The sequence below is a fragment of the Urocitellus parryii genome, chromosome 7 (genome assembly GCF_045843805.1).
Source record: "Urocitellus parryii isolate mUroPar1 chromosome 7, mUroPar1.hap1, whole genome shotgun sequence".
Taxonomy (NCBI): domain Eukaryota; kingdom Metazoa; phylum Chordata; class Mammalia; order Rodentia; family Sciuridae; genus Urocitellus; species Urocitellus parryii.
The window spans coordinates 33,927,501-34,071,679 of record NC_135537.1 but is presented as its reverse complement, the minus strand read 5'-3'; the positions used below and the strand labels follow the sequence as shown (position 1 = coordinate 34,071,679).

Below are 144,179 nucleotides of genomic sequence, written 5' to 3'. Positions count from 1 at the left end.
CAGCATTGCTACCTTCTTCTTCTTTTTTTTTTTTTTTTTTGGTGGTGCTAGGGATTGAACCCAGGGCCTAGTGCATGTAGGCAAGCACTCTGCCACTGAGCTACATCCCCAGCCCCAATATTGCTATTTTCTTTTGGCTTGTGCTTAAAAACTTGTGTAAGGGATGGGGTGCAGTGGTAGAATGCTTACCAAGCATGTGCAAAGCCATAGGCTTGATCCCCAGCACTATAAATAAATAAATAAAAGTTATATGAAGATATTTGCAAATCATATATCTTAAGGATTAATATCTGGAATATATAAGGAACTACAACTCCACAACAAACAAATAAACTCAAGGAAAAAAATGCACAAAGAATTTGAATAGTTTTTTCTTCAAGGATATACAAGCAGTCAATAAGCTTATTTTTAAAAATGCTCAACATCACAGCATTAGGGAGATGCAAATCCAAACTATGAAACCCATTAGAGTGGCTATTATCCAAAAATTGAAAATAAAAAATGTTGGCAAGGATGTGGAGAAATTGGAACTCTTGCGCATTGCTGGTAGGAATGTAAACTGGTGCAGTCACTGTGAAAAACAGTCTGGCTGTTCCTCAGAAACGTAAAGCAGGCATGGTGTAATCCCAACCACCTGGGAGGCTGAGGCAGGAGGATGGAAAGTTTGAAGGCAGCCTCAGCAACTTAGACCCATATCTCAAAATAAAAAGGGCTAGGAATGTAGCTCAGTGGTAAAGCACCCTTGGGTTCAATTTCAGTGCCTAGCAAATGTGAGGCCCTGGGTTCAGTACTAGAAAAAAAAGAAATTAAATAGAATTTACATATTCAGCCATTCTACTTCTAGGTTTACACCCAAAGGAATTGACCACAAAGATTCATTTATACCAATGTTCACAGTAGCATTATTGACAATAACCTAAAGGTAAAAACAATCAAGATGCTCATCAATGGATAAACAGATTAACAAAGTATGATAGGTACATACAATGGGATATTATTTGGCCATAAACAGGAATAAAGAATTGGTACATGCTACAACATGGATGAACCCTGAAAACATTATGTTAAGTGACACAAAAGGGCAAATATTCCACTTGTATGAGATATCTAAGAAGAGGTAAATTCAAATTAAAGTAGAATGGAACTTACTTGGGCCTGGAGAAGTGGGAAATTATTATTTAATGGTCACAGAGTTTCTATTTGAGATGACAAACTAGTTCTGCAAATAGATAGTAGTTGCAGAACTTTATGAATATATTTAATGCCACTGAATTGTACATTTCATTTTTAATTTTTTTAAAATTACATTTATTTTTATCTGATATATAGAAAAACAAAAATTGTACATATAACAGGCTAACATGATATTCTGATACATGTTGCATGATATTTAAATCATGTTAAAGTCAGGTAATTCAGCATGCACCCAGGAGGCTGAGGCAGGAGTACCACTTGAGCCCAGAAATTCTAGAAAGGCTGGGCAACATAGTGAGACCCCAATCCCCCCGAAAAAAAAAGTTTAAAAGTTTAGATAATGTTAAACATATCTATATCTCTATATCCTCAAATATTTATTGTTTATAATGAAAACTTTCAAAATCCTTTCTTCTAGCTTTTTCAAATGTACAGTAAAATGGTTAGGTTGATAAATTTTGTTACATGTGTTTTACATGATTTATAAAAGAATCACAGCTAGGCACTGTGGCGCACACCTGTAATTCCAGTGACTCAGGAGGCTGAGGCAGGAAGATGGAAAGTTCAAGGCCAGCCTCAGCAATTTAGTGAGACCCTGTCTTAAAATAAAAATAAAAAGGACTGGAGATGTAGCTCAGTGGTAAAGCTCCTCTGGGTTCAATCTCTAGTACCAGAAAAAAAAAAATTTTCCCTAAAAGTCATGGAAAAATTCTGTGGGCTTTAATCTCTCAGCAGTTTCTAAGCCCATTCACAGTCAACACCCACGGGCATCGAGGCGTACCATGGGGAAACATACTTGGCTTTCCAGACTGGAACTAAAAGCACCATTACTTTCCTCCTTGGAGTTTCCCCAAATGAATCTGTCCACATATGGCTGCTGTGGGGTCCTACCTGCTGCTACAGTATCACTGTGCTATGTTACTAGTAAATGTGACATATCTTCACTTTCAAAGCATTCCCACTATGAAGACCATTCTTGTGCTCCTTGGTGTAAGGCCCCATCTTCTCTAAGTACTTAAGTATTAAAGAAAAAAAAAAAAAAAGGAGGTGAACTAAGGATTTATCTGGCTACAGTTTACACTCCAATCATTATTTAGTCAGGGAGAGAGCCAAGTATAGTGTTTAAACTGCATCATTATTATTTAGACTGGAACTGAGCCAAGTTTATAGAATTCTGGAAGGCAAGCTTCACCCCAAGCAAGGTACCTTAGCAATTGTTCCACGTGGCTGGTCTTCATCTAATTCAGATCAAACTGTCCATCTATTCACAATGCAGCTTTCCTCTCTCTACTGGAAACGTAAAGATGAGTAAGACATCTTTCTTAGGCTCATGAGATTGAGAGGACAATAAAATATAGAAATAACAATAACAGAGTAGAATAAGTGTTAATAGGCATGTTCAAAGGGCCATAAGGTGACTGGAGTCAGGTTGGTACCAGGCAAAAAGAGAGGCCACACTGGGTCACAGAGATGAGGTAGCATCTGAGCCAAATCCTGAAGGAAGAACCGAGTTTTTTCCAGGGTGACAGAATATGCAGGAGATATCATGTGGAGGGCACTGCAAATGGCAAAGCCTCAGAGCAAGACAGGAAGGGACATGAGTGGGACGGGGACAAGATTCCTAGAAGCACAGAGAGTGCATCTAGATCTTATCAGGATTTTATCATGTTCCAGGGACAAGTGTTGGGAGATTTTAAGCATAGAGGGAACCTCGAGGGGCATAATCAGGTTTTCATCTCAGAAAAGGAATTTGAAGTTTTGGAGTTAATGGAAGGACAGACAGATGGAAGGCTATCAGAGTATTTGAAGTAAAAGAGGAAGCCCAGATTTAAGAGCTTTGCAAAGGTGGCTGAGAAAAGATAATATCTCTAAGTATTTTACTAGATCCAGGTCCACAATGAGGTCGAGACCTTCTCATCCTGGAATGACACAGAGGTGGAGTCTGAGAGCTGAAGGAGGGCTGGTTCCTCTCATGCCCCCTCCTGTGACAAAGCTGCAGATGGTCTGGCCTGATGGCAGGAACTGGATCTGTAGATGCTTCCTCTCTCCTTTCTCTAGGGTACCTCTGCTCAGCCTTCCTACATTTTCTGAAGCCATGATCTGTTATCTTATTATCATCTTACTTTATTTCATTTCCTGACAGTTTCATAGATGTTTCAAAAACCATGAAAGGAGCTGGGGATGGTGGCACACACCCAGAATCCCACTGACTTGGAAGGCTGAGATAGGAGGATCACAAGTTTGAGTCCAGTTTGGACAAATTAGTGAGACCCTGTCTCAAAAAATAAAATTAAAAAAGACTGGGAATGTATCTTGGGGGTACAGTGCCTTTGGGTTCAATTTCCAGTACCTAAGGGGGAATTTTTTTTTTAAACCCAAGAAAATATGTGAAGATAGTGAGGAGTGTTCTTCATACCCACCCTTAATCTAACTAGTTCTCACTCCAACTTGCAAAAAGAAACTCTTGTTACTAGTTTCTTAGGTACTTTCCAGAGATTTTTTTTAAACCTATATGATTGGACATTTTTTCCTTTCTTTTTAATTTTCATTCTTTCTTGATGGCCTGGATTAATCCATTTTCTGTTTCTATAATGAATTGCCTGAGGCTGGACACTTTGTAAAGAAAAGAGGTTTTTTAAATTCACAGTTCTGGAGGTCTAAGAGTTTGGTACCAGCTTCTGTTTGGTGAACATCCTGTGGTTAATGGCATCATGGCAGGAGTAAACATGAGAGGGAGAGAACATACGGCAAGACAGGAAGCCAGAGAGCAGGGAGGGGCCAAGCTTGTTCATTTCAACAACATAATCTCATGAGAACTAACTCAGGGTCCCACAAGAGCTACCTTAATCCCTTTCAGGGCAACACTTCTAGTGATATCACTAGGCCCTACCTCTTAAAGATCTTATCACCTTTTATGTTGTCACATGGAGGTGACCAAGCTTCTAACACATAGACCCTTGGGAGACAAACCACATCAAACCACAGCAGAGTCCTTCTTAGGAAGCCCCAGGGGAGTTCATTCAGTTCTAGGGAGTCAGTAGCCATTGCCATCATGTCTACCAAAAATCCTTCTCTGCAATGTCTTAGTGCAAATGGGCCTCAAGAGAGAGCTGTCTAGTAGAGTGAGGCCTGATCTCATCAGGAGACCCCACAATGGTCAAGGACCCATCCATCCCTGAACTGATGCTGCAGTTGAGGCACACATGCTGGTCCACATCAGGTAGTCCTGCTGAGACCCTGAGCACAGCAGAAGGCAGGCCTCATGGAGACCTTTAGCCTCAGGTGTAGGAGACAGAGAGAGAGGCCCTGAATTATGCTGACATGATTGCTCCATCCCAAGAGAGCCCATACTCTTGGTGACAAAATCTTCTGTCATAATTGACCATTTTCCCTAAGCCCAGCCATGGGGGCAGGTGGCTGGACCACAGGAAATCAGCAGCACACTGCTTCCCAGAGTCAGCTTTCCAGGACAGCACCTGACCTTGACCTTGAACCCCCTTCAGGACACTGAAGTTCTTTCCTGCCAAAGGGCCTCAGCTCAAGCCACCTTGGTCTGCATGCCCTGAGTATAGTACAGACATCTCATTAACTTTGAAATTAAAAGGGAAAACTCTAGATCTCATTGCTTTCTTCCAGAAGGTTCTTTGCAGGTTGCAAACATGGGTTGCTTTTGGAAGGAACACCTGCTCACTTAGCACACCAAAAGCAGCTCAACCCCCAAGGTCTTAGGGACATGAGTAGATTGTTTATTTCATATGATTGTGGCTGAATTCTTTTTTTTTTTTTTTTGGAATGTGAAGTGGATTGATAATAAAGAAGAGAGGGCCTTGGACAGGAATTCAGTTCTGGACTTGTGACTTCTCAGCTTCTTATGATAAACAAATCGTGATTTTTATTATTTAATTATTTTCTGGCACTGGGGATTGAGCCCAGGGGCACTTTACCACTTTACCACAACTCCAGCCCTTTATAAAAAAAAAAAAAAAAATTTAAGCCAGGAATGGTGGTGCATGCCTGTAATCTTAGCCTTTCGGGGGGCTGAGGCAGAAGCATCACGAGTTCAAACCCAGCCTCAGCATTTTATGGAAGCCCTAAACAACTCAGTGAGACCCTCTCTCTAATAAAATATAAAATCACTGGGGATTGAACTCGGGGGCACCCAACCACCGAGCCACATCCCCAGCCCTTTTTTGTACTTTATTTAGAGACAGGATCTCACTGAGTTGCTTAGTGTCTCGCTTTTGCTGAGGCTGGCTTTGAACTTGTGATCCTCCTACCTCAGCCTCCCTAGCTGCTGGGATTACAGGCATGGGCCACTGTGCCCAGCTTTCTGGATTTTCTTAATTAATGAAAGTCACATTCTGGAATTTAGATAAGATTGCTGCTTGAAAAGAACATGGGATGCTTAGGGGACACAAATTGGTACTCACCAAATGTAATTATAACAATGTTTAGTAAATGAACAAAGAAACTCAAATGCCAGTGAGAAGGGGATGGCTATATAGAGGGAGAACTTAGAACTTCTAGGTTATTATCATGCCATGGGTTCAATCGGCATTCAATACAATTAATAATAACTAAAACTTGTGAGTACTCACTGTGTGTCAGAAAATCTAATCTTTGTATACTTTATCCCTAAGAGGGAGGTATTGTTATTTATGTATTTTTAGTTCCACATTTTATAATAAGAAAACTGAGACCCATAGAGATAAGTAACTTGCTTTTTAATCACTGTTACCATTTAGGATATCCATTTGACTCATCAAGGCTCAAAGAAAAAAAGACTTAGGCAAGATGGAAGTTTACTTTTATCTCATATTAGTCTCCAATTTGTGATCCACCTGCCTCAGCCTCCCAGGTAGCTGGGGTTACCTGCCACTGAACGGGCTAAAGCTGAGATTCTTTCAGAGTACGCAGAAAGTATGAGAACATTTAAAATTTGGATACATCAAACATCATGAATTTGCCACAATTCAATAATTTTCATCAAAAGACAAATTTGATTTGTACTTGTTCCCAAGTGCTGTATTTTAAAATGTGACTGTTTAGCAGGATACTATCAAAATCAGAAAGCTTCCTGATGCATGTACCACTGCACTCCAATGCCTTTCTCTTCTCTCACCCCCGTAAAAGCAATTTTGTTTGAACCTCTCGTGGTACTGGAGACATGTTTCAGAAAACCAATTTTACATACGTATTAATTCAATCTAGGATTCCTAGTGGGGCTCTTTCAGCTGTGCAGAATGCCACAGCAATGAGGAAATTGTTTGTTTCAAAGCAGGAGATGCCAATGCCATGACAGACTCTTTGCAGGCATGTAGCTGGTGGCTGTTAAATCTGCATTTCCTGACATTCATAATGGCCCGCTAGCCACTGAATGCGAGCAGAGATTACTTAATAAACGAGCCTTCTTTTTCCTAGTGTGTTTAACAATGCAAAGTGTTAAACTAACCTTAACAATAACTATGAGATCAGTAGAGATATCCTGGCAACATAGAACATCCTAAACGTCATTCTCATAGAGCAAAGGGCTTCACCCCGAAGTTGGAGCCTGACTGCTTCCTAATACTAAGAAAGCACACCTATCTGTCTCCCAACAGAAGTTCATTGAGTCCCTCCAGTGGGTTAATGAGTGCTCCAAGATGTTGAGGCCTGCAGAGGAACGAGGTTGCTACCCTTAAGGAATTTTGACTATCAGCAAAGAGATGAGGACACCACTATCTGTCATCAAATGCCCAAAGTACCATAATCAATGCTTTCTGGCAAGGTCAGGAGAGGAGAAAGATGTCAGTCATGCTGAGTCCTGCAGTCTAAGTGGGATTCTGCCTGACTGAGACGTAAAGGCAGGACTTTCCAAGGAGGGGTCACAGCATCTAGGGTGGACAGAGGCTGGGACTGCATGATTTCTTCAGGGAATGTCTGGGGCAGGAAGAATGCATTCCACTAGACAGATGATGGAGGATCTTGTTTGCTGTGCTGAAGGATTTGGATTAGGGGGTGTAGGGAGGTGGGATGGGAATGGGACAGACAGTAGAATGAATCAGATATAACTTTCCCATGTTCGTGTATGAATACACGACCACTGAAACTCCGCATCTGTGCAACCACAAGAATGGGAAGTTAGACTTGGAAAGTTAGACTCCGTGTATGTACGATATGTCAAAATACATTCTACTGTCATGTATAAATAAAAAGAACAAATAAATTTTTTTAAAAAAAGAGAGGTGTATCATGTGATAGGTGATTTCACATATTACCTCTGTTTTCCAAATGGTTCATTTCACAGTTTACGAAGCAATTGGGATATTCTAATTAATAGGGTAGTTAAGAGGACAAATTCAGACTGTTTTTGAAAATGGATTAACCTCTTATCATATATATATAACCTTAGCCTCACTGCCAATGGCTTATTTCCTCAAATTTCTAATAAAGATTATTATATTGCTTTAAAAAATAAAAAAGAATTTGGATTAGTCCTGCAAACCAGGAAGTGGTAAAGAGTAGAATGTTGGTTATGAATCCAGACTTCAAGGGCTTGCTGACTAGAGAAAATTACTTAATTATCTATAAATTAGGGGCAAACTCATCCTTACGGTGAGTTTTTTTTTCCTTCTTTTAGTTGTGGATGGACACAAAATACCTTTGTTTTATTTATTTATTTTTATATGGTTATGAGAATCAAACCCAGTGCCTCACACATGTTAGGCAAGTACTCTACCACTGAACCACAACCCCAGCCCTGTGGTTGTTTTGATGAGTTTTGAATGTTAGTGAGCTAGTGTATATGTAGGGCTTCATGAGTACCTGGCATATGAAATGTTGAATAACTATTAACTACTACTACCTGACTAATATTTATCTTTTATGATTTGGATTTATTTGAGAATGGATAAGTACTGTCCTTAGGCACAATATTTTTTATATAATTTAAGGGAGGCTCACCTATTTCTTTCTTTTTATTTCTTCTTTTATTTTTTATTTTTTAGTACTGGGGATTGAACCCAGGGGTGCTTTATCATTGAGCTACATTCTCAGCCCTTTTTATTTTTAAGACAGCTTCTCTCTAAGTTGCTGAGGGGCTCAGTGAATTGCTGGGGCTTGCTTAGAACCTGTGATCCTCCTGTCTCAGTCTCCTGAGTCTCTGGGATTTATAGACATATACCACTGCACCCAGCTGGGTTTCTTGAAATTGGATTCCAAGTAAAGAATCCTGATGTGAGATGGGGAATTATCTGAAAACTCTTTAAGACAAGTTTTTAGAGCTCTTTGAGGTCCACAGAAAAATTAAAGGAGTTCCAGAGATTCACCATTAACCTTCTTCTCCAACACATGTATAGCTTCCCCATTATCAACATGTATCAAGACATGTTCCCAAACACAGGTATATTTGATACTATGGATCAACCTATACTGACACATTATAATCTTCCCCAAAGTCCATAGTTTACATAGGGTTCACTCCTAGTGTGGTACTTTCTATAGTTTTGGACAAATATATCATGACATGTACCCATCATTATAATATTAGAATAATTTCATGGCCTGTGTAAAAGCAGGAAAGTGCTAATATCAAATTTTTTAAAAAAACTGGAGAAAAATACTGGATTTGGTGACGGAAACCATCTTTCCTTCTCAGACCTGCCATACATTATAAGCATCTGTAGGAATTTAAAAAAAAAATGTTCCTCCTCAGACATTCTGCTCTAGTTAATCTAGAGTGGGCCTAAGTATCAGGATTTTTAAAAAATGTTTCCAGGTGATTCTGGACTGGGGATGTAACTCAGGGGTGGAGCACTTGCCTAGTATGCACAAGGCCTTGGTTCTTCCTCAGCACCACAAGGGGAAAACAAAAACCCAAACCTTCCAGGTTATTCTAATGTGTGGCTGGTTTTGAGGAGATCACTGTTAGTTAGCTGGAGAGAGAGAGAGAAAGAGGAGAAAAGAGGGAAAATTGAGAACATGTTGGAGATAGAATCAACAGGCCCCGATTACCAATCCCAAGTGGTGAGGTAATTGTGGAAGGGTATGGATGAGGTCAGAGAAGATCAGGAAGGTCAGTCCTGGAACTCAGAGGGTCACAGCCTGGAGGCCACAATGGGAGCAAGAAAAAGCCTTTGTTTGGGACAGGGAGGGCTGGCAGAGAAGGAAGCAAGGCCTGGACCAGAAGGAGCAGTTGTGTGAACCGCAGCAGAGAGATGGCCTGAGATGAGGACCACGCGGAGCAGACTCAGGTTGGATAATTAGGGGGTGACGTGGTTTTTGAGACAAAAGCCATGTTCCACAGGGTGCAGCTGGAAAGAAAGTGAGGAAGCACAGGCAGCAGTGGAGGAAGTCTGGGTGAAAGCAATGAAAGCAGTAGCTGCAGGGGAGGAAGGGTGGAGGGACAGTCTTATTTTAGGCTGGAGTGGCATTATTGTAGTCTGAGGGGAAGGAGCCAGGCCAGAGGAAGCCATCAAAAATACAGAGGAGGGAGGAGACGGTCGGTGGAGCCAGGGCTCAGCTCCCGCAGACAGCCTGGCTGGGGGTCACCAACCTGGGCTGAAGAACTACTTGGGGAGAAGAGTAGAGATGCTTGTTTCTTTGAAGCAAGAAGTGAAGAAGTTTCCAGAACAAATCCCACAGCACCTTCGTACCTAGATTCTCCTCTTCCAGGCCCAATTTCTGAAACTCAGTCGTCTATTTCTTTCCCTGTCAAATGCTGCCACGGCTCCAGGACTAGAGGCTGGCTGGAGGGGGAGATGGAATATTGAGGTTTCCACCTTCTCTGTCTCGAAAGAGAAGCACAGTCCCTCCCTTCTGTTTTAAGGCAATGGCTCAGCATGATATGAGGAGTTTGGCTGAAGTTACCAAAGGTCTATGGATTCTTCCAAAGTTCTCAGCTCTTTGGCTAGAGTTTTCTTTTCCTTTCACAAGCCTCTCTCCTCTGCTCTGGGGCCCTCTCACATTTGGCCCTTGCTCCTGGCTGCATTTTTGACTGTTCCCCCTTCTTGAAAGGTTTTCTCCTCTTGGCATTAGGGACACTTGTCCCCCATGTCTCCTCCTGCCTATTTACCTGTCCTGCTCTTGTTCTCCAGGTGCTGGATGCCCAGGGCTACATCCCATGCTCTTCTCCTCCTCCTCCATCTGATCTTATCCCATCACTTTAAAAGTTATCTCTACACTGATGTCTCCCCAGTCCCAAACTCTCATCCCAAACTCTTATCAAACACCAGAGCCCCCCACTACGTGGCTGATGATTCCATTCAACCTGTCCCAATCAGCACTCTTTAATTTTTTCTTTCTTAATCTCTTTCCCCTTCATTTTCCACTTTCAGTATAGGCTGTAATGGTTCCCTCAGCTGATTAAACAAAAATCCAAAGCTGTCCTTGATTCTTCTCTTTTGTCTGTCCTGCAAATGCAATCCATCAGTAAATCCTGTTGACTCTACCTCCAAAATTGATGGAAATCTGTCTACTCCTGCATCTCTAGACTAGTCCAAATTGGGCTTTGCAAAACAGCAGTAGCAGCAGCACCTAGGAGCTTGTCAGCCACCTAAATGTCCATGAGTAGAGATCTGGTTAAATAAACCAGAGTGTATTGATAGAATGTAACAAATGAGATGAGAAAGTTCATTAATGTACTGATGTAAAACATTTTCCAAAATTGATTGCTGGGTGAAAAAAATCAAGGTCTAGAATTATGTGTATAGTAAGGATATAGAAAAAGCAAGAAGTGGAGAAAATGTACGTGTCTATATGTGGGGTTTTAAAAATTATATAAATAAAAGATCTCTGAAAAGACAGTAGGAGAAAAATTGTTATAACACTCTTTTGTTTCATGAAAAGTATATATTATTCTTTTTTTTTTGTGTGTGATGAGGATTAAACCCAGGGCCCTGCACACATTCGGCAAATGCTCTACCACTGAACTATACCTCCATCCTTGGTGAAGGTCCAATTTTTAAAAACTAGTTAGTACTAATGTTCAGTGCCTTTTGCTCTATGATGACTGACTCTAGGCATGATGATGAGTCTATCATAATAATCATTAACATCAGAGTCAAAGCAATGATAACCAAGGTACCAAACCTCGACATTCTTTGGGTACATCCTGGATGGTGTGATGATGGTTGGCTTTCAAAGGGCTCACAGGATGATCATGTGATCATCCTGCAGAGAATGTTCTGATTTCTCATGAGTTTTTGAAAATAAGGGTTTTTTTTTTCTTTTTTCATTTTCCTAGCATATAAATAATTAGGATGCATTTGGAAGAATGCATTCAAACCATATGGTTTTAACTGTGCTTTTTTTGAGATAATAACAAGACACTGGATATCCATACTCTTTATATTTCTTCTGCGTCTGATTTAGCTAGCAATTCTGCAACTGAGCCTAGCAGAGCTTAGAGGCAAGCTAGCCTTCCCTCAGTCACTTTTTCTGCAAGTCATAGCAGCTGACTTGCAGGCTTTGCAATCACTTTTTGATTTTCTCTGTATGAGAATTCCCCTTTATTCCTGCCAAATCTGCCAGTCTCCCCAACTGCCTTCTGACACATTTCCAAAACTTACCCAGGTTTTGTTTCCTTCCCTTTGATTATTTCTAATCTCCTAGCTCCTTGAAAGCCTTTTTGCCCTGTATATGACTACCTAAGACTCAGCAGATGTGAGCGTATTGATAATCATGAATTGGTTATTTAATTCCATAAACTTTTATTGAATTCCTAGTAGGTATCTGGCACCATGCTAAGAGTTAGAAATTCAAGGAGGAATAAGAAATGATCTTGATGTTAAGGCACTCATAGATATTTTGGGGAGACAGAAGTATAGTATAGTCTGGAAAGTGCCTGGATGTTATGTAAGCACCGGGAAGGGGCCCCAACAAGGTTTGGAAGAAGAGGGCATTAGGGTGGAATTCCTGGGGAGGTGAGGCTTGAAAAAAGTCTCAAAGGATAAGTGGCATGATGGTCAACCAGGAAAGTGGGAGGAGGAAGAAGAGAAGGGGTTATGCACTGCAGGGCCTGGAGTGAGGAGGGGCTTCTCTAGGCAGATTTGAAGAGCCAAGACCTGGACTGGAGGTGTGGCTCAGTGGTAGAGCACTTGTCTAGCACATGGGAGGCACTGAGTTTGATCCCCAGCAATGCAAAAAATTTTTTTAAAAATTAAAAAAGAGAGGAAAGGATTGAAGGTGGAACAAAATAAAATGAACCCTAGTTGTGTGGTGTGTATGTGTCTGTGGGGGTGCTTGCTCGGTTTAACTAGGGCATGATGTGTGCCACAGAGAGTGACAGTAGGTCAGAGAAAGGAGGACTTCAATAAGGAGGAAGTTATGGGCAATGTCAAGTGCAACAGAGGGGCAGAGACAAAGGGCCAAACATACTAACAAGTGATAGGTTATTGGTGACTTTCACCAAGGAGTTTCTCAGGAGTAGAAGGGCCTGAGTGAGATTCTGGCATATTGAGGAATGAGCAGGAAGTTAAAAATGCAGCGTCAGATAATTGCAGTTAACATTTATTGACCATTTTCTGTATGACAAAGGTCTGTGTTAATGCAATAATTCTCTCAGCATCCAGAGAGGTAGCCATTATCCACAGCCTTATGTTACAGATAAGGAAACAGGCATAGAAAGATCAAGAAACTTGTCAGCTGTGCGCGGTGTTGCACACTTGTAATCCCAGCAGCTCAGGAGGCTGAGGCAAGAGGATCATGAGTTCAAAGCCAGCCTCAGCAAAAGCAAGGAACTAAGCAACTCAGTGTGACCCTGTCTCTAAATAAAATACAAAATAGGGCTGGGGATGTGGCTCAGTGGCCGAGTGCCTCTGATTTCAATCCCTGGAATAAAATAGAAAAGAAACTTGTCGATGGTCATACATTCAGAAGTGGTAGAACCAGTAATTAAAGTCCTAGAATCCAAACTCCTGAGCACTGAGAACCTGGGATTACAGAAATGTGGCTGTTGCTAGAAAGTGAGATGAGACTAATTTATAGGCTGATTTCTAGGCAGAAGGAAAGGGGTCAGGAAGAGAAGGCCAAACCCTGGGTTTGGCAGTAAGAACCTCACTGATGGTCTCTGAGATGGCAGTTTCAGCAGGGCAGAGGAGGAGGAAGCTGAATGAAGGGGAACACAGGAGCAAGGACATAAGAGGAACCATCATTAAAGCACAAAAGGAAGGAGACAGCCCAACTGCAGAAAGGGAGCGTGGTAGTGAGGATCCTCCACAGAAACTAAACCAATAGGTTGGAGAGAGAGAACAATTCGTTCATTCATTATAAGGAATTGGCTCACATGATTATAGAGGATGATAGTTACCAAGATCTGCAGTTGGCAGGCTGGAGAACCAGGAAAGCCAGTGGTTTAGCTCAAATCCCAAAAGTGTTGATGTTGCAGTTTGTATCCAAAGGCAAGATGAAACCAATGTCCCAACTTGAAAACAGTCATGTAGGAGCTCAGTGGAAAAGTGCCCCTGGCTCCAATCCCCAGTACGGAGAAGAAAGCAAGCCTAGGATTGAACCCCAACTCCCAGTCTCTCCATTTGTTAGCTGTGTGACATTGAGCAAGGTGCTATCCTCTTTGTGCCTCAGTTTCCTGGTCTATGTAAAGAGGAATAATGGTCCTAAGTGAGTCAGCTCCTGAAAAGGCTCAGAACAGTGCCTGGCAATTAGAAGCAGTCAGGGCTGTTTGTGTTTCAGGGGTACACATCGGTACCCTGAAAATATTCAAGCTTCCGAGTCATTTCGTGCAAGAAAACACAGAGTGAGTTTGACTCGGCGGAGGCAAATATAGAACTTTTTCCAGTTGATTCCTGGGGTGGGAGCTTGGGAGTATTCTTACAGAACTTTCCAGGTGAGTGAGTCCTAAGGTCAGCCATATTTCCGAGCCACTGATCTGATACATTGGACACAGTTGGACGGAAGTTGGATGGAGGGTGAGACTGGGAGGATTCAGAACAGAGAGTTCACAGTGGCCCTTTGTAAAGAGCAAAGCAGGGTGATGTGATATTTAAAAGTGGAACCTTATCAGTAAAGAGGCAGTTGAGATAAAGAGGCCCAAGCAACAGAAAGGTAGAGGTTTCCTTCTCAAGTTAGTACTTTATGCAGAGATATTTTTTTTTTTGCTTTTTAATCCATTTGGTTTTGTGTTGTGTGAATGTTTAATTTTTTTAATATTTATTTTTTAGTTGCAGTTGGACACAATACCTTTATTTTATTTATTTTTATGTGGTGCTGAGGATGAAACCCAGGGCCTCACATGTGCTAGGTGAGTGCTCTACAACTGAGCCACAACCCCAGCCCCTGTGTGTGTTATTGAGGATTGAGCCCAGGGGCACTTTACCACGAGCTACATTCCCAGTCCTTTTTATTTTGAGACAGAGTCTAAGTTTTTCGGGGTCCCACTAAGTTGCCCAGGCTGGCCTCAAATTTGTCATCCTGCTGTATCAGCCTCTGAGTAGTTGGGTTCACAGGTGTGAGCTACCATCTGAGTTGACGTGACTTCTGAGATCCTATATTGCACCGCCCTCCAATCTATATGAAACGGCCAGGCCAAACCACTGCAAATTCCAAAAAAACAGGAATAGACTTCCTCCAATCACCTATTAAGTATATGTCAAGATATTCTTATTGAAAGTCATTTATCTTCACAAGAACCTTGTGGCACAGATAAGTCTACTGTAAGAATATTTTAACACAGTCATCAAAATGGTGTTGAAGCCAGGCACGGTGGTACACACCTGTAATCCCAGCAACTTGGAAGGCTAAGGCCGGAGGATGGCAAATTCAAGGTCAGGCTCAGTGTTGGGTTCCAGCTGTGTTTGCAGAGTGGTGAAGCTATTGGTTTTAGTCGAACGGATGTGGGTTTAAATGTTGGTGAGACACTTCCTGGTTGTGACAGATGTCATAGAACTTCCCAGCCTTACTCACGCTCTATCTCTGGGAAGGTTCTGATGTCACTGGAGAAGAGATGTCACTGAAGAAGGGTTCCAGGAGTTTCCAGAGAAAAGGGGGAACTAGACTCAGGACCACCAGGATTCTTGGCAGGCGTGACTGAAAAGAGTTTCAGTACACTCCAGTCAAAGGCATGGACAGAGCTTTGTTTGAGAAGGAGATACACATTCAAGGGAGAATGTGGGCCATCTCCACAGGGACAGACAGCCACCCGTTGGTGGAGGATGTTAAAATTTATACAGAGCTTGGGCTTGGAGCTGGACAAGAGGTGGAGCTACACAATTCCAGGCCAGTTTTTCCTTTGCTTGAGCATTTCTTCATTTTAAAAGGCATGGGCCAAGAACATGGCAATAGATATTTACAACTGTGCTTTCTGCACCTCCATGACTTGTGGGTGTTTTCTTTAAAATTCAGTATCTCTATTCTAGATCACTCTCACTGGGAAGGTTCAGGGTCGGGGGCATTTAGCAGGCCTGAACACATGTATTTATGAACCTGATATAGAAGGTAGTGATTATGGTTAGAGTCTGTCATCCTTGGAACAAAACTCAAGAGTTATTAAATATCAATCACATTTTTGGTTAATAAAACATGGTTAATGATTTACTAATTTGAACTTGGCATCCTCTCTTGTGAAGAGATTTGAGAAATGGAAAAGGTCTGCCTGCCCTCAGGGATCCAGCCAAAGTTGACTTAAGCATTATTTTTAGATCCATGTATACCTGTTCCCTGGGAGAAGCAATGGTTTGTCATCTTCAAAATTGTCTGTTTTCCAAAACAGATTTATCTGTAATCATACTTGGCCTTATCTCTCTGTGATGCTTCATTTTATATGTCAGTTTGACCCGGCCAGGAATGATCAGATATCTGATCAAGCATTATTCAATTCAGGGTGTGTCCTTGACAGTGTTTTCTCAATGAGATTAATATTTGAATCAGTAGACTCAGAAAAGTGATTGCCCTCAGCAAATGTGGGTGGGCCTCATCCAATCAGTTGAAATCTAAATCGAACAAAACAACTGATTACTCCCATCCAGCAAGTAAGACAGGGTCTCAGTGAATTGCCTAGGCTGACCTTGATTTTGCAATTCTCCTGTCAGGTTTCTGAGTTGCTGGGATTACAGGTATATACCATCACTCAGGGCTTTGACCTTTTTAAATTTTTATATATATTTTTTGATACTGGGGATTGAACCTAGGGGTGCTTAGCCATTGAGCCACACCTTCAGCCCTTTTTATATTTTATTTTGAGACATGGTCTCATTAAGTTGCTTAGGCCCTTGCTAAATTGCTGAAGCTGGCTTTGAAATTGTGATCCTCCAGCCTCCAGAGTCACTGGGATTACAGGCTTGCACTACCACACCCAGCTACCTTATTTTTAAAAGCATTCAGAGGAACATTTTTTCCTCCTTGTGCTAATAGATACTGTTAATTTGCGTTAGGCATTGTGCTAGCAATGTGTAGGCTTTGTTTCATGTAACCTTCCAGATGATTGTATGAGGCATTGTTCTCATTTTTTTTAAAGAGAGAGAGAGAGAGAGAGAGAGAGAGAATATTTTTAATGTTTATTTTTTAGTTCTCGGCGGACACAACATCTTTGTTGGTATGTGGTGCTGAGGATCGAACCTGGGCCGCATGCATGCCAGGCAAGCGCGCTACCACTTGAGCCATATCCCCAGCCCTATTGTTCTCATTTTAAAAACGGAAAAGTTTGGAGAAGCTGGGCTTGGTGGTACACACCTGTAATCCCAGCAACTTGAAAGACCGAGGCCAGAGGATCTCAAGTTGGAGGCCAGCCTCAGCAACTTAACAAGGCCTTCAGCATTTTAGTGAGAACTTGTTTCTAAATAAATAAAAAATACAAAGGACTGGGGATGTAACTCAGCGGTAACGGGCCCCCTGGGTTCAATCGCCAGTACCAGAAAAAAATTTTTTGGGGAGAAGTTAATCAATTTGTACAAGATGCTATATCTGCCAGGCACAGTGACAAACTCCTGTAATCCCAGCAGCTCAGGAGGCTGAGGCAGGAGGATCATGAGTTCAAAGCCAGCCTCAGCAATGGTGAGATGTTAAGCAACTCAGTGAGACCTTGTCTCTAAATAAAATACAAAATAGGGCTGGCGATGTGGCTCAGTGGTTGAGTACCCTTGATCTCAATCCCTGGTACCAACAACAACAAAAAAAGTTGCTATATCTATTTTCTCTTTCTTCTTTAGTAACAGAATTGGTAACAAACCCAGTGGAAACACTGCATTTCCCAGTAGCCCTGGTAGCACCTATAAAAAACAGATGACTTAGTTTTAGCCATCTCCAGCAAATGAAGTACTTTGATGTGGGTCTTCTGAGAAGACTCCTTCCAAGTACTGACTCTGCAATGAAGAACACCCCTACTTACCTTTTCCCTTCCTTCTTCCTGGTGCCCAACGTACAGACATGATGACAGGAGCTTCTGCAGCTGTCTTGGACTTTGAGGATATGAACCACACATTAATCGATGGTGGGGAAAGGAGGAGCTTTGGTCCCTAGTGAGTGTTGAACTGCTATAAAAGATGTGGGCTGTCTATCTCTGATTTTATTTTATTTGAAAAATAAACTTTTATCTTGTCAAAATTTGTCTTATCAACAAACCTGATCCAAACTATAATCATTGTTTAAGCTTACATTGTTCTTTATCAAAACTGACTACATGCTGGATATTTTTCTACATGGTTTTCACACATTAACTCATTCCTTTCTCACAACAATCATAGAATGTAGGTGCTGTTACTATTCTGATTTTGTAAATATGGTTATTGAGCCAAAGAGAGGTTAACTTTTCCAGGGTCACCAGGTAAACAATTCGAAGGCAGCAGCATAAGCCAGGTGTAGTGATACACACCTGTAATCCTAGCAGCTGGGGAGGCTGAGGCAGAGGGATCACAAGTTCAAACCAGCCTCAGCAACTTAGTGAGACTTTCTCTCACACACACACACACACACACACAAGGCCTGGAGATGTGAAGCACCCCTGCGTTCAATCCCCAGTACCAAAAAAAAAAAAAAAAAAGACAATGACACAAGGCTAATAATAATCCAAAGTGGAAGAAAAATTCTGTTTTATATGACACCCAAATTCATGCTGTTGCAATATGCTTTATGGCCTCTGACATATTCCATGTGAATGTGGTATGTTTCTGGGATTTCTTTACCTGATCATTACCTTCTGCTTTAAGACTCAATTTTGGAGGGACTATGCCCATGTAGCAGTGCCCACTTGGCACCCAGCAACTCTGGAGGTTGAGGTAGAAGGATTGCAAGTTCAAGGCCAGACTCAGCAACTTGTTCAAAATAAGAAAGTGTGGGAGGGGGTTGCAGATGGAGCTCAGAAGTAGAGTGACCCTTGGTTCAATCCCCAGTAATGGAAAAAGAGAGGGGGGCATAAAATGAGGTCAGAAAGTTCGATTGGGTCAGATCATGCTTGCCATCAATGCCAGATTTAGAGAATTTAGGTGAGAGGAAAAGGTATTGGAAGGATTTGAACAATATGGTGGACATTGTTCATCCAGGTGGGCCAGCACCCCAAAGCCCTTCTTCTTATGGAGAATCACAGAATTTACAGGAGGCAAAGACCCATTTCCTACTAGGGAAGCCAATGCTTAGAAGAGATAACCAATCACCCCAGGGCACTTAGAACAGGTCCATCAGGAATTCCAACCAGGAACTTAGAATCATAAGGGCAACTGCAAAGATGAAAGGTCACTGAGAAATGTTAAGGTGGCTGTGGTGGAGTGGGGGATGAGTGTGCATGGGATGAGTGTGCATGGGCAGCAGATTCCAGCATATGGTGACTAATATCCACCGACCCCTGGCTGCCCAAATGTTTCCTGGGAGATGATATCAGAGCAGCATCCTCAGCAAACCATTTGTGCTTTGCTGCACAAAACTTCTTTGGTACCTTATTCTCTCTCCTGTCTTCCCCTTGATTCTCTGAGTTCCCTGGTTACTTTTAATACATTCCTCTTCCATTGAAATATTAGCCAGCATTGCCATCCGTGGTTTGAAACCAGTCACCTTGAAGACAGTAGGGACGTGAGTAACATTTTCTTTTCCTTTTCTCCTTTTTTTTTCAGAAGAGGGATTGAACCCTAGGTAGGGGTATTCTACCATTGAGCTACATGGGATAGAAACAGGTGGGGTATCCAGTTGGGGGCCAGGTTCTTGGCATCTTGAACAAAAAATTAAGCAAGGCAGGTGGAAGTAACAGACAGAGCATAGATTTAGTGAAAGTGGAAGTAACGCCGGTTAAGTAAAGCAGAGTGGGCCCCGTGAGAGGGTGACTCAAGTCCCCGTGTCTGAGTGAGTCTTGTCTTGTAGGCGGAGCTGTACCTTGGTCCCCTCTGTGAATGAAGACTCTGCCCTATTTGTTCCCATTGGTTTACTTTCATCTAATTAGAATACAGTTTCCATTCTTTTTTTTTTTTTTTTTTTTTTTTAATATTTATTTTTCAGTTCTCGGCGGACACAACATCTTTGTTGGTATGTGGTGCTGGGGATCGAACCCGGGCCGCACGCATGCCAGGCGAGCGCGCTACCGCTGAGCCACATCTCCAGCCCATTCTTTACTTGATTTTTTCTTGATTAGAATACAGAACCTGGCCGTTACCATAACAATAAGCCCTCAGTGGCAGTGCTGTCATGGGACTTATCATAGTCAGAGACCTGATGACTCATTTCCCTGACTTGTATTCCAGCCAGCATTTTTCTTGTATCCTGTCTCTATCACATGAATGTCCCTAAACTCCTACCTCTCCCCCAGCCCTTTTTGAGACAGGGTCTCACTAAGTTGTCCAAACTAACCTCTAACTTGTGATCCTCCAGCCTCAGCCTCCTGAATCACTGAGATTACAAGCATGTACCACTGTGCCTAGCTAAAGTTGTCCTTTCTCAATGTATTTTACATTTATTAATAAATTGAGACATTTTATATGTATCCATGTTTATTTGTTTAAAAGAGATATTTGTACCTGTGTGGGTACACAGTTCTATTAAAAAAAAAAAGTATATTGGTGGCTTTACTCCTACATGGTATGGTGAGACACCCTCAGATTGGCAAGTAGAACCTCATAGGTACAGGAATAAATTTCTGGTTTTATATATATTCATATTTTCATGATTATGTGCGCTTATACATGTTCTATCAAGATACTTTTGAGTTTGAATATAGGTAAATATTTATCAGACTGGACTATGTGCAGAGGAGGAAGCCATAAAGTTCTGTCCACACCACCCAGGAGCAGGGCTGCTAGTGCAAAGTCCCCTGCCAGAGTGAGCTTTTAATATGCAAATGTGGACTTTCCTCGGCTCTGTCTAAAAGCTCCCTTCTGTCTAGCAGAAGTTGGGCACCAGAGCACTATGGCCACATCTAAAGATGTTTTGTTTAGCTCCCACAGTGTTTTTTACAAACTTTGGAATAATTGCCAACTTTAAAAAGCTGAATCTGCCTGATAAAAATCAGGAATTCCAACTTTTCTTTATAACTCTCAAGATTTGGTATCTCTGGGCCGGCATAACTCCAATAGCAACACCTGGCCCAAACTGAGGGGCAGTTATTTTCTTCCTTTATTTGAGAACACGTTCAATTTGCCAAGATTCCAGATGGGCCTTTTGCACTCCCCTGTTTATCCTGGACCTTCCAAGCATTTGAGCTCTGGGATTCCAAGGCAAAGAGAATCAAGTTTGAATGTCTTACTTCAGCTTCTGAGACCTTCACTGATCTCTTCCTGCCTATGTTTACTCCTATGTCTCCTGGGCTCCAGCTCCACATAGATCATTTACACCACTGTGCTTTTTTGAGGGGCAAGGGTAATGAGGATTAAACCCAGGGGTCCTTTACTACTAAGCTACATCCCCAGCCCCTTTTTATTTATTAATTTTGAAAGATAGGGTCTTGCTAAATTGCTGAAGTTGGCCTTGAATTGTAGTCCTCTTGCCTCAGACTCCCAAATTGCTGGGATTACAGGCATGCACCACTGCTGTGCTCTTGTCCTGGGAAGGCTGGGGTGCCTCTTGATGAACGTCCACACCTCATTGCCACCTGAGGCCTTCTCTTCAGTCTACAGGTCCTAGCTTGGGTCACCTCCTCTGGGAAGGCTTCCTCCCTGGCAATATTCATTCCTCTTCTTCTTCTTCTTTTTTTTTTTTTTTTTTTTTTTTTGGTACTGGGGATTGAGCCCAGGGGGGTCACTGAGTCACATCCTCAGCCCTTCTTAGCTTTTACTTTGAGATAGGTTTTCACTAAGTTGTTGGGGCTTGCTAAATGCTGATCCTCCTGCCTTAGCCTCCTCAGTTGCTGGGATTACAGGTGTGCACCACTATGCCTGGCTTCATTACTCTTCCTAACGTAGTCTTCACATTATTTTGGAATTATTTGTAATGTAATGACCCCACACACATTTGATTAAGGTACCATTTGAGTATTAAATAAACTGATAACAGTCTCCCTTCACCAAATTAGTGGGAACTCTAGTAGCTCATGTTTGAAAAAGAGAACTGAAAAACTTCATTAGTGCCCGTTATGCCCCTAGATTCCACCGTGGTTTGTTCTATTTTGCTCCTATGCGTTGATTTGAAGCTAGTTTTGTAGTCTGAAATGTTTGTCTACAGCTGAAACACTAGACTTGCAAGTGGTCCCAAGGGAAGACGACCCTACTCCTTCAATGTTATTCTTTTCTTTTTTTTTTTTTTCTTTTTCTTTTTGGGTACCAGGGGTTGAACTCAGGGGCACTCAACCACTCAGCCACATCCCTAGCCCTATTTTGTATTTTATTTAGAGGCAGAGTCTCACTGAGTTGCTTAGCACCTTGCTGTTGCCTAGGCTGGCTTTGAACTTGCAATTCTCCTGTCTTAGCCTCTGGAGCCACTGGGATTACAGGCATGCGCCTCTGCACCCAGCTCAGTGTTGTTCTTGATCAGTGATGTTTCTTTCTTGGTTTCTTTAGTTGACAATCTAGGCTTACCATTCCCACAAAGCCCACCTTTCATACCAAGGTGATGGCAACTTGAAAACACTTTCCTGGTAAGTTCCTCTCTGTAGCATTTTTTCCTTTATCATGAGGGATCTCAGTTGGGACCATCCCATTTACCAGAGAAGGTCAGTAGTCCCAGGTCTCCTTTCCTTCCCTGCCAGGAAGCTCCTGGTCCTTGTGCTAAGTAGTCCACATTTTCCACAACAGATCAGCTCTGGGCTCTGGGACAGCTAAGGCCTGCCCAACTTTTTCCCACAACAAATATTCTATTACTCTCTTCCTCCAGGGCCAGGAGTGCCTTCTGTCTTATATTTACACAATGCACAGGGGCTCTCCATGTTATTCTTCCCTGAAGACTTGCTCCAAAGTAGTCAGTACTCTCTAGTTGGAAAGCATGCCCTGGCAGCTTGTGAACATGTCAACTTTTCCTGATAAGAATTTTGTAAGTTGTACCTCGCTTTGGTGGGATTCCCCATAAAATCAGACTCTGTGACGGAGATTTGTATGCAGCCAGTTTTTTGGAGAATGTTCTCTGGAACCACACGCGTAAGGAAGGGACAGAAGCAGAGCAGAGCAAAGGAAGGAGTTGAACTGTGTTGCAATGGAAACAGATGTTGTCAGCTGATCCCACAAGGAGCTCTGGTACAGGATGACCCTACAGTGTTGTCTCCAATTAAGACAAGGAGGAGCCGGGCACAGTGGCACATGCCTGTAATCCCAGTGTCTCAGGAGGCAGAGCTAGCCTCAGCAAACATGAGGCGCTAAGCAACTCAGTGAGACCTTGTCTCTAAATAAAATACAAAATAGGGCTGGGGATGTGGCTCAGTGGCTGAGAGCCCCTGAGTTCAATCTGCAGTACCCACCCCCACCCCCCGCCCCCCAAAAAAAGAGGAAAAAAAAATATTTTGGGTTGGTAATATGGCTCAGTGGACAAAGCCCGGTACACAAGGCCCTGATTTCCATTCCCAACATGAAAGAAAGGAAAGGAAAAGAAAGAGGTTTGAAACCAGGCATGGTAGTATACACCTTTAATCTCAGCCATTCAGGAGTCTGAGGAAGAAGGACCTCTAGTTCCAGGTCAGCCATGGCAATTTACCGAGACCCTCAGCAACTCAATGAGGGTTGAGAGTCTCAAAATAAAAAATTAAAGAACTGGAGATGTAGCTCAGTGGTAAAGTGCCCCTGAGTTCAATTCCCAGTACAAAACGAAAAAAAAGAAAGAAAGAAAGAAAGAAAGATGTCTGTTCTATTGTTTAAGACAGAAATCCTATGGTATTTCATTATAGCAGCCTTTACAAACGAAGACACAACTTGAAGGCAGAAACAAGGGGTGTCCAAAGAATGCTTGGAATAAGTACCCACTCAATTAATAGATGATGAATGAATAGACACATGCATGTAGGAGCAAATATGAACCAAGAACAGTGTGTACACTCTTAATTCTAGCTACTTGGGTAAGACCCAAGTAAGACCTGTCTCAAAATAATATATGAAAAGATGTAGCTCAGTGGTATAGTGCTTGCCTAGCATGTGGTCTGTGTTCCAATCCCCAGCACTGGAAAAAACAGAGGTGTGGTGGGTGTAAATATAAGCCCACTGACTCTGGGCTTGATTGTTGCATTTATGTAGAACTTTACACATGCAAAAATTCTGCTAGAAATATGTTATGAACATATAAACGTTCTGAGCAATGATTGTCAATAAAACCTGTTGTCAAAATGAATTAATTTGTAGTGGGCATGAACTAGTAGCATGACCTTGCATTAGTTAACTCTTCCAAAATGTATCTGCCTTAATAGCAGAATTATTAAAAGGTCTCAGAACTGGCATCCTAATTCATCTCTGCTGTGGTTTGGCTGTGGTTTTTCTCTTAAGGGTTCATATACTGGAAGCCTGGTCCTCTATGTGGAAGTGTTAAGGTGGTAACCCTTTAAGAGGCAGAACCTAGTAGGAGGTTGCAAGACACACTTCCCTCTCCCTGGCTTCCTGTGTTGTGATGTGGTCATTCCTCAAGTGCTCCTGCATCGTGGTGCCATCCACATTGAGGTGATGCAGCCAAAGGGCCTCTCACCATAGTTGGCACTATGCTGTTTGGATTTTGAGACTCAAAACTGTGATCTAAACAAATCTCTCTCTGTCTCCCCACCTCCCCCCCAGGGACTGAACCTAGGGTCACACATCCTCTACCCTTTTTATTTTTTATTTTGAGATAAGGTCTCAGTTGCCGAGGCTGGCCTTGAATCTGCAATACCCCTGCATCAGCAGCCTGAGGTTCTGGGATTGCATGTGTGCTCCACCACTGCAGGGCAGACCTCTTTTATTTATGAATACTCAGCCTTGGATATTTCATTCTAGCAACAAAAGAAATGGACTGATCTCTTAAATTGCTTTTTAAACCCTCTATTAATCTAAATCTCTTCTCCTTATGCCTAATGCAGTTTTCGTGATGTTTCCAAAGTTTACTAAGTATTTTATCTTTGATATCAAACTACTGCTCTCTTCTTCCTCTTCCTTCATTTTCTCCTCTTCCTTTTTTTTGGTGGGGGTGGTGGTGGTGGTGGTGGTGGTGGTGGTGTGTGTGTGTGTTTTTCTGGGAATTGAATCCAGGGTCTCACACACACTAGACACATTTTCTACCATTGAGTTACATCCCCAGTTCTCAAATTTATCCTGGCTGCTTTTGTATTTCTTCAGATGTTTGTAATTTCTTACTGGACATTCATTGTTTGACCAACTAGAACAACGGCTCTTTTCTGGGAAAGTCTCCATCAATGCCAATAGGAGGGCTGGGCTATAGTTCAGTGGTAGAACAGGTGCTCAGCACATGTGGGTCCCTGGGTTCCTCCCCAGCATGTGCACATGCATGCACATGAACACACACACACATAAGCCCAGTGGGTCCCTTGTGGGGGCAGCTGAGGATCACAGAACTTTGCTCCAGAGCCATAATGATTAGCCCACCACCATTAGACACAAGACCTAAGCTGTATCAATTATTGTGCTTCCCTGGGAATTCTTTACCTTAGGAAAAAGAGGGAAAGAAGAGGACTTTTATTGTTTTTACGTATGGAATTGCTTACTGAGCTAGACGCTCAGACCATCCCCTAACCCATGAAGCAAGGAACTTTGTAATAGAAGACGTCTCAGTCAACGTCAGAAAGTAACAGGGAGAGATTTGGGAGAGTCCCAAAGGCTTTCAAATCCCTGAATCCAGGAGCTAAAGTCTTAGGGGTTCTGTTTCCTGACCTGCCAAGGCTTAATTGTCAAATTCATCCTTCATTCTGCAGTCCCCAAAGTCGGCTGTCAAAAAATCTCCCTTTTGTAGAAATGAGTTTAAACTATGTTTCTGTCACTTCCTATCCCCTACCCCTGACACACACTCACCCACACATTTGTCATTGGATTTAAACATTAATCTGAATACTCATCTTAATGTAAGGTTCAGTGCTGACCATCCTTCACAAGGTGATACAACATAGGGTGAAGGTCACCAGCTCAAGAGCCTTGGGTTAATCCTACCTTCCTTACCAACTGGCTAAGTGATCTTGGGATAGATATTTATTTTGTTTGGTTGGTTGGTTTGGGGATAGATATTTAAATCACCTGCGCCTTAGCATTTCATCTGTACAAACTGAAATGTTAAGAGCATTATGCACATTAGATGGGATTATATTTTTTAAAGTCACAGGACAGCACCTGAACATAACACAAGCCCAATAAATAGAGCTATTATGGTCTGGTTCCTCTCATGTCATTGATGTCTTCCATGGCATAATCATCCTGTAGAATTCCTTATACATTCATTCATTCTAGACCTTCATTTTCTTCCTTTCTCTCCTCCCTTTTTTCCCTTCCTTCTCTTGCATTAGTTAACTAATAGTTAACTAATAGTTAACTAATGCAAGAGTTCTTTCTAATGGTACTAGAACTCAAACTCAGGGGCCCTCTACCACTGACCTATATCCCTAGCCCTTTTTATTTTTTATTTTGAGACAGGTCTCTAAATTGCCAAGGCTGACCTTGAACTTGTCATCCTCCCACTTCAGCCTCATGAGTGGCTAGTATTACAGTCATGCACCATTGCACCCAGCTCAAATTTCTTTTATTTTATTTTTACTTTTAGATTGTTAAAATAAATATTTATTTTTATTTCATGTCCTTTCTCATGGACCACATTCTGCTTCTCTTTCTTTTTGCTAATGGTTCCATCCTGCGTATTGTTCTTTCCATATTTCTTTTCCACAATACCTTCTGTTCCTATTCCCCTGCACCATGCTTCTTTTTATGCCCACACACTGGAACTTTCCAACTACAAGGAGCAGTTTGCTTCGTGTTTATTTTCTTTGGAATCATCTCCCCTTTATGGAAACAGGATTATTTATCAGCCAAGGATAAAGCTGTTCCTGGTTTGGTTAGGGCATGCTGCAAATGGCCCCGTAATTGCAAGTCTCTGTAATAATGCTTTTTTTGGCCAGGACACAAACCACAGTCAAAAAGGTCTTCCTGAGTTCTGAAGGTCAAGCAATTAGAATTTTCTCAGGGCTTTAGAAGAGTGGAATTCTGGAACCAAGCCTGCTCCCCACGGGGAGTGTCTGCTGGTGGTAGTTCCGTAGGTTGGAACTGGACTTGGCAGTTGGTGGCACCTGGGCGCTAGTCCTGCCTCTGCTCTTGCTATCACACCTTATCTTTCAGAGCCTCAATTTCTTTATCTATAACATAGGTTTTCAGCAGAATTACCTTGATTTTGTATGAAAATCAAACTGAAACAATTCGGTAGTTTGTAAGTTATGAAGTGTTCATAATGAGAGATGCTATTAATGCTAGTTTGGGGTGAGGGAGATTGAACCCTGGGTTTCTCTATCACTGAGCTACATCCGGTCCCACGCCCACACCCTTTTTCGAATTTTTAAAATTTGAGACGGGGTCTCACTAAATTCCCGAGGCTGACCTCGAACTTTCAATCCTCCTGCCTCAGCCTTCAGAGTCAAAGTGTCAGCTTAAATAGGAATCTGGTGACAGATATAAAACAAGGGATGGTCCTCTTTAATTCACTTTGCCGGGTGCCATGTGTGGACCGACAAGACAAACTCAGGATACTCTGGTGAAGACTCACACTGAGAATCTTAAGTAAGGCAGACAAATGGAGTCACTTATTTGTGGCCCCAGTCCCTCCTTGAGATTTCAGAGATAGGACACATAAGGAATAACTGCAATTTGTGCAGCTCAGTAGGAGTTTTCAGAAGCAGACTAAAGGGACCCCTGTGGCTCTCTGGGCCTTCCCTGATTCCGTCTGCCCTGCCTTCATGGCTGGGTCCCTGTCCTCACTTGTCTAGAGGGGCCATCAGAAGACTCTTACCCCATCTGGCTCATGGGATCCAGAATTTTCTAGCACCTCTGGCCAGCCCTACCTGTTTTCCCATAGTGCTGTTGCTCTATAAGCTTAGATTTTGCCTGCCTGTAAAATGGGAACAGTGAAGTCTATAACGCATGTCTCAACACAGAGCGGTGACTAACCCTGCCCGGGGAAGGGCAACTTCACAAGGAAGCTAATTTTAGAGCTAAGTAGTGAAGGCGAAGGAGGTGTTGCCAGAAGGTAAAGGTTGCAGAGGAACCCCGCTCCCTGTCCCCCCAGAGGGAACAGCGTGTGCCTTTGACAAAGGCATGAAAGAGCTTGTTGTATTCGGGGAAACAGCACGGAGCAATCCTGGCTGCAGCGAGAGCCGCTGGGTGGGAGGGGCCTGGTCGAGCTGAAACCGAAGGGGACACTTGGGAAGAGCTGCCCAAGTCCAGCCCCGGGGCCTGTTTCCCCAGCCACCCTCTGCCGGCGACACAGCTGCACGACGAGGTATCGCTTTTCGGTCCCCGTGGGGAATATGATTCAGTTAGATGCTCTTTCAGCCAGCTTTTGATAGGAGTTTAAGTAATTTCCGAGATGAGTTCTGATGAGAGATGGGCGGCTTCGTCCCCGCCCCCCACCCCACCCCTTTCTTTTAACCTCAGCATCTCAGTCTTTCTCCCTGGGGACAGAGAGCCTCTCATGCAAATAAGGGACAGGCCCACGGTTACCAAGGTCAACGTTTAGATCAGGTTTTTGATTCTCCAAATACTGTGTACACAGTGGAGCCAACTACTCAACTTTCCCCAACCTCAGTTTCCACATTGGGAAAAAGGCTTTTGTAAGAATTAAATTAGATGATATGTAGGCTTCTCTGTTCCCAAATCCTGGTTCCTTCCTACCTTGGTGAAATGCATTCTCCTAACTACCCAAACTGGAAACCTAAGGGTCAGGTCTCAAGTTCTTGCTAACATTCCTCAGCAGGTCCTATGGACCCTACCTCCCAATTATACCTTTCTTCTCTCCACTTGCATTTCCATAAGTTCTGGCCAACACCGTCACTCACAGCACTGCTGGACCATCATGATCTCTCCCTGCTTTTCCATCCACCCATAACCTCCACAGAGTGGCCAGGGCTTTGTGCCCCAGCTGAAAATCCTCCAGTCATATTCTACTCACCTGAACTCCTAAGTCTTTATCATGGCCTACAAGACCCTGAAAGACCTGGCCTCTACCTTTTGTGACCCCTGCTCCCATCAATTCCTGCCACCCATCCATACTGCTCTCCGTACGACTCCTAGAACATGCCAAGTGGCAAGCTCTCTCATGCCCTTTCCATTTCCTCTGGCTTTCCTGTACCTGGCTCCTTGTCTACCCTCCTTGCCTAGAGCAGCTTTCTCTGTTGTTCTTTCTCCACCACAATACTCCTTTCTCCGTGGACTGACTGCAGCTTTTCATTATTGATTCACTTGCTGTCTTATTTTTTTTTTTTTTTCACTTGCTGTCTTATGTCAGGAGCACAGGGAACCAACCGATCCTGAGATGGAGAGACACGTACAAGTGATTTGTTATTTTCATTTTGGGGAAATGTTTCCAAAGGGCAACTGGTAGGGGAGAGGGGAAGAAGGACAATAATGGTGGGATTTCAGGTAAAGTCCCCTTCGGACCTCCTCCCACAGGGGAGCCCTGCAATGTAAATTTTGCCTCTGAGTTTATCCCAACTTGAAGCACCATATTCCACAGCCCTCTGTCATTAGATAAGGGCTCTGGGGTAGGCAGGGACAAACTCCCAAGGCGGCCTCTGGAAAGTGGCAGGTGCACTACTCATCTCTCTGAACATACCGGAGTCAGCCAGGCATGGTGGTGCATGCCTGTAATCCCAGAGGCTCAGTAGGCTGAGGCAAGAGGATCTCTAGTTCAAAACCAGCCTCATCAATTTAGTCAGACCCTGTCTCTACATAAAATATAAACATGGGCTGGAGATGTGGCTCAGTGGTTAAGCGCCCCTGGATCCAATCTCCAGTACCAAAAAATAAATAAACAAACAAATAGGAGCCAGTGCTCTCAGTATGGGCCTCAGCTTACCCTACAGGAGGCTCTGAAGTTGGCTTGGTCAGAGTTGTCTTGAGTTTAGTGCTATCAGAGTTAGCAAATAAAAATGTAAGATGTCCAGTTAAATCTGAATTTCAGATAAACAATGAATAATTTTTAATGTAAGTATGTCTGATACAAACTTGCAACATAGTTACATCTTTTTCATTGTTTATCTGAAATTCAAAGCATCATGGTTGCTATTTGGCAATAGAGTGAGGGGGTCAGCCCTTTGTGCCCTATACTGCGCCAGTGGTGGGGCTTAACCCTAGGTAATGAGACTGTTCTCAGCTGAGCAATTCTCTGGCGGCTACCAGCTGAGGGCTGCCTGCCAGCAGCCCACTCAACAACTGAGGGAGTAAATTCTTCAGACTTAGAAGAGAATTGGGAGGGCCTCTCCCAGTGTCTACTACAGAAGCTCCTTGTCCATAACTTACTTGCTTGTATGTACTGAAGGATATTATATGGCACAGAATCAGAGAGAGGTGGGGAATCAGCACCAGAAAATAGACAAAGATCAACTACCTGGGAGGCCAAGGCAGGAGGATTGCAAGTTCAAGGCTAGTCTGGAGAACTCAGTGAAAACCTATCTCAAAATAAAAATAAGAGGAAAAGAAAAAGGACTAGGGATGTAGCTTAGTGGAAGAGAAGCCCCAAGTTTAATCCCAGTACCACGAGGAGGAGATAAGTAGCAGAAAAAAAGAATTCCAAAGTTCTAGCAGAGCAAAATGTCTGGCTAAGTTGTTGCTGTGGGTACCCCAACCTACACCCCACACTCACCAGTAGATTCTCAACCTTGCTGCTGCCATCTTGAATAATGAATGTCCCTCCAGTATTGTGTCAGTCCTTCAAGGTGCCAAGTCCTGGTTCGAGCCTCGAATAAACTGATTTGGGTCACTGCACTTCAGCTCTGTGGCCTCTCATGGGGGCTCTCAAAAATGGAGATGCTTCCAAAAGATTGAAAGACTAAACTGGGCGCAGTGACACATGCTTGGAATCCCAGCAGCTCTGGATGGAGGCTGAGGGAGGAGGATCACAAGTCCGAGGTCAGCCTCAGCAATTAAGTGAGGCCCCAAGCAATTTAATGAGACTCTACCTTAAAAAATAAAAAATTAAGATTGGGGATGTGGTTTAGTGGTAAAGTGCCTCTGAATTCAATCCCCAGTACTCCCCCCCTTAAAAGATTAAAAGGCTACATCGGGGCGGATGACAAGGACATTAAGAAGAGGTGATATCTCTAAAAGAAGTGCACAGCCATCTGAAGCATGGTCCAGATTGGTCTTGACTGGCCCCAAGGACTGTGACCGTAAGACACAGGAGAGAAACTCAGATGTGATTACAGAGCTGATTCTCTCAAATATGATATGCAAGTAGCAGAGGGTAACCCTAGTAACTCCAGGAACAGGAATAAATCTAATTATATAGATACTTTGCCCAAACACAAAGGTGACTTTCCAATGCAGAGAAAAGCATTTTCTTGTGTGGAACTTGCTTTCTGGGGCAGAAGTGAACAGCATGTCATATTTCAAATCTGAGTCTCTAATGGAGAGGGAAGAGGAGGCACACCACTCCTCCAAATGATTGAGGAGTCCTGTCCCTTGTTTAAGGAATATTTTTAAGTTTTAGGCTTCTGTAGCATATCAATGAGGAATATACATTTCTGACATATGGAATATAGTTTATAAATAAGTGAACTCAGAAGCACTTCACAGCAAAGAGATACAGGAGCTATTTCAGGGAAAGCCTCAATGGGTAGATGTAACATATGGGATCACAGCTTTCAGGGGTCCTCAGTTATGTAGACTCAGGAACTTTTAATCTCTCTTCCATCCATCATCCATCCTTACATTATCTGTGCATCCATCCAACCATCTATTCAATAGCTGTTTCTTGGGCATCTAACCTGTGTAGGGCACTGTGTATTGGTCCTAGAGAAACAGTGATGAATAGGAGAGTCAGGTTGTGTCTTGGACAGCTTATAGCCACTAAGATAAACAAACAAACCCCCAGTAAGCAGATAAATTAATTGTAAATTTTCATTTGCAAGGAAGTAATTAAGAGGCTGAAATATAAAATAAAAGATGGGGAGAGAAGATAGCTTATTTTAGAAGGGCGGTAGGAACTAGTGCTTGCTAAATGAAACCCATTTGTAAACCCAAATTTACCTTTCCAAGGATACAAGGGGGCTGGGAATGTAGCTCAGGGGTAGAACACTTGCCTAACATGTACAAAGTCCTGAGTTTAATGCCCAGTACCAATAAATAAATAAATTAAGAATCCAACAATAATTCTCAGAGAGGCAAGTCTTCACCACTTTCTTTTTTGAAAGATGTTTTTTATTTGTTTTGCTTTGTTTTGTTGCTGTTATTTTGAGTTTGGTTTTGTTGTTGTTGTTTCGATGGGTCTTATTATGTTGTCTACACTGGCCTGAAACTCCTGGGCTCAAGTGATCCTCCTACCTCAGTCTCCAGAGTAGCTGGTACTACAAATGTGAGCCACCACACCCAGTGACATTACTGTTTTCTATGAATTTTGATGACTTTATTATGTTTATTTTGTTTATCAGTAAACAGAAGGCTGTTTGATGGTTTGCAATAGAATATAAATTGGACATTTCTAAAGGACAGTATTCTTTAAACTTTGAGTCTCAATCTACATGTGAGCTGTGAGTTTTTTTTTTTGTTTGTTTGTTTCTTTTGTTTTGTTTTTGGCAGGGAGTACCAAGTATTGAACGCAGGGGCACCACTGAGCCACATCTCCAGCTCTATTTTGTTTTTTGTTTAGATACAGGATCTCATTGAGTTGCTTAGCGCCTCGCTTTTGTTGAAAGTAGCTTTGAACTCACAATCCTCCTGCCTCAGCCTCTGGAGCCACTGGGAATACAGGTATGCCCCACTGCAGCTGGCCAATTCCAATTTTTTTAAAACTTATTTATTTTGATACTGGAGACTGAACTCTGGGTGCTCTACCATTTCATTATATCTATCCCTAGACCCTTTTCTTTTTGAGACAGGGTCTCACTAATGTGACCAGGTTGGCCTTGAATTTGTGATCCTCCTGCTTCAGTTTCCTAAATTGCTGGGATAACTGGCTGATTTGCATGTATTAACACATTTAATTGCATATACCATTGTGCCCCACCATTGTTGTTGTTGTTGTTATTGTTAATATGAGAGTTCATGGCACATAGCCTGAGTACTACTGCATTGCATTTCACTTGTTATATGATAACATATACTGGGGCTGAAATAAAATCTGTTCTTATTGTGGAACATAAGAATTTCTACAACTCTAATTTTTTTTTCTCAGAAAAAAAGAAATATGCGAGAAATGTGAAAAAATGTATTATTAAGAGCATAGCAAACCAGGTACACTGGCACATGCCTGTAATCCCAGCAACTTGGGAGGCTGAGGCAAGAGTATTGCAAGCTCAAGGCCAGTCTTAGCAATTTAGCAGGCCCTCAGTAACTTAACAACACCCTGTTTCAAATTTTAAAAAAAAGTGGGCTAGGGATCTGGCTCAATGGTAGAGCTCCCTGGGTTCAATACCCAGTACCCACCCCACCAAAAGTAAAGAAAAGCAAGAAATCCTGTAAAAGCATAGCACGTGAATGTTGCAAAAATATACATAACCCTAGAAGGCAGATTGGCACAGAAAAGAAGACAAATGAGCTCATGCTCGAATCCTAGCTCTGCCCCATCAACTGAGTGGCAGAGTCGGACAAGTTCGCAATAATGATAATAACTAACTTTCATGAACATTCACATTGTGTCAAGCACCAGGCTGGCTGATTTGCATGTATTAACACATTTAATTCTCAGAACCACCTTCTGAGTTAGATTCCTTCAGCTCCATTTTTCAGATGAAGATACTTTGGCCCAGAGAGGTTAAGAACTTTATATCCAGGGTGACACTGATGAATGTTGAACTGGGGTGGGAAGGAGGCAGGCTAGGTTTTACATGACACTCCACTCTTATCTATTTATTTATTTAGGTACTGAGAATCGAACCAATTGAATTGAGCCAATTAACTCTCACTACCCCACCACTGGAGCAGTCTGAATTCAGAGATTGGCCAACATAGGGCATAAAGGGCTGACCCCCTTACCCTATTGCCCCATAGTAAACATGATGCTCAGTTAATTTGAATTTCAGATAAACAATGAAAAAGATATAACTATGTTGCAAGTTTGTATCAGACATACTTACATTGAAAATTATCCATTGTTTATCTGAAATTCAGATTTAACTGGACACCCTACATTTTTATTTGCTAACTCTGACCAAGCAGTCTCAGAGCCTCTTGCTGGGTAAGCTGAGGCCCATACTGAGATTCCACTGTGGCCTCTCCACTGGCTCCTATATGTTTGTTTGTTTATTTATTTATTTTATTTTTGGTACTGGGGATTGGACCCAGGGGGGCTTAACCACTGAGTCACATCCCCTGCCCATTTTTATATTTTATTTAGCAACAGGGTCTCAGTAAGTTGCTAAGGGCCTCACTAAGTTGCTGAGGCTGGCTTTGAACTCGAGATCCTCTTGCCTCAGCCCTCCCCACCCCCCCCCCAAGCTGCTGGGATTACATACCTGGCTCCACTTCTTTTTTTTTTTTTTTTCTTTTGTGGTGCTCGAGATTGAACCCAGGGCCTTGTGCATGCAAGGCAGGCACTCTACCAACTGAGCTACATCCCCAGCCCTTCCACTCTTATTTTCTAATTCATGCATTGTCATTATACATAATAGTGGGATTCATTGTTACATATTCATACTTAAACACAACATATGCATGTACATGCTTAACCATGGTGCCACACCTCCTCTTATTCAAAACCTCTCCATGTCTGATTCCTGTCTGTGGAGGAACACCCAGGTTGCTTCATGGTTGCTGGTTGTTTTCTGCCTTTCTCATCTCCACCACTTGATGAGACCCAGCTAGTTAGCAGAATCTTTCCTGAGTTAATGCCCGCCTCCACTTTACATCTCTTCCTCCCCAGTGCTAGAGATAAACTCCAGGGCCTTGCATGTGTTAGGTGTCTGTTCTACCACTGAGCCAGGTCCCCTGTCCCTCTACTACCCACCTAGAAAATCACATCCCATGCCTTTGCTCATGCTCTTCTCCTACTGCTAGAAGATCCTAGCTTTAGGTGGGTTGCAACTTAAATGGTATATTCAGAGAAAGGCATTTTGAGAAGATGGTATATGAATAAACATCACCCAAAAGGTGAAACAGCCACCTGCAAAGCTGGGAAGAAGACCTTTCTGAACAGAAGGAATGGCAAGTACAAAGGGCCTGAAGTAAGAGTGTGCCAGACATGCTTAAGGAATAATAAGGAGACCATTGTGGCTAATAGAAGAGCTAAATCACTGGACACATTGATGCACACCTGTAATCCCAGTGACTTGGGAGCCTAAGGCAAGAGGATCAAAAGTTCGAGGTCAGCCTCAGCAATATGAGGCCCTAAGCAACTTAGTGAGACCCTGTCTCAAAATAAAAAATAAGAAGGGCTGGGGATGTAGCTCAGTGGTAGAGCACTCCTGGGTTCAATCCCCAGTACTGAAACAAAAACAGCAACAACAAAAGAACTAAGTCCTACAATTTCCTTTGTCCTGTCACTGATGATCTTTCAAAATCCTCAAGGGTACCCATCAATATGTACAACTATAATGCACCACTAAAAAAATAGAAAAAAAAATTCTCAAGGGTAGGCTGGGCATGGTGGCGCATACCTGTAATCCCAGCTACTCAGGAGGCTGAGGCAGAAGGATCAAAAATTTGAGACCAGCTTGGGCAATTTAATGAGAACTTGTCTCAAAATAAAACAATAAAAGAACTGGGGATGTAGCTGAATGGTAGAGCTCCCTCCTGGGTTCAATTCCCAGTATTAAACACACACACACACACACACACACACACACACACACACACACACAATCCTCAAGGCAGGTTAGACTTTTTTAATTCCTATGAAACTCTCAAATCACCCAAGGAAGAACTGTTCCACAGACAGTTCGGATTAATTCTGAGCTGTGCTGACCCAGATCTTCAAAGCTAAATGGGAAGCGGCAGTGGAGGGGGGAGGATTGCCTGGCTGGGTCCTCTTTGTTCACTGGAGTCATCTCAGGGGCAGAAGGGTTATCCTCCACAGAGCAGCCCTCTATCCAGCTTGGTACATTAAAATGCTAATTGATACTTGGTGGCTGGCCTTGAGTAAGTAATTAAGTGGAAATATCTTCAGGGCTTTCTTTTTTCCTTTGAAATCTAGCTAAGGGGTCAGTAAACTATGGACTGAGAACCAAATACCAATGGACCCCCTGTTTCTGTGTGGCCTTTGAGCTAAGAATTGTTTCTACACATTGAAACGGTTGAAACAATAAAAAATAATTTCTTGACACACGAAATAAAGTGAGATGCAAATTTAGTGTCAGTCATTTATGCCTGACCCTGTGGGATACAGCCACACGAATTCATTTGTAGATTATTTTTCAGTACCCTCCTGCTACAATAGCATAGAGAGGAGTCAAATAAGAGATGACGCCTGAGGTATTTACTATTGAGAGCAGGACATAGAATAGAGGTGTGCTAGGCAGACAGGGTTCAGACATCCACCCCAGAGTTTACAAATGGGGTAGACAGCGTCTGACCAGGGACTCCTCTGGAGCCTAAAAGTATGCCTAGGAACCTTGAGCCAGTCCCTGAGTTAAGGCGGGGGTGATCAACATCCTGACTGGACAGGGAGCTGGTGAACACCAATTGCTCTGGTGTAACTGGACTCAAAGACTCACTTTTTAAAAATCCCTAGCCTATTTTTTTTTTCTTTCGGTACTGGGATTTAACTCAGGGGCACTTGACCACTGAGCCACATCCCTAGCCCTGTTTTGTATTTTATTTAGAGACAGGGTCTCACTGAGTTGCTTAGTGCCTCGCTGTTGCTGAGGCTGGCTTTGAACTTGCGATCCAACTGCTTCAGCCTCTGGAGCCACTGGGATTATAGGTGTGTGCCACCATGCCCAGCTAGCCTATGGTCTTCAAGGCCACATAACTTTCCTTTAATTTTATCATATAAACCCCTAGATACCAGTGAGCACAGTGAGCAACCTTCTCTTAGGACCTCTTCCCCTGTGGAAGCTTTTCTTCATTTCTCCCCCTCCCCCCCCCCACTCCTGATTCCCTCCTTCCCTCTCTCCTTTCCTCTCTTCTTTCTTTCTTGTACTGGGAATTGAACACAGGGGTGCTTTACCAACTAAGCCACATCCCAGCCTCTTTTAATTTTTTGAGACAGGATCTCACTAAAGTTTGCTTAGGGCCTTGCTAAGAGGCTGAGGCTGGCCTCAAACTTACTATTCTCCTGCCTCAGCCTCCAGAATCACTGGGATTGCCAAGGTGTGCCACCATGAATGGCTCTGCTTATTTTCTATTACTTTAATAAATCCTGTTACTTTGCTCTCACTTTTCATGTTCCATGGATCTTATTATTTGAATTCACGATAGAAAGAACCACACAGAACCTTCACCTCATTATCAAATTATTTACAGAAAAAGAAAATGGGGTGGTGGAGGGGCTGTGGGTGTAGCTCCGTAGAGAGCACTTGCCTGGTATGCACGAGGCCCTGGGTTCCATTTTGCTGATGCCTGACCTAGACCATTACTTTGGGGTTTAACTGCATTTTGGAATCATTGGGAAAACTTTAAAAAATACTGAGCTACTGATGACTGAGCTCAGGGATGTTGATTAATTAGTCTAAACACTCTTTTAAAATCTATTCAAGTGATCACCATGTGGAGGCAACTTTAACAATAGCTGACCCAGATTACTGTTCTCTGTGTTTAAGGGACTGTGGACACCTGATGGCCTGTTAAAATGCAGACTCTGATTTAGTTATTCTGGGGAGGGGCCTGAGATTCTGCATTTTTAATAAGTTCCTTGGTGGTGCAAAGGCTACCTGTCTTTGGACCACAGGTTGAGTGTAAGGGATCTGCACTAGCCTGCCTTCTTATATTGTTTTTGGCCATGGGTGATGAGGATTAAACCCAGGGGTGCTTAACCACTGGGTTATCCCTTTTGATTTTATATTTTGAGACAGGGCCTCACTAATTAGAGTCTCTCTAAATTGCTGAGGCTGGCCTCAAACTTGTGATTCTCCTGCTCAGTCTCCAAGCTGCTGAAATTACAGGCATGGGCCACCACACCCAGCTCAGTCCTTTCAAATTTGAACCCAAGTCTCACTAAATTGCAGAGGGTCTCACTAAATTACCAAGGATGGCCTTGAACTTATGATCCTCCTGCCTCAGCCTCCCAAATTTCCCATGACTGGGATTACAGGTGTGTGCCATAGGGCCCAGCTTTAGCCTGTCTTATTTTCGCTTACAGTTAGGTTAAAAGATGCTATAAAACAAATGTGACTCATGTCATGGTTTTCTTAGGCAACTTCACTGGACTGAAAATTACCCCCTGAAAGGGATTTTTGATGCTTTCTCAGAAAACAAATGGTTTTTGCCTCACTTGCCTGTCATCCCTGTGACTTTCGAAGCTGAGGCAGGAGGATCACAAATTTGAAGCCAGCCTCGGCAAGTTAGCAAGACCCTGAGCAATTTAGTGAAAACCTGTCTCCAAATAAAAAGGGATGAGGATGTGACTCAAAAGTGTTCCTGAGCTCAATTTCCAGTACCCCAGTGCCGCAGTCTGGCTGGGCACAATTCAGGAGCCACTTGTCAAAAGAAACGAACTTTATTTTTAGAACCACACAGGCCAAACAAAACAGCTCCTCAGGAAAAACCCTCAGAGCCCATCTGCCACCACCAGCTTCCCACAAGCCTCTCCCACAAAAACAAGCCTCACCACCTCCCACAATCCTCCTGCTCTTGAGCCCGATTGGCTGGGTCGTGTGGGCGGAGCCAAAGAAGTCCCCCAATGAGCATCACCGCAGAGGAGCCAATCAGCTAGATGTTGCTGGGGCCGCTGTGAGCCAATCATCAGCTGGCAGTCTGAAAGGGCTGGCAGCTGGTAGTTTGCTGGGGCCCCTTCGATTGTGGCTCCCAACACCCCAGTAACAAAAAACAAACAAAAAAAGGTTTTGAATACCTGCCCTAACATCAATCCTTTAAGACTTCATGTGTTCCTTTTTCGATGAAAGAATAATTACAGCTCTCTCCTTTCACACTCCCAGTCCTTGGGGAAAGTTTTTGAGGAGCCTACATAAAGAAACCCTCTGTTGGTTAACTGCCTTGAAATTGTGTGTGGATTGTCAATTAGTCTGAGTCCAATGCCTGGGAAAAATGCTTCCCCCACTGGCTACGGTTGCCCTTTAGGAATTAACTAGGAGGACTAGAATGTCCTTCTGGGCATGGAATGCTCTGGAATCTCTCAGCTGAGTCACTTGAAATCCTTTGCTAGTAAAATTGAAAAGGAAGACCCAATCCAATTCGATGGAGACATTTTACCCCTAACTTCTCCCTGCTTTGCTATAAGGAAGGTTAAGATTGTAGAATTTCAAAATCTCTTTAGTTAATCTCATTGTTAGTTTGGTGGATTAGAAACCACACTGTCCTTTTAAATACTTTTGCCTCCCCATCACCTCTCCAACACCTGAGTGTTTATCGCCCTAAACCCATTTATTATTGGGATCTGCTTGATCTTAAGAAATATAAATCGACATGAACCTTAAGTATATTAATATGATAGTAATGGTTTCTATGGAGAAAGGTTTCACTTCTGTTTCCTTTTACCTGAAGTAACAAGCCACCTCAAGGAAATTATCTTATCATGGCCCCAATTTGCATAGAAAAAAAAAATGTCTTCTCCTAAAAGTAGTAGTTTCGAGCTTGAGATTTAAGTAACCTGACAACAATTGAAACTTTTGTGACTCAATTGAAAATTTCATAAGGCAACTGAAAGCCCATACAGAATGGTGACCTGGGAAGCCATACAACCATGGTAGTTGGTGGTATGCAAGGAGGGGGGACTTTGAAGAGAGTAGGAGGCTCAGCTGGAAACACCCCTGGATTGATTAGTCCACATCCAACTCAGTGCCCCTGTCTGTATAACACATCCCTGCCCCCTGCCCCTTCCCCACTCCCAGCCATGCTCTTCCTAGAATTTTTTTATTCATTTGAAAGAAAAGTAATAGACAGCAAGGGGAAATGCAGAGAGTTGAATTTTTTTTTTTAATAGTACTAGGCATGGGCTGGGGCTGTAGCTCTGTGGTAGAGCACTTGCCAAGCACATGTGAGGCACTGGGTTCGATCCTCAGCACCACATAAAAATAAACAAATAAAATAGAGGCATTGTGTCCATCTACAACTAAAAATTATATTAAAAAAAAAAGTACTAGGCATTGAACCCAGAGCCTTACACATGCTAGGCAAGTGCCTTACCACTTTCTATATCCCCATTCTTTCTATGATGATGATGATGATGATGATGATGATGATGATTACTACTATTATTATTTTGTGTGGTGCTGGGGATTAAACACAGGGCTTTGTGCATTCAAGGCAAGCATTCATCCAACTGAGCTATATCCCCAGCCCCTCAATTAGGAGACAGGGTCCCAGGCTGGCCTCCAACTTGCAATCCTCCTTGCCATAGCCTCCCAAGCAGCTGGGATTATAGGCATGCACCACTGCACCCAGCATAATATATATATTTATTTATATTTATATTTTTTACTGGAGATTGAACCCAGACATGCTTTACCACTGAGCTACATTCAAAGGGATTTTTAGTGAAATTCTGTCTCAAAATGAAAAGGGTTTTTTTTGTTTGTTTGTTATTGTTTTTTTTTTTTTTTTTTTTTTTTGAGATTGAACCCAGGAGTGCTTTACATCAAGTCATTTTAGAGTTGTTTTATCTATTGTCCAGAAGAAGAAAAAAAAGGTATTTAGGTCTCAACCTGTAGATAGGTTTTTATCACTTTACCAGCCATTTCTTATTTTTCATTTTGAGACAGGGTCTCATTAAGTTGCTTAGGGCCTTGTTTAGTTGCTGAAGCTGGCCTCGAACTTGTAATCCTGCTTCCTCAGCCTCCTGAGTCCCTGGGATTACAGATATGTGCCACCACACCCAGCTCATGAATTTTTTCATATAATAGTTTTATTAAGATATAATTCATATACCATACAACTCACTCATTTAAAGTATACAGCCCCATGGCATTTAGTACATGCGCAGATGTGAGCCATTTCTGCTCTAATTTTAGAAATTTGTCATCACCCCAGAAACAAACCTTTTCCATAGTCACTCTCTGTTGACCCCCTCCCTAACCCCTGACAAGCACTAATCTACTTTCTGTTTCTGTAGAATTGAGAAAGAAGGTTTTTGGAGTCAGAAGTCTGGGTGCTGGTATCAAAATTTGGGACCCTCAGCTGGCTCTTTCACTTCATCCCTCTCTGGGTCTCAGTTTCCTCATCTGCCAGATGTAGGATTCTCAGTCTTGGCTGCATATTAGACAGTGAACTCTGAAAAATTTCTGATGCTCAGATGCAACTTGATCTGGGATGGGGCTGAGGCATTGAAATTTTAAAAAAGAATTTTAGAAACATCTCTGTCCCAGATATTTTCCATAATCTTGCTAGCCCAAAGTGATCCCTAGACCAGGAGAATGAATTCCCTCCCGAGGACCTAGTCTCCAAATAAAAATAGCATGTTGATATTAATAAGACCCCTCAGGTAATGGTAGGCACACTAAAATTTGGAAAGTCCTGCTGTCAGCTTCCCTCTGGCTTCAACAGTCTGACAGTTTTGTGATCTCAGCTCTTTCCTACCAGAGGCACCAGGTGATATTACTAATCAGTTCCCACAAACCAAAGTTTACCCCACACTGGAAAATTGGCTCTCAGTTTTGCTCACTGAACAGGATATAGGAATATGCCATTGTCAAAGCCCTGCAAGAAGTTTGTTCAGTGATAGTTAATTACACAGTAATTTGGAAGAACATCAAGTCATTTTAGAGTTGTTTTATCTACTGTCCAGAAGAAAAAAAAAAGGTATTTAGGTCTCAACCTGTAGACAGCTTTGAAGCATTCTATACTTTCCATAAATCACACATCAGGAAAGCCATACTTTTTACATTTGAAGCAGTAAGAGAGAGAGGTCCTTAGGTTTGGCTGCCAATTAGAATCACTTGGGATATATATATATATATATAAATATATATATATATATATTTAGCACTGGGGGGTCAAACCAGGGCCTTAGCATGCAAGTCAAGTGCTTTACCATTGAGCCACTCCCCTAGATCCCACCTGGGGACCTTTTAAAACTCCTGCTTTAGCAAGATCTTTTCTCAAAATTAAAATTTTGAGAAACTTCATTTCTCTGAGCTACCCTGGAGATATAGTTCAAGGTCATTGCTAGAATGCCCCTGGGTTCTATCCCCAGTACAAAAGCAAAACAAAACAATCAAAAAACAACTCCTGTTATCCAAGGCCCCCACCCAGACCAAATAAACCAGAATCTTGGTATTTTTATTTATTTATTCATTTTTTTTTAAAAGAGAGAGTGAGAGAGGAGAGAGAGAGAGAGAAAGAATTTTTAATATTTATTTTTTAGTTCTCGGCGGACACAACATCTTTGTTGGTATGTGGTGCTGAGGATCGAACCCGGGTCGCACGCATACCAGGTGAGCGCGCTACCGCTTGAGCCACATCCCCAGCCCTATTTATTCATTTTTAGTACCAGGGACTCTTAACCACTGAGCCACATCTTCAGCCTTTTTTATATTTTACCTAGAGACAGGGCCTCGATAAGGTGCTGAGGTTGGCTTTGAACTTACAATCCTCCTGCCTGAGCTTCCTGCCTGTGATTACACGCATGTGCCACTGGGCCTGGTCTGCACAGATATTTTAAATAAGACCTTTCCTTCCTACCTATAGATTTTAGGAATTCTCCCATCAGCTATGTAGGTTTGATTTTCCCTTTGCCTTTAAGTACATGACGGCGGTTGTTATGATGTGGATCTCAAATGTCCCCCAAAGGCCATGTATTGAAGACTTTGTCCTCAGCCTGTGGCACTAGTGGGAACTTTTAGGAGGTAAGGTCAAGTGGAAGAAAGGTCTCTTGGGGCATGCCCTTGCAGGGAACATTGGGACCTAGCCCCTCCTTTCTTTTTCTCTGTTGGCTTCCTGACAGCCATGAAGTGAGCAGCTTCTTCTGCCACCCGCTGCCCCCGCCCCACTATGCTATACTGTCTCACCACAGGCCCACAGGAAACAGGACCAGAGACCATGGAAACTGTGAGTCAAAGTCAATTGATTTTTCTCAATTATTCTGTCATAGCCATGGAGAGTTTAATAAGGCAGTGATACTAAACAGTTAATCAGCAGGGCTGGGGTAGAGCTCAGTGATAGAGTGTTTGCCTAGCAAGTGCAAGGCCCAGGATTCAATCCCCACACCTAAAAAAGAAAAAGATTAGTTAACAGGTATCTACTAAAATGCCTTCCAGTGTACCTCAGGGAAGGACTGATAAAGAAACTTCGAGGCCTCCAGGCTCTGACCAATAAGATAAGGCATCCATTAATTGGACAGTTAGCAAACAGTGCAAGGCTGAGAGAGGGGATGGTAAAATCAGCAAGGACTGCAGAAATTTGGAGGAAGAGAGATCAGTGCTCACTGGAACAGAATGGAGAAGCGTTACAACCCAGGTGGTAAGATGGCTCATGGAGGAGGGAAGAAGGGTCTCGGAGGAGGTGAACAATTTTTATGATATTCTTATGACTGTCAGTTCCATAGAACATTATTTGTTACTGTGAGCCAGGTATTGTACTAAATGATTTCCATGCACTGTCTTATTGATTCCTCCCAACATTGTAAGAATGATAATTGTCCCCATTCTGTAGATAATGATACTGAGGCACAGAGAAGCTAAATAACTTACCCAAGGACCCAATGTAGGAAGGTGACAGAGAAAGGGTTTGAACCTGTCATACAGATGACTGCCAAGGCCAGGATGCCACTGTGCTATATTGAACAACCACTTAACACTCACTAAGAAGATACCAGCATGTATGTTCCTGACCTTCTACATGAGCTTATTTATCCTCAAGACAACCCCTTTGGGTAAGCAGTAGTATTTTCAAGTTCCAGAAAAAGGAAATTTGGGTAGAGAGACATTAAGAAACTTGCCTGAGGACTATGTTGCCAGATAAAATACAAGACATCCAGTTTAAAAAAAAAAAAAATTTTTTTTTCAGTTCTGGAGATTGAATTAGGGGGACTCTATCATTGAGCTGAATCCTCAGCCCTTTTAATTTCTTTTTTTCTTTTAATTTTGAGACAGAGTCTCACCAATGGCCAAGACTGGCCTTAAACTTGCAATCCTCCTGGCTCAGGTCCCCCACCCCCAGTAGCTGGGATTATGTGTGTGTGCTTCCATGCCCAGCTTCAATTTGAAAAATAATAAACATGTTGATATAACTAGCTCATAGGACATGCTTATTCTAAAAATTCATTGTTTATCTAAAATTTATATTTCAATATCTATCCTGTTTGTGTCTGATTTTGCTATAAAGCAAGTTTGAATTAGGTGGTCTGATGATATTAGATGGCCTATACTTTTTTTTTTTTTCCTTGTAGCACTGGGGATAGAACCCAAGGCCTTGTGCATGCTTGGCAAGTGTTACACCCCCAGATCCACTTATTTATTTTTTAAAGCCAGTTTTTGTTTTTTTTTTTTTTTTAATGTTTGAAGCTCTACCATAAATTTCTAGTGAATGCCTGTGGTCACTTGTCACATTTCCAGCAGATAGTTTGTGTCAAACAAGAAGAGTTTGGCTATCAGCAGACCAGGACACAGAGTTGCACTGGGGACTCTGCTTTCCTATTGGCGCTAATAACTTCTTGCTTCCATCTTGCCCCTCAAGTCCCAGTCTTGATGCCAACGAAGGTTGAGATCCCGTAGCATGGCCTGGCCGTCCTTGCTTCTAGATGCAGAGGGATCCATTTGGGAAGTCACAGTGTTCTCACAGTCCATGTGGCCAATGAGGGCTCACCCACTTTGGCTACCGAATTCCAGTTTGGCTAGAGGTGCTGGGTTGGAGCTAATAGCAGCGCCTTTGGGAAGAAGTAAATAGTTCTAGGCTTCCTTGCTTTCTTACATCTGAGCTGATGGTTGAGAAGTGAGGAGTTGGACTCTGCTCCCTCCTCTACCCTGTGCTCACATGATTTTGCCATCACCCCCACGGGCAGGTAATAAAATCCTTAAAAGTGCTGAGTGACACCGTTTCAGGGTCTGGTAACAAATGCTTGTTTCTGATGCCCAGAGCAAAAGGAAAAGAAAACAGCAAAAAAAAAATAAGGGAGAGTCATTATGTGGTTCTGTAGACACCCTCACGGGACCACTACGTGAATAAATTGCAGAACTGCCCACAGGAATAGACCATCACAGACACCCATGGCACAAACCACAGCGACTGCAGTTCCGTGACCACCCTGTAGGCCACTATTGTCCAGGGAATTAGAACTCTCAGGGAACCTTTGAATCAATCAGATAACTTAGACCTAGGGGCAATCAGTCAGATGGCCATGTGGCCAGAGTGTCACTTAGAGAAGAAGAAGGCCTGAGAAAATGTGGCATCTCCAGGGTAGATGTTGCAATCAGTTCCAACACTCCCCACCATGGTGTTCTGGCCTAGCATAGGGAGCAGCAGGGGACTGCAGCTGCAGAAACAACCGCCCCTGGGTCAAAGGCGGTGAGCACTTATATAAGTGAACATCAAGCAAACAGAACAGATCTGAGAGCTTAATGGGACCAAAGCGACTCTCAGAAAGAAGCAATAAGAATTAGCAATAAGAAGACAAGCAGAACCAGGAAAACTGCTCCCTCCTGTGCACTAACAGGGATTCATAAGCAGATTCACCACATATTAAAATGTACACACATATTTATGCTTGGTAAAGCTATATAGGATATTGTAGAGTTTATATTTATATTTCGTATTGCTTTTTTTAAAAAATGATTTTTATTAGTTCTTTTAGTTGTTTTTTAAACGTCCAAGTAAAAGAACTCCTTGAGGTGGGATATGTTCAAGCAGTAAGGAAATGGCTAAGTTGTGGCCCAAAGATACCAGTTATTGTCAGCTTAGATCTCATTCCAAGACTGTTTTGAAGATTTATTACTCAGTTGCCCTACTTTCCATCTCTTGCCCTCCGGTTAGCCTTCCATGCTGCTATTATCCCTCTAAAACATGGCTGATTTAGATCACTATCAATTGCATAAAAGATAAAATTGCAAAAATTTAGTACCTTTTGCAATCTCTTCCTAAACTGTTTTCTAGATTCTTCTTTCATGCTCTTTTTCTTCTATCCCAGACTACACTGTCTTTTCTTTTGGATCTCTGATTCATACTACACATGCTCCTCTATTTCCATGTCTCTTCCGACCCTGATTTCACGCTACGCAGGACAACAGCTAATTAATCTTCAACCCTCCATGTCTTGGCATGTGAGGTCTCCTTCACCTGATCCCTCCGGTGGAGTGCTGGTGCTGCTCTTACTGTTGTGTGCAGCTAGTAACAGTGCTCGGTGACATAATCTTGGTAGTCATAGTAAGAATATTTACACCGTAGAAATTGGCTGTGCATCAGGGCTCTCTTTCCCTCCTGGAGTGCTGGCTGTAGCATTCAACAATGTTACTTCCTACTCTTCACCTAGAAGATTCTTTTTTATCCTCCAAGACTAAGTAGTTCTCTCTCTGTGAGGCTTTCTTGTACTCCCACAGAAGAACAGGGAGATGAAATAACTTCTCTTTGCTGAGCATCTGGTCTGGGTGCTTTACATACATATTCTCATGTCTCTTTAAAACAGTTGTGTCATATTGTAAGCATTTGTTTGTAATGGTCTCCTTGGTCAGTGCTAAGGGCAAAGATTGTAATCTACATTGATCTGTAAAATCCTAGAGGCCTTCAAAGTATCTCATAAATAATGAGTTAGTGATTGCCATACTATTTAAGTAAAAATCAGGAAGAAAAACTGCACTTCTTTGTTTCATCTTTCTCTTTTCTCCCAGAAAGCCCCCATCACACCATAAACAATGCTGGACATTTCCCCAGGGTCTTCAGATGGTTGACTTTTTTCCTTTTTTTGGTACTGGGGATTGAACCCAGGGGTGCTTTTCCACTGAGCTATATCCCCAGTCCTTTTAATATTTTATTTTAAGACTCACTAAGTTGCTCAGGGTCTCACTAAGTAATTGAGGCTGTCCTCAAATTTGTGATACTGCTGCCTCAACCTCTCAAGTCCCTGGGATTATAGGCATGCGCCACTGCACCTGGCTGATGGGTGAGTTAAACAAAACAAAACAAAACAAAAAAGACTCCATAAACATACATACTAAGGTATCATCGGTATAATTCTTCTGGAGTGTTTACAGATGAAAAAGGGGCTACAGGAACTAACATACTAAGATGAAAATGTTAGGTCTGTGAATAACAGGTGAGGAAGGCATTTTTGAAAAGGGGGACCTTCCAGTGATCACTTTTGGTAAATGTTTTAGGGTAGAGGAGATTCCATATTTGCATTTGTTTTTGCTAAATTTGGCAATTTTATGAAGGTCCCCTTGCAAGTCAAAATTTGGGGATCAGGTGGTCTGGCTATAGGGCCCACATTTAAAAAAAATAATAATTTTATCGCCAGCGTACAGAGAAGGCAATGGGATCAGGGTTTCCCTTGGTGGAATGGGCTGGCTGAGAAGTAAAAGCCAAGAAAAATAGAACAATGAAAAAGCCACAGGACACAGAAAATATTTTCAAAAAGCAGGGGCCAGACAGGCTAGCTAATCATATAGATAGAGCTTCTACGCTATGGCAAAGTGGAGTCCCCCAAATAGATAAAGCAGGCGCAGGCATCAAAGGGCTTCCATAGAATGTTCTTCTCCAAAAAGGTTACAGGTGGGCTGTGCAGTTCCCAGTGGGTTACGCCCATAGTTGGGGGGTGGACAACAAGAGATCTTCCTAGCAGAGCCAAGATACAAGTCATGTATGTGCCTTGGGCAATCTATTGCTTGGGAGAGTCACGGATAGTTCCCAAGGTTAAACCTAAAATCTCCCTGGCTGTATGCCAAGAGAAGATCCTCACGTGTTTTTCACAGATGGCTCCCCACAATTTAATTTATCTATTTATTTATTTATTATATCTGAAGCTCTTCCATAAATTTCTAGTACCAGTGGTCACCTGCCACACTCACACCATGCAGTTCACATTGAACCAGCAAATATGGTCTGGCTTTTGGCAGGGAAAGGGTGCTAACACCTCCCCCTCCCCCTCCCCTCCCCTCCCCCCTCCCCCTCCCCTCCCCTCCCCCCTCCCCTCCCCTTCCCCCTCCCCTTTCCCCTCCCCTCCCCCTCCCCCTCCCCTCCCCTCCCCCTCCCCCTCCCCTCCCCCTCCCCCTCCCCTCCCCCTCCCCCTCCCTTCCCCTCCCCCCTCCCCCTCCCCTCCCCTCCCCTCCCCTCCCCCCTCCCCTCCCCCCTCCCCTCCCCCTCCCCTCCCCTCCCCCCTCCCTTCCTGTAATGAGCAGGGTTAGGCAAAGCTGAGAAACCCTTCAACTGATTTGAAGCTATTTTTGGAAACTTGTAATTCTCCTTGTTTCACGCTCTCACTTCTTAAATTTATTAAAGCATCAAAACGTGATGAAGAAATCTATTTTGTTGTGGCTGTTGGAGTGCTTTATAGGACTGCGGATGTGGTTCAGTGGTAGAATGCTTGCCTGGCATGCAGAGGCCCTAGTTCCAGCCCCAGCACCCCAAAGAGAAAGAGAGATTCTTTGTAAATATGACTCATCCACCCTTACCTCCCAGTGAGAGAAGCAGACAATAAATATTAATTTAACCTGCCTTCAATAGAAGCTGCAAAATGATTGGCTAAGAGTTTCTTTCTTGTAATTTATTCAAGTTAACTTGGTTACAAGTTAAGGTGTAGATAAAAATTGTGTCACACATGTGCTTTAAAAAGCAATAGTATATTGGGCTGGGGATGTGGCTCAAGCGGTATCGTGCTTGCCTGGCATGCATGTGGCCCGGGTTTGATCCTCAGCACCATATACAGAGATGTTGTGTCTGCCGAGAACTAAAAAATAAATATTAAAAAAATTTATTTCTCTCTCTCTCTCTCTCTCTCTCTCTCTCTCACTTTCTTAAAAAAAAAAAAAAAACACAATAGTATAGCAAGGTGTGGTGGCAGACACCAGTAATCCCACTTGAGGCTGAGGCAGGAGGATTGCAAGTTCAAGGCCACTGTAGGCGATTTAGTGAGATCCAATCTCAACATTAAAAAAAAAAATAGCAGTAGTATATAAAGAAGCAATAGTTTGTCTTATGTCATCTGAACTTAACAGCTGCATAATAACTTTTCTGCTGCAATAGCAAAGTATTCTGATCTTATTGGTCTTTCCCTAAAGGCAGACCTTTGCAGCAACAGAATACAGAATAGAGATAACTGTGGGCTGCAGAGGTGGCTTCATTGAAGAGATGAGACCCGAAGCACAGCTAGGCAAGGAGCTTGGATGTTGTCCTAAGGGACAAAAGTAACTGGGGCAAATGTTCAGAGCAGCATTTCCTGCTCTGTGTTTTGCAGAACAGCAGTTAGCAAAAAACCATAGACATTTAGGAAATGCACATAATGCAAATAATCCAACTTGGATTAGACTGTTATAGACTGAGAAGTCCTGAAGGAAAGAACCCTGTTTAGCTTTGTTTAATCTAAGTTTCCCAAATGTGCTTGATCATAGAACACTCTTTAACATCTTCCAGAATATTCATCTTCTGTGGAACACTGTTGGGCAATACTAATTGTTTTAGTCAGCTTTTTTTGCTGCTGTGACTAAAGGATCTGACCAGAACAACTATAGAGGAGGAAAAGTTTATTTGAGGGCTCATGGTTTCAGAGGTCTTAGTCCATAGAAGGCTGGCTCCATTTCTTGGGGCTCTAGATGAGACTGAACATCATGATGGAGTGTGTGGCAGAGGGATGCAGCTCACATCGTGGTGATCAAGCAGCAGAGAGAGACATCACTCTCTAGACACAAATCTATACCCCATAGTGACACCCCCAATTAATCACTTCCTGCAGCCACACCCCACCTGCCTCTAGTTAGCACTCAGTTAATCCCACCTGGGATTAATTCACTGATTAGGTTAAGATTCTCACAACCCAATCATTTCTCCTCTGAACCTTCTTGCATTGTCTCACATGAGCTTTTGAGGGACACTTCACATCCAAAACTTAACACTAATTAACAGCATCATTTTTAAAAAATTAAATTAATTATTTTAGTTAGATATGCTGGCACCTGTCTATAATACTAACTACTAGAAAGGCTGAGGCAGGAGGATTGTTTGAGCCTAGAAGTTTGAGGCCAACCTGGGCAACAGAGAAAGACCAGTATCTTAAACTTTTTTTTTTTTTTAAAGAAAGAGGAGAGGGAGGGAGGGAGGGGAGAGAGAGAGAGAGAGAGAGAGAGAGAGAGAGAGAGAGAGAGAGAATTTTTTCTAATATTTATTTTTCAGTTCTCGGCAGACACAACATCTTTGTTTGTATGTGGTGCTGAGGATCGAACCCGGGCCGCACGCATGCCAGGCGAGCACGCTACCGCTTGAGCCACATCCCCAGCCCCAGTATCTTAAACTTAAAAAAGAAAATTTGTTTTAAGCATTAAAACAGGGACTGAGAGTATAGCTCAGTGATAGCAATTCAAGGCTGTCAGTTGCATACCAGCACCAAAATAATTAAGTACTTTTTTGAAATTGTACATTTTTATGGGGTACCATGTGAAGTGTCAATACATGTATACATTATGTAATACTTGAATCAGGTTAAATGTATCTGTGTCTTCAAACATTTATTATTTCTTTATAGTGAAGACATTTAAAATCCTTTTTTTTAGCTTTTAAAACTATACAGCACATGATTGTTACCTACAGTCATCTTGCTGTGCGATAACACAGCAGAACCTCTTGCTACTATCTAACTGTACCTTACTACCATTGACCAGCCTCCCCCCTCACTCCCTCCCACTCCTCTCCTCTGCCTTTGGGAACCTTCATTCCACTCTCAACTTCTATGAGATCCGCTGTCTAAAACTGCATTTACACAAGGGAGATCAAGCGGTACTTGTCCTTCCATATCTGGCTTATTTCCTTTCACAAAATAATCTCCAGTTCCAACCACGTGGTCACAAATGACAGTACTTCATCCTTTCTTATAGTTGAATAGTGTTCCTTATACACAAGTACCATATTCTCTTTATCAGTTCTTCAGCTGATGGGCACTTAGGTTGTTCCTATTGCTTGCTTATTGTGAATTGTGTTTCAATAAAATAGGAGTGCAAATACTGACATACTGATTTTTTTCCCTTTATTTATTTATTTTTATGTGGTGCTGAGGGTCAAACTTAGTGTCTCCCATGTGCCAGTCAAGTGCTCTACCACTGAGCTACAGCATCAGCCCATTTTTTTCCCTTTAGATATATACACAGTATGAGATTGCCAGATCATATGGTAGTTCTATTTTTTATTTTATTATTTTATTTTATTTTTTGGTACTGAGGATTGAACCCAGGAGCACTCTACCCACATTCCCAGCCCTTTTTATGTTCTATGTTGAGACAGGGTCTTACTAAATTGTTTAGGAACTCCTTAAATTGCTGAGGTTGGCCTTGAATTTGCAGTCCTCTTGCCGCAGCCTTGCCTGAGCTGCTGGGATTAAAGGCATACCCATCCCCCCACCTTGTGCTTTTATTTATTTATTTATTTATTTACTTACTTATTTTTTGAGACCTCAAAAGAGTTAATCTCAGTTCACACTACCTTATCATCACATTTTCAACAAGGTTTTTCTTGTTCTATTTCGTTCCCTCCCCCATTCCTGAACCATATTTTCTTCCCTAAGTACCCACTTTCATGTTTCCTATGTTTCCTTAAACACGCCCTTATCATGGGCTGAGGTTGTGGCTCAGTGGTAGAACAATCCCCTAGCACATGGGCGGCACTGGGTTTGATCCTCAGCACCACATAAAAATAAATAAATAAATAAATAGTGTCCATCTATAACTTGAAAAAATATTTTTTAAAAAACATGCCTTTATCATATCAAATAAAATATATTGTTTAATGTATATATGGCATAAATTTTATTCTTTGTTACAAATTTTTTTTTTTGGTAATGGCGATTGAACCTATGGGAATTTTACTTTTGAGCCACATCTCCAGCCCTTTTCATTTTAATTTTTAAAATTTTGAGACAAGGTCTTTGCCTAAGTTGCTGAGGGTTTCACTAAGTTGCTGAGGCTGGCCTTGAACTTGAATCCTCATGCCTCAGCCTCCCACATCACTGGGATTATAAGTGTGTGCCACTACTTGCAGCTCATGCAGATATATATTTTATTTTCTGTTTGTTTATTTTGGGGTATTGGGGATTGAACCCAGGTATTCTCTACCACTGAGCTACATCCCCAGTCCTTTTTTTTTTTTTTAATATTTATGTTTTGGTTGTAGTTGGACACAATGCCTTTGTTTTATTTATTTTTATGTAGTCTAAGGATCAAATTCAGGGCCTCCTCGCACGTGGTAAGTGAGTGCTCTACTGCTAACCATAACCCCAGCCCCACCAATCCTTTTTACTTCTTATTTTGAGAGGGTCTTGCTGCATTGCCCAAGCTAGCCTCAAAATTTGTGATCCTCCTGCCTTGGACACTGGAACCACTGGGATAACAGGCATGTGTCACCAAGCTGGGTCCAGTAATACATTATTTTATTTTATTTTTAATTTTTCTTTTCTCATAGCTTCAGTAATACATTTTAAAGAACTGATTGGCTGTTATGAGTTCATCCTTTCTGATTTTGTTATGGTGGTGGTGTTGCTGCTGCAGACGGAACTCAGGGCCTTGTGCGTGGTAGGCAAGCACGGTAGAGTGACTCCCTTAGTCCTCCTATGTTGTTTTTATAGCTGCCCCAGAGTTATTCATCCTCTCCTACACTATAGGACACCAAGTTCAGGATCTTGAGATTCAGGTACCAGGGCAGAAAATAGTCACTATTATTGGGTTTGAAGAGTTTTCTTTTAAATAAATAACCTGATCAGTTTTGGCATTCAGACCTGATCAGGTTCTAGAATGATAAGGAGTAAGTTTCAGAAGCAACAGCATTTGGTAGCAGAAGAACAGGAACTAAAAATCAACTTGCCTCAGAGAATTCAAAACTATGATCTTTGTCCAATTTTCAAAACTGTACCCCTGGCCTTAAAGTATGATGGTTGAAAATAAAAGTTTTTTAAAATTTAAGAAAGAAAAGTTGGGCATGATGGTGTACTGCCTGTAATGGGAGTGATTTGGGGAGGCTGAGGCATGAGAATTGCAAGTTCAAGGCCAGCCTCACTCAGCAACAGGGGACCCCCATCTCAAAATAGAATAAAAGAGGACTAGGGATATGGTTCAGTGGTACAGTACCCTGTGGTTAAATCCCCAGTGTGTGTGTGTGTGTGTGTGTGTCTGTCTCTCTCTCTCTCTCACATACACACACACACACACACACACACACACACACACACACACACGAGGCGGGGGGGGGGGGGGGGAGACAAACAGTTATAAGTCTATGGCAAATTGCCCCAAACTGGGGCCGGAGCTGTCTGCCCAGTTGAGCAAGGCCGAGGAGGAGGGAGGATTGGCATGAGTCCCTCTGAGTCTCTTGGGACGTTCATAATGAGACACACTGACCTTCCCTCCTCTCCCAGCCCCTGTTTCGTAGGACAAGTAGAGCATTTGAGAGTAGGAATTCCTCGCTTCAGGTAGTAACTGTGGAAGAGAATCCTGGCAAGTGGGAGGGTCAAGAGGAATGACCATCTCAGAGGAAGCGGCCAATGATGCTGAACAGGAAGTATCATAGAGTTCAAGAACTTCTGAGCAATCAAGGAAACCATTCCTGGTAATCAAAGTACCTGGAATTGTTCTCAGCTTGGAAGTTCTTCACTTCCTTTGAAGCGTGTGTGACTGTGAAAGCCCTCGGAACACTCACCACAGTTCTGGTGGACAGCAAAAGCCAGGTTTCATCAGGACACCTGGTTTCGGGCTGAACTGTGAAAAATATGTACTGATAAAGAAGAAATCCCTTAAATTCTTTAACCAATTTTCATGAATTGACAAAGAGGCAGCTGAACTTAGAGAATGAATTTTGTATGTGTATAAATGGAGAGACAGAATTTTCTGTAATTGGGATTAAAAACCACAACACAAACTCTTGAGAGGCAGGAAAGGTTACTAGACAACAAGAAAAAGAGCTGAGTCGAACCACAGGGAGACTTCTGGATAAGACTGGATTGGTTTTCAACCAATCCACAGTAGCAGAAGGACAGGTTTATATAAAAAATAAACATACTGTATATCATTTGTAGTATTGTTTCCTGACCTTGACTCAGTAGCCTAGTGCCTGGAACATAGGAAGCATTGGTTAAATATTTTTGATTGAGGTATCTTAAATTAACTGCTGACAGAGCTGGGTGCGGTGGTACATGACTGTAATCCCAGCAACTTTGGAGGCTGAGACAGGAGGATCACAAGTTTGAGGCCAGACTCAGCAATTTAGTGAGACCCTAAGCAACTTAATGAGACCCTGTCTCTAACTAATAAGTGCTGGCAATGTAGCTCAGTGGTAAAGTGCCCTTGGGTTTAATTCCCAGTACCAATAAACAAACAAACAAACAAATACTGACTACTGCACAATTTAATTTATTTAGTGTGTGTGTGTCTGTGTGTGTGTGATGCTGGGGATGGAACCCAGGGCCTTGCACATGCCAGGCAAGTGTTCTACCACTGAGCTACATCTCCAAGTCAGAGTTCATTTTATTACATATACTTATAAAACTGTAAGTCCAAGAACCCCTTCAGTTATGTAGCAGGTGAACCATGTCTAACACTGTAGTCAAGCCCAGAGAGCACAGTGGAAGGGCCAGGTTAGCTGCTGACTTTTAGCTGGGGGACTCAACAAGGTTTGTTTTTGGCAGGGTCTGATGCATGTTGGATTATCCTAGGGGGGGAAATGCCAAATATCGGGCCTAATACCAACATTTCATTATTGGATTAGATTTATCTGGTGTCTCTTAAGTCACAGGGAAATGTAGTCCTCCGTTTTAAGTGTGAGATTTATGCATTCATAACCTCAGCTCTAGGTCTTCTGTGCTGTCCCAGTATGACATAGTCAAATGAAGCTGCGCCTAGATTAGTGTCTGGCGTATTGCTCTGCCAGCCACGTATGTAGTTCTAGCCAAGCAAGGCCTAAGCTTGCCAGATGTTTCAGCAGAGCTTACAACCCATCTGTGCCTTTGGCACTTTGCGGATGCTTGTGGGAAAATGCACAGATGCGAGGGCCTGGCTCCCAGCACTAGCAACAACAGTCATGACTTCGGAAGAGTATTTGTTTTGTGTATTTTCTCAAATGTTTGGAAGTAAGCTTTAAAAAAAAATCAATAAAAATAACACAAGCTGAAAGGAAACTTCAGGATAATCAGTGCATTCTCCCTGGTGTTGAACAATAATTATCTTATAACTCTACATTTTGAAGGAAACAAAACAAAACAAAACAGTAGAGTTTCTAGCCAGACAGGAATCTAAACTGCAATCTCTCTCTCTCTCTCCCGACACACACACACACACACACACACAGTGTGTCAGCTTTCTATAACTATAACAAAATACTTGAGGTAATCAACTTATAAAGAGAAAAAAGTTATTTTGGCTTTTGATTTTGAAGATTTCAATCCATAATTGATTGGCTCCATTGCTTTGGGCCTATGGAGAGGCAATACCTCCTGACAGAAGCACATGGTAGAAATAATTACTCACCTCTTGACCCTAGGAAGCAAAAGAGAGTGAGAATGGGGTGAAGATCACTTAATCCCCTTCAAGGGCACACCCCCAGTTGCCTAAAAGCCTCCCACTAGACTTCTGCTTTCAAAGGTTCCTCCCTCTCTCAATAGTGCCATGCTAGGGACCAAGCCTTTGACATAGGGCCCATTGGGGGACATTCAACATCCAAACTATAGCACCCAAACACATACACATATATCTATATACCTCTATATATCTCTATATCCATAGCCATACACATATCTGTGTATGCAAATACTCATCTATCTGTGCATACACATATTGTGTGCATACATATATATCAATATGTTAATATATACATCTATCTATCAACATTTCATTGGGAATATGGGGAGGCAGAGAAAATAGGTTATTCATTTCTGAAAAAGATTTTTTCTTAAGTCACCTACAAAATTCCACCAATTAATTGGTGGAGTGGTCTGCACAAGGGGCCAGGATATCTGCAGTGTCCTCCTTTTGGTGCTGCAAAAACGTGTTAACCTGGGTTGGAGGTATAGCTCAAGGTAGGGTACTTGCCTAATGTGAAGAAGGTCCTGGGTTCAATCCCCAGCACTATATGAAAAAAAAAAAAAAAGTCTTAACATTATAGAAGTTGTTAATTTCTCTGGATTCAGTTTCTTCAGTTACACAATAAATGTGGCCACCTCTGACATCTTGTCATCCTAGGATTCTGACTTCCTTCTCTTTTTTTTTTTTTTTTTTCATAGTGCTGGAATAGTGATCAAATAATGAACATAGTGATCAAACCCTCATGTGTGCTAGGCAATGCTCTGAGCCACATCCCCAGTCTCTGACTTCCTTTTTGATCATTGAGTCTTCTCTCTCTCACACACACACACCTTCCCACACAGTCACATGACTGAAAAATGTACAAACGCTGGTGGTCTTCTTGCCCTCTGGCATTCTGTGTGAGGAAGAGTATGGAGGCCACCCCAGCATCTGTGTCCTTTCCATTGCTAACAGCACTGAATTCTTTTGGGAGAGCTGTCCCTCCTCAACACTGTGTCCTGATACTTGGATGGAGGCAGGGGGGATTCTGATAGGATATAAGAAAATGCAGTTCTAGATGGAATTTAAATTACCTTCACTCATTGCAGTCACCAAACATAGGACACATTTCCTAAGCACCACACTGTGCTCAGTACTTCTCAGGAGCAGGACACAGGTACTGCGTTGATTTTCCATCGCTGCTGTAGCAAATCACACAAACTTAATACATTTATTATGTGTTTTTGCCCCCACCCTTACTAGGGATTGAGCCAAAGGCCTTGAGCATGCTAGACAAGCCCTCTACCACTGAGTTACACCCCCAGCATTTATAATTATTTTATTATGAGACAGGGCCTCACAAGTTGCCCAGGTTGGCCTCGAACTTGCCATCCTCCTGCCTTAGACTCCCCAGTAGCTGGGATTATAGGTTGTGTGCCTGCTTCCAACATCCTCACTTGTTGATTTTTGCTGTCAAGGATGAAACAGTCTTCTTTGCTCTCTGTGATCCTCTGGTTGAAGCTGGTGTTAAGAATAGTTTCATGTCTCAAAAATCTGAACATAATCACTTTTCGGAATTTGATATGTTAAGATATTTTGACATAATATTTCTTTGCTTCTTTCATTCTCTGGGTTGAAACTTACTGATGGAAGATCTCTGTCTCCTTGATGATTTCAACCTATAAGAAGCACACACTATTCAAAATGCGCTATGGTTAGGACAGAGGTAAAATAATAAAAGAAATACACGGTATCAAGTAGAATTTAGGATTCATAAATCAGGTTGAACTAAACCTTGGAGCGTTTGGAATAGATGTTGAGTACTCCTACATAGCCACATGCCTCAGCAGTTTATCAAAAGAGAGAGGGCCATGAACGATTATGTAACACAAATCTCATCATTATGTACAACTGTAATGCACCATAAAAATGTGGGGAAAAAAATTAAAAAAATAAAATTCCTTGACCACACACACAAAGAGGAAGGGGGGTGCTTCTTTCCCAAGTAGATATTGAGATGGTTTGTCCTTGCCTTACCCAGACTCGAAAAAATGATTTTTTTTTTCTACCTCCTGCTCCTCCCTGAACCCGGTGCTAGTTAAGACTGAACAGGGGAGAAGGAACTTGTGCATCCCAACAAGAGCTCCGGGAGCAAGTCCTTTCTCCCTCACTCCCTCGATTTTCAGTAGGCCTCGCCTCCTGAACCAACTCCTTTCAGGCAGGGCTCTGTGGGCCTCCGCCCACCTGATCTCCTACAATCAGGGGCTGTAATACTGCTCAGGCGCAGTGTCAGGCTGGGTCGTGGTGCTCACTGCCCACTATGCTTAGCCCGGAGCTAAATCTCATTGTAATGGGGGTAAGGAAGGAGGGGAAGAGGGGAAGGGGAAGGAATGGGATAGGGTGTGGCCATTCCTTTCCCTCAGACTTTCACAGTGCACCTTTTGTATTCTAGAATTAGAAATCTGCAAGTGGGAAGAAGTGGGTTAGCCCTGGAGAAAGGGAATGAGGGATGTGGTTCTCTGCAAAGAGCTGGAAGCTAAAAAATCAGGATGTTCTTCCTTATCAACCACGGTTTGATGTGGTCTCTGCCAGCTTCCAATACAGCAAAAAATTTCTCCAAAGCGCTCCTGAGTCCAAAGACTCAGGAGACTGAAGCAGGAGGATATAGGTTCAAGGCCAGCCTCAGCAATTTATTTATTTATTTGGGGCTCAATGGCTGAGCCACATCCCCAGCCCCCCCCCCTTTTTTTTAATTTTTTATTTTGAGACAGAGTCTCTCTAAGTTGCTTAGGGCCCCACTAAGTTGCTGAGGCTGGCCTTGAACTTGCAATCCTCCTGCCTCAGCCTTCCAACCTGCTGGGATTACATGCATGTGCACCACAACTGGCTAGCCTCAGCGATTTATCAAGGCTCTTGGTAACATAGTGAGATCCTGTCTCAAAATAAAATAAAAAGGGCTGAGGATGTAGCTCAGTGGCAAAGAGTTGCTGGGTTCAATATCCCGCACCAGAAAATAAAAGTTCTCTGTATGTATAAATACTTAATGTTGTTTTCACTATTCAACAATTTTTCACTATTTAAATAATTTAAAAATATTTAAAATTTACCTAAATTTTATCATAGTGCATATATTCTGAAACTTTCATTTTAGTGACTCAATATTATATGTAGACACTTGGATTAATATTGAGGTTTCATATTATTTTATTTGGTACTGGGGATTGAACCTGGGGCACTTTACCACTGAGATACATCTCCAGTCTTTTTTTTTTTTTTCTTTCTTTTTCTTTTTTTAGACAGTCTCAGTTGCTCAGTTGCTGAGGCTGGCCTTGAACCTGTGATCCTCTTGCCTCAGTCTCCTGAGTTACTGGAATTACACATAGGCACCTCTGCATCTGGCTGTATTTTTAATTATATATTTAACCTGTTTTAATTGTAATTTGTGCATTTTTTTAAGTCACATTTTATTTATCCATTCCCCTATTAAGAATCATTTGAGAGCTAGAGATGTAGCTCAGTGGTACAGAGCTCACGTGACTTAAGCAAGGCCCTGGGTTCACTCCTCAGCACACACAGACATAAAAGAATAATTTAGGTTGTTCCAGTTTTGCATATTAAAAATCCTACATGAATAACCTTGCATTTTCTCCATGAGCACAAATGGTATATTTTTTATAGATAATTTTGCAGTCTAACTTTTGTTTTCTCTAAAGAGAGAAGACAAACGTCTACCCAGTGCATGGAATGACTGTGATGAATAAGAAACTCTGTAAATATAAAATTGCTTTGTGAATTGTGACACATCATATAAATATACAGTATCATTCACAACCTACTATTGAAAGGGTAAAGTTTCTAAGCTGGAAAGCTTGAATGTAAAAGATTAGGTATTATTAAATTCCTCTGTTACACCCAGAACCTGAAATTCCTGAGATAGTTAAAACAACGCCCTACTGGCCATTTAGCCTAGGGCCCTGTGCAGTTCGTCACAGGGCCCGAACCAATCAATTTGAATGTGTAACCCGCTTACGAATGATCAATCACCCCCGCCCGACCTGTTCCCACCAATGAATGTGCCAATCACCTCTCAGAGTTGTTGTTCAATTTCCCCGCGCCTCATGATGATTTGTTCTGATGTATGCAAAGCCCACCGCCCTCTCCAAAAAGTGTACTTAAGCTCTGCTTGACCTTTGCTCTGGGCTCTGGTCTGCTTTCCCTTCTTGAGTAAGCACGGAGCCCCAGCGCGCTGGAATGGATCCCCAATAAATCCCCTTTTGCCAATTGCATGGAGCCAGTCTCTTGTGTGGTCTCTTTCTCCAACGCTCCGCCGGACCCCCCTTACACTATAATGATGTTATTATCTGAGTTACTAAAGCTCTCTGATAATCAATCTTCTTCCAGTTATAACATCTTCACCATCACAGAATAAAATTGTTAAAAATCACTTGAAAAACAAAATCCAAATATGAAGATTACATGATAGGTTGTCTTATTCAATAAGGTCTCAAGGACACAGACACACATTGTTGCAGGTTGAGCTTTTCAGAAGCAGAAACAGAGGAACCTGGAGTGTAAGATATTTATAAGGGATCAACTCCAACAGAAGAAGCTGAACTGTGGTGTAGGCCCCACAAAGGCTTCAATCCAGTGGGCAGCATGATGGGAATATGGCCCATCAGAGCCCTGAGTTGGGTTGAAAGGGGCTGGGTCAGGAAACAAAGGTATGAACTCGGGGGCTGGGGATGTGGCTCAAGCGGTAGCACGCTTGCCTGGCATGCGTGTGGCCCGGGTTCGATCCTCAGCACCACATACCAACAAAGATGTTGTGTCCGCCAAGAAAATAAAAAAATAAATATTAAAAATTCTCTCTCTCTCTCTCTCTCTCTCTCTCTCTCTCTCTCTCTCCACCCCCCTCTCACTCTCTCTAAAAAAAAAAAAAAAAAAAAGGTATGAACTCGGGAGAAATGGGGTTTGCAGCTGAAGCAGACCTGAAGCAAACAACAGCTGGAAGTTATTTGCTGGCCCCTTTCCCTGGGTGGGCAGCATGTCCAACCTTCCTTGAAAAGTCTTGGAGGGTGTGTCTCCATGGCCACCACTGTTCACCCCTATACGATTATTCTCTGCGGACATTTTGGTGGCACATCCCTGTAATCAAAGCTACTAGATAAGTTGAGGCTGGAGGATTGCAAGTTCAAGGCCATCCCGGGCAATTTAGCAAGATCCTGTCTCAAAATGAAAAATACAAAGGGTTGGGGATGTAATTTGTGCATCTGTGGTAGAGCATCCCTGGATTCAGTCCCCACTATCACAAACAAAACAAAGTAAAACAATTTTAGATAAAATAAATTTCAATAGTTTATTTTGAGCAAAGAATGATTCATGAATGGGGTAGTACTCAGAATCAGGTGAGTCAAAGGGCTCCACAGCAGTAGCAGGTTGCTACGCAAAGGGGAAGACAGAGAAAATGGACTTGATTGATTCAGAATGGAAAGACTCTAGTTAGAGGTTAGTTGATGATTTCTGATTGGTAAAGTCTGTGGTTTTGTTTGACTATTTACATTGAGCTCTGGTTTGCTTATCTAGGAATCTGAAATATTGGAACTGACTCAGTCCATCATTTTCCTTTTTGTTTTTTGGGGGACAAGGGATTGAACCCAGTGGTGCTTAACCACTGAGTCACACCTCCAGCCCTTTTTATTTTTTATTTTGAGACAGGATCTCGCTAAATTGCTCAGGGCCTTTCTAAATTGTGAGACTGGCCTTGAACTTGTGATCCTCTTGTCTCAGCCTCCCAAGTCACTGGGATTATAGGCATGCACCACCATGCCTGGCTGGGATTGGCTGAGTCTCATAGCCTTCCTGTTAGGCTGTTTTTAAAACAACTGTTCCCGGGCTGGGGATGTGGCTCAAGCAGTAGCGCGCTCGCCTGGCATGCGTGTGGCCCGGGTTTGATTCTCAGCACCACATACCAACAAAGATGTTGTGTCTGCCGATAAATAATAAATATTAAAATTCTCTCACTCTCTCTTAAAAAAAAACTGTTCCCCTTTGTTCAACCTCTCATTTGTGACCAAGTCATGGTATTAGGCTGATTGAGGAAAGGTTTCTTTTATTGATCCTCTCATTTTAATTGCTCTAGTCACCGTGAGACCATTTGGTGTACCCTTAATAGCTGTGGACACACATTGAAGACTTTGAGAGAATACAGTGTACCGGGGAAATTACAATGATGACTATATTAGGAGTTTAGTACCAAGAGACTAGAGTATGCCAAAGTCCCTAAGAACCAAACTAGTTGAAAATCAAACAATGGATGTATCAGGGGTTTCCAATCTATTTTAACCAGGTGGTCTGTTTTTTAATTTCTTGCAATTGAGTTTCTGTAATACCAAAGGCATTTATCCAGGTAAAAAAGGAGTCATTCGTTACTATACATATTACCAGAGTTGTAGGCCAGAGGTCTGGTTCTGCAGGTCCCAAAAAAACAGATCTGGCTGCCTGCCACCTTGAGAGTCCAATCAGAGACAATAATGGTGGCAAAGTACAAAAGAAATATATTCAATATGGCCATATAGGAAGAACTGGGTTGGGGAGGGAACCAACATCCTAAGTCCTGCCTTTGGAGTACTGACATCAGCTCTAGGATTGTACAGGGGACAGACAAAATCAGGGCCCACTGATATGCATAGTAATCAGTCTTGGTCAAACTGTGGTCTGGTTGATCACTATCTCAGGTCTGGTTCTGTGGGATCCTTATGGTGCTGCAAAAATTGTTATTGCTGGGCGCGGGGGCAATTCATTTTCCATCATGAAGTAATCTGCCTACAAGTCTAGCTGTTCCTGGAACCTGTGATAAGCTGAGGAGAAGGTGACTCTAAGAGAAATCAGTTTTGATAGACAAAAATGGAGTTAGGCTGGGTACAATAGTGCATGCCTGTAATCCCAGAAGCTGGGGAGTCTGAGGCAGGAAGATCATGTGTTCAAAGGCAGCCTCAACAATTTAGTGAGACCCTGAACAACTCAGTGAGACCCTGTCTCAAAATCAAATATAAAAAGGTCTGGGGATGTGGCTCAGTGATTAAGTGCCCCTGGGTTCAATCCTTGGTACTAAAAGAAAAAAAAAAAAAAAAACTGGAGTTAGGACAATGACAAAAATCCTCCTTCACACAGACTCCTCTTTATTCAACTAATAGATAGTTTGATGCAATACTATTACCTAACACTACTTGAGTAAGAGAATTCAGAGATTTTGCTGGGAATCTATAGTCTTAGCTATAGAACCAACCATAGTAACCAATGTCAAAGACAAATTTCTAATCATATTTTATTTGTATTCACCTCAAACCCTGGGGAAAGGTACTTAACAAATGATGCCCACCCAGCAATGTTGAAATCTGCTGAAATCTTTCATTTTCACAGATGATGCAGGTACCCAGGATGGACAGATAATTAGCTTCTGATTGGTTATGGAGTAACAGTGGTGCCATCAAAACTGCTAGTCTCCATTGGCCTATGAATCTCCATCCATCAAGGAATGGAATGGCCCAAGCATATGGCTAAGTTCAATCCTCCACAGACAAAGATATACCCTGGGGATACACATAAGGTTTCTCCTTGGATGACTTAATTTATGAAGCCATTATTTGGAACAGAAGCATTTTCAGTTTTTAACCTGAAAGGGTAAAGTTTCTAAGCTGGAAAGCTTGAATTAAAATGTAAAAGATTAGGTATTATTAAGTTCCTCTGTTACACCCAGATTCCTGAGATAGTTAAGACAACGCCCTACTGGCCATTTAGCCTAGGGCCCTGTGCAGTTTGTCACAGGGCCCGAACCAATCAGTTTGAATGTGTATCCCGCTTAGGAGTGACCAATCACCCCCCCCCCCCCCCCCCCGCCCGACCTGTTCCCGCCAATGAATGTGCCAATCACCTCTCAGAGTTGTTGTTCAATTTCCCCGCGCCTCATGATGATTTGTTCTGATGTATGCAAAGCCCACCGCCCTCTCCAAAAAGTGTACTTAAGCTCTGCTTGATCTCTGCTCTGGGCTCTGGGCTGCTCTCCCTTCTTGAGTAAGCACGGAGCCCCAGCGCGCTGGAATGGATCCCCAATAAATCCCCTTTTGCCAATTGCATGGAGCCAGTCTCTTGTGTGGTCTCTTTCTCAGACGCTCCGCCGGACCCTTACAAACCAAGAGACTAGTGCTGAGTTATTACATGTTAGAAGGCTGCCAAAATACATGGGTAGATAGGCATCCTTGCAAATAGTTCTATTTAAATTCCTTTGGCTACACAGCCTCCTTTCAATGTAGTCAGCAGACCTGTTCATCCCATTCCATGGTTGGGTTAGATTAAAACAAGGAATAAGAATATACAGGTCTAGAGATTTAATTCTGTAACAATCTAAACAGATGGTTGCATTTGAAATTCTGGTAAAACAGTCACAAGGTAGACCAAAGGATCTCTAAAGTTTTATCTGTATTTTGGCTTAGGGTACAAAGCCCAGAATTCAGTTTAATTTCCTGCAGAAGCTATTGACTATGAGATTCTAATTATGGACTGTCATTACTATGCACAGATAGAAAGGAAGAGGAAGAAACAGGCGAGAAAAAGGAATATGGCTTCTTGATAGGGAGAGGAAGATCTTCATTTGTAATCTTGTGAAAGCTGCATATGCTCAGGATGCCATCTGCTTCTGGGGAGAGACCTCCCTGGTCAACTTTACCTTGAGGTCTGCAACTGGCAAATAGTTCTGAAAGTCTGGAGGGAGCCTTTTACCAGAGACACAGGGATCCAAGCCCCCAAGTCCTGAAACTTTGCTGCAGTGTGAGGGGTGAGAAGAACTTGGCATGATCCCTTCCAGTGAGGCTCTGGGACAGTCTATCTTTGGTATCTTTTCTGAAAGACCAAATTTCCTGTTCTAAGTCATGGAAAATCTAATCACCAATTAGTGGGTCACAGAAAACATCTTTTTAATGATGGAAATGTGCTTTGGCATAATGTATGAAGGCCTGGCAATTCTGAGTCACATCAGAGGTCAGAAGTACCAGGGCTACATGAGATTCTATCTCGAAGGCACAGTTCTTCCAGTTAGTATTGTTCGTAGGTGTCAGCTTGTGCTGTCCACCAGGACTATCTCAATTGTCATTAAAACCAGTGGCAGCTAAGCGTGGTGGTGCACACTTGTAATCCCAGGGCTCCAGGAGGTTTAGGCAGGAGGATTGAGCCAGCTCCAGCAATGGCAAAGCAGTCAGCAACTCAGTGAGACCCTGTATCTAAATAAAATACAATAAAGGCCTAGGGATATGACTCAGTGATTGAGTGTCCCTGAGCTCAATCCCCATAGCCCCCACCCCCGCCTTACTCCTCCACTCCCTCACTCTCCCAAGCCCGGCTGTAAAAACAACAACAACAACAAAAAAAAAAAAACAGTGGTAAATTTTTTGGCTACAGAATGCCTAGAGCAGCAGGACATGCCTGTAACACCAACAACTCAGGAGGCTGAAGCAACTTTGAGGCCAGTCTAGACAAATTAGTGAGACCCTGTCTCAAAATAAAATTTAAAAAGAGCTGTGGATATAGCTGGGTGGTAGAGCACTAATGGGTTCAATACCTAGTATGAATATTAATTCTTTATTTTTTGGTCTGGAAAATCTAGTATATTCAATTAGATTAGACAATTATAGTTTTAGAAAGCCTCTGTTCATTCAAACTTTCCAGAAGGCTGGGGATGATAAAGACAATGATAGTGCTGTTATTTTTACTGTCCCAAAGTACTATGGAAAGTGAGGACTGCTGTTCTGTGCTATTGGAAGCACAGATGACCTTCGATTCTGGCACTACTCCATTCATGTGTCCATTGTACCAGTTCTAGCTGATGGTTTAGGAAGGTCAGAGTTTGAAATGTTAAAATCTTTGAATACACACAAGATGTCTCCATTCCATTTGTTAGGGTTAAAAACCCCCAACCCATTGTCCTTATACCTATCTCTTCCTTCAAAGACTCAAATGCCTGATACACTGCACCTGCTCAGACATCTACTCCCATTGGTACACATTTCCATTTCACCCCAGAGAAAGATTTAACAAGTGAATGGCCACCTGTGTTAGTGGTGTCTGGGCTATACCTGCCACCATGATGGGGTCATCACAGGCAGCCTGTTGGTGTGTGGTCTACTTCCCTAACCTTATATCGCCTGCTTTTTTGGACCATACCCAATATCAACTGTGGCAGGTTAGAGTCTCTGGAAGTTTGAGGTGCAAGGGATTTATTGGAGATCAACACTTGTAAAAGGGCGTGTGTGAGAGGAAGCAGGACTGTACCCAGGAAGAAGTTAACTATTATGTCAGCCCACCTAAGCCTTTGGCAAACTAGCAGGAAAATCTGAAGCAAGCATTGCTTGTCAGAGTTTCTCCAGGTCAAAATGGCTGCACCTTTTTATCCCTGCCACTCCCCTCATTCCTTAGCCATTGACCTGGAAAGGGCATGACCTTAGATGAAGCAACTGAGGACCTTTAAGGAACTGACAACTGAAGGCTGTTGGTTGGCCACATTTTTACAGCTGAGCAGCATGCTGTTCCTTCAGGGGGGATTTTGATGACATATCAGTGTCTGCCATATCTTTGGGGTCACATTCCTCATACCCAGCTCTGTTGTAAATAGAAAAATGAACAAAACATCCTTCCAGTTGCAAACCAATTGTAGAATACTGTAAAACTAGAATAGAAGTCTAACAGCATAAGTCTCTTCCTGACATAGGAAAAAAAAAAAAAGGATAGGAGGTCATTTATTCATGCATATTGGGGGTGGGGGGAAACTCTACCTTTTTGCAATTTCTTTATTACAAAATGGATACTCCCAAAGAACAGTGGTTTATATTTCCCTCTTTTAAGTCTCCTAGATGAAAATCTTGAAGGATTTTTCCTTTCCAGTCTCATTGGAAAGACAGAGTCATCTGTTAAACCCTGTTACTAATACAGTTAAACGGTACAAAGCTAAACTCATCTCACATGACTGTCATGGGTTCTCTCCAAGGGGCTGAATCACATATACAAAAGCAATCTCTCTTAGAAAAGAAAATAGAAACATGGAAAATGAGAGGAAGCCTCACTGTTAGAGACCCTGCAGGAAGGGAGCTTGGAGGTTAGCCATGAGCTGAACTCCTAAGGTGCTAAATTGGTCACATGATTTCAGCCTGCCAACGAGTGTGTGCTTAGCAATACTGCTTCTGAGGTCACGGTTCCTGAGGGGACTGTGAGGACCACAGAGACTAAATAAGTCCTTCAAAGTCACATTGCTCACTTCTGACAAAACTGGGGCTAAATCCCAGACCTCCTAACCCCAGCTGTATTCCTCTCTTTAGCACCCAGTGATGTGTCTGGTGGACTCATGGATACAAAAAATGGAGGCTTTGCTGCTTTTCATGACCCCACTCCACTCTCAAGATCCCCATAGCAGATGCTATGTGTGCAGGGGTCTGGGGGTGCTTTCTGCCCACAGGCCACAGCTTCTTCTCTATCAGAGCAGTTGTATGCATAAGAGAGCCCCATGTGCCTGGGGAGTCTACCTGTCCCTGACTCCCAGCTGTCCTTAGTTAATGACTGGCAGGTTTGGGGATATAAGTATTCTATCTCCTTGCTTCCCAGGAGACAACTCTGAGATGAGACCTACTCTGTCACCAGGTCAACCCTGCTCAATATCGCCTTCTTTCCTTGTTTGGCCCCTTCCCTTTCCTGACCCACTTCTTCATTCCTCTCATGATTTTTCCCCAGGAATACTCCTTAATAAATCATTTTCATACAAATTCTCCTTCTTTCAAATCTGCTTCTGGAGAATCCAGATGAAAAAAAAAAAAGAAAAAAAAAAAAAAAAAACTACTGACTCTGAAATTATGATTACAACCACTCTTTCCTGAGCACTGGCTGCCTGGATGTGGGCCTTAAAAATCTTTGGTTAAAATACTGGACTCATTGCTGACTCATTGTTTGTCTTGGGACATGCAATTGAACCTCTTCTATCTAAGTTTTCTTGTAAAACATGGAAAAGAGTCTCTCTTTCTCTCCAGAATGCTTAGTGCCTATCTATTGTGTCTATCTACAACTTATGTGAGTGTGCCAGGGGATTGGCATTTATTCCAGAAGAGGGTCAGGCCACTGCCTTAGCACACAATAAGTCTGCAGCTAAATAACTTACCCAGTGTCTTTCTTGAGTACTTGTAACCAGAGAGTGAAAAAAATTATTTCAAAACTTTAATGATCAGTGGGGCAAGAAAAATAGCATTTTTTTTTTTTTTTTTTTTTTAAGGACTAGACCATGAAAGGGTTTTGCAAGCATTTGTTGATAGATTGGAGTCCTACAGTCAGGTGATTTCCCAGGGGACACAGGCAAAGAAACTGAAGTGGAGGGAGTGGAATAGGCATGAGTCAGAGCAGCAAGTCTGAAGTCTTAAGGAGCACCTGAAGATTCTAGAAAAAGAGGATGGCCATGAGGGTGGAATGGGCTGGGGGGGGGGTGAAACTGGTGGGTGCACAAAGCACACACAAACACCCCAGGGAGAGAAGCTTCCAAAAACGTTTAATTACTTACAAAATGCCAGACAAAAAGACTATCAGAGACTTATAGCTGAACAACCCTGCACGCATCCTATCTGCATAGGAAGAGCCTGCAATGGCCAATTGAGATGCCTGAAATTCCTATAATTAATCCAGCCAACAATTTTAGGGCAAGACATCTTAATCTGATATCTAAGGATCTTGAAGTCAGGAATGTGAACGTGGATAAGGAAAAAAAATTATCTCTTCGTTATCACCAAATTGTAAGTATAATATAAATTATATTTTCACGCTCATTGAACTAAAATTTTAATGATGATTTGTAGTCAATGAAATTAGCACTCTGACTTTCCTACCAATAAAAATCACAGATATTTTCACATAACATTACAGTTGCTGTGGATATTCCAAAATATTTATGTTTTCCATATTTTGAACTAAAGCTACCAGATCTGCCTCTAGATCTTATTTTTAACTTATTAATGAAGAACGTATATTACTACTTCACATTTTAAAATGTTTTTATGGTAAGATTTCAATATTATTGATTTATTTTTTAAAAATGTATGCATTTCAAACTATTCTGAAGAGAATCATAGAAGAAAAAAAAATGACCATGTTATTGAAAGTCATAGAAAAAGCTCATGGAAATTTTAGTTTTTTCTTTAAATCTTTATCCAATGAGCTTCACCTACCCATGGAACCTGTAAGAAAGGATACATGGAAAAGGTGAATTCTGATAAAGGAAAGGGATAAATGTAGGAAGTGGATAACAGGGTATGGGGGGAGGGTACTGCACCTGGGGAATCTTCAGCACCTTGGAAGGACATACTTCAAAGAGAAAGACAGGCTGGGGTTGTGGCTCAGTGAGAGAGCACTCACCTAGGGCATCTGAGGCACTGGGTTTGATCCTCAGCACTGCATAAAAATAAATAAATAAAATAAAGATATTGTGTCTATCTACAACTAAAAAAAGAAAAATGAGAGAGAGAGAGAGAGAGAGAGAGAGAGAGAGAGAGAGAGAGAGAGAGAGAGAGAGAGAGAGGACTGTTACAAAAACACAACAATAAAAAACCACCTGCTCACCTGCTTAGCTCAAAATGACTGGGGATTAAAGGTTAAAGGCTGGGTCACGGTAACGTGGATGTTTGTTAAAAATATAAATTCCTAGGTCTTAGCTGAGCATGGGAATCTGTATTTTTGGGGTGGAGGGGGTCTGTATTTTTTAACAAGCACTCCAAGTGATTTAAGAGTAAAGCTTAAGTAGGGGGTCTTGCCTACATAGCAATGTTGGGGAGAGAAGAAAATGCTGTAGTTTTCCAAGGAACAACTCAGCTGTCCTTGACATACTAATTTGTACCTGCTTCCAGAGAAATGGAGATTGCAACCCTTGCTGGGTTGTAATCCAGCCCCCTACTGAGGCAGGTTCACTTTCCACTCCCCTAAACTTTAATTCCCATCATTCATGTGTGTAAATTACCCAATTTTTCAAAGCTCAGTTTTGGGGCTTTCTTCAAACTAGATGAATCTTTTTTAGTAAGTAGGTCTGAGTTCTAACTAAAATTTCTATCCAGATTTAGAAATAGTGAGATATTTACTTATTAACTAATACTTATGTAAATCAGCATTCTAACCTTGGTGTAATTGAATGCAGGATTTTTTTTTTTTTTTTTTTTTTTTAGAAGCTCTGTGGAGTAAATCCGTGGCACAGTTCAAAGGGAGATTTAAATTGCTAATTTCTCAGCACTGGAATGTGAGGAAGGATTGTCACAGATTTAGCATGAAAGGCACATATTTAACATTCCTGTGTAATAACCCTCTCTTAAATTACATTTGGGTTTGAGAAACACCAAGAATAAATTCAGTACAAGGGGGACACTTTGTTGTTTATTTTACAGGAAATGAAAATTGATAAAGAACTTCTGCTAGCCAGGAAAAAAAATCTTTTTCCTTAGTCTCCCACATGATTTTATACCATTGATCACATTGGAAATAACTTCTTTTTCCCTAGTGCTGTCTGAGTTCTGTGTTTTGGGACCCAGAACAAGGAAGTGAAGGGATACGTAAGAGACACACATGATGGAAATGTAAAGAATAAGCGTGTCACCAGACAATAGATGTCATTTGGAACAAGGACATTTTTATTTGCCTAAGGCTCAGAAAGTCATGCCAAAGGATGCTGGGAGGAACTGGTTAGGTCTCTCCTTTTCCAAACTACTTCCTTGCCTCTTTGTTTTCAGATGGCCAAGACAGGTATTTTTGACTGCTAGCAGAATGTCATTGTGACGTCTCAATGACATAGTTAGTGACAATTCAATCAGTTTTTATTGGGTGTCTTCCACATACCTCAGGGACTGGGCTCAGCCCTTTATGTACACAGGCTTACTGACACCTCACTATAATCCCATTAGGTAGAGGGATTTTCCAGTGGCTGGCCTAGAGACAGCGCCTAAGGAATGGTGGCTACCATCTTAACTCACCATTACTTTCAAGAATAACTTCTATATGAGACAATAAGAAATTTTTAAATTTCAATATGAGCCTCGGAATACAGATTCAGTTTTAGTACCTGGAGAAAGATGGGAAGGAGGCAGAGAGCCAGCTAAAATAAACGCAAGGCTGCAAGAAGGAAAGTGGAGAAGGAAAGTCAAAGGACTGTGAGAGTGATTAGGAGAAAACTGGTTTGTTTAAATTGAAGAGTGTGTTCCCAGGCTTATCTGGAGTCCTACCATCCTAGGTGATGACCTAATTACCTCTGAAAAGTTCCACCTCTCAACAATGTCCCCATGGCAACTAAATTCTGAAAGGAATTTTGGAGGAAGCATTCAAACCACAGCAGTAGGAGTAGACCCCCACTCCTGAAATCACTTAATGAATCATCAAATTAAAGAACTAGCAGTTTATCCTCTGATACTTATAAAGAGATTGCTCAGATCAGCAAAATAATGTTTATTGTTCTTAACCACATATACAAAGACTTGTGCAACTTTTCCTTGCTGGACCTAAAGTAATTACCTAATGAGGAAAAGGTGCATTGTATCTTAACAGTTAAATAATGTTTCCAAGTTTGAAAGTATTTGTTTTATTTTAGAATATAATCACATAAAATTATCAGGTTCCTTTTTGATAATGAATGCTAAACATTTGCTCATGTTTTTTCATCTGCAACACCAAGTTATTCCATTGAATTTCTTTATAATTGATTGTACCCAGCAAACTGACAGGTATACAGGGAGACTATTTCCTCCTTGATTACAAGCTGTATGTTTATTGAAAGAAAACTTTTGGCAACTCGGGAGGCTGAGGCAGGAGGATTGGAAGTTCGAGGTCAGCCTCAGCAACTCTGTGAGACCCGTCTGAAAACAAACAAAAAACAAAACGTAGCGCACTGAGGAAGTAGCTTAGTGGTAAAGCAACCATGAGTTCAATCCCCAGTACCAATAAAAAAGAAAAGGGGGATAAAAAAGGGAAAGAAAGAAAGAAAGAAAAGAAAGTAAGTTTACCATACCACTTATTTAGCTATTCAAAATAAATAGGTCTAAATGCCAGCTATCAGATTTATGCATGCTTGCTTTCATATTACCAATTTTATTTTCTTTTATGTCCCATTGCTACTTCTAATTCATTCTTTTCATTCTAGGTGGTAGTCACTCGCTTTGCTTTGGGAATGTACATGTATTTTCTCAATGAACCCACCAGTATTACTACACCATTTAGGATTGAGTATGGTAAAGTTTAACTGGGAAATGTTTCTTATGATCATTATCATAAATAAAACTATGTAGTAAATATGATTTCAAAACACTCTCCCCTCATTATCTCTAACCTTAAAACTTGTGAGGTGCTAACATTAATCCCATTTAACAGGCTAGTACTTGATATTTTCTCAGGCTCATATGACTAGTAAATAATGGAGCCATGGAATTTATTTATTTATGTATTTATTTATTGCTGAGGGCCATTACCAAGTAGGTATGACACATCAAAATCTCCTTGCCAGCGTACCCCATGCTGCTTAGGACATTCGATGGGACATTGCATGTATGCTTTAGTAAGATGACCCTGCTCAAGGTGATCGAGGGTGGATCCAGGTTTGAGGAAGTATCCTGCAGGTTTGAGGAAGTATCCCGGTCCTTGGGTTTAGGGTGTTCCCGGTTTAAGGCGTTTCCCGGTTTAAGAATATGGGTTTTAGGGAAGTTGAGGTTGAAGATTATGGCTGCTGGGATTAGGGTGTTCCTGCTGCTTGTTCCCGTTGAGTTCTCGTGAGATTAAAACGGGATTTGGAAAAAGCCTCGTGGAGTAGGATTTGGGAACGGACATATTGGGAATTGCCCCTGAACGCGTGTGAAAGCTGGTGTGAGATCCGGAATAAAGAATTGCTGTTTGAACCTACAAAGCTGTGTGGTGGCTCGTGATTCAGTGCCAGCCGAGACATTGGCACTTGGCATTTGGCAATTTATACAATTGTGGATTTGGTAGTGTTATATAAATAATTTAATGTCGTGGGATTTAAAAAATTATCAGTTATCTCATATTTTTTATAGTATGGACTGTATCTAGGTATGCTGAGTTGATAACTTTAGGGTACTATTAATGTCAGGGATTGTTTTAGTGTGATCTGGTGTTTAGCTTCGGTATCAGCTTTTAAAAACAAAAGTTAAATAAAAAGGTTTTTCAAGTGTGTGTGTGTATTTAATTTTTCCAACATTTTTTATTGGTGCACTACAGTTGTACACACTTGAAAAGTTTTAAAAGTGTGTGTGTGTGTATGTGTGTTAACAGAAAACAGGTTGTGATTGTTCTTTATATGCTACTTGTGTACAAATCTTTGGCAATTTTTTTCCAGAGGCTCAGGGTTTGCTTCCATCTCTGAGGCTTACCCTGCTGAAGCAGAGAAGTAAGGCCCTCTAGCTCACCAAGCTGAGATTCATGATCATCACTCTTGAACCTGACTAGGGGCCTCTGTTCAGATAACTTGGCTACTATCTTTTTGAGACTCAATTCCCTTTCTTGTATTCCAATTCTATTCATAACAATGATAATGTGCTGGGATGGGTGGGGCACACCTGTAATCCCAGCAGCTTGAGAGGCTGAGGCAAGAGGGTCATCAGTTCAAAGACAGACTCAGCAACTTAGCAAGGTCCTAAATAACTTAGAGAGACCCTGTCTCTAAGTAAAAAATAAAAAGGGCTGGGGATGTGTGTGGCTCAGGGTTAAGCACCCCTGACTTCAATCTCCTCGCCCCCAGTGATAATGATCACTATAACTAGCATTTTATGGGGAGTCATTTTATGCCAGGTACTTGCTTAAATGCATTGTATGTATTATCTTCCTTAATCCTCTTAATAAGCCCACTGAGGGGTTCACAGGTGGGAAAATTGAACTCATACACATTAGCAAGTTGGTAGAGCCAGGCCCACCTGACTTGTGCGCAAAGCCTGCTAAGAGCCACAGCCAAGTAATATGATGCATGGCATTTTTGGTTGAAAGGTGATGCCAGCTAGCCATTGAGATGATATGATTATGTTAAGATTTGCATTCATATGGATATTGAACTCCTGCTGTTCACCTTGGCCTGCTACAGGACTCCCGGAGAGTTCCCATTGGTTGGGGAAGTACAGTAGGAGGGAATTCTGGGGAAGGAACTCTCTGGGGTTCCGGGAGAACGCCGCGTGGGTCGATCGGGATTGCTTCCCTTGGGCGTACGGGGCATTGGCGGCAGTTTCAAAAAATAAAGTTTGTTCCTGCTTGAGTGGCTCATGATTTTGTGCCTAGCCAGACTGTGGCAAAGCCCATGCCCCTGTAATGTCTACAGCTTCCTGAGTTCTCAAGTTCATGCTCCTTCTTTATAATCAGAAAACTCTCATGCCCCCCAGACAATCACTTATGCCAAGAATAGTTTGTCAGTTGTTAATTTCCATAAATTGTATTAAATGCAGTGTCAACTCCCGTCCATGTCACCCTCATCCAAAAAGATATTATAATTTTAATTTTACTTTTCAGGATACATTCCTCCCTATCCTGTTTGAGGCCCCTTACCACAGATTCCAGGTCCCACATCCTGCATGCCTTTTGCTGATGATCAGTTCAGGACTAGATTTCTATTGCTGAACTTCAGGCCAGGAGCCAGGGGCCTGCTAATGGCTCAGTTTCTGCTGGAATATCCTTTTACTGTGCTCTGCTGGAGTGACTTCCATTTGCAGCCCCCACATGTCCTCTCATGCAATACCTGAGGTCTGTTTCCTACATCCCCTGGACACCATGTTGGATTGATTGGTCTGGACGTCCCTCTCAGACCTTATAGTTCTTACCAGTCTAGTTTCCTCAACTCTCCATTTTTCTCTCATCTTCATCCCCACAATGGTTGCCATACTTCTTTGGGTTTGGATAACATCCTTTATTTTCTTCCAATCGATAAACAAAGACTGTTTGATATGGCCATGTTCTATGCAGAACTCTAGCCTCGATTTCATCCTACACAATTATTAGCCTGTTTAGTTCAGTTCAATAAGTATTTATCAAACAGGAATGTGTTCATGTCTTCAAGGAGCATGTAGTCATTTGGGGAATGATTGTTGTTGTTGTTATTGGTACAGTGATTGTCAAAAATGTGAAGGGTTTTGGATTTTTACCCTACTTGTAAGCTGGCAAGTTAATTTGTCATATTTTAAAGGATACTGGTTTAAGACAAATCTGTCAGAGAAAAGGACCTTATTACTCATGGCAGGGAATTCAGCATGAACATCAGCATTTTTATGTTAGTTGTCCTTGCCTTCTTGTCCCTTAGCTATGGTGTAGACAGATTTGGGCAAAAGCCTGCACACAGTGGGTTGTGTTACAGGATAGAAACTCTGAGCTCAGGGAACTTGAATTTTACCTACACAGATATACCACACTAACATAAGATGATAAAATACTGCAAACTGAACATGGGATATATGAGAACGCTCTGCTTCCTTAGTAACTTTTCTATACATCTAAAGCTATTCTAAAATAAATATTTGTTAAGTTTTTAGAAAGCTTATCTCCTCTTTGTTCTGAAGGAGGTTTCTATTTCTATCTTCTAACACTGTTTGTTATACAAACACTTGTGAAAAGAGTTCCTAGAACAAAAGCAGAAATGCAAGCAATTCATGGAGTACCTGTCACCCAATAATATCTACTCTTCTGTCTACATTGTCTTCCCACTCTGCTGGCCTTGATTTTGACCTGATTGGTAGTAAGCTTTCTGCCACTCTAACAAATACCTGAGAAACATCAAATTATGACAAGGAAAGGTTTGTTTTGGCTCACAGGCTTGGAGATCAGTTGGTCCCAAAGCTTTGGGGCTAGTAGCCAGGCAGACATCATGACAGGGAACATGGGAGTATAGAGTGGAACCATCTGCTCCTCATGGTGGGTGGGAAGGAGAGAGAGGGAGAAGGCAAGAGACTGGAGTCCCACAGTGCTCTTCCCCCTTTGTTTTGTTTTTGTACCTGGGATTGAATCTAGAGGCATTAACATCCCCTTTTTGTATTTTTTAAAATTTTGAGACAGGGTCTCACCAAGTTGGTTAGGCCCTTGTTAAATTGCTGAGGCTGGTTTTGAACTCACAATCCTCCTGCCTCAGCCTCCTGAGCTTCTAGGATTAAAGGCATGAGCCATCCTACCTGGCCACAATCCTCTTTGAGGGAATGCCCCTAGTGAACAAAAAACTTTGCATTATGCCCGTCTCTTAAAAATTTCTGCCTTCTTGCCATGTGATCAATATTCTGAGTCAAATCCCCACTATCTACCCAATAATAATAATAATAATTGTTATTATTATTATTATTCCACTACCTTCCAAAAGTGCCACGTTGGGGATCAAGACTTTTTTTTTTTTGCACTGGAGTTTGAACTCAGGGCCTTGCACATGCTGGGCAAGTGCTCTACCATTGAGCTGCATTCCCAAGCCCTTTTGGATTTTTTTTAAAATTTTTAGACAGGTGTTGTTAAATTTACCAGGATGGCCTCAAATTTGTGATCCTCCTGGCCCAGCCTCCTAAGTAGCTGGTGTGAGCCAACACACCCAATTGGGAATAAGCCTTTAACACATGGACCTTTGGAAGACATTCCAGATCCAAACTACAGCAGCACTTAAAATGAGTGGTTATGGTTTCAACTGATAATTTTTGCATTATTAACTACTATGTATTAATAACTGTCTTGGAAGATAAATACATTAAATGCATCACTATAAACATAGTTGTTGGGCTGGGGATATAGCTCAGTTGGTAGAGTACTTGCCTTGGAATGCACAAGGCCCTGGGTTCAATCTCCATTATATCTTCCTTTATAATGTAAACATATAGGGGCTGGGGATGTGGCTCAAGTGGTAGCGCACTTGCCTGGCATGTGCGCGGCAGTGGGTTCGATCCTCAGCACCACATACGAATAAAGATGTGTCCTCCGAAAACTAAAAAATAAATATTAAAAAATTCTTTAAAAAAATAATGTAAACATATATCATGGAAGATATATGTTTGCACCAGGTGTGGTGGTGCATGCTTATAATCCCAGCTACTGTGGAGGCTGGGGCAGGAGGATTGCAAGTTCCAGGCTGGCCTAGGCAATTTACCAAGACCATTTCTCAAAATAAAAAATAAAAAGGGCTGGGGATGTAGCTCAGTAGCTCAGTGACAAAGCATCCCTGGGTTCGATTCCTTGTATCAAAAATATAAAAATAAAAATAAAAAATAATACAAGTGAAATTAGCAAGCGGAGGTTTTACACTGCAGAGGACATGGGTCTATGTGAAGAGCATGGAACTCAGAGTCCACATCTGGGGCTCAGGTATAGCTCAGTGGTAGAGCACTTGTCTAGCATGAGTGAGGCCTTGTGTTTGATTGTTAGCAATGGGAAAAAAAAATCACATCTGCAGCTTGCTAACTTCTTGGGCCTGTGGCACAGGTCACAAATGCACAACCACATGAATAGACATATTCTTGAAAAGTGTCCTTAAGTGATTTTAAGGCCAGGCCCAGGGGGGCCTCAGATATGCTTTTGGCAATGGGTAGCTTTCATGAAGGAGTCATGGTGAGCTGCGGCTAAGAAATTCTTGGAAATCTAGTTGTCCATCACTGTTGAAGTCCAGCTTCTTCATCATGTAGTTAAGGACACCAGGATCCTTCTGTTTCTTTGTGAAGGCAGCCAGTTCTGTACTCATGAAGTTTAGGAATCCCATCTTGGAGAGAGTGTAGCTGCTCCCATTCTTTCCGGCATACTTCTACAAAACAGCAATCAGGGACTCCATGAACGACTCAGTCTCTGTAGGGTGGGACCTTTTTGCTGAGTTGGAGTGGAGCCAGGAACAGGCCATTGCAGCTGGGAGTGGTGCCTGACTGATGTTGGATCAGGTAATTCTCTTTTGAGGCTGTCCTGTGTGTTGGCTTCCACCTAGCAGATAATGGTTGTATCCCTCCCTCCAGGGTGTGCTAACCAAATGTCTTCAGGTATTGCCAAATGATCTCTGGTTAAGAACCACTGGTCTAGTATATTCTATTCATTAATCCTGTGCATTATACTCTAAAATTTCAAGATAGAAACCTCATACCATTTTCAATACTTAACCTTCAGAGGGGCTTAGTTCTCCAACTAATCTTTAACAAATGATAATAAAACAACTATGTTTATTTGTGGTGCTAGAGATTGAATCCAGGGCCTTGTACATTGCAAGGCAAGCACTCTACCAACTGAGCTATATCCCCAGCCCAACAACTATGTTTATAGTGATGCATTTAATATATTTTGTGTAAGATTTCCCCTTATCTTTTGTATTATTTCCGATCTCACAATATCAAATGGAATCAGCATTTTTCAGGCTTCTTGTCCATACTGTCAAATTGATGACAACAAAAGTTGTATCAATTTACATTTCCATTGGCAACTGTTTCCTTATTGTGATTGAGAACCCTGGACTTTGCTCAGCATGTGCTCTACCACTGACTTGCCCTGGGAGTCTAGCTTAGCACATCCTCACCAAAAATGTATGTGTATATTTGTATCTTTGCTAATATAAGTTCTTAATTTATATATAAACATATTGTTCATTGCCGCAGTCTGACTGGGCACAATTCAGGAGCCACTTATCAAAAGAAACAAACTTTATTTTTAAAACTACAAACGCCAAACAAAACAGCTCCTCAGGAAAACCCTCAGAGCCCAACTGCCACCACCGGCTTCCAGAAGCCTCTCCCCACACAAACCACACCACCTCCCACAATCCTCCTGCTCTTGAGGCCGATTGGCTGGGTCGCGTGGGCGGAGCCAAAGAAGTCCCCCAATGAGCAGTTCCGTAGTCTGAAGGGCAGGAAAACAGCCCAATGAACATGACTGCAGAGGAGCCAATCAGCTAGATGTTGCTGGGGTCACTGTGAGCCAATCATCAGCTGGCAGCTTGAAGGGCAGGGAAACAGCCCAATGAACATCGCCGCAGAGAAGCCAATCAGCTAGATGTTGCTGGGGCCACTGTGAGCCAATCATCAGCCGGCAGCTGGGAGTTTGCTGGCAGCTGGAAGTTTTCTGGGGCCCCTTTGGCTGTGGCTCTCAACATCTCCCCCTCTCTGTTTAAACAACAAGCATGTGGCTTAGGGACCGTGCCTGCCTTAGGTTGTCCAATACTACATATGGTCCTTACCCGTCTTCGGATGAGCTGACCTCAGGGCGTCAGCCTCCTGTCTTAGGTTGGTACCATTGTAATTGGATCTTACCCGTCATTGACTACCGGTCCAGTATACAGCTACACCTGTGGAGAGGTACCAGCGGGGGGGTGAGGTTCTTTGCCTCACCTCTGTTGGCCCCCAAATAGCTGAACGATCATGACAAGCAGAAGAGAGGAAGATATACCAAGCCAATTGACAGCTCTTGTTGGAAAAATTGTACCACCGATGACATCATCAGCAAAAATACTCCAACACTACCACAAGTCGCTGCACCAACAGATAGTTCACAATGCATACAAGTGAGTTAAGCGGTTCAGTGATGGCTATTGCAGAGACTGTAGATTAGTTTTATCTTTGTCTTCACCGGCACAGGGATGAAGATAGGAATTCTGGCAATAATGGCTAAAGAAAAAATTATATAACATTCTAGAAGGTACTAAAAGAAAACAATTTTCTTAACAATTTACATTGTCTTCACTGGCACTGGGATGAAGATAGAAATTCTGGCAATAATAGCTAAAGAAAACATTGTGTAACATTCCAGAAGGCACTAAAAGAAAACAATTTTCTTAACAATTTACATTATCTCCACCGGCACTGGGATGAAGATAAGAATTTTGACAATAATGGTTAATATTAATAATTGTGTAACATTCTAGAAGGCACTAAAAGAAAACAATTTTCTTAACAATTTACATTATCTTGAAAAGAATTATTAAATATAATGAAAAGGATAGGTGAAAGTAAACAAACAGATCTGTTAGCCTTTTTTTGTTTACATATTAAAACAATTCTTAACAGTCATTTACCCAATTTAAATTAAACCATTTAAATCACGTGAATAAAAAAAAAAATTTTTGGATCCATTTTTTTTTTTTTTTTTATGAGCGCTCATCATATATGATATATGGACATATGTACATTCAAACACAAAACACAGTGTGCACACATAATATAATACATACAACACATAACATAATGGTAAAGGCCTTATAACTTTTTACAGGTGAAATCTCCATTGCAATGTTTAAAAACTCTATAGTAAAAAAAAATATATAGAACTGATCAGCAAAACATTAACCTAGGTCTATATGAGCTCAAAAAACAAAATAGAATAAAATAGATATTGAAAAAAGCATCCTGGTTCTGTTGCAGATGTAAGGATAGCCAAATTGGAGTTTTGGATATCAGCTGTTATGGATTTGAGCCAAATCATCTTCTTTTTGGTCTGTAGAAATTGCTTTAGTTAATCTCTCTGGAATCCAAATCGGCTGCTGTTCTCCCTGTGGAAACACAAAAACAGGCCCCCGACTCCAGACAATCACTGGGTCAGGACTTTAGTTAATCTCTCCGGAATCCAAATCGGCTGCTGTTCTTCCTGTGGAAACACACAAACAGACCCCCGACTCCAGACAATTACTGGGTCAGGACCTTTCCACTGTCCTGTTAGAATATCTTTCCAAAGTACCTTGGGCTTATGTACATTTTTTGGACACATATGCCTTTCTGCAGCACTAAGTCCTGATGAATCCAAATTTAAAAAGTTTAGAGTAAAAAGGGTTATTTTAAGTTTATCTTTGGGGAATATATACCCCTTCCCAATTCCGTCTTTTTGCTTTAATAAGTACATTTTAATAGTTTGATGAGCTCTTTCAACTATGCCTTGTCCCTGTGGATTGTATGGGATTCCTGTTATATGAGTAATGCCAAATGATGAACAAAATTGTTTAAAAGAAGTAGACGTATAACCAGGGGCATTATCTGTTTTTAACTGTTTTGGAATGCCCACAGTGGCAAAATTTTGTAAGCAATGAGCTATAACATCTTTAGTTTTTTCTCCGGCATGAAGGGAGCCCATCAAAAATCCAGAAGAAGTATCAACTGTAACATGCAAATATTTTAATTTTCCAAATTCTGGCAAGTGTGTGACGTCCATCTGCCAAATATGGTTAGGTATCAATCCTCTAGGATTGACTCCAAGATTAACTTGTGGTAAAAAGGTCACACAATTTTGACATTGTTTTATTATTTGTCTAGCTTGTTCCTTAGTTATTTTAAAACGCTTTTGTAAAGTATTAGCATTGACATGGAACCTTTTATGAAAATTTATAGCTTCTTCTAGTATAGAGAAAATATGAATGTCATGTGTAGTTTTATCTGCTAAATCATTGCCCAAACTAAGGGCTCCAGGCAATCCTGTATGTGCCCTGATATGTCCTATAAAGAATGGATCTTTTCTGTCCCAGATTAAACTTTGTATAGTGGAAAACAAAGAGAAAACAGTAGAAGAAGGGGAAATCCTACCAGCATCTTCAAGGGATACTATAGCATTAACTATATACTGACTATCAGAAAATAAATTAAATACAGAATCTTTAAACATCACAAAAGTTTGTAATACTGCATTAAGCTCTACCTTTTGAGCTGATTGTTTGGGTACTAAAAATGTAAAAGTTCGATCAGGGGTAACTATTGCTGCTGTACCATTATTTGATCCATCAGTGAATATATTTGGAGCATTCATGATAGGTGTTTTTCTTGTCATTTTTGGAAAAATTACAGGATGCAATGACCAAAAAGACAATAAAGGATTAGATGGTAAGTGGTTATCAAATGAAACATTAGATTTGCACATGATTATTGCCCAAGTATTTAACTCATTAGCTAATTCATCAATTTGATTCATAGTATATGGAGTAATAATTTTATTAGGAGAAATTCCAAACACTGCCTTTGCTGTTTTTATTCCTTTGAGTATTAATTGTCCTACAGCCTCAGGATACCTAGTAAGAATATTGTTAGGAGAATAAGATAAATGTATCCATAATAATGGACCTTCTTGCCAAAATACTCCTGTAGGAATATTTTTTGTTGATAGTACAATAAATAATAAAGGCAAACTTATATCAATTCTATCCAAATGCATATTTTCCATATATGTTTCAATGATTTTTAATGCCTTTCTTGCTTCAGGCGTTAACATTCGGGGTGAATTTGGATCTGATGGACCTTTTAGGATATCAAATAAAGGTCCCAATTCTCCTGTTGGAATACCTAGATAAGGCCTTATCCAATTTATGTCTCCTAATAACTTTTGAAAGTCATTAAGTGATTTGAGTTGATCTACTCGTATTTGAATTTTTGGTGGACGGACCATGGTTGAGGATAATAGAACTCCCAAATAATTAATTGGAAAATTTAATTGTACTTTATCTATTGCTATCTCTAGATTATAATTTTTTAATAAGTTTGTAAGTGTGGCATAACATTCTAGCAATGTGTTTTTAGCTTTGTGTGCTAATAATATGTCATCCATATAGTGAAATATTTGTAGCTCAGGATTTTGATTTCTAAGTGGCTGGATTACTTTGTTAACATAAATTTGACACATAGTTGGGCTATTAGCCATCCCTTGAGGGAGTACTTTCCATTCATATCTCTGATCAGGACCTTCATGATTCAGTGCAGGGATAGTAAATGCAAAACGTGGACTATCCTCAGGATGAATTGGAATTGAAAAAAAAACAATCTTTAATATCTATAACTAAAACATACCAAGTTTTTGGCAAAGCAGACAACTGAGGAATCCCCGATTGAGCAGGTCCCATAATGACCATTTCATTATTAATGGCTCTTAAATCTTGCAATAATCTCCATTTACCAGATTTCTTTTTGATGACAAAAATGGGAGTATTATGGGGAGATACAGAAGGTTGTATATGTCCTTCCACTAATTGTTGTTTGACCAGATCATGGGCTACTTGTATCTTTTCTTTAGTCAAGGGCCACTGAGGGACCCATACTGGTCTTTCTGATTTCCAGGTAATTTTTATTGTCTCAGTGGCCCTTTGTGAAAATCCAACCCATGTCTGTCTGTTCCTTGATTTATTTGTATTGGTGCTGCTATACCTTGTTCTTGTTTTTCTAATCTTTTTCCTTTCCTAAAACCTTGTCTAGCCATAATAGTGGGTGCATTTTGATTGATATTATTTGTTAATGTCAAACCTAATTGATCTAAGACATCTCGTCCCCATAAATTTACAGGAAGATGATCCAATACATATGGCTGTATAGTTCCTTCACATCCTTCAGGATCCTTCCAATCTAATACCATTGCACTTTTATCGGGATTATTCGCCACTCCTAGGCCTCGAAGCGTTTGAGTGGCTTGTTGTAATGGCCAATGTTTTGGCCATTCTTGACGAGAGATAATGCTAAGGTCTGCACCTGTATCTAGTAGCCCATTAAATTCATGTCCTTGAATATTTAGTTTTAGCATGGGGCGAGAATCTAAATTTAAAGAAAGCATAGCCCAATCTACACCTGTGGAGCCTAATCCCTTGGAACCTCTTTCTACAACATGACTGGAAAATTTATCATGTAGGCTTGGTATTATTAGTAATTGTGCTATTCTATCTCCTGGTGAAATTACTGATATACCCTTTGGAGAACTGGCTATAATTTTTATTTCACCTTCATAATCAGGATCAATTGCTCCAGGACTTATCAAAAGTCCTTTTAGAGTAGAAGAGCTGCGTCCCAATAATAAGCCTACTGTTCCTTTGGGAAGAGGTCCTTTCACCCCTGTGGGAATGATTTGAACTCCCATCTCTGGAGTTAGTACTGCTCTGGCAGAGGCGCAGATGTCCAACCCTGCGCTCCCTCTGGTTTGTCTGATGAGGGATCTGATGCCCTGGGCACTACCCTGATGGGGTTGCTGGGGTTGCTGGGTTCCTCCAGAGCTCCGTATATTTGTGGTTTGGGGCCCCGGAGCATTGGGGCCCCCTGTCCGTTTTTTGGCAACGGAGCCCGATGCCTTTGTCCACGATATTGTGGATAAAAACCTTGTCCTTGTTCGTTTTTTGATAATGGAGTACCCTCTATGGTGGTTTGAGAACGGCATTCATTAGCCCAATGTCTCCCTCTACGGCATCGTGGGCAAATACCCGGTATTCTATTCCTTTGATACCTAGTATTGTTAAACCCTCCTCCTATGGGGCAATTCCTTTTAAAATGTCCTGCTTGTTGACAATTGTAGCATGTTCTTAGCCCGGCATCTAAAGCCTGTTTTACTGCAGCTGCCACAATTTGCCCTTGTTCATTAATGTCTCTGGCATCTAAAGCCTGTTTTACTGCAGCTGCCACAATTTGCCCTTGTTCATTAATGTCTCTGGCATCTAAAGCCTGTTTTACTGCAGCTGCCATGACTTGCTCTTGTTCATTAATGTCTCTACACAATTTAATATATTTGTTTAAATCTTCCTGTTTCCATGGTCTAATGATATCTCTGCACCAACGATTCGCTTGGTCATAAGCCAGTTGTTTTATTAATGGCATTGCTTGTTCTGTATTCCCAAAAACTCTGGTAGCTGTTTGAATAAGCCTATCTACAAATTCAGCATAAGGTTCATTAGCTCCTTGTATTATCTTAGATAATTGACCTTGTAAACCTCCATGTCCTTGTAAAGTCTTCCATGCCTTAAGTGCATCTATAGCAATTTGTGCGTATACACCAGGATCATATGCAAGTTGTTGCTGCCGATCCTCATAAGGTCCCTTTCCTAACAACATATCTAGATTTCTCTGAGGATAACCAGCTGCTGCATTTCCCATAGCTGTCTCCTTGCAAAATTCCTCATTAGCAACCTTCCATAACAGGTATTGTCCTCCAGTTAGCACAGCTTTACACATATTAGCCCAATCTGCTGGCGTCATGTTTAAGTTGGTAATGGATTCGATCAAGCTTACAGTGAAGGGTGCTTGAGGACCATAGGTTGTTACAGCCTCTTTTAGCTCCTTCACTGTTTTGTAAAATAAACCCTGGTGAATTCGCTGCCCTCCTACCTCAAATACAGGGCATACTTGAGATCCTGTCTCAGGATCCCAACTATCAACTGCGGGGGTTGGGAGTCTCTTAGCATATGGAGGTGGTGCTGTTGATTGGACCCTTATGCCCTCTGGTGATAGAATGCTGTTAGTAGCAGTCTCCTGTAGAGGTGGTGCTGTTGGTTGGAGACTTTCGCTCTCTGATAGAAAGGTGTTATTAGCAGTCTCCTGTTGTAACTTTTCCCCTGATGGCTTTTTCTGCTCTAAACTTCCTTCCTCTGTCTCACTAGCTTGAAAGACCTTCTCTTGTACTTGAATCTTTTCCTCATTCTGACTAACCTGAGAGACCTCTTTTACTTGAATCAATATGTCTTCTCCTTCCTCTACCTTTGTCTGATCTGAAGGCTTTGGACTAAGCAAACCAGATACGTTCGCCCACAATGTCAATGTGCCAACTGGCAGAGTCCCTGGGTTGTTCTTTTCTATTCTTTTTAAATCTTCACCATGATGGTTCCATTGTGATATATCTAACAACTCCTCCTTAAAAAGCCATGGGCTGTATTTTTGTATTGTATCAACGTATGCCCTGACTGCTCTTGATTTTACTGGGATGCCTCCTTCGTCTAACAATTTACTTAACACTCTTTCGGTTTGTTTTTTACTAATTGCTGATCCCGTATTTCTACTATAATACAACCCAGCAAGATAACACCAAACCAAACCGAGACAGAATCCAATAAAAATGGAACAACAAAATTTCATTATAGCCTTTCTATCCTCCTGACATGTGCATCCGTCCTTTCTCCCTATCTGTTCCTCAGACGTAAATAGTTTTTCCTCAGATGTGAGCGGTTTTTCTTCCGTCTCACTCATCTCCAGGGACTGAAATGTCCATCCGTCCTTTCTCCCTATCTGTTCCTCAAACGCAAATAATTTTTCCTCAAATGTGAGCGGTTTTTCTTCCGTCTCACTCATCTCCAGGGACAGGCAACTTAAAACAAAAATGAAGCAAAACAAAAGAGTAAACTTAGAATGGCTACCCATCCTCTCGCCCTGCCCTCAGGGGCGAGCAGTTTACTTACCCTCAGTCGCTCCCCGTGCGAGCCACCAAATGCCGCAGTCTGACTGGGCACAATTCAGGAGCCACTTATCAAAAGAAACAAACTTTATTTTTAAAACTACAAACGCCAAACAAAACAGCTCCTCAGGAAAACCCTCAGAGCCCAACTGCCACCACCGGCTTCCAGAAGCCTCTCCCCCTTTTTTTTTTTTTTTTTTTTTTTCTGGAAGCCGGTGGTGGCAGTTGGGCTCTGAGGGTTTTCCTGAGGAGCTGTTTTGTTTGGCGTTTGTAGTTTTAAAAATAAAGTTTGTTTCTTTTGATAAGTGGCTCCTGAATTGTGCCCAGTCAGACTGCGGCATTTCATATGTGTGTGTGTGTGTGTGTATGTGTGTGTGTGGTACTAGGGATTTTGGGTACTAGGGATTGAACCCAGGGGCACTTAACCACTGAGCCACATCCCCAGCCCTTTTTAATATTTTATTTAGAGACAGGGTCTCACTAAGTTGCTTAGGGCCTTGCTAAATTGCTGAGGCCGGTTTTGAACTCAAGATCCTCCTGCCTAGGCTCCTGAGCTGCTGGGATTACAGGTGTGTGCCACCACACCTGGCTCTTATTTATATTTGAGCACTAGTAAGTATGAACATTTCCTCACATATTTTGGCTAGTGGTATATCTTCTTTCCTCAGTTATTCATGCTTACTGCTCCTTTGTTGGTTTTTTTTTTTGTATAATTCTCATCAATTTTTCAGAAGTCTTTATATAATTTAACTTGGATGTCATAAGATTATTCAAAAAATAGCTCACATAAAGCATTTGAGCTTAGGCTTTGTTAAAGGTTGGGCAGATGGCAAAGGATTTATAGCACTGAAAATGAACCAATCTCAAATGAAGTTCTCTCTCTCTTTTTTTTTTTTTTTTTACAAGTCCTTGGTTATCTTGTTTTTTTTTTTTTTTTTTTTTTTTGTTGTTGTTCTTTGTTTGTTTGTTTGTTTGGTCTTTCTCCTTTCTCTTCCCAATGCCTTCTTCCCACCTCTCCACTCCCAGCCCTTGATTCCTGTTCCTCTCCATTGGAAACTCATTTAAATATCTTTTTGATTTCTTCGTGTTTACCTAAGTACTTTGTCTTCTGCCCTAGTAGTTTATCAAGGTACTTTCCTAAACAAGGACACTTCCTTTCCTAAGGGGAATACCAGTACCAAATTTTAAGATATATTTAACATTGTAAGACAGTTTAAAAAAAAAGTTATGAACTAAATTGTTCTATTTGCTTCAAGTGTTTTCCCAACTTCAATTTAAAAATTTTATTGTGGCTGTCATTCCATTCTGCAGGGCTATTTTCTGGAACATGGTTGTTTATCTCCATCCTCCTTCCGACTCATCTAAGTGCATGCCATCACTCCAAGGAAGAGTCAAGAAACATGAACATGAGCTTTCAGAGACACCAAAACTATCTTTTCCATTGTGAACTAAAGGCTGACAAAGATTATCACTTTATAGTGGATAATGATGAAAATGAGCACTAGTTATCTCTAGGAATGATCAATTTAGGAGTTGGTGCAAAGGACAAATTGCACATTATTGAAGCAGACAATGAGTTATGGAGGCAGTCTGATTAAAATCATGCTGGCAACTTTGAAGTAGTCTGTACAGCCAAGGGTTTCCCTTGGGGGCAATAATTTAATACTGCCTGTGGCCTTATAGTTGAAGCGTGGTTCAGGGCCCAGGCCCATTAGTGGACAGGACTGGACAGCTGTGGAGAAAGATGCAGAGTCAGAAGATGAAGAGGAGAAGGATGTAAAACTCTTTTATTTATCTGGAAATTGACCTGCCACTGGAAATGGTAACATTTTCAAGTAAGAAAAGTAAATTTGCTGCTGATAAAGATGAAGAATATGATGATTTTGTTGAGTATGAAACTGAAGAAAAAACTCCACTGAACAAATCTATATGAGATATCAGATACTCTAGTCAAAAATGCATAAAACTCAAGTCAGGATAGGAAAGACTCAAAATCAGCAACAACAAGATCAAAAGATTAAGAACCCCCCCCCCCAAAAAAAAACAGTAAAAGAATAATTAAAACACCAAAAAGACATAATTCTGAAGAAAAAAAAAAGCAAATATGCAAGTGAATATAGAAAAAGCTAGTTCTTTTCACAAATTGGAAGCCAGGTAAATTGTTTCTGTATGACTAACCAAGAGACTTCTCAAAATCTCTGAGGCTGGTTTTGAACAATTATAAGTCTGTTTAATAAAATAGTTTAAACAAGTTGTTAAAATTTCCTGTCTTACCTGATATGGTGGTGCACAACTATAATCTCAGCTATTTAGGAGGCTGAGGCAGGAGGATGGCAAATTCAAGGCCACCCTTGGCAATATAGAGAGACCCCATCTCAAAATAAAAAATACAAAAGGGGGCTGGGGTTGTAGCTCAGTGGTAAAGCAGGACTCCAATCCCTAGTACTGAAGTGGAGGAAATTTTTCTGTCTTGTTTCATTTCCATAACAGTTGATATCTGGCTGTCCTTTTTAGAATGCAGAGAGAACTTTCTTTTTTCTTTCTTTTTTTTTTTTTTTTTTAAAGAGAGAGTGAGAGAGAGGGGGGGACACAGAGAGAGAGAGAGAGAGAGAGAGAGAGAGAGAGAGAATTTTAATATTTATTTATTTTTTCTTAGTTCTCGGCGGACACAACATCTTCGTTTGTATGTGGTGCTGAGGATCGAACCCGGGCCGCACAAACGCTAGGCCAGAGCGCTACCGCTTGAGACACATCCCCAGCTCCGAGAACTTTCTTTACCATGTTCGATAAATGTTGCCCAGGTTCCATTGTCAAGAAAGTGTCATCTAAAAATGCCAGTTTAGGTTTTAAAGATGGAGCTCCTCTCTTTGCTTAGTTTTAATGTTTTTGGACTGTTATTATAGGACATAATAGCAGCCATGGTCAGACATGGAAATGGTGGGGAGACAGAAAATATGCAAGTGAAGTATTTTAACAAAATGAAAATAAATAAACTTGTATTTTTTTCCTTTAAAAATGTTAGGGGGCTGGGGTTGTGGCTCAGTGGTAGAGCCCTTGGCTAGCACATGTAAGGTTCTGGGTTCAATCCCCAGCACCATATATAAGATAAATAAATAAATAAAAGCCATTGTGTCCATCCACAACTTACACACACACACACACACACACACACACACACACACAAATGTTGTCAGGAAAAAATAAATCTTTAGATGTCTTTTATGACTTTTTTTCTTTTTTTTTTTTAAAGACAGGCTCTTGCTAAATTGCTCAGGTTGGCCTCAAACTTGTAGTCCCATTGCCTCAGCCTCTAGAGTAGCTGGGGTTACAGGGATGTGCCATTCACTTAGTTCTATGCACCTTATGCTTTAAGTTTAGAAGGCACTTCTAGATTGGTAGTATTTAGAGTTGGAAGAGAAGAAAATGTGTGGCATACTTGTTACATTCTTAGATAACTATGTATGCTTCTATTAAGGGCAGAGAGAAGTCAGCCTCCCTTATCTTTGTAAAAACACATTCTTTACTATTATAAACCAATGAAAAGCAAATATGTCCAGGTTTTGTTAAACACATTTGCTAGATTTTTAAGTGAGATATGCTAGGCCAGTAATGATTAAGGCTAACATTTATTGAGCATTATTCTGCCTACCAACTATTACATGGAGGTTGGAAAATGGAGCAAGGTCGGAAGTAGATGTATTTGACTTAAAACTCATGAATTCAAGATGAGAAGTCTACTCAGGATGACATATAATAAGAAGAAACCAAGAAGTTTCAAATGCAGGCCCTAAAATTTCACTGCCTAAAGCTATTATCACCAGCCTCATTTGGCCATTTAAATTTTAACTAACCTGGGGCTGGGGTTGTGGCTCAGTGGTAGAGCGCTCACCTAGCAAGTGCAAGGCCCTGGGTTTGATCCTCAGCACCACATAAAAAAAAAATAAGTAAAGGTATTGTGTCCATCTGTAACTAAAAAGTAAATATTAAAAAAATTTTAACTAACGTTAAATAAGTTTTAATTTAAAAGTCAATTCCTAAGTCACATTAGTCACATTCAAGTACTCAATAGGGGGGCTGGGGTTGTGGCTCAGTGGTAAAGCACTTGCCTTGCATGTGTGAGGCCCTGGGTTCGATCCTCAGTACCACATAAAAATAAATAAATAAAATCAAGTACTCAATAGCCCATGGGACTAGTGGGTACCAGATGGATAGCAAGCACAGAATAAAATTTCCATCATCACAGGAAGTTTTGACATGGAACTAATGAAAAATTGTCTTTATGTTCACATTGTGATGCCAGATAAAGTCTATGGAATTTCTGACAAGTTTCCAAAGCTGTGAAACCAACTGAAAGTCATCCAAAATTGTGCAGTTTGGTTGTTTTTTTTTTACTTTCTGTTCAATCTAATTCTGTAACTCTAAGAAATTTTGTGGTGAATTTCTGCAGGGACACATAACAGAAAATGTATAAGATAGATCAGAAAACCTATGCCAGTGGCATTTCCTATGTGCCAAGCACCATGCTACTGCAACTACATCTAACCTGCAGGATAGCTCTATCTGTATTTATTTATTTTTGTACTGGGAATGAACCCAGGGGTGCTTAACCACTGAGCCACATTCCCAGTCCGTTTAAATACTTTATTTAGAGATGGGGGTCTCTAAATAAAGTATTTAGAGTTGCTTAGGGCTTCGCTAAATTGCTGAGGTTGGTTTTGAACAAGTGATCCTCCTGCCTCAGTCTCCCAAACTGCTGGGATTACAAGAGTGCACCACAGTGCCTGGCTATCTGGTTTATTGTTAATCACCATTTTGCAGATGAAGAAGCTGAAGTTTAAAGGTAGAAGGTCACAAGCTAGCAAGGAGGAAGGCCAAGATTTAACACCAGGAGTGTTTATGGGGCTATTTGGCTCTGTGCCTTCTAGTTCTTCTCTTTCCTTAACTATAAATCTTAAAGGATCAACTTAGTGAAAACCTCAAAATCCTCTACTGTTTCTAAAACTCAATGTTCTAAATTAGAAATAATACCACCTATCTACCCAAGCTAATGAACTATGCATGAGGAGGAAGGGCAGTTTGCTATCTATTTTTTTCCCCAAAGAATAATGCTTCCCTCTGTCGTGCCTCTGTCCTGAAGCTTTGCTTGGTTTCCCTTATCTAATGTGGTTTGGATCATTTATAATCACCACACACCACAGACCCTGCCCCTGCCTAACTTGATAAGAAGCTCAAGGTAAGGGGCCATTCGCTCCAGGAATCCTAAAAACAACCAACCAGCTGCGGGTATATAGTCGGTGCCCAGTCCATGGACGTTTATGGAACTAAGTGGAACCGGACTGCAAGGAAACTGTGAATCAGCCGAAGAGCACGATTGAGGATATATTACTCAGAAAACTGGCCTGGCCAAGAAGAAACCTGTGCAGGGGGTTGGAGTTAAATTCTGACCAGCAGAAATCTCAAGCGGGAAAACTTTAGGGATAGAGTCCATGACGCTCGCAGGTGGCTAGCCCGCGGCCACCCGCAACACCCGCAGCCGCCGCCAACCCCACCCACCCCGAGCGGCCGCCGCGGCCCCAGCTCCAGGCTCCCAGGCTCCCCGGAGCGTCCCGGGCCCGCCCTCTCCGGCGGCCGCGGCTGCGCACTGGCGCGCGCCGCGGTCAGCTGACTGCTCCGGCCGGCACGTGACTTGTTCTGTGGGCTCTGGGGTCGAGGAAGCTGTGAGGCCGGGGCTTAGGTCCGGGAGGGATGGAGCGCTGAGCCGTTAACGTCTGCCAGGCCGCCCGCCTCCTCACCTGTTTCCGCCGCCGCCGCCGCTTCCTCGTTTGACACCTTCCCGGGTCAGTGAGCGATGGCTATCCCTGAGGGGGACCCCTGGCTAGGCCCAGGCTTGCGCTGCTGTCTCCGCTTGGGAGGGATGGGGGCGGGGGCGGGCCCGAGACCGTAGCATTGGCGTTGGAGCTGGAGCCGGTAGGCCTGGTGCCTGTGTCTGCTCCGCGTCTGCTGGTCACTGCCTTGGGCCTAGGTTCAGTCTCTAAGGAAGAGGAAGGAGGGAAAAGAGAAACGGCCTCAGGGGGTACTCAGTGGCAGAGGCCGAAAGGAGAGACCGAGCGAACTTGGGACCTTGCTTAGGCAAGGGTTACTGAGAATCCACGCGGTCTGATGGAGGGGATGGAAGGTGACAGAGTGGTTCAGGTGAGGATCTGGGGTGGTGTGAGTGAGGTCACAGGCAGCTCTAGAGACCAGGACTGGGTGTATGGACTTGTGTGTGAGTAGGGGGTTGGCAGTTTATAGGGCCTCACTGCTCCTCTGCACGCAGGGATTGTCACAGGGAAAAACAGGCTCCGTTTAGGTAGGAGAAAGCACAAGAATCCAGGGAACTCAAAACCTTTTTTTGCTGTTTGTTGGTAGAATGGGGGAAGGGTAGGCAGAAATCTCCGAAAGGGAACTTGTGCGGAGAGTCTGTTAAGGCATATTGAATCACCTGCGAAACAGGAGTAAGAGGAAAGCTGATATTATTTTCAGAGGAAAAAAATCTGAGAGTTCTATCCTGAGGGTGCAGCAAGTTTAAACTAACCAACCTTAGGAGTTCCACCTAATGATATTGGGAAGAAAAGTCACATATGCGACACATTAAAGTACTCTGAGGATATATATAATTGTCAAAAAGAATGCAAAGTGTTTTGAAAGCGTGAATCAGGAGCTATGGGAACTGGAGCTATGGGAAAATACCCTGGAGGCAAGAAAACTTGAATTGGGTCTTGTCAATCCAGTGGGATTTGAACTGGTTCAGGAAAATGGGGACACCTTTCTAGGCATGGAAAAGCAACAGGATTTGAGAGCCTGAAGATCAGGGGAAAAGTTTTGGAGAGTGGGGGACAAAGGCCAGATTTGTGGTGGGTTGTGTAGTGGAACAGTGGGAAATAAAGTTGGGCTCAAATAATGAGAACTTTGAATGACTTTTATTTACTTACTCAACTAATGTATTGAGTACATGCTATATGCTGGTATTGTGGTGATGCAAAGATTCAGAAATAAAGGATTTCTGTCCACACAGAACTTTTAATAGTCAAATTGGAGGCGATAGAGTTTAGTAATGATCATGCAAGTGTGAAATGTGCTTTGAAGGAATATCAGTGGTGTGAAAGAGTTTACCAGGAATAAATTCTTTATGGAAGAATGTTCAAAGAAGGTTTTTTGAGCCTATGACTTGACCTGTGGTCTGCAAAGAGGTTGAAAAGGGGATGTGATGGTACCAGTGGAAAGAACCTTAACTGAGGAACAGTGTGTATGAGGAGGAATAAAGTGTTTGAGAAGTTGTTGGAGGGCTAGGGTGGCTGAAAAGTGGGTAGGGGTTATGAGAGCTAGGGTCAAGCTCAGCAGGGCTTTTACCCTAAAAGCAAAGAAACCAGTAATGATACAAGCAGTGGAATGAGTCAGACTGTGGTTTTTGAAGAGATAATTTTGTGAAGAATGTGGAGGGTGGCAAAAATGAATGAGAAAGCCAGCTGAGGAAAACATTGTTGTAGTCCACTGAAGGATTTGAAGGCATTTTTCTCTCTTTACTGGGGATTTAAGGAGAACTTTTAACTTTACTCACCTTGAGAGGATTAAGGAGTTGGGAAAGAGGAAGAATGATAGTTCTGTTTGTCCCTTTCCCTGAAGGTAGTTGTAACTACCTCCTAAGCAGTCCTGAAATACACAGGGAGGCCTGGATTGTTTTGAAGTTCATGGGAGACTTTGTAAAAATTTATTTTGACCTTTCAAATGTGTTCCTTAGTAATGTCATCTGTTTCAGAATAGCTTTTGTTGAAATATAGTCACAGGAAGGAATCAGTTATCTTTCATGTTTTTTTTTTTTTTTTGTTCTTACAGGTCTTTGAGGGATGGTAGTTGAAAATGCTCTCATTGGATAGATAGGGACCTATCTCGATCTTTGGAACTAGAAACAGAAGTAAAGTGATTTACTTTACTTCCACAGTCTTCTGACTGCTCATAGATTATTCCTGCTGATTACCTACCCAGTACTTACTACTATTCAACATGTAGAGAGCAGGGTGAGTTTTTCAAAGTACCTTGTAATCTTTGATTTAGCATTTTGGGTGAAATTTCTCTAGGATAGCTTCAAGGGATTTGGGAGTCTGTACTTTAGAAACTGCTTCTCTAGGAGCTTGGGGAAAGCACTTCCATTTACAATCCAGTTGGGGGAGATAATAAGCAGCAAGGTGAGCTGAAAGTACTCAGTTTGCCATTCTCAGTTCTTTGGCAACAAGGGAATTTCAAATTTTTCTGAAGATGGAGCCTCAGGGTTGTGTCTCAGAACTCTGGAATCTCTTTCTCCTTTTGTTATTCTTTGCAGAGACTATATAAAATTTTAAGAAACAGTACTCAGGATCTAACTAAATGCTGAGAGCTATGTGACTAGAATAATTTTACTTTTAAAACTGGATAGGAAATACTCATTTTTATTTTTTGGTGTATAAGTCTTAGGAGCCTCATTTATTTAGCTTTTGCAACCAAGAAAGAAGCTTCTGGGCTTCACAAATTTGATTCTGTGATTATTTTCACAACTTGTGAAATAATTGGCCAAAGAGCAAAACTGGCCCCAAAACAAAACTTATGCAAAGGTAAACCTTTGCAAAAGGGTCTTCTTGCAGCCTACCTGTCCTTAGCTGTAAGTCTTGATTTTGCTTAGGAATAACAATTTTGATTGACAACAGTTTTGACTCAATAGTTTTTTTTTTATATTTAGTTTTTTTTTTTTTTTAAAGAGAGTGAGAGAGGAGAGAGAGGAGAGAGAGAGAGAGAGAGAGAGAGAGAGAGAGAGAGAGAGAGAGAGAATTTTTAATATTTATTTTTTAGTTCTCGGCGGACACAACATCTTTGTTGGTATGTGGTGCTGAGGATCGAACCCGGGCCGCACGCATGCCAGGCGAGCGCGCTACCGCTGAGCCACATCTCCAGCCCTTGACTCAATAGTTTTGACTGAGCACATCCTAGTTTAATTTTGTTCTTGAACATATTTTGATCCATCTGCAGAATACATCTTTTCTACCTTTTGGATATAGACTTACATACCATTTTAGTTATAAATCAATTCATGTTCAGTTTTCTTTCTCTTTTTTTTTTTTTCAGTATTGGGGGTTAATCCCAGAGCTTCATGCATGCTAGGCAAGTGCTCTACCACTGAGATACATCCCTAGCTCTAGATTTTCATGTCATCAATGTTTTGTTTTGTTTTGTTTTTTTAAAAATATTTATCTATTTTTTAGTTGTGGTTGCACACGATACCTTTATTTATATGTGGTGCTGAGGATCGAGCCCAGGGCCCTCGCACCTGCTAGGTGAGCGCTCTACCACTAAGCCACAACCCCAGGCCTGTCATCAGTGTTTTTAAGACAGTGAAAACGGGGGCTGCAGTTGTAGCTCAGTGGTAAAGTGCTTGCTTAGAATGTGTGAGGCACTGGGTTCGATCCTCAGCAGCACATAAAAATAAATAAATAAAATAAAGGTATTGTGTTCATCTACAAATAATTTTAAAAAAAGACAGTGAAAACATTAGCATGATGCTTTTTGGAAAGAGCTCAGGAAATGTAAAAATTTCCTATTGACATGAGTCTTAGAATTAGAAATTTCATTTTATTTTTTTGATAATGAAACAAAATTATTTTCCAAAGGGAGAAGAAACTACTTCTAACATTATGTGAATATGCACATGTGCTATAAACTTATTGAGTTTAAAAATGATCCAAGTAGGCAGGAGGTTAGGTGCTTTGGTTATATCATGAGATGAAAGGCAGAATATTAGCTAGGTATCTAAAAAGTGTTTGGTATCTGTATGTAATTTAAAATAGAGAGTGATGTGTCTTCTGAGGTATATTAAGTAAATTTATCAATGAACAGTGAAGTTATTTGTATATTAAGCTAACCAGCGGTTGAATTAACCTTACCATGAAAGGTTATCTTCTTGACCCAGCCTATAGTTCAGTGTTTTTGCATGGGTGCTGTTGGTATTTTGGACAGTACTATCTCATGTTTAGCCTTCATCCATCAAATGCTAATTAATGATCCTCACATTGGGACAACCCCAAATGCTTCCATTTACTTCCAGACTTCTAGAGGCGAGGGATACCATTTGTTGCAAAACATGCATGTGGTGCCATCATTTATATGTTAAACAAATATTGAATATTGAAAATACAGAGGCTAAGAGAAAGGTCTTTTTTTTTTTTTTGGCAACAGGGGTTGAAGTCAGGGCATCCAACCACTGAGCCACATCACCAGCCCTATTTTGTATTTTATTTAGAGATAGGGTCTCACTGAGGTGCTTAGTGCCTCACTTTTGCTAAGGCTGGCTTTGAACTCATGATCCTCCTGCCTCAGCCTCTGGAGCTGCTGGGATTACAGGCATGTGCCACTCTGCCCAGCTAGAGTAATATTTTAATAGATTCAGTTCTTAGTGTTTTAATGTAACTCCTTTAGTATGAAAATACAGAAACTAGTCTGATATTTCTTTGAGGAACTTATCTGTTCAAAAGCTGCTTGAATAACTCAAATAGGTTTCCTGTACCAATAAAATGTAGTCACTAGCTGTGTGACCTTGAACAAGCGGTATCATTAACTCTTTCCTCTTCTGCAAGAGGAGGGCAGTGATGATGTCTACTTTGAAGGAATTAAGTACAAAATTGCCTAACATACTGAATGAAATGCTTGTCACTGGGCACTGCACATAGTATATATTCAATAAGTGGTTGTCCTTACCATTTAACATAATCTCAAGCTTACTGGAGTTAAAAATAGGGAAAATTTATTTTGACTCTTTAACTTGATAAATTTCAGGCCAGAATACATTGCAACAGAGACATCAGCACCTTCTAGCAGAGTGTGGTACTGTGGTTCAGTCGAGATTATAAGTGATCAACCCAAAAGAAAGGGAAGTAACATTTGGGGAGCCATGAATGTAGATTCAGGGAATCCCCTGGCATGGAAGGAATTGTCTGCTCCCTTTGTCATTACTGAGTTGAGTTGCCTGTACAGAGAGGAGTCTCTGGGAGCCTAGAAGATTTTGATGATGACTTTCAGTAGTAGCCATTCAACTGTTCCCTATTGGCTATATCTGCTGTTTCAACCAGCTTTACTAGAAATTACTAGAAACTTTCCAACATTGTATTTTGTGTAACTGCTTCCTGCAACATGTTTCAAGTCTTTTTTTCCCCTGTATTTGGGCAGAGCCCAGGGCCTCATGTATGCTAGGCAGGTGCTCTACCCCTGAGCTACATCCCCAGCTCTTGTTTCCAGTTTTTATGACATCTCGTGTGAAAGGAAGGCTTTCCTTTTACAAATTTATTTCTTGTCAACTGTGGCGTGAAAAGAGTGTAGTGGTGTATAAAATGTATCTATTAAAGATTAAATTTTCTTTTATATTTAAGTATATTTATCCAGTGAGCTTGAGGTAGTCTTTAATGGGAGATAGAATATTTATAAATATTGTTGAAAACAAAATATATAAGAGTTAAAATTTGTTTAATGAAGGTGTAAGTTGTGACAGTTTTTAAATCTCATTCCATATGAATCATGGAAATATTCCCTGAAAAGTAAAATTCCCCTTTTAGTTATTGGAAACATTTAAGCAAGTTACAATAGAAGTAAGCCTCTCCCACCATCCCATTTAAGATGCTTATGTTTTGAAGGATGAAATCTTCACATTCAAAGAGGAAATGGTCATTCTTTCTTTCATTTTATGCAGTGTAAATGATTTCTAGGCAATATGGCAACTAAATTTTAAAATGAATGGCTTAGCTGGGCATGGTAGCTTTAATCTATAATCCCAATGACCTGGGAAACTGAGGAAGGACGATTTTAAGTTTGGTCAGCATGGACAATTTAGCCAGATTCTGTGTCAAAATAAAAAATAAAAAGGGCTAAGTATGATGGTGCATGCTTATAGTCCTAGAGACTTGGGAGGCTGAGAAGCAGGAGGATCACAAGTTTGAGATTAGCTTCATAAACTGAGTGAGACCCTGTCTCAAAAAAAAAAAAAAAAAAGGGTCTGGGGATATAGCTCAGTGATAAAGCACCCCTGAGTTTAATCTCCAGTACTGAAATACATACATAAATAAATAAATAGGGATGGAGATATAGCTCTGTGGTAGAGTGTCCTTGGGCTAATTCCTCAGTACCCAAATAAATATTTTGTGTTAAATGTTTCATACTGGTCAGTTTCACTAAAAGTTGAAGTGCATATTTGGAAGGCCATGTGATATTTCACTGATATCTGAGGCATCCATTTTCCTTGTGCTTGTTGAAATAAACTGCTTTAGTAAACTTGGTACAGTTGCCCTTTGGTGTCTGAGAGGACTTGGTTCCAGGACTTCTCACTGACTCCCTGGTGGATACCAAAATACAAGGATGCTCAAGTCTTTGTATAAAATGGCATAGTATCTACATGTAATCACACGCTTTCCCATATACTTTAAATTATTTCTAGATTAATTGTACTGGGTAATATAATGATAAGGGTAAGAGTCTGCATATTCAGCACAGATGGGATTTTTTTCCTTGAATATTTTCATTCCATGGTTGGTTGATGCCTGAGATGAGGAATCTGTGGATATGGAGGCCTAACTAATTATAAGAACTGAAAAGGAAGTTGTTTGCATATTGGCCAGTTTCTAGGCTTAATATATTGTGAAAGATGACTGCATTTCAGAGACTGCAGTATTCTTGAAAGCATTAAAATCAGTTAAGGGTTGGAGCACTTTTTGGGGTGCTCCTGTTTTCTGCAGCCCTGTCATGGGTCAGGCTCGTACCTTCCATTCACAGAGGCAATGCACAGCAGATCTCCTGTTCAGGCTGAGCACCCCCACTTTTTGTGTTGTTGAATAAATTACTACATTATTGTTTTAATTTTACATTTTAATTAGTTGTGGTAGGAAAATAATTCATTGTTTTCAAACTCCTAGAACTGAGAGATACTGTATATAAAAAGTTCCTGAAGGGCTGGGGATGTGGCTCAAGTGGTAGTGCGCTTGCCTGGTATGCGCCGGGTGCGGGTTAGATCCTCAGCACCACATAAAAATAAAGATGTTGTGTCCACCGAAAACTAAAAATAAATATTAAAAAACTCTCTCTCTTTAAAAAAAAAAAAAAGTCCCTGAGGTTTGGACCCAGGTTTATCTTTCATTTCTCCTTCCCACTTGGCCTGAGGTCAAAATGGATGAAGAGTCCAGGAAGATTGTGAGGATAAAACATGAAAACTCAGAAAAGGACTAGTGCTTGATGACAGTGAAGACTGGCAAATTTGAGTTGCATTTCTAAGAAGCAGGGTTAGGGGCATATGTTTTGTGTTATTCAGTCTTCTGTCCCTTAGAGAAGGAACACTGGTCACAAACCTATCTGATATTGTATGTAAGGTTGTACTCTGTTCTTTAATAAATTCTATATACTTTTAGGAAACTATATATTTTTAAATTTTGAGATGTCTCATTAAATAACCCAGGTTGGCTTTGAACTTGTGATCCTCTTGCCTCATCCTCCCAAGTAGCAAGGATTATAGGCTTTGTGTCCGCCAAAAACTAAAAAATAAATTTTTTTTTTTTTTAAAGAGAGAGTGAGAGAGAGGGACAGAGAGAGAGAGAGAATCTTAATATTTATTTATTTTTTTCTTAGTTCTCGGCGGACACAACATCTTTGTTTGTATGTGGTGCTGAGGATCGAACCCGGGCCGCACGCACGCTAGGCAAGCGCGCTACTGCTTGAGCCACATCCCCAGCCCCTAAAAAATAAATATTAAAAATTCTCTGTCTCTCTCTCCTCTCTCACTCTCTCTTAAAAAAAAAAAAAAACGTATACAAAGTGGTTTGATATATGTGTCAGTATATGTATGTGTATATATGGTTTCTAAATTTCCTAGAACAAAAAAGCATTTATGTGTTATAGAACTAAAAATGCTATGTGGTTCTTGATGATGATATGACATTTAGCTATCTTTTAATAAGCATATTGCCATTTTTTGTCACATTGAACTCACTATATAATCATGAAAATGCCTGTTTTGGAATAGTGGCTCAGAAATCTGGCTGATCACCTGATTTACCTGAAGGACTTAATAAGAAAAAAGATAGTCCTGGGCCTCATCCAGTGTAGTTTCAGGAAATGAGTAAAGGAGCAGAATAGGTTTTTGGATAACAAAATCTAAACCTCTCATTTTACGAATGAGGAAATTTTTACAGACAATAATATTCAGAACTGGGGTTAGATCCCAAGGCTTCAGTTTCTCAGTGCAGTGCTCTGTCGGTTACACTGTGCTTCCTGAGGTTAGCATTTGGATTTTCTCTGGCTATGATTCCTAGTGAGATAAAAATTTTGTTGACCAACCTTGATCCCATGCTTGAGATGTAGCTGCTGTTAATCAGCTTTACTCTTCTGCTTCGTATCATCATCAGGTTTCTTTGTTATAATACCATGTTAATAGCTTTTAAACTTTTCACTGTTTTCAAGTATGAGAGTAATGTGCTAATAAGGGTTTTTTTCTTTGCTGTTGTTTTTGGAATGCATGCTTACATATAGAATTCATTATTTAAAAATTGAGAAACAGGAATCTGTACAAAAAATGAAAATAAAAACATTCATGAGCCACTCCCAAGAGGTAATCATTAATGGCTTTTTTAAAAAAACATAAATTAATGTTTTATGCTTATCTCTATCCTTATTTCCTTTATTAAAGTTGATATAGCTGGGTCAAAGGATATGCACATTTTTAGATAGTGATGATACAGTATATTCTAAAACATTTTAGATCTTTTATTAATGATGTCAAATTATTATAGCTTCAACAGTGCTTTTATTTATATAGGTACTGGGGATTGAACCCAGGGGTACTTTACTACTGAGCTATATCCCTAGTACTTTAAAAAAGTTTTTGAGACAGGGTCTTGGTAAGTTGTTTAGGGCTTGCTAAGTTGCTGAGGCTGTCCTTGAACTTGTAATCCTCTTGCTTTAGCCTCCTGAGTTCATGGGATCACAGGCATATGTCAATGCTCCTTGCTTTATCAATGTTTTTAAATGACTTTATAATTTACCAATCAAAATATCTTGCCATATGTTTGCAAATTAATGGCACATACATGAATGTAAGTGACATCTATTCAGGCTGCATCTGTTGTTTTTCAAATAAAAGTGAGTATTTCTCCCTTTGTTACCAAAGTAATACATGTTCATTGTTTTGTTCCATTCTTCATACACAGTATTCAGTCTTTCAGCCTAGATTTGTTAAATTTTTGGTGTTCATTGTTATTAATTCTGTTTTCTGTTAAATGTAAAACATAGGACTGAGAGAGGCTGGGAGGTTGTGGCTAAATTCCCACACAGAAATAAATAGTAATTAGTAAAACCAAAAACTCATGAATAATATGTATAACACAACTGGCTGAGACTTCAGTTTCTGACTCTAGTGAAGTAACTGGTACCAGATATGCTTTCCCACCATAAACAACTACAAATGTGGACAAGACATAGGAAGAAACTGCTTCTAGGTAGTGGATAGCGAGCAGTACAAGAACTGAGAGAAAGGAAACAAGTGATGTGAGCTCTGTAATCTCTCCAGCTTTCTTCCTGTACATACATACTCTGCACCATAGTTAGCAAGGGTAAAACCCAAGAAGAGCATATTGATCTTTCTGATTTAAGGAGATTAGGTTTGGGGAAGGTTTATCTGGCTAGAATTTGCAAGTCTGATTGTCAGAGACATAAAACCCCAGAAAGTGGCATAGGTCTCTCTCTAGGAGGATCAACAGGGTTTTAAACTGAACAATTGCTGGAGCTCACAGGATTGGGACATTCAATAAAATCCCCAGTGGTTAGTAACAAAACTAAATTAGTAAAGCTGAGGGCTCATTTTAACAAAGTTTAAGAACAAGGCTTGAGTAGATCAAGCTGATCCTCATGTCACTTAACTGTCTGTCAGAACAAAGTACAACACTCTTAAAAGGAAGACAGCAAAACCCAGTAATCAACAGTGTAACATTGTGAATTATAGTAGGCTCAATGACTTAACAGAAAACATGAACCTAATGAAGAAAGAAATGGAGAACGTTAAAAATGGAACTTATAATGTAGAAAAAGGCACCTGAAGTGAGATACTCACTGGATGAAATGAATGATAGATTAGAGACTATAAAGAAAGGTCAGCAAAATAAAATGTAGAGCAAGAGACTATCCAAACTTAATGCAGAGAGAAACAACTGGAGGAAAACAAACAAGCAAACAAAAAATGAAGCTCAGAGACCTGTAGAATAATATCAAGTGGTTTAAAATGTGATTTTATCTCAAGAGGGGAGCATAAAAAATTTTTGAAGAAAATAATGGCTGAAAAAAATTAAAGATTTGATGAAACCTATAAATACAGATCCAAGACACTCAGCAAATTTCAAGCAGGACAAATAATTATTACCTTGGGGTAGGCAAATTTTCCATCTACCACAGAAAGCATCTATTATTTTAAAAAATATACATTGGACGCTGGCAGAATTGAAAATTTCTATTCAGAAGCACCATTAAGAAAAGGTATGCCACAAATTGAGAGAAAATATGTAAATATCTGTGTAGTTTGGATATGGAGTGTCCCACAAAATTCCATGTGGACAGGCTTGGTCCCAGCTTGGCACTGTTGGCAGGTGGTAGGAAATTTAAGAGGTTGCCAGGGGTACACACCTGTAATCCCAATGGCTTGGGAGGCTGAGGTTCAGAGCCAGTCTCAGCAAACTCGAGGTGTTAAGCAACTCAGACCCTGTCTCTAGATAAAATACAAAATAGGGCTGGGGATGTGGCTCAGTGGTCAAGTGCCCTGACTTCAATCCCCAGTAACCCTTGCTGCCCACCCCCCTCCCCCCAAAAAAAAAAGAAAATTTAAGAGATGATGCCTTGTTGGGAGGCTTTTAGCTCGTGGGGTATCTGTGAAAAATTATGCCCCTTTCATACCTTTTCTTTCTTTTTCTATGCAGCCACAGGTGAGTGCTTTTGCTCTACCACATGCTTCCGCCATGATGCATTGCATCACCATAGCCTTGAAAGTAACTTGGCTAACCAGTGATCAGAGACTGGCACCTCCAAAACTGAGCCAAAATAAACCTTTTGTTTTTCTAAGTTGATTATCTCAGGTGTTTGTTTGTTTGTTTTATAGTACTGGGGATTGAAACCCAGAGCCTTGTGCCTGTTAGGCAAGTGCTCTACAACTGAGTTGTAATCCCAGCCCACAGGTATTTGTTGTAATGGCATAAAGCCTACTAATACCATGTATGTATATCACAAAGAAAGTATCAGTATACAATTTCTACAACTCAGTATTAAGTCATCTTATTATTATTATTTTTTTAATTGGGCAAAAGACTTGAAAAGAGACTTCTCAAATGAAGATCCACAAATGGCTAATATCATAGAAAGGTGCTGAACTTAATTATTATGAAAATGCAAGGTGTCCCTGCAGCCCTGGAATGGCTAAAAATGAAAAGACTGAGAACCCTCAGTACGAGTGAGCATGTGGAACAACTAGAGCTTGCATACCTTGCTAATAGGAATATAAAATGTTAGAATTTCTACTTAGAAATTCTGTTCCTAGAATTTTACCCAGGAGAAATGGAAACACATCTTTACAAAAAAACTTTGTAGAGGAATGTTCATAGTGCCTTTGTTCCTTTTTTTTTTTTTTTTTTTTTGGCACTGAGGATTAAACTCAGGGGCACTCAACCACTGAGCCACACACCCCCAGCCCTTTTTCATATTTTATTTAGAGACAGAGTCTTGCTAAGTTTTTAGGGTCTTGCTAAATTGCTGAGACTGGCTTTGAATTTGGTGATCTTCCTGCCTCAGCTTCCCAAGCCACTGGGATTACAGGTGTGTGCCACCATGACTGGCAGTGCCTTTGTTCAAATTAGTAACAATTCAGATGTCCATCAGTAGCTGAACAGATAAATTGTAGTATATTTATGCAGTGCTGTTCTAAGCAATAAAACTTAATGAAGTACTGATATACACAACATGGACAAATATCAAGGACATGCTCAGCAGAAGCAGCTAGATAGAAAAAAATACATGATGTATGCTTCCATTAACAATGAAATTTTAGATCATATAAAACTAATCTGTGGTGACATAAAGCAGATCAGCATTTGTCCAGAGCTGGCAGTTGCGCAGGGATTGATGGGACTAGATGTGAGGGAAGGTTTTGCGATGATAGAAATGATAGACTTTTTTTTTTTCTTCAATACTGGGGATTGAACCCAGGGTCTCAGTTTAGCAGTGGTTACACAGATCTATATGTATGCCAAAAACTAATTGAACTCTTGGATATATGATTGTATATAGATTATATTTAAATAAAGTCGATTTAAGAAATAAATTGGGAAGTGAAAGGAGCCCACCAAATGAGTTAAGTAATTTATGTTATTTAAGTCTCACATTATTTGTTTATCCAAGAATATTCAACAAAGACATTTTGAGACTTTATCATGCCAGCTTCTATGCCATATATTGAGAGAATACCATGGTGAGCAAAAACTACCATGATTTCTACTTTATTTAGAAGGCAGATATTAGTAAAAAGTGTTCTATAGAGAATGTGCTATAAGAATATGTAATATCACCCTTAGCATGTAATATATAGTCTCATCTAGTATATAACATGCTACATAATATATATCATCTGAGGTATTTTCTGTGCCTTGGTTTCTTTGTAATTACTATCCCTCTCATGGGGTTGTTTTAATAAGTTAATGAATTAATATATGGGAAGTACTTTGGTGAAGTAGACAGGAAGCATCTGATCAGTATTGGTTGCTGCCTTTAGAATATTTGACGATCTTAATTGTCTGGTATTGCAGAGGTACACCTAGGCTAGCTCAGGGAACACTGGATTAGGACCAGGGTTGGGATGATGAGCTAGCTAGAAGTGTTAGGTGCTTTTGAGACATCAGAGTGGAAAGGTAGTCAGTGACTGATATTGTTGGGGTACAGTTCTTTTTGTTGCAGGAGAGCCCAGGCTGACAATATAGTTTGGGAGTGTCCAGCCTTTAGCCTGGAATTGCCTAGGGTGTAGAGAAAACCAACAGGAGAGAAACACATTTACACATTTGCACAAGGGAGGAATGTAGACTTGAGTCTGAGTCTTAAGAACCCCAACCTTTAGTCAGTGTGCCTATTTGATAATTTTTTCTTCTGTTTAGCATATGATGTATCTGCATTTATGTTTGATTTCAAAAATACAAGATGAAGCAAAAGGAAATAGTTAGCAATAAAAACAAGTAATTTGGCTGGGCATGGTGGTGTGTGCCTGTAATCACAGTGGCTCAGGAGACTGAGGCAGGAGGATTGTGAGTTCAAAGCCAGCCTAGCAAAAGTGAGGTGCCAAACTTGCTATCTCTAAATAAAATATAAAAAAAGGGCTGGGGATGTGGCTCAGTGGTTGAGTGCCTCTGAGTTCAATCCCTGGTACCAAAACAAAATCAAACAAACAAACTCCCCCGCAAAACCAAGTCATTTGAAGCAGTGGAGGTGTTCAGGTTCTTGTTGAGTTCCTAACCATTGGCCACTTATTTTGACTCTTTCCTCACATCTGAGAGAAAAAGGGAAATGTGTTTAGCAACATGGATTTTATTTTCTCAGCCTCCCTACTCCCCAAATAGTACAGTGTATTCCCAAATAGTAAAATGTATCCCGAAATAGTAAATTATATCTACATTTTATTTTCAACTAAGTTAAATTATTCTTAAATTTCAAGAATTTTTTAAAAAATGTGACTCATATAAGTTTAACTGTGGACATTGTGTGAGGCTCTGGGTTCTATCCTCAGCACCAAAAAAAAAAAAAAAAAAAAAAAAGCTTGGGGTGGGGGATAATGTGATAAGTGCATGATAGTGGCATTCATAACGTATAAATAAACAGGATATTTCCCTCCTGGGACACTGGGGAGAGCCCGAGAACGAGAATGTGTTAGGGACATAGTTAATACAGTTACCTCAAAAGATCTAGGTCATCATTTTATTCATTCCTTCCAACAGTTGTGTAAAGAGGTTTGTGGAATTTCCATTTTGCACATGAGAGGACTTACAAGGGGTTAGAGTAAGGGTTTTAACTCTTGTGAGACTCCAAAGTTTTTGTGTTCTTCTATGATCTGACAGGTTAGGTCCCTTGAATCTCTAATTTTTTTTTTTAATCTTTTTGTGTGGAGTAACCATTGTTCCTTTTAGGAGGTAGGATAGTTTTGGATACCAGGTTCTGGACTATTTTAGAAATTTAGAAATTGTGGGTGAAAATAGAAGAGTCAGACACTTTTATGTAGCAGAATCCATTAGACTTCCAGGGTACTCTGAACTTGGAACTGAACAGGGTGAAGGGGTTCTAGGTTGCTTGTGGATCTCTCTTCAAATGGAAGATCTCAGGCATATGTGACTGCAGAGCATTCTTCTTTCTTAACCTGACTCAGTAAAGAGAACATGGCCTTTATAGTCAAACACAACTTGGATTTGAATCCCATCTGCCAGTTGTGTGGCCTTAGATAAATTACTAATCTCTGAGTGTCTCATAGGGTGATTGTAGGAATTAACTAAGGTAATGCATGAGAAATGTGTAACACAGTACCAAACATAAAGGGCATATTTATTTATTTATTTATTTGTAGTATGGTGGTACTCAGAATTGAACCCAGGTGTGAACTACCATTGATCTACATCCCCAGCTCTCTTTTTACTTTTTATTTTGAGACAGGGTTTCACTAGGTTGCTGAGGTTGACCTTGAAATTTGCCATCTTCCTGCTTCAGCCTCCCAAGTTCTTGGGGCTATAGGATTCACCGCTGCATCCATCTTATTACAGTCTTTGAAACAGGTGCAGTTTAAATAATAAAACACTGCTGTCAGGGAGAATTGCAACACGTGACTTCATTACCTGTCATTTATTGGGGAGGTATAAAAATGTATTTCAACAGAGCTAGTTGTATAAAGTAAATACAGTAAAAGCTCAGTTTTCCAAAAACCATAGTCACTTTGAAGATCTGGATTACTAACAGAAATTTAAAGATGCCATTGGATTCTCTTGATAAACTGAGGAATTTAAAATACTGTGATTGGTGTTGAGCTAAATAGCTAGATTTGGTTAAGTGCAAAAGTATTAGATAAAGGAAACCAGAGATAGGGAAATAGCTAAGGCCAAAGTAGTCAAAGGAAAGTGAAAAGGGTACCAGTAGTTGGAGCAGTTTTGGTGAGGTGACCTAAATGTGGTGGAGCACAGAAACCAGATGACAGGAAGGCAGCAGATAGGTCCACAGCATTTCATCAGGAATTAATTATAAAAGGCAACTTCCTGCATAGGTTTTGGAGTTAGTATAGGTATAGTCTAAGCTCCTATCCTTTAACATTGTTAAATATATGCAACATTATTAAATATATGGACCCTAAAGGAGGATTAACTTGATAGATTATTCTGTTCTCTGAATATGCCACTTGATAGTTCACTAACATTTTATAGTTTATAAATTTTACTAAGCAGTGTTATATTTTAACTCATAAATTAATTACATTCTTATAACAGTTTGAGATTTTAAAAAAATATTTCATATACAGAAAAATTCAAATATTGCAAAGTAGCAGACATCCACACATCTACTACTTAGATTTAATAGCTATTAACATTTTGCCATGTTTGCCCCAGATTGATTGATCATCCATTCATCCAGGAGGAGGTAGGGATGGATCCTTCCTTCCCTCCCTGAACTCAGGGTCTTGGGCATGTTAGGCAAATGTTCTACCACTGAGCTACATCCACAATTAAATCTTTTTCTTAAATAAAATCCTGAATTCCTGAAATTACAGGTGAGTGTCACTGCACGTGGCTTAAGTTTACTTTAATGATACCATACATAATAAGTAGACAGATTTACTTTCATTAAAGTGGGCTACTGAGATTATAAAAGTTAATTACGATTAACTATATTTTGAAGAAAATTATAAAGTCCTTTCCCATTCATTATCTGATTTTGTTCTTAGGACAGCTATATATTCAATTTACAGACATGGAGTCCAGTTTCAGGAGAGGTTAAATGAGCAGTAGTGGTAGAGACCTTATGATGGTTCTCCTGAAGGCAATTAGATTGGAAAATGATACTGTAATGTTTTCATTTTTATGAGTTATTTTATGTTGTATTTTTTATCTACTTAGATTCTGAGTAGAGTTATATTTTACCCACTCCCTCCTGTGTGTATTTGGGGAGGGGAGGAAGAGGAAGGAAAAAAGATTATAGAAGAGGGTTGGATGTATTTTAATGGGAGTCTTTGGCAAGAAGGATCCACAGCTGCTTCTGTAACTCAGCTTCAGTAGTGTTTTTACTCCTTCCCACAACCTTGTACTTGAACAAAACCAGGTAGGTTAGCAAGACACTTTTTTTTTTTCTTCAAATGTTTGATGGTAACTAAGAATATATTGGAGATTTGAGGAGATTCCTCTAGGTTGAATATGGATAATCATCAATTTGACTACTTTGTAGGATTTTCTAAATTAGTGTGGCAAATTTATTTGGTCACTACTATTCAAGTACACTGATTCAATTAAGTCTTTCTTGGGTTGATTATGCATAGTTTTAATTTTTTTTCATTTTGTTTATATGTGTTAAATTTAAGGGAAATCTATAAATTTGTGACCCTTGGATTTGGTTGAATGAAAACTTCTGACTGGTATGTTGGGTAGTCTCACTTCTTGAATAATTTCTATTTAGGATGTTATATAATGTTGAAAACATTAAGTAATTCATATATTAGGTCTTTTTGCCCTTTGGTTCTGGGGATTGAACCTAGGTCCTCATACATGCTAGGTAAGCACTCTGTTATTGAGTCATATCCCCAGCCCCTATATTAGATCTTTATCATCTTTTTTTTTTTAGTGTCACAAATAAATCACAGATATATTTACTTCCAGATAAGTAAATATGCTTGATGCTTGATATCATATGCCAGTGTTAGATTACTTTTGAAACAGGTTTGTGCTAGCTTTTTGTCACTGTGACAAAATATTTGGAAGAATCAATTTAAAGGGAAGAAAGGTTTATTTTGGCTCATGGTTTCAGAAGTTCCAGTCTGTGGACACATGGCCCCATTGCTTTGGACTGCAGTGGCGCAATACATAATGGAAGGAACACATGGCAAAGTAGGACTGATTAGCTCATAGCCGTGGGAAGCAAAAAGGGAGAAGCTAGGCATAGTGGCGCATGCCTATAGTCCCATCTACTTGGGAGACTGAGGTGGGAGAATTGCTTGAATCCTGGAGTTTGAGGCTAGCCTGGGCCACATAATAAGACACCAGTTTAAAGAGTGAGGGAGGGAGGGAATGGCTAGAGTTCTATGTCTACCAGTGACATAACTTTCTCCATTTAGGCCCAGTAGCACCATGGGCTGTGGACCAAGTCTTTAACACATGGGTTTATGGAGTACATTGTAGATATAACTTTATCATTTATCCTGTGACTGAAACATTTTAGAAATGAATGATATTAAATATACTTTTGTGTGTTTGCTTTGTTTTACATTATAGCTTCTTTATTGATTTCCAAAGAAGTTCCTGGTAATAAACATGACTGAATTCTGGCTTATATCTGCTCCTGGGGAGAAAACCTGTCAGCAAACATGGGAGAAACTCCATGCAGCGACTTCGAAGAACAATAACCTTGCTATTTCTTCCAAGTTCAACATTCCTGACTTAAAGGTAAAGCTGCACTGTGTAAGAGTATAATCAGGAGTGTAATCAAAGTGTTTGGAATCAGGAGGGGCCAATTCTTTCTTTTGGTAGAAATGAGATACCCAGTTCCTTCAGTAGAAAACCCTCTCATCTCTAGTTAAATCTAGTTTCGTTTCTTTGAGATGTTGTAACTACCCAAACTAAATAACATTTTTTTTCTTCCTAGACTTTTTTTGTGCTTTTTGAAATATGATTTTCAGAGTTGAAAATCTTAGTAATATATATGTATATATATGTATATATATAATTTTTTAAATAGTTGTAGATGGACAGAATGCCTTTATTTTGTTTGTTTATTTATATGTAGTGTGAAGGATTGAACCCACTGCCTCACACTTGTTAGGCAAGAGCTCTGCCATTGAGCTATAGCCCAAGCCCAGACTTAATTTTTCTGTTAATTGATACTCTGCTAACACAGTAAATGTCTTACTATAGCACCTACTTAATCATATTTGCCAAATCTAACTTCATTATTTAATCCATTTAATCTATTTACAATTCTATTCTGATCTGATCTACTGATGCTAGAGCAGTAATCTAGCAGCTTCAGTGTGAAACAGGCTGCCAGTAATCAGTTGATGAAGCTACTAGTAATTGGTTTAATGAACTTTTGTTAAGAATGGTGATATTTACATTTTGCTAGTTAACTAAGGTGGTCATATACAGTATTCATTTAAGACTTACTGAGGGCTGGGGATGTGGCTCAAGCGGTAGCGCACTCGCCTGGCATGCGTGCGGCCCGGGTTCGATACTCAGCACCACATACAAACAAAGATGCTGTGTCCGCCGAAAAGTAAAAAATAAATGTTAAAAATTCTTTCTCTCCCCTCTCTCTCTCTCTCTCAAAAATGTTAAAAAAAAAGACTTACTGAACATATTCAGCTTTTGATATTTTTTTTTGGAGTTTGGATTCCATTTGGACAGGATGTTTCTTCCAAAATAGAATCTTTTGCATGCAGTTTTGCATAGAGATTCAATTATACATCCTCAGATGCACATCCATGGACCTCCTGCTAAGGGTCCTTGTTGTAGAGCAGGACTTCAAATGACCAACTGTCACTGGACAGTACAAATATAGGCATACCTTGAAAAGTTTTCACATCCCAGATGGTGCTTGTACCCATGAATCAGAGGATTCGTTGTATGTATAAATAGATTTGAAATGTCTGACAAATATCTTTTTAGTACACTTGCATGTTATAAAATAAAACATGAAGAATTTAAGATTTGTGGGCCCTTTAAATCAAGATATTGTATAATTTTGTAAAAAGGGTGGGTAGGGATGAAAGCTAAATAATAAAATGCCATCTTTCCCTTCCAGGTTGGCACACTGGATGTCTTGGTTGGCTTGTCAGATGAACTGGCTAAACTGGATGCATTTGTAGAAGGGTAATGTACATATATGCACGGGGTAGTGCAAAATGAGAGACATTATTATCATGCTACCTGGACACTGGATTTTTTATCACATATATACTCTGTTTATAGGAATAGTTTTAGAAAATAATGACTTTTTTTTCTTTATAAAGCAATTTTGTGAAGGTACAGTTTATGTTCAAGAAAATATACCGGTTTGAAGTATGAAAATAATATTCTTTTTAATATCTTTATTGAGATAATTTACATGTCATATAGTTTACCTGTTTAAAGTGTACACTTCAGTTATGTTAAATACAGTCACAGAGATGTGTTACCATTATCACAGTTTTAAAACATTTTTATCGCTCTCCCTCCTTCAATTAAAACATCCTGTTCCCATCAGTAGTCACTCTCTGTGCCCCACTATCCACTGATCTACTGTCTGATATTATAGATTTGCCTGTTCTGGACATTTCATAAAAATGGAATTTAATATATGGTCTGTTGTGATTGGTGTTTTTTTTTTTTGGTGGGGGGAGTGCTAGGGGTTGAACCTAGGGGTACTCTACCATTGAGTTATATCCCCATGGTGCTACTCCCCACCCACTCCTGCTTTTATTTTTTTGTGTGCTGAGGATTGAATCCAGGACATGCTAGGCAAGCACTCTACCATTGAGCTACATCCCCAGTACTCCTGGTCTGTTTTAAAATTTTTTTATTTTGACATAGGATCTTGTCAAAGTTGTCCAGGTTGGCCTTGAACCTGTTACCTTCCTGCCACAGCCTCCCAAGTTTGGGATTACATTATGAACCACTGCTCCTGGCTAAGACTGGCTTTTTTGTTTAGCATAATGTTTTGAAATTTTAGCCATGTTATAGCAAATATCAGGATCTCATTTCTTTTTATTATCAATTCTATTATCATCAAATAATATTATCGAATAATTGATTTGATATTAATCCACTCATCAGTTAATTGGACATTTAGTTTGTTTCTTCTTTTTGGTTTACATGAACAATATTGCTATGAACACTTGCATGCAAAGTTTTTTGTGTTCAGTGTTTTCTTTTTTTTTTTTTTTGAGAGAGAGAGTGAGTTTTTAATATTTATTTTTTTAGTTTTCGGAGGACACAACATCTTTGTATGTGGTGCTGAGGATCGAACCCGGGCCGCATGTATGCCAGGCGAGCGCGCCTCCGCTTGAACCACATCCCCAGCCCTCAGTGTTTTCATTTGTCTTAGATATGTAACTAGAAGTGGAATTTCTGTGTCACTTAGTTCTTTTTTTTATAATATTTTTTAGTTACAGATGGACACAATATCTTTATTTTGTTTATTTATTTTTTTAAATGTGGTGTTGAGGATCGAACCTATGCCTCACATGTACGAGGCAAACTGTCTGCCACTAAGCCACAACCTGAACCCTACTTGGTTCCTTTTTGAAGAACTGCCATATTGTTTTCCAAAGTGGCTACATTATTTTGTATTTTCAACATTAGTGTTTAAGGGTTGTAATTTCTCCATGTTGCTACTATCAGTCTTGATTTTATCCATCCTAGTGGGTATGAAGTAGTGTCTCATTGTATTTTTGATTTGCACTTCCCTGATGACTGATGATAAATGTTGAGTTTCTTTTCATGTGTTTATTGGCCATTTATTTTTCTTCTTTGGAAATGTCTATTTGGATCCTTTGCCCATATTTAATTGGCTTATTTTTCTTTTTATTATTGAGTTGTAAGTGTTCTTTACATATTCTAAATACAAGTCCTTTGTGAGATATGACTTGCTAATAATTTCTCCCAATCTGTGTGTTGTCTTCATTCTCTTTTTCTTTCTTTTCTCCTCCTCTGCCTTCCCCTCTTGTCTTCCTGCTTCTTCCTCTTCTTCCCCTTCTCCCCCTCTCCCTCCCCTTGTTCCCCTCTATGGAGATTGAACACAGTGATGCTCTACCACTGAGCCACATCCCTAGTCCTTTCTGTTTTTTATTTTGAGACAGGGTCTCAATAAGTTGCTTAGGGCCTTATTAAGTTGATGAGGCTTGTCTGGAACTTGTGATCTTCCTAACTCAGTCTCCTGAGTCTCTGATATTACAAGTGTGCACCAGCCCCTTTTTATTTTTTATTTAAAGACAGGGTCTTGCTAAGTTGCCCAGGTTGACCTCAAACTTTTGACCCTCCTGCCTTAGCTTCCTGAGTGGCTGAGATTACAGGTGCACACCACTGCACCTACCTTGTCTTTACTTTGTTGATTTTTGTTCTAGAAAGCACAAGAATTTTTAATTTTGATGAAGTCCAATTTATCTACTTTCGTTACTTGTGTTTTTGGTGTCATATCTAGAAAACAGTCACAGTATACATCTGTGGTTTTTTTCCTAGAGGTTTATAGTTATAGCTTTGATCCATTTTGAGTTCATTTGTATAGATGGCATGAGATAGAGCTACCTCTTCATTCTTGAGTTTGTGGACACCTAGTTGTCCAACAGTGATAGAGTGTTTGCCTAGCATGTCCTGGATTTGATACCCAACAGTGCAAGGAAAAAAAAAATTTAGGGAATAGTTTGTATCTCAGTGATAGTTGTCCAGGCACCATGTGAATTATCTTGGCATGTTTCCTGAAAATCAGTTGAACATAATAATGAGGGCTTATTTCTGGACTCTCAGTTCTGTTTTATTGATCTGTTGTTTTTATCCTTTGCCATTACTGCATTATCTTGATTATTGTGGCTTCATAGTAAGTTTTTAAATCAAAGTGTGAGTTCTCTTCTTTTCAAGATTGTTCATTCTTGGTTTCTTGCATTTTCAAATGAATTTTAGGATTGCTACATCAAGTTTCTGTGAGTCATCTGGAATTTTGAAGAGAATTGTGTTTAGTCTGTGATTCAATTTGGGGTATATTGCCATCCTAACAATGTTGTCTTTGATCCATTTTTTTGAAGATGCTGATACTTCTGTCTGCAGAATTTAGTTATAACTATTTAATATAATGCTTATTCCATAAGCCCTATATTCCCCTTACTACTTAATTTTTAGTTTCATATGCTACTTATAATACTTAAAGTGACATTAATGTACGCTTGTCAAATCTGTAAAACAATAAACATTACATGTTGACTGTTTGAAGAGCTTACAGTTAATTATAACTTCAATTATAATATAGTTTCTAGTCTAACCCTCAATTAAAATAACTTTAAAAACTGCAAAATTCCTAAAAATTTTTAGGCTTAATGAAATAGAACACACCCTCTTTGTGTATTTGTGTGAGAGAATGTGTGTATTTACCACCTATTGCCCCAATGCTTACATAGCACTTGAACCCAAACCCTCTATGGCGGGGGAGACTAGTACCCCCTAATTTAAGTATAACTTCAACTATAATGAAGTTTCTAGTGTAATTGTCAAAGCAACTTTACAAACTGCAAAAATTTTGAAGATTTTTAGGTTTAGTGAAGTAGACCATCTCCTTATATATATATTTTCTCTTACCAATTTTTCCCCAATACTTACATAGCAATCAGAGACAAAATTAATTACAACTTCATGCAACTGTATTTATTCTGATAGTTAATGTAGCTAATTCATTAAAGTAAAGCATGAAGACATTTAGATGAGTATTTTAACATAAAATTTTAGTCCCGGCCTTTTAATTAATTTATATAGAATTATACATGCAGTGTCCTCACCCCAGTGAGAATGCTGTCTATATCAAAAAGAGAAAAGGAGCAAGTTTCAAGTCAACTATCGTAGTAGCTCATAACACCTTACTGAACCACATCTACGTGGGATATAGTAGTGATTAAAATTAAGCAATATGGGGCCAGGGTTGTAGCTCAGTAGTGGAGTGCTTGCCTAGCATGTGTGAGGCACTGGGTTTGATCCCTGGCACCACATAAAAATAAACAAATAAAATAAAGGTATTGTGTTCATCTACAATTAAAAAAGTATTTTTTAAAAATTAAGCAATATGAACAAAAGTTCAACAGTCATACTATAATAGGGTAATAAATTTTGTGCCAGCTATTGCAGTCATACAGTTAACCCAAATTAATACAATTTGGCATAAAATGTGTTTTAAATGTATTACAATAAGGTTAAGTCATAACTAAGCTATGAAAAACTTTATTTAAAATAAAACTCTGAGTAACCTTAACACAATAGCTAAGACACAAACTTTATGAGATATGACTTGTAAATAATTTCTCCCAATCTGTGAGTTGTCTTCATTTCTTTTTCTTTCTTTTCTTCTCCTCTTTCTTCCTCCTTCCCCTCTTTCTCTTCCTATTTTTCCCCTTCTTTCCCTCCCCTTCCTCATCTGTACTGCAGATTAAACATAGTGATGCTCCACTACTAAGCCATATCCCTAGCCCTTTTTATTTTTATTTTTTGTGGTGCAGGGGATTGAACCCAGGGCCTTGTGCATGCAAGGCAAGCACTCTACCAACTGAGCTATGTCCCCAGCCCCCCTTTTTATTTTTACTCTTTTGTTTTTTGGTATTAAGGATTGAACCCAGGGATGCCTCAGTATGCTTAGCCATAAACATAAGTACTTAAATAGCAAAACTGTAGCCTAAAACTCAAAGGACTTTACATCTCTCTAGAGGAACCTGTTCTATAACTGATAAACCCAGACTCATCCCAGCACTTTTTGCAGTATTAGCCTATGTACTGCCATCTTCAGTAAACCCTAGTATGGTCTTATTGTAAACACAAATATATATAAAAACATTAAGTCAAGATGTAGATTATAAGGTGGAAAGAAATGGGCTACATTTTCTATTTTAGAACATCTCAAAATAGCTCTTATGAAATTCAAGAATCAAAGGCAGATTTAGTAGTAAGTTAAGAATAGAGAGCCTAACTAAATAGGGATATAAAGCTCATGCATACCATCTGTCACCCTCCTGAAATATTATAAACTAAAAAATATAATTTTATTAACACATAAGAAGACATAAGTTGTAACAAGGTAAATGTACTGGAGAATATGTTTGGAATAACCAAAATATAGCTTAATATAAAGTACCCAGCCTACACCTAAAAGATTTCACATAATTTGAACATTTTGAACTAATCTTAGCTCACCAACCTTACCAACTCCAATACTATTAACAAAACATTTATACCCAATAAAAATTTAGGTGATAGAAATTACTGGAGCTATGGAGACAATACCATAAGGGAAAGATAAAAGATACAAAAGCACAAAATAGCAGAGACTGTTACCTTTTACATAATTACTAACCAGAACTTCACAGAAAGTACTTAAACTAAGAACTCTGAAACCAAATTCATCTATGTAATGAAATTGTGGGTGGCTTATGAGTGGAAGTTTCCTAAACTTAAAGTTTTGTCACTTGAAATTCAGTTTCACTGTATTTTAGCTGAAGATGGGCATGGGTATAACTTTCTGCATTTTGATTAATTGGTGGAATCTAAAATTCCTTTGACTCTGGAATGCAGATTGTTTAAATATATATGGACTTAGTTAAATGCTGTAATTTGTAAAATTCAGAATTTTGGAGAATCATTTGCTTGAATTTTTAAGGGAATAGGCTTGAATAGAAGGAGCATTTCCTAGAACCCTGTGTAGACAGTTTTCTCATTTATGCCGTCAGTTTGTTTCTGAATTAATTTGAACCATCCTAAAGCAACTGCTCTGGCCGTAGAGTCTAACATCAGGGTTGCAGAGATAATCTTTTAACCTAACCTAAGGAAGTAAACAGACTTCATGTTGAAGAGATGGTCCTGAATATTGAAGGCAAGAAAGCCCCGTAGGAGAGAGTTTTATAGTAGGTTAGTCAAGAGATATTAGAAGCCTCAAATGTGGCCAAGTATTTGGTTATAAATGGAAAAGAGAAGATAAAAAGTAGTAGATTACATTACATTTAGGATTTTAATTCCATATATCCATACAGAGTAAATAATTATTATGAATTATTTACTAGTAAGTGAAAATACTTATTAAAGAAATTACTCAGAGGACAAACTGATGGAAAAAATAGTCTCTTGATTTCTGGATTATAGGGTTTTTTTGTTTTTGTTTTATTTGTTTTGTTTTTATGCTGGGAGTGGAATCCAGGACCTTGAGCATGCTAAGCACACACTCCACCACTGGCTACACTCCTAGCTCAATTATAGGTATTTAATTAAAAAAGAGCTTAAGGAGACTTATTTTTAGTTGTAATCCCTGAGAGGCTACTGGCTTCCTGAGGTCCCCTCTACCTCATTCATTACAGTTTCAGGTCATGACAACCAGAGAGACTGAGAAACGAAGTTCCTGGGAATACAATTATTAACATTATATATGGAACTTTATTAATGACCTTGATGACTTTTTAAAAAATTGGTTCTGAGGACTGAACCTTGCTCTACACTAAGCTACATTCCCAGCCCTTTTTATTTTGTATTTTGAGGCAAAGTCTCACTAAATTATGGAGGCTGGCCTTGAATTTGAGATACTCCTGCGTCAGCCTCCTGAGTTGCTGAAATTATGGGCATCTGTCATCACACCTGGCTGACCTTGATGGCTTATATAGGTCTTGTCAATGAAATCCTGAATACAGTTTAAAGTTTGCCAAGAGCTTTTAGAGAAGGGATCTGAAAAAGTTGATTTGAGGCAAATGTACTAAGCTTGGCCAATAGAATTGAAAGTTACCTACACTATTTGTTAGCTCTTCTTTTTTGTGCTGCTCTGCAAACACCATCTTTTTTTAGTCTACCTGAAAGATACGAGAAGCATAAAGATCCTGTGGTGGTGGTGTTAGTCCTTGGTGGCCAACTGATAGATGGTAGCTCAATGACCCTAATGATTCAGCTTTTTTAGAATCAAAACATGGTGATATGTTGATATCGTGGTTTATGCTTTCTCAGTAATCATTAGTTTTTTTGTTTTTGTCTTTTTTTTTTTTTAGGTGACTGCATGCATTGGCATAGGTACTCTCGTAAAGATGCATAGGGAGATCATGGAGACAGCCAAGTTCATATACAAACCCCACATTCAGCATATTGAATAGTTAAGGCTTGCTTTATTGTTTCTGAAATTGTTTTACTTTCTTAAGTTTGAAGATCACGTACTATAGGATTGTCATTCAAGTTTAGTCCTTTTGTCATATTTTCCTGGCCTTTCATGTTTATAATGTTTATACCATTACAAATTTTCCAGTTTCCTCTCCCAGCAATTGAGCCACCAGGACTTCAGTGTGTGTCCTAAGACTTTATTTTTTTTCTTTTTAAAAATATTATTTTAGTTGTGGGGGACCTTTATTTTATTTATTTATTTATTTATTTATTTATTTATTTTAAATTCACCTTTTTTTTGAGAGAGAGAGAGAGAGAGAGAATTTTAATGTTTATTTTTTAGTTTTCGGTAGACACAACATCTTTGTTTGTATGTGGTACTGAGGATCGAACCCGGGCCGCACGCATGCCAGGCGAGTGCGCTACCGCTTGAGCCACATCCCTAGCCCTATTTATTTATTTATTTATTTATTTATGGGGCTAAGAATCAAACCCAGTGTCTCACACATGCTAAGCAAGCGCTCTACTACTGAGCACAACCCCAGCCCCTCCCCTGAAGACCTGTTTTGATCATGCTGTATCCCTGTCTAGAGTGTGCACTGAGGAGAGCTAGCTGCACTCTTGCCCTCCCACGTCCTAGCATAAGCCCCCTTACTCAGCATGCCGCTCTTGTGAGACTTAGCTTAACCATTCTCTGAATCCCATGCTTTTCACATATTCTTGTCTTGATGCAGATAATACCTAGTGGAAATGATGTAGTTTCTTCCCATGCAGCCATCCATTCAGAATCCTTCCTATCCTTCTTTGCCCATATCCTGAACTGCTGTTTTCTTGATTATAGTAGCTGGAACTGATCTCCCTTTTTTTATGCTTCTCTGTTTGTAATCTCAGCTGGCACTTAACTCAAATTGTTTGTCATTTATATATCTTTATATCTCTCCAGATAGATTTTAAACACTGCTAAAGTAGTGATTTTGTAATTTTCAATTCAGTCAGGACCTAGAAGACCCCTGGGAAAGGGGAAAAGAACCCCAAGAGTCAAGAGACCATCTAGAAACATGGGTCTTGTGACTTTGGATAAATCACTTATTTTTTTTTTCTTTTTTTTAAAAGAGAGAGAGAGAGTGTGTTTTAATATTTATTTTTTAGTTATCGGCGGACATTACATCTTTATTTGTATGTGATGTTGAGGATCGAACCCAGACCGCATGCATGCCAGGCAAGCGCGCTACCGCTTGAGCCACATCCCCAGCCCCTCACTTATTTTCTTTATTCTTGTCTTACTTATAAGAGATTGACAAGATCAAATCTAAGTGCCTTTGTGATGTTGGCAGTATGGTTTCTTCTGTTGCATAACTACTTGCAAATAGTAGTTGCTCCAAATAAATAAATGCAGGACCCCAGCCTTCTTCACAAAATTGTTGACTGTATATCCCTTTCCTTCTAAGTGAAAGCGCAGTGTCTGGCTCATAGTAGATTGGCGGTATGTACCTTTTTTGTTCTTGGCCCTTGTCCATTGTTAATTTTCTCAGCAAATAATATATGGCTATTCACGGACTATTTTTCTCTAGTTTCCCCCTATTTCCTTTCCAGGTTAATAAATACATTGCTTATAGTCTCCTTAAAACCCTACAGCTATTTAATATTTGCACTTAACAAAATCTTGATGTGTTTTATTGTTAAAATGTTACATATAAAATAGAACCATTTGTTCTCTATTATATAGATGTATATAATGGGAAAAATATACATATATATGGTTAAATTCATGTCTTTTTGTAATATAGTCATTGTATAGCTTGGAATATAGGTATTTTTCCTGAAAATGGTGGTGCTGTTTTTTTTTCATTCCCCAGGGTGGTTAAGAAAGTGGCTCAGTACATGGCTGACGTATTGGAGGATAGTAAAGATAAAGTTCAGGAGAATCTTTTGGCTAATGGAGGTAAGTTAATGTTTCATGATTCTATAATTATTAACTTATGTAAAATGAATGATTGAGCTAAAAAAAAGGATGTAAAAAACAATCTATATATGTTAAATACAACAGAAAGCCATTAAATACAGTTGTTACTACTAAATTTGGTGATATTGTCAGTTATATCCTATTCCCTGAACTATAACCTATGATATGAGGTTGAGTTTTCTGCAAAAGCAGTATTACAAAATTGTACCTTAACTATTCTGGAATTTGTTTGCTAACTTATGTTTATATCTCCACATTACATTTCTCAGCATTGTTCTCTAGCTACCTGCTCTCTTTTGTAGCTTTTTATATTTAATAGCGTCTAACTGCTCAAGCCCTAGAATAGAAATTATTAATTTTTAAAAAGACTTTTTAAAGGTGGACACAATATCTTTATTTATTTTATTGATTTTTATGTGGTGCTGAGGATCAAACCCAGCACCTCACATGTGGGAGGCAAGCACTCTACCACTGAGCTATAACCCCAGCCCTGAAATTACTAATTTGATTGCAGAGCAATGTCTCTTCCTCTCAAATTTGAGTATGACTTTTCTTGGTACCCATAAAATAGTCTATGGGTGTCTCTATAGCTACAAGCTAATATTTACAGAGCTTGCGCTGTATAATAATGGTTTTATACAGACAGCTTTGACCTCTTTGTTGATATTTTTACTTGGATTCATTGTTTTCTTATGAACTTTAGCATTTGTTTCATTTTAAATTAGGTCTATCTTTAGATGTTATTATAGTAGGAAATAACCCTTTTCATTCTATACTGTATTGCCCTCAGTGACAGAACACTGGTTTTTAAATCCAGTGTTCTTGTAGTCTTATTTATTCTTACAAGTAATAGATGCTCAATAAATATTCAATCAATTACAATATAGTAATTTATTCTTGCTTGTTATAGTAATTATCCTGATCCAATTGCTTGCTATTTCTGTTAACTTTTTAGAACAAAATAGAAGGTATATGTGTTGACTTGTGACACCTTCATTGCTCTTCAGTATGTGGCATGGCAGTTGACAATTTGGTTGTCAGCTGCATCTGAGATTGCTTTTGGAAATACCTGCTATTGCCTCCTTGGTATTATGTAAAGAGCAATTGAGGAGAGAGATATTTGATATGAATTATTTTTGGCAGTTAGCTTTGTCATACTTGACATTTGTTTTTCCTAGCCTTGATCCTCTTGGACTTGAGGGGCGAAGTTATTTTGATTACTAATGCAGCAGTTGTTGAATATCTGTTTTTTTCAGTTCTTCATTTGAAAATGAAAGGCTTCATGTTTCAAAGATTGTTGGTATGTAGACTTAGAAACAGTCATCACATGGCTTTAACAGATAAGCTTATTTTCAATTTGGGGAAATTGTCAAAGAAAGAACCCTTTTGTCAAATCAGATTTATCAAGGACACAATTTGAAGTAGTATTTTAATCTTTGCCTTTCACCTTCATATGAGGCACATCATGGATATGTACATATTCCACTTACTAAATTGTCAAAATAAGAGCATCTTTATATATGTTGAATTTTGCGTAAGAAGAGTCTAGAAAGTAAATTTTGATTAATTAATGTTGCTTAATCTAATTACATGTTTATTTAATCAGGACTCTTCAGAAATGACATCTTTGCTGATGTTCTCAATGTTGATTTCAGCATTAAAGTGTATTGCTGTGTGAAAAATCCGTTAAAAAATATTGTTGCTTCTCTTTGGTAATAAATATATTCCCTTATTTCAGTTGATTTGGTTACTTATATAACAAGGTTCCAGTGGGATATGGCCAAATATCCAATCAAGCAATCCCTGAAAAATATTTCTGAAATAATTGCCAAGGTAAGATAAAAATTAGGATAGGTCGTACATACTGATTTATAGTGGCTTTTATAATTTAGTTATGATACATAGGCTTTTTAGGCTTTTGATATGCAGTTAACTTAGAGCTTGTAAATAAAAATGAAATGATCCCTATTACAGTGTGAGATGTTAAAATATATTAGATTTTTGTGATGCTGAGGATTGAACCCAGGGTCTCACACCAAAAGGCAAGGTATGTAAATTTTAAAGATGTTATAAAGTATAATGTCAGTAATGTAAGTATATGGATTATCTAAGTTGGATAGTTTACTTATTTACATAGCTACTTAAATATGGCATCAACAGGGTTTAAACGAGAAACTTTAAAATTCTATAATTATTATTTATACAAGTTTTAAGGATAATTTAGATCATGTAGAATAAGGAATTGGAATCCAGTAAAGATTTATGAGTTATCCAAATAAATGATAATTGCCACTTAGGTATGTATGTATGCAGTACTTTTTTAAACATTAAACCTTATGGGTTCTCTGACTCCTTCTGACTAATAGTATTGACCCTTTGCTCCAAAGTGCCTATGTTCATGTACCACATGATTTTTTGTACAGTTTTCAGAGAGCACATGGACACTGAAGCCCATCGATTAACTCACCAAGGGCCCCTTTTTATTGAAATGTCCTTCAGCTTGAGAGAATATGTAAAAGTCTTAGTACAGACCTTAATGAAACAAATAGACAAGGACCTGTTAATTTGCTAGCATTCTTAATGACCTGTCTGGAGGGAAAGTATGGTTTAAATTATTGGGCAGACTTCCCTTGGCTCCCAGTGACTTTAATTGTACAGTATGTTCTAGAGTTAAATGAAAATGAATTAACTATCAAAAAATTTTATCAGGCTGAAGTAATCTTTTTTAATGCAGTACTGGGAATTGAACCCAGGACCTTATACATGCTAGCTAGGCAAGTTCTCTGCCACTGAGCTTTTTTTCTGTTTTTGGTAATATTGAGACAGGGTCTTACTAAATTGCCCAGGCTGGCCTCAAACTTTGTTATGTTCCTGCCTCAATCTCCCAAATAACTAGAATTATAGGTATGCACCACCACACCCTGCTAAAGTCATTGTGTAATTTAAAGAAAGTGATTCTTTTACAGTGACTGAACCTTACTGTCTTTGGGTCCTTATCAAGGATTTAATCTGCTTCCCTATACTTTTATAGATATTGTAGAGAGGTGAAGTGAAGTGACTTAACCTAGCGCAACACATGGAACTGATTCAGAACCATTTCTTCAAATATTAACCTACTTTATGTTTTCTCCCTAAGTAGTTAATAGTTTTTTTTTTTTTAAAGAGAGAGTGAGAGAGGAGAGAGAATTTTTAATATTTATTTTTTAGTTCTCGGCGGACACAACATCTTTGTTGGTATGTGGTACTGAGGATCGAACCCGGGCCGCACGCATGCCAGGCGAGCGCGCTACCGCTTGAGCCACATCTCCAGCCCAATAGTTTTAATCCTCTTTGGAAAATCAGCTTTTGTAACATTTATAAATTCAATTACATTAATTTTATTGAGGAAACATTTTGTGTAATTATAGTGGAATTTTTGAAAACAAATTCTATGCAAAATTCTTTAGCCTTGTGAATTGAAGCCTTAAAATTAATAAACTTCAAATCCAGTGGCCTAGATCCCATTTACATGGTTTACAAAGTAATACAGTAATAGGTTGATGTACATGTAGATTAAAACATTAATAAAAAAGGTTCATATGGAAATTATCCTATTAAAAATGAAGTTGGTTAAAAAAAACCAGAATTGGTTATTTAAAAAATTACCCTTTAAGTTTGTGCTTTTAAAGTAATAAGATAGTCTTACATCAGAAACTAATGTGTTTTGTGGGAAGGTAAGTTCAGGTACTTTAATTTTATTAGTAGAAGCAGGAAAATTTTGACTCTTTCTTTTCTCTTTTGAAGGGAGTAACTCAGATTGATAATGATCTGAAATCTCGAGCATCTGCATATAATAATCTAAAAGGAAATCTTCAGAATTTGGAGCGAAAGAATGCGTAAGTATAGCAAGTATATGTGAATATTAAGCATAGGGGCGCATGCTAGCATCATTAATGAGGTGTTGTTGGAGTTTAGTAAGGTCCAGTGTAAGCTGTTTCTATAATTAAAATGGTGGTTTTTTTTTTTTAATATCATGGAGAAAGTTGAATAAGGTTAAGTGTGTAGAATTCAGACAAGTTGAAAACAGATGTGAGGCTGATTTATTGTGTTTGCTTCATAAATAGTACTTGTGAATTGGGTTCTGGTTTATTCATTTATCTATTCGCTGTTTCTCAGAAAAATTCTAAAATTAACTTTTAAATTATGTTTATAGTGTCTGCATAGCAATAAACTGCTTAATTCTATAAAAGAATTCATTTATTATGTAATAATTCTTTGACTTATCTGTTTTCTAAGTTTAGATTTTTTTCACACATCAGATTTTCTTAAACTGTTTGGGTTGATCTCCTTGTACTGTAACTAGAACAAGGGTAGTTTTAAGCATATAACTATTCAAGTTGTATGTTCATAAACCATAGGGAAAGTTGATTGGGAGATCATTAGTGATACAAACAGGACAAGACATTTTCGTCATGGCAACATCATTACTAGAATACCAAATGAAGTCTGATTCAAAAGTTGATTATTGGGTTTAGTAACAAAAATTGCCTGGTATCAAATGAAACCTAGAGAGATGGAAGAAAACCAAAGGTCAGCTTAAATGTTATAATTACAATGAAATGACTTATGAATAGCATCTTACCAGTCAAGATGTAATCAAGAGAAAAGCTGAGTTATAATCATTAATCATACACAAAGGTAGATACTGGAGGCAAATTTTGATAAATGTTGCCATTTCTTTGGTTGTAAGATTGGGATATATTTGGCTAACTGTTGGCTTCTTATAAAGCAAAAGTGCTAAGACTAATTCCTCTTGAGATATGTATGTAGCAAATGTGAATATGATCAGCCTGCTGTTTCTTGAGTTACAGAAGCACATAATTATCCACCTAATGATTTTTTTTTCCCTCTTTAGAGGAAGTTTGCTAACTCGAAGCTTGGCAGAAATTGTGAAAAAGGATGACTTTGTTCTTGATTCAGAATATCTCGTCACATTACTGGTTGTAGTTCCCAAGTATGTTTTTCTATTACAAAGGATTTTACTTGTTAAAATACAAGATTAGTATCTGGTATTGCAATATAAAGTTTTCCTTAAAACCCAAGTATAAAACAAGTATAACCTTGTTATTCGTCTGTCAACCAACATTTTCTCATAAAGTCAAATTTGGTGTATAACATGGTTATAGAGATACCAATTATAAATTGAGATTGGTATAGTTGGATCATCAAAAAATGAAGTAATGCCCAATTATTGGATTTTTAAGAATTCAGATTTTATATTTTTTTCAAAATAAGTCTTTGGGTTTGTTTTTCTGAAAAATCTTTATGACTAGTTAGGATAAGTTTAAACACTATAGGAAGCAAAGAATGAATTAGATTGTGATGAGCAGGTTTTTTTTTTTTTTTTAAATCTTTAAAGTTTTTGCAAAGGTAAAATATCAAACTTAAAATAGTTCTTAGTACATGAACATATTAAATTCTCTGATTGTATTTTAAGATAGTCTTTAAAGGCGCTGGGGATGTGGCTCAAGCGGTAGCACGCTCGCCTGGCATGCGTGCGGCCCGGGTTCGATCCTCAGCACCACATACCAACAAAGATGTTGTGTCTGCCGAGAACTAAAAAAAATAAATATTAAAAATTCTCTCTCTCTCTCTCCCTCTCTCCCCCTCTCTTTCTAAAAAAAAAAAAAAAAAAGATAGTCTTTAAAACTTAATATCCATATACCATAGAAGAGTATTCTTGATCTGCAGTTATACAGAATGAATTTTACAAATATAATAAATATATTTGTATCCTTACTTAACACATAACAGTATAGCAGTTGACAATAGTAGCTCACAAAAGCAAAAAGATTAGCTCTGCAAATTTTTTTCTGTAAAGGGCCAGATAGTAGGTGTTTTGGGCTTTGCCAACTGTCTGATCTCTGTCACAACCACTTAGCTTTACTATGTCAGCTTTCTGGTTATAGCTGAAGCAGCCACAGACAACATAATAGGTCCTAGAACAGACAGACAAAGCATCTCCATGGAATTCATAGTGGCTACGACATTAGCCTGGCTTGTATACTTTTTCCCTTTTACTGCAGTAACCAGACTTTTGGATTTTTGCACATGGAGAAGAGCTTAAAACTAAGGGTTTGGTTTCAAACCCTTAATTTTGTGTTTTGGTTATATAACTCCCCTGCTATATTGGAACACTGGTTATTTGTAGTAAATACTGTGTTTTGCACCAATAGGAAAATTATACTATGTAAGAAAATAACTTTTGCCATATAGTTCTCTCAGCCTTTATTAAAAATTTATGTTTAAAACCAGAATTTTTTAGTTTTCTGTACCTTGTAGTTGAAAACACTAAACCTACATAGTGCACCTTACATAATGAATTATTCTCTATCCTGACCTACAAACACTATAATTATTTTAAATCTCAAACATACTTGTCTCTTTACACACTTCCAGAAGCCACTGGCCTCTAGAGAAGGTGGTTGCACAATGTTCTATGGTGACGTAATTTACTGTCACTTGATTTACTTGCTACTTCCTGGTACTCTTTTGCTTTTTGTACTTTTATTCAGTCCTGCTAATGGCCACTGAATAGAAATGATAGTGATTTCAGTATGACCTTTTTCTTGTTTTTTAAATGAGGCATAATACTTACCAACCATATAGTTTGAAAATAATATAGAATGTATATGGTGCTCTGCTTCCTTTCCATACTAAGTTCTAGCATATGCTGCTTTTGCATTAGTAACTGGATATAAGAGGGTGGTGATCTGTACTTCATGCATCACTCAGTGAATCTGAAATTCATTCTCAGTAGAAAACTTGAAATTGTTATGTTTATTTGACGTATTTCCCTGAAACCATATATCCTATCTGTCCTGTAATTTTTTTCTTCCTGGATATGGCAGGAAGTAGGACTTGTTTTTCTTTTCCAGTGCTTATTGTATCTTTTCTGCAGGTTAAATCACAATGACTGGATTAAGCAGTATGAAACACTAGCTGAAATGGTAGTTCCGAGGTCTAGCAAGTAAGTAGCAGTCTTTATAAAACTGTTTATTTCCTAGAATTCTTCTTAGAGTTTGGTTGTTGGATTAGAAAATATGTTTGCATCTTTCCTTTATGGTAGATTTATAATTTTAGAACGATCATTTTTAGCTTATAAGTGAAATATATTAACATTAGCTATCATAATGTTAGACTTGGAAGGGACTTGGCACAGTCTTTTTCACCCATTCATGTTTATAGACATAGAAATTTGAGGCCAGCGAGGTGAAGTAGTTTGCCCAGAGTCACACATATCATTAGTGGCAGGGCTAGAACTGGAACCAGGTCTCTGGTGTGGTGCTTTTTCTGCTCACTGTGCTGCCTTTAGAACAGTCCTCATTCTCTGTGTGACTGTAATTTTTAATTTTACCTTGCAAAGAAAGCCTTCCAGGTGGCTCTTAGAGTATTGATCTCCAAACATTCACTGTCACTTTGAGCATAGATTTTGCCAAATCTGTACACTCCTGAAAAACCAAAAAACTAACAAAAAACTCAAACCAGGTGTAATGATTTACACCTGTAATCCCAGCCACTCAGGAGGTTGAGGTGAGAGCATCACAAGTTCAAGATCAGCCTAAGCATATTGGTGGGACCCTGTTGCAAAATAAAGAGGAAGGGCTGGGGATGTGGCTTAGTAGTAGAGCACCTGTCTAGCATGTAGCCCTGGGTTCAATCCCCAGTACTGGGGAAAAAAAAATCATTTTAAATTTAATATACATTGTCTAATTTGATATTTACACCCGTTCTGTGAAGTAGTTTGGGCAGTCATACTTTTTTTCTCCAGAGATGAGGAAGACAAATGGTTGCCCAGAGCATATGGTTATGTAAGTGTGCAGTGGCAGAGTTAGGACTAGAACTCAGATCTTTGAACTCTAGGTCCCATAAATATTCTCTTACATCATTCCCTGTCATGTTCCCTACATTCCCTATATCCCTTGTGTGATAATATTCTGTCATTATCACATACGACCTTCTTTGAGAAAATACAGTGTATGTGCTCCCAAAGAATTCCTTTGTACATAAATGCCTGAAGAAGAGACGACCTTATGAAAGAAAGGTGTAGGAGATAGTGAAGAATTGGAATTAGTAAGGTCAGGCCCATGAAATATTTTCTTTTCCAGTTTCATTGTGTCATATGGGAGGTAGCTTAGTATTTTGGAAAGAGTCCTGGACCCAGGGATCTGAGTTCTATTGCTGGTTCTGCTACCAACTTGCTGTGTGACCTGGGGTAAGTCTTTTAACTTCTCTGGGCCTCATTTTCTTTGTCTGTAAAATGAGCGTAGCATCTTTCTTGTATATGTTATGAAGTTAGTTAGTTTAAAGCTTGATAGGATATATCAGATAGTACTACTGTCATTTCACAAATATTGATCTTTTGAGAATTAAACCACAAACCTGTGCCCATCATGAGTCTATTTCCCACTAGAGGGAATACCTTCTATGCAAACCAACCCTTCACATGCTAACTAGAGACTACAGTTGTATCTTGGTATTAGATTCTATTTGGGCCGTTTATCCTGATAGATAACACCTTCTTACCTATGGAGGATTCATACTGCAGGGGTTGACTATGCCTAGGTGGCAGTGGAGGAGGAGGATAAGAACTCAGTGCACAGAGTGGACACACACCAGCCAGATGTCCAGGGGTTGGTGTGTAGGCTAATTAAGCAGCCCCAAATTTACTCTGAAAAGAGGGACTTTAGACATATGATTTCAGAAATTTACCTCTTGCAAATCACTCTAGTAGTCTAATGGAAAAAATTCCAGGCAAGAACAGTTTAAAACAGGCCTCTGAATGACCTGTAAGTGCACACTGATGGCCTGAGTCTCCAGCCCTTTCTCGCTTGGTGCAAACATCTGTTCTACCTATTTCTCAGTCCAAAGTACATTTGGTTCATTGACTCAAAAACATAGCTGTTTAAATGTCATTATAGAGAACGTGGCACTAGCTCAGGTTCAGGTCATCAGAAGAGCTGTAGCTTAGGTAGAGCAGATAGGCTTTAGAGTCAGTCTGACATTTCCCCCACTGTTTAGGAACAACCTTAGGATTGATGCTGGTTTTTAAACTAACATTTTTGAGTAATTACTATGTGCTAGTCATTGTTCTAAGTGCTTTATACAAATAAAGTAAAAAAAAATTAAAGTATCACTTTCATTTGATACTTTTTAGCATGGTACCTGAATGATGATGAGTCTTGGAAGCAGTGAAGATGAAAGTGGAATTTTGAGGTAGAAGAATAGATTGAAAAATGTCATCCTTAACCCTCAAGAAATGATTACATTTTTAAAGTGCACAAATCTAGCCATCCTACTGAGTTGGGAGGCTGAGGCAGGAAGATTGCAAATTTGAGGGCAACCTGGGCAACTTAGCAAAACCCTGTCTCAAAATAGAAGTTCTGGGGATGTAGCTCAATGGTAAATAGTCCTGGGTTCAATCCCCAGTACCAGAAAGGGGGAGAGAAATCTAGGTATTTACAAGATGTTTTACATAAATCTTAAGATTGGCCAATTTGAAATATTGCTATTTTGAAAAACAGGGATGTGTAGGAATGCTTGTCAAGGCTATGGCCAAGAAAGTAGAGGCCAGTCTGCTGTTCTGCTTTTTGTTGGAATACTTCAGAGAAGGGCTCTTTTTACTTCTACTTCAGAATTATCACTTTCCCTATTTTCTGTCTACTTTTGCTTATTACAAAAATAACAAATTGAAGGCTGGGAGTCAAGTTTAGTGGTGGAGCACTGGTCTAGTGTTCACAAATCTGTGGGTATGACCCCAGCACTGGGGGGGGGGGGTCTGATTGGCTCAGATCAGGGGTTAATTTTTGCCCTTCCTCTGTCCTTAGAAACTACCACAAAGTCAGTGGAGCTTCTTAGAGGATTTGTTCAGTGAGCTAGAGTTTCTGAAGAACGTGGCTAGGAAGTGAAGAAAGGATTACACCAGCCATTATGTAGAGAAGTTTCTCTTTTTGGAGGTTTGCAAAGGTATGAAGCACGGGCAGGCAGAAGTAGTGGATTAACTGGTTAGGGAGAAGAAAGCCTTAGGAGGGCCGCAAGGTGAAGCAGTAAGAAGAGCTCCTGAATTCCAGAAGAAACTGCCCCTCACAGAAGTCACTGAAAAAGCCATGAGATGGCTTAAAAACAAACTGGCAACAGACTTTATTTCCTCTGGGCCCAGTGATACCTACAAGATGTAACAGGAGAACTAAATGAATAGAGTGAGTTTGGCTTTTATTTGAATCTGGTAGGACCTTTGCAAGTTGTGTTAGACTAAGCTTCCTGCTGGGTACAATTCCTGGCCAACATTGTATCTGAGAATAGTTCAGGTTCATGTTTACTCATGAAGAAGTGTGATTTTCCTATCTCTTTTCTCTCCTTGTGGCTTTCATTTTGTTGCTTTACTTTGGTTTCACATATCATTTAAAACTTTTATGGGATTTGCCTTGGTTGGAAATCCATCTGTCATCTGCCAACTCTCTTTGATGCTCTCATCATTTCCACTTGGTTTCTCTTGCCTCACCCTTGACATCTAGAAAGGTTTACCTCTGGAGTCAAATCTTTAATCCAGCTCTTTACCAGATCTTCTCTGAAGGACATTGCTTTTGTACTTTGTTCACCTCCTCAGATCCCTAACCCTGTGTTTGCATTGACTTTGATTTCCTCTGATCAGGCTTTGTTTCCTGTTTAGCCTGGACTCTGCTGATCACTTTATCCATTCATCTTCAGAGCCGTCATCTCTGCAAACTCACACCTCAAATTAATCTTTAATGCAGTCTGATAGCTTCGGTACCCGAGTTGCTTGAGTGAGCTGAAGAGACGCTGTAAATCCATACTCAGGTTGTTCTGTCTCAGGGATACTCTGCTCTTTCATAGCTCTTACCTTCACTGTAATTTAAGAATTTTTAAAACTCCACCTGTATTCTGCATGAACCTGTAGCTTCAGACTCACATATGGGGTTCCCATTGGGTACTCCATGTGATGATCTCTAGGAAAACATCATGATCTCCTCCATTTTGGACTCAAACTGTCTTATAAAGCAGCCTCAGAGGCTGCCACTTTCTGTGGTAGTTGGTTGAACTATATGAAATTGGTTCAAGGGGTTGGGGATGTGGCTCAAGCGGTAGCGCGCTCACCTGGCATGCGTGCGGCCCGGGTTCGATCCTCAGCACCACATACCAACAAAGATGTTGTGTCCGCCAAGAACTAAAAAATAAATATTAAAAATTCTCTCTCTCTCTCTCTCTCTCTCTCCTCTCTCACTTAAAAAAAAAAAAATTAAAAAAAAAAAGAAATTGGTTCAAAATGGCCAAACATCCCTAATTTCATATGGTTTATTCTATTTTAACCCCTCCCTCTACTGCTGCTTCAGACTCCTCTCATCTCTGGCCTGGACACTCTAATGCCATCAGCTGGTCTCCTTTTTCCCTCTCACACAACTGATACAGAAATCTGTTACTGCCATGTTTATTCAACTTAGATTTTTGCAGTGCTGGGGTTTGAACCAAGGGCCTCCCACATACTAGGCAAATGCTCCATCACTGAACTACACTCCCACTCCCTGCTGCCCTTTCAAAACTCTGCTTCTTCCTCCCCACTTTACTGCCTCTACTCAGCACACCCCTGCCTCCACCTCGACAATACTGTGTTTCAGCTGTGCTTATTTCAGGCAGTTCCCCAAATGCACCATGCTGTGTTCATTTGCCTGGAATATTCTCTTGCCTGTCCTCCAGTTTTCTAATTGGCATCACTACTATGAAACTCTTGAATCCATCCAGGTAAAAGTACCATCTCCCCAGTCTCATATTCATTCTCCATTATAGCACTTACAGCCATGTTGTACTGACCTCTTTACATCTGTTTCCTTCATTGGACCCATTCCTTGAGTCAGGGAATGGGGTCTTAATTGGTTTTACTCCTAGTAGTTAATAAGAGCTTGGCACAGGGTAGTACTCCAGTACATGGTAAACAACTAAAAAGTCCCTTATATTAAGGACTCATTGTTTATTTTTTATAAGGCTTTAAGAAATACCCTTCCTGGAGAGGAGAAGTAAAAACCAAGTGGCTTTTATTTTTTTCTTGATAAGGTGACACAGAAGGATCTCGTCATAAAACAAGATTGGGTTTTTATCTTGGTTTTTCTGTCAGGATTTTGAATAAACAGTACAACTTTGCTGGTTGTCAAGCATCAGATATTTTAGAAAGGGCCTTCAAATAGCAAAGTATTACATAAGATTGATATGTTAATGGTGGAATATTGTTTATGGTTCTGAAATAACCTGTCAAGTTAGATTTGGGTTTGTTTTAACCTCAGCCAATTTGCACATCACCAAGTCAATCTTGGCAAACCAAAGGATCATTAAAAGCTTTTTTTTTTTTTTTTTTTTAATCTAGTTCTGTCCATTTAGTAGCTGCCCTGCTTTGGGTTTGAAAGGCACTTAGGAGCAAGAACTAAAGATAACAATTTTATAATTATAGTTTAAAATATTTAAAGGTTCTAATCCAGTGTAATTGAGTTCCTCAGCACATCAGTGATCATGGTGATGGGTACTTCCTGGTGTTTGTTGGTCTTACACTTGGGAGGTGGCCCCTGCTGACTGGCCCACCCAGAGCCAGGGTGGGTGTGAGTCTTAAAGCCATTCTTTGGTTAAGCACTGTAGTTACCACCTTAATTTACTCAGCTAACCAGGCAATTCTTACACATCTGGAAAAAATGAAACTTGTTTTTTTAAAAAATAAAATTTAATAAGTTATCTTTAAATTCTATAAGCACTCCCTCATTTTGTGAAACTTTTTTTTCCTGAATTTCTAAAGTACAACTTTGTAAATAAAAACTAAAAATAACAAAAGATACAGGAAACTTTGCGAAGTAATGATGTGCTTATTACCTTAAGTGTGGTATTGATTTCATGGGCATGAATATGTCCAAATCTTCAGATGATGTACACTAAATATGTACAGTTATCTTATTTCAATTATACCTCAGTAAAGCTGTATTTAAAAAAAAAGACATGAACATTAGAAAACCCGCAATACAAGAAAGAAAGAAAGATCGCCTTGCCCTTTGTAACATTCCTGTGCCCCAGGTCATCACTGTTGAGCATACCGTTTCATAGGCCTTACATGTGGGGCTCTATACTAAGGAGCTATCAGCAGTAAACTTTTATTTATTTATTTATTTATTTTTGCTACTGGTAGTTTTTGAAAGCCAGATTACATGTAGTATGATCATGCAGTTGCCCTTCCAAGTAGTGGGCTTTTCCCCACAGCATTACAAATTTATATGACAGTTAAAATTTTCTGGCACTTAAGTTGAAAAGGTCTTCCCAGTGATGTCCACAGAGCTGTGAGTGAATAGAGGCTCTGCCTTAGGGGCACCTTTAAAGCCTGAAGTGGAGTCTGAGATGCATACAGATGCATTTATTCAGAGGTTATTTAGGCAGTTGTATTTGTGATTTTTGATTTGGGGTATGATGGTAGAAAAGGTATGAGGTAGTGGTCATACAGGGGGACTGGGCCAGGCCTCCATGGGGCTGGCTGGGTTGTGCTGGAGAGAGGAGAGAATTAGGCTTCCAGAAGCAAAGAGTGTGCTTAGCAAGGAGATACCATAACCAGTTCTCCTGGTACTGACAGAGTGTAGATTGTGCTTCTTAGAGTTTGATGCTTTACTTGAGTTAATGTTTAATTCTGTTGGTTAATAGGAAGTAAATGTAATACAGGATGTGAAGGCATCATAACCATAAAACAAACAAGACAGTGTCTTCAATGTTTGAGGTTACAGATAAGAGCATCCAGGTGGTTTCGGAAGGGCCATTATCCCCGAGTGCTGCTGCTCTTCCTCTTGTTTCTGAATTCTGCCCTTAATATGAAAGAGAAAAGAATGTATAAAACTTCAAATGACCTACAAACTTCTTTTTTTCCTTAGTGTTCTCTCAGAGGACCAAGACAGTTACCTTTGTAATGTCACCCTGTTTAGGAAGGCAGTTGATGACTTCAGACATAAAGCCAGGGAAAACAAGTAAGATTATTGTTTGTTTTCTTTAATTTGTTAAATTAGCCATATATGATATGAACAAGTTTCCCCTCCCACAAATTTAGATTCATCGTTCGTGACTTCCAGTATAATGAAGAGGAGATGAAAGCAGATAAAGAAGAAATGAACAGGCTTTCTACTGACAAGAAAAAGCAATTTGTATGTGTTCTATTTTTCTTTGACTTAAAATAAAAAAGCAAATTTCTCTGATTTTGTTTTAAAGACATTTCATTTTAGTTTTCTATTGAATCATCAGAATGAATTTCCTATAAACAGGCTAAGAGCTCTAGTAATCTTAAAATACATACCAAAAAATTATGTAGTCCAACTAAATTCATGTCAGAAACAAATTTTAAATGTAAATGTTTTGGTTACTATATTTGTAGAGAAGGACGATTTTTAAGTAAATAATGAAATTCTCTCTTCAGGAAGAATTCATTTTCTTAAGAGAAACCTTTCTGTCTTTTAATGAAGCAATTTATACTTAAACTATTGAAGAGCTGTATGTTGTGGTCATAACAGAATAGGGACAAATGGATTTGGAAAATCAAGATGGCACCAACTTACTTGCCATCTTCAAGTGCAAAATTATTGTAAAGACTAAAAACTTACATGAAGAGGGAAGTGTGATGAGTTAAAAAGTGTGTCGCTCTGGTAAAGTGAGGGAAAATAAAGGCAGATTTCATTGGAAATTATTTCCAAGTGCTTCATAAACCATTCCTTCCCAAATGGGAGAAAACCATCCTTGACCAGTCAGTATCCAGCATAACCAACTTATTAGGGAAGATCCTAAAGCTTCTTAAAGAATAGTTATTTTGACCAAAGATCTCATTTTTTCTTGTCCTCATTGCTTAAATTAGTTGATTGATACATCCCAATGAGCTTCTTAATGTTATGCAAGTATTTGTTAGCACGGTTGATGATGTATGTCTTTGCAGTGTGAAGAAGAAGTTTTTTATTTGAATTATTTTTCTTTAAAGAGGCATTTAATCATAACATTTTAAGTTCAAAAAGAATTTATGCTACATAATAGAATCACTGAAAATTTAGAGCATGAAGAGGTTTTAGAGACCTAGTAAGAGCTCAGGAGCTCAGGATAGTGAATGACTTGCCTACATAGCTGTTTATCTTTATTCCTAAATTCTTTGTAAGTTAAATTCTATATAAATGTATTAAATGTTTTAGAGTATTGAATAGTAAATTCATATTTTTATGTTTTGTTTTACATATTCAGAGTACCCTTTATTTTGTACCAGTTTAGACTACTTTCACAAAAATATTTTTTGAAAGGAGTCTAAACTGGTACAAAATAGAGGAGTACTCACTGTATTAGTGAGTTGTTTCAGTTCATTTTAGTGTCTGTTGAGATTACTGAGTATTGGCTAACCTTTTAGTCTAATTTAACCTTTTGGTGTAACAGTGACATAAGATAATTTGGTATGTAATATAATTAGAATAATTCTTAAAACTTGAAAAAAAATTTTGTAGTTTATGTATGAAGAGAATGCCTTTCTTTATTTTTATGTGATGCTGAGGATCAAACCCAGTGCCTCATACATGCTAGGCAAGCGCTCTGCCACTGAGCTACAGCCCCAGCCCATAATACTTAAACTTTTAAAAGGTGAATTACATGACTTAATTTTCCTATAGATTCTCAGTAGCTAGTTACTCTAAAAATATTTGTTCTAAATGGGTGGCACACACCTGTAATCCCAGTGACAGGGGAGACTAAGGCAAGAGAATCACAAGCTTGAGGACATCCTCAGCAATTTAGGGAGGCCCTAAGCAACTTAGTGAGACCCTGCCTCAAAATAAAAAGGGCTGGGGATATGGTTCAGTGGTAAAGCACCCCTGGGTTCAATCCCCACACCCCACCAAAATATTATTTTTTAATTTATCTATCTAATTGTAAGACCAAACTTGTGTGTTTTTATTTTTCTTTTTAAAGGGACCACTCGTGCGGTGGCTGAAAGTGAATTTCAGTGAGGCATTTATTGCATGGATTCATGTGAAAGCATTAAGGGTTTTTGTTGAGTCTGTTTTAAGGTAAAGAAAATTGGGAAACTTGGAGCTGAAGAGTTTATAGATGCTGAAGCGTACTTGAAACCTCTGTTATAACACAGGAGCACTATGAAATTGATTTGGAGAAACCAAAAAGCCAGTCATGAGGGAATACTGTCATTTTCACGCAGTTTTAAGTATGCATTTGTTTTGTCCTTTAATTCCAACTTTAGAAGAAGTGATGCATACTGCTATACTCTCTGGTTCTGTTCTTAGGTGTATCATGCATTGCTTAATTATAAGCTTGATGCTGAAAAATTCTCTATTTTGTTGTTGTCCAAACACCACACAGAGCACTTACACAGACCTAGGTGGTATGGGTCAATCACTTGACATGGCACCTGGATGCAGGCAAGAGATGGCAGTAAGGAGATGTGTGAGGCTGTTGCTTGTACATACTTGTACATACTTGGCATACTGCTGTATAGTAAGCTTCTTTTAAACTTCTGACGAGGATACTCCCTAAAATAATAAGTATAATAAATACTAAACCAGTAATATTCATTTATTAAGTAATACATGCTTATATGTTCTGAACTTTTATATGACTGACAGCACAGGTTTGTTTGCACCACATCACCACAAACATGAGTCATGCATTACAGTGACTAGGTGATGGGAATTTTTCAGCTCCATTGTGCTCTTATGGGAACACAGTATATGTGATCTGTCACTGATCAGAAGCATCAGTCTGCAGTGCATGACTTGTAGATTATAAAAATTAGCCAATGTTTATTTAAAAGGAAGATATTTCAGTTATTTTACATTTAGTTTGGTATACAGTATATTGATGATTTGTTGAAATTGTTTCATATTGACCTAAAATGCTTTATTATTTTGAGATACTTAAATTCAGTTATCTGTGAGCCTCTGTACATGTTGCTCAGATTAGAAATAATTCTTTTTTAGCCAGGCGTGGTGGTGTATGCCTGTAATCCCAGCAGCTCGGGAGGCTGAGGCAGGAGGATTGAAAGTTCAAAGCCAGCCTCAGCAATTTAGTGAGGCCCTGAACAACTCATTGAGACCCTGTCTCTAAATATAAAAAAGGCTAGGGATGTAGCTTAGTGGTTAAACGCCCCTGGGTTCAAAGAAATAATTTGTTTTTTAAAAAACAACTTCTCTGTAGCTGTACTATTTTTAAGTTTCTTAACCCACATATACTTTAAAATAAATAATGAGATAAAAATTTCAAAGTAATCTGGTAGCCTTACATGTTATCTTCACTTCCTGAGAGTATGCATAGATTACCTTAAAAATGGAACAGTATTGAAGTAGTTCCTAGTAACTAACTTATTTTTAAAAATAGATGTTTCTAGTGGGCATTGAGGACCAGAGAAAGTTTGCACTTCTATGTAAAAATTTCTATGGCTGCTGTGTGCACAGTCCTGGAATTCCAGAGACTCAGAAGTCTGAGGCAGGAGGATCATAAGTTTGAGACTAGCCTCGGCAACTTACTGAAGCCTTAAGCAATTTAGCAAGACTTTGTCTCAAAAAAATAAATAAAAAGGGTTGGGGAATGTGGTCAGTGATAGAGTACCTCTGGGTTCAATTCCCGGTAACCCAAAATAAAAAAAATAATAAAAATTTCTGTAACTACTTGTCACACTTGTGAAGGGAGTCCTTAAAATGAGATATCCTCTACCCATAAATGATGATTATAGTAGGAAAATATTTGTTCTAAAAAGGAAATCTTTTTATAAGCCTGTGTTGCACTTTGTATTTCTTCTTTACAAGGTATGGCTTGCCAGTGAACTTCCAAGCAATGCTACTTCAGCCTAATAAGAAGATGATGAAGAAACTGAGAGAAGTATTGTATGAATTGTATAAACATCTAGACAGCAGTGCAGCAGCTATTATTGATGTAAGTACTTACTAGATGGCTTGGCAGAATGGGAATTGGAAAGACAGAAAAAAATTATTACAAGATAGGAAAGGGGAGGTAAATATGTATCATGGTAATCATTTTTTATTACTTCGAAGTTCTCAGTTTTTTAGACAAAGCAAGCAAAATTCAGATGTTTATCCTATTACATGTTAATTAGAGCTATGCTTTCCTTGATATTTCTAAAAGCCAGTCATCATCTGGCTGAATATCAGATGTTTATAGCTTCAGAAATACAGAAACAACCATGCAAGTTGTTGTTTCAGGAATTATAAATTGAAGAGAGGAAGAAAATAAGTAGTTATTTTAATTTTATTTGGTAAAAAGAAGAAACAGAGTCAATAGGTAAGCATTTTAAAGAGAACTATCAGTTTTCTAAAATGGTTCCTTTATTAAACAAAAGATATAAATAGTATAAGTGTTTTCTGTTATTGTTTAATCTTTCAGTGGGCTTTTATTTTAGATATTTGATTTCACATATCTTGCTGTTTTTTTCTCTCTTTAGGATGGTAGTATACTATATGTGCACTAGTTAAAACTATGAAAAACCAATTTTTTCTTGATAGATGGGAAATGACTTGCTACATTTTCATGGAATAGTGAATAAAATGAAGTCTCTTTCATACATAATTTTCTAACAGTAAATTCTTATATATATGTGATACCTTTAAAGACATACTTTGTTTATTTTTATACAACATTTTATAAGTCTTGTATCTCATAAGCCCTTATCCTAAGCCAGAGATATAGAAAGTAACTTTTGCAGCATCCAGAAGGGTCGTGAGCTGATAGTTAGAACCACAGGCTCTGGAGGCAGCACTTGAACCTGGCTTTACTACTGTGCACTGTGCCTCTTAGCCTTTTAGAGACTACTTCCTCATTTGCAAAATGGAGTTCTATAAGTATACACCTGGTTTTGTGTTTTTCCATAGGCTCCCATGGATATTCCTGGCTTAAACCTGAGCCAACAGGAATACTACCCCTATGTGTACTACAAGATTGATTGCAACTTGCTGGAATTCAAGTAAAACTGAAGCCTTCTCAGACGCCCTGTGCTTGTGTTGCTGTGTGTTAGCAGAACTAGGCTGCAGTATCATAATACTTTTAACTCTGTCCTTTGCTTGCTCCCACCCCTTTCCCTGGTGAGTTCTCCCTAGTGGTCCTATCTCACTCAGTGTTTTCTTTTTAAAGGAAAATATATATATATATATTGCTTCTTTTTATTGGATCAGGTCTGTAAATGTGTACTAAAAAAATCAGAGTTTATTTATAAACAGAATAGTTTATTTAAAGAGAAGTTCCTCATTGATATTGTGATATGCATTAATTCCATTTGTTACCATTGTGCACAAAAGCCTTGTTTACAAGGGAATGGTGTAAGCATTTATACCATTTTGTTCACTGTGCGTAGTAGACATAACTGTTTAATAGTTATTGAATCGTGATGTAAAGAAATGTGACAATATTCAGGTATGTGCTTTCTGAATGTTTCTGATTACAATCTATGAGCACTGTTGACACCCACAGGAGAGAATAAAATTACCTGTGCAAAGGTGTATTGTGGTGTGTGTAACTTCAGATTACAATTCAGTGTGAGAGTTTAATAAATTATGTCATAGCTAACTTGCTATGCTACTTTCAGGATTTTGTCATATGCTGAGGTATGACTATTTGTGTCTGGCCTGTGTATGATTTAATTGTGCCAAATTTGGGTCAGAGCACAGATTTGAAGATTATTCTTCAACATATGAGTACTTATATTTGGATACTAGACTTTTAGTTCTTGCAAATAAGTGGGACCAATTTTGAATAAAGCCTAGCAAAAACTATGCAGTTTTAGTAATTTGTCTAAGTCTTCATTTTGCTTATTTTTTAACCTTTTTTTTTGTACTGGGCATTAAACCCTCACTCTACCACTGAGCTACATCTCCAGCCCTTTTTAATTTTTGAGACAGGATCTTACTAAGTTGCCCAGAATGTCCTCAAACTTGCCACTCTCCTGCCTCAGCCTTTGGAGTTGCTGGAGTTGCTGGGATTACAGGTGTACACTCTTGTGCCTGGCATATTTCTTTTTTAAAGTCTGTAATTATAAAAAATTTCATTTTGACAGTTATGTAATTTATGACAGCCTCTGAAAATAGAGATATTGCTGTTTTTAAAGCAGGGTTCTGTGGTGATGCTGCCCTTCCTGTGGACTCGGCCTTGCAAATGGGAGGAAGAAGTTTGTATCATAAGGGCGTCTCTAAACAGTCCATTCCCTTTAGGAAATTAGTCTCCAGATTCCTTTTTATTATGGAATTTTATATTATCTTGTTTGCTTGAAGTTAATATTTAATGATGTCTATGAAGAACACAGAAAATGCCCTGTACTCCCTAACTTCTAACTCTCAAGGGAAGCTTTTTATTCTTCGTGCCCTCCTCTATCTATAACATACAGAGCTTTCGTCTTATAAAACTAGGATCATACTATATTCTATCACTTGCTTTTTTGCTTAAAACTATATCCCAAATACCCTCCCATGACAGCATAGCTGGAGCAACCTCATTCTTTTTTTGGAACCAGGGATTGAACTCAGGGGCAGTTGTCCACTGAGCCACATCCCCAGCCCTATTTTGTATTTTACTTAGAGACAGGGTCTCATTGAGTTGCTTAGCGCCTCAGTGTTGTGGAGGTTGGCACTGAACTTGTGATCCTCCTGTCACAGCCTCCTGAGCTGCTGGGATTACAGGTGTGTGCGCCCCAGCTAGAGCCACCTCATTCTTTAGACCAAAATCACATGTCTTTGCCATAATGTATTTAGCCAATGTCGGATATTCAGGTTGGTTAATTTTGTTCCTCACAGACACCACTGCAATAAGCAAGCATCCTCGTACAGATCGATATATACTTGTATTAATCTCTCTGGAGGGAGAGACCCTAAAGTGGAACCTGCAGCATCATTGAATATTGTATAGTTGAAATTTTGACATACTGCCAAATTACCATTCAGAATTCTAAATTCCAGATTATTTGGAATGCAGATTTATTTTCAGTTTTCCTTTGAATAAGAGGAAAATTTTGGGTTCTGATGTCAAAAAACTCTTCTGGTTGCAAGTGTTGAGTAAGACGGGGATATCATGGGAGTATGTGTTTTGACAATTGATGATTGCCAGGTCCACACTATGCCTTAAGTTTGTATTTCGACTGTGATATTATTCTGATGGGAGAGGTAGGGGTTGTGTCAGGTTTAGACTTCACTGTAGCCTCTGTCAGGGACGAAGTACAGCAGCGAGACCAGGTGGCTCTGGAACCAGACTGTAGCTCTGCTGCTGCTGAACTCTGCAGTTCTGGGCACACCATCCAAGTCCTTCTCTTTGCACAGTGGGGCTGAGGAGAGTACCCAGCATAGTGCTGTCGTGGTGAGTAAAGGAGACAGACCCCTTGCCCCCAGAAGAGTGTCGGGTGAAAGCTTGACCCCTGTACTGAGGGTCCTTGAGCGTGTGCAGCTCTTCTTCACTGATTTGGGAATTTTAAGCATCACAATTATTGTAGAGCCTGAAGGTTAGATGTAATTGTGTGTAGAGGAGGAATGGTGGCATTTGTGTCTGAAACATAACACTAAGACAGTTTGAATGTCACAGAGCCTCAGTCCGTGTTGGAGAATTTCTGTTGTTCATAGAGGCCACCGTTCTTGGGAAAGGGCTCCCTTGCCTTCCTGAGGAATCTCTTGTTCCCTGAGGATGGAACTCAGCTAACTTTGAGATTCATTAAACATGTAGAGACCATTCTTGTCTGTTCCCTCAGCCCTTCACTGTGCTGTTTGGGATGGGAGGACTGGTTGTCCCATTTTATATATGGAGAGACTCAGGGCAAAGAAGTTAGGTGATTTCTGTGCTAGAAGTCACAAATTTCGAGTCTGAGTCAGAACAGAATCTGAACCTATGATTTCTGACTGCTGGGTTCTTGTCATGCCACTTGCCCTCCCCAGGTAATGTAAAGGGAGCCAAACCCACCTATCCCTCAACCCTCGTCCAAGACAGTGATACAGGAGAGGTTTCAGGGATGGATTTAGGTTTTAGGGTGTTAAATTATGCTGTCATTTGGCAGGAGCCAGAACATCCCCAGTGATGGGTGATGGTGTGTTCACCTGTTGCATGCTAATTTAGTAGTCTACAGCCTTCAGCAAAGGAAGATACTTCCCTGCTAAAGTTGCTGTTGAGCAGAACTTCATGGAACATATTCCATGTGGATTTTTGAATGAGCTTATATCAAGTAGCAGTAATACTTTGTATATATATATACTCAGCAATGTGAACTTTACTTGCTCTCAGTTCAAAATTCTGGTTCCTGATGTTGGAAATAAAGTATAAGAAATTGATCTAGATATGAAGGTTTTCTTCTTTTTTCTTGGCTGCCCTTTCTTTCATCTTAAGAAATCAAAGAACATGTGCACAAGGTTAAAAACCACATATGCAAATATAAAAACCTTGCCTGCTTTGGAATCAGTGTGGTGATCCTCTTGTTAACATCAATAAAAGATGGTGTGTCAGAGATCTGTAACAGTATTACATTCTAGAGAAAGCTTAGAAAACTTTCCTAATTGATTACTTGTCTCTAAATGAAGTTTACCCATTTCAATAATGTAAATTTATACATAGTTTTTATTTTCTAGCACAAACAAGCATTAGAACCTTTAGACTAATATCTGAATGTCATTTTTTAAAAGAGTATGGTACATTGCAATTCATCAGCAAATTTCATTTATCAGCAGATTTAACTTTAGTCTAATTTTAGATCAGAATGCTATAATATATGAGAGGGAAATGGAACAAGAAATTCATAGAAGGTAAAATGGATGAGAAACAAGACAACCAGGAATAGTTGAAATAACACAAGAGGGGAAAAGCTTTAAAAAGAAGCGGAAGATGGTCAGCAAACAGGAACACTTCCTGGCAGTTGCTCAGTACTGAAACATCATACAGTGTTTCTTGAACACAGTGATTCTTTCTTGGGGAATTTAATAAAATTATAGATTTGTTATTAAACTCTACAGAGATGTGATTTCTAGTTTTGAGGACTACTCTGCATTTTTAACCAGCACCCAGGAGATTCTTTAAAAAATATTCTTCCTCTGAACCCCCAGCTGGTACGTTGTCTTACAGTTTGTGAGCATATCTTGAGGTCTTGTTCAGATGTGATTCAGTTTCATGACACCACACTCCATAGGGTCCCATGATTGGCTTTCCCTGCTCTCACCTGAGGAAGCACCCTATCAGGCCCAGTCTGTGAGATGGCTTTACTCATGAGATCGCAGAACATGGAATTAACATTTGCAAAAAAAATCCTGTCCACAATGATCAAGGTCAAATTTTTATCTCTTAGTTGGAAACCCATTTGGCATGTTTTCCCACTACTTATAAAGTGTAAAAGAACAACCAAAATAGACTTTGAAAGACTGGTTTGTATGAGGAAATCAAGAAAAGGGTAAAATCAAAGTGGAGACAGTAAAAGTTATTTTTGATGTTAGACAAATGAAGGAATACATCTCATGTACAGTATTACTTTGAACTTGAAGGTAGTTGTTTAACTAGAGGATGAACAGAAACTATTCAGAATATTAAATCCCAAGAGTAGCTTTTCTGCATTTTACCATTTCCTACCTAGGTGGACGACCTCTTAAATAAGAATTCTTAGTTATCTTTTTCTAGTCTTGTATAGGTCTGAGGAATAATCTGCATTACAACTTGCTGTATTTTATATATATTTAGGTACGTAGTTTGCCTCTGAGAGCAGATATAAGTCAGTTATAAATTCACTTGCTTTTTTAAAAAAAATTGTGACTACACAAGTACTATATCTTACCACAAGAGGGCACTCTGGCACCATTGAAAAGTTAGCAAGTAGTTTCTTCCCCCTCTCCCTCTTGTGGTTGGTTCTGAAGTACACAATTTAAAGAAGTCCACACACCCAATCAGAAGCATTCTGATTTGGAGTATTTTATTACACACATTTAATACAAAATTCTCAAAATTTTAGATGACTTGTATTCATTTTGTGATGATACATTGTGTGTGTGTGTGTGTGTGTGTGTAAAATCCAGAATACATTCCAGCATATTTACACTAGCCAGTCTCAAAGTTTTCAACAGGTGTGTGCTTACTTAGCAGATTTATTGAGCACATACTATGGACCAGGCAGTATTTTAGGAACTAGGGACAAAGCCGAGCAGCTGGAGAGGCATAAAGCCTATCATCATGGAGCTTTAAGCCTAGCAATCTGGTGGCAGCCCTGCTTGAAAAACTGCCGACTTGTCAGCACCAAATTATGAAAAGGATTTTACTGATTAGTGAAATCCACAATCTAAAAATATACTTAGTTTTGGGTTTCTGTTCAGAAAAGTCAACCTATAGTGTCAGTTCATAATAAAGAATAATATATATATATATATATATTTTACTATGACCACATAGGTGTGATTGAACACTGTCCAGAATAATTCACTATAATGAACTTTCTATGCCTGTGCTACACACTGTGATAGTCCCTGGCAATCACTGGACATGT

General features: G+C 39.9%; 2 protein-coding genes and 1 pseudogene across 2 annotated transcripts; 2 read left to right on the top strand and 1 right to left on the bottom strand.

The window, feature by feature from the left end:
* Positions 1-76,960: 76,960 nt before the first annotated feature.
* On the bottom strand, positions 76,961-77,288 carry S100a11 (S100 calcium binding protein A11). The gene is given in 2 exon segments (XM_077801176.1): positions 76,961-77,021; positions 77,023-77,288. Coding segments are annotated over 2 exon segments (327 nt in total).
* Positions 77,289-77,313: 25 nt separating this feature from the next.
* Positions 77,314-87,692, top strand: LOC113179688 (nucleophosmin pseudogene; annotated as a pseudogene).
* Positions 87,693-91,214: 3,522 nt separating this feature from the next.
* Positions 91,215-141,959, top strand: Atp6v1c1 (ATPase H+ transporting V1 subunit C1). Its single transcript, XM_026383079.2, has 13 exons — positions 91,215-91,371; positions 109,102-109,272; positions 110,627-110,694; positions 119,535-119,620; positions 121,380-121,474; positions 123,425-123,516; positions 124,536-124,634; positions 126,582-126,650; positions 133,585-133,677; positions 133,758-133,851; positions 135,641-135,738; positions 137,488-137,614; positions 138,568-141,959. Exons 2-13 carry the CDS (start codon positions 109,141-109,143, stop codon positions 138,661-138,663), a joined length of 1,149 nt encoding a protein of 382 aa, XP_026238864.1. The 5' UTR covers positions 91,215-91,371; positions 109,102-109,140; the 3' UTR covers positions 138,664-141,959.
* The last annotated feature ends 2,220 nt before the right edge of the window (positions 141,960-144,179 follow it).

Bases quoted from the DNA above. Each gene is read 5' to 3' on its own strand.
- Atp6v1c1 (XM_026383079.2), top strand. From the start codon at position 109,141: ATGACTGAATTCTGGCTTATATCTGCTCCTGGGGAGAAAACCTGTCAG. The intron at 123,517-124,535 runs GTAAGTATAGCA...TTCCCTCTTTAG, and splicing joins AATTTGGAGCGAAAGAATGC to AGGAAGTTTGCTAACTCGAA. The intron at 133,678-133,757 runs GTAAGATTATTG...CCACAAATTTAG, and splicing joins CATAAAGCCAGGGAAAACAA to ATTCATCGTTCGTGACTTCC.